Consider the following 142673-nt stretch of genomic DNA (forward strand, 5'->3'; position numbering starts at 1 on the left):
GGCTGAAGAGTGGGGTGAATTAGGGTAGCCATATCCTGAAGAGCAAAAAAGAGGATAGTCCGAGCCACTGCCAGCCTAAGCAGAGGCAAGAGTCCAGATCCTACCTGATCTTCGCCACCGGCGGCCTCGCTCCATTGTGGCACTTCTGCTTCTGGGGCACAGCGACCCCCAAGCATGTCTGTGCCACCCCCCAATCCAAGTCCCCGCAAAAAACATCACCCCCCAAACTTAAATCTATCCATCCATCTGTTTCAGTAAAAGGTATACAGAATCAGAGAGTTGGAAGGGACTGTTAAGGATCGAGCCCAATCCCCCGCAATGCAAAAATCTTTTGCCCAATGTGGGACTTGAACCCATGACCCTAGGATTAAGAATCTCATGCTCTACCGACTGAGCTATCTCAGGTCTTGCAGAGTTGTGGTTTCTAACATTAACTGAGAATGGCAGAGGTTAGGAGCTGATGAACCTGGGAGAGGTCCTTTTTCTGGAACGCCATAGAATCCTAGAACTAAAGAGCTAAAGTTGCAAGCTAGGGCCCGACTCGCTCAAATTGGCACAGGTCTTCCCACGTAAAAGGTCAGCTGTAGCTCAGCGGAAGAGCACCTATGTGCCTTGCATGAAGAAGTTCCAGGTCTAACAGATGGCCATCTCCCCTGGATGCTTTAGCTGAGATGCCTGCATTGCAGGGGGTTGGACTAGATGACCCTTGGGTCCCTTCCAGCTCTACAATTATTTGGTTTTATGGAGAGTGTTGCAGACTGGAACTGTTCGTGTGAAAGGGCTTGGATTGATTTGCCCTCCCGTGTGTCCTCCACTCTTAAATATTGGCACCTTTAACAGCCAAAAAATATCCAACAGAAATCAGAAAAATACTTTCCATTTGTACAGCTCTTTTGTGTTGAAAGCAGCATCTAGTCATAAGCCTTACAACAGCACTAAGGCTCTAAGCCAGGCATAGGCAAACTCCGGCCCTCCAGATGTTTTGTGTCTACAATTCCCATCATCCCTGACCACTGGTCCGGTTAGCTAGGGAGGATGGGAACTGTAGTTCCAAAACATCTGGAGGGCTGGAGTTTGCCTATGGCTGCTCTAAGCCCATCATATCTGCAGATGGAGGAACAGAGGCATAGAAGGCCAGCTTCGCGAAGTCCACCTTGTAAGTCCGCACGGCAGAGACGAGATTCGAACTGGGGTCTTTCCTCTAGTGATTGAGCAATGCAAGCTTTAAACCCAGAGGAAACCAAATGAGTCCCGATGGTGGCTCTGTTAACCTGCTATTGTGGCTGCCAAATGCATTACAAACAAACAAACAAACAAACAAACAAACAAACAAACAAGCCCTTTAAAGAAAGCAAAATGTTTTCTTAAAGACAGTCCAGTTTCAGCCTGTGACATTAACGCTTGTTTGAAAAGGCCACCCAGATAACTATTCAAACACGGATCAACTCAGCGTCCCACAACAATATGTGACCTTTTGAAGATCAACAATGACTTGTTTCCACTTCCTGCATTGCACCTCAGAACGGCCCATTATTGTGTTCCTCAAATACCAGGACGGCACGGCATGAATAGTCATGACCTCAGATGCAATGCAAGGAGAAATATTTTCTTCTTCTTTTTATACCATAGACTTTATCTAGGCCCATATACTTGCGAATGAAAAGCCAATTTTAAAATAAAGAAAATAAAAAATTCCTTCAGTAGCACCTTAAAGACCAACTAAGTTTTTATTTTGGTATGAGCTTTCGTGTGCATGCACAGAGTTATTGTAGAACGATAGAACTGTGGAGTTGGAAGGGACCCCCAAGGGTCGTCTAGTCCAACCCCCCGCAATGCAGGAATCACAGCTAAAGCATCCATGACAGATGGCCATCCAAACTCTGCTTAGAAACGCCCAAGGAAGGAGAGTCCACCACCTCCCGAGGGAGACTGTTCCGCTGTAGAGTCAGAAAGTTCTTCCGGCTGTTTAATAGGAATCTTGTTTCTTTAATTTGAAGCCATTGGTTCGAGTCTTGCCCTCCGGAGCAGCAGAAAGCAAGCTTGCTCCCTCTTCTATGTGTCAGCCCTTGAGATATTTGAAGATGGCTATCATATCACCTAGGGGACCCAGGTGGCTCAAACCACTGAGCCTAGGGCTTGCTGATCCAGAAGTTCAGCGGTTCGAATCCCTGTGACGGGGTGAGCTCCCGTTGCTCGGTCCCTGCTCCTGCCAACCTAGCAGTTCGAAAGCACGTCAAAATGCAAGTAGATAAATAGGAACCGCTACAGCGGGAAGGTAAACGGAGTTTCCGTGTGCTGCTCTGGTTTGCCAGAAGTGGCTTTGTCATGCTGGCCACATGACCTGGAAGCTATACGCTAGCTCCCTCTGCCATTAATGCGAGATGAGTGCGCAACCCCAGAGTCGGTCACGACTGGACCTAATGGTCAGGGGTCCCTTTACCTTTTTATCATATCACCTATCAGTCTTCTCTCCAGGCTTAACATACCCAACTCCCAAACTGAGAGGGTGCTGGGATATGAACATTTTGTTGTTGCCTTGTTTCATAACTCTAAATCTATCTATCTATACAGGTAGATTTATATCGATAAGATTTATATCGATAAGACTCATAGCAGTGAAGAGTTGGAAGGGGTCCCAAGATTCATTTAGTCCAACCCTCTGCAGTACAGGAGTTATTACACTTAAATATATAGTTATCTATCTCTGTCCCGTCCCAAAGGATCCCAATGTACATTACGGGATGAAGATGGGGGAAAGGTGCAATATTTGGCCAGGAAAATATCCTGAGCCAGGAACCACTAGCAGAAACGACACAGACCCACAGAGAATAGATTGACTTTATGCGATGGATTATCAACACACACGTTCAGGGGAGAGAGAGAGAGAGAGGAAACACCCGACCCATCCCAAAAAACTTTTTATAACATCTTCTTTAAAAAAGGAGGCCGAAAATGGCGCCCCGCCTCTTGCAACTGTCCATCAAAGGCTGCCCGGGTGCTCTCTTCCGCATGATGGGAAATTGAGTCAAGCACAAAGGAGGGAAAGGAAGAGGAAGGGGCCTGGAAGATGGTCCAAAGGGGGTGCCGTCCCCTATGGGCTCACGGAGGTGGCAGGATCGCAATCCGCCTGGTCCTGGGTGATGGCTGAAAGCCGCAGTCGTGTCCTGGCATGCAGTCGGGACCCCTCAGTAGACGCACAGGTCCGGGAACTTCATCTCGTAGACCGGAATGGAGTGGCTCTGAGGCTGGCCATACGCGGCCGTGATGGTCCCCGAGGGGCTTGGAGGAGGGCTGTGGTCAAGAGAAAAGGAGGAGAGGACTTTGAGAGACGGCTGGCCCACGCTGTTCTGGAGGGTGTGTGTGTCAAGGCACTGTCAAGGCTTCAGGGAATTACGATTCCTCGCCCGGTGGCAGATAACCGAAAAGAGTTCTTACCATGTCATTAATTCAGTATTCCCAGAGAGAGACAAAGAAACGCTGTTCTCTGTTAATAATGGTGTTGCTCCAATTATAGTCCCACCCCTCCAGTCCCTCCTAATCTACGTCACCCCTCCAAAGGCTGGTCACTGCTTTCTGCCCCTGAGGCTTCTGTTTGGCTACTCTCACGGCACGCTGTACGGGAAACTTTTTCCGGAAGATTACTGTGATTTCGAGGAGATTAGTGACCCGACATAGTCAACTCTCTCCCTGGCTCTGGTTTGCTATGATCATTACTTTCTCTGTCCCTTGTAAAAGTCTTTCATGTGTGCCCTGGTTGACAAATGGCACTGGTCAGCCTTTGATGTGTGGCCTGGCTTTTTGTCTTTGATGTAAAGTGGCTCGTAGCAGAGCCTCTACTGGCCATAACAAGGCACAGCCACCCATAAAGTATTTCTCTTTTGAATAAAGCAGTCAGAAGTTCCCGCACAGGCTGTTGGCCCCGGAGCTGTGCATCGAAGGCTACTTGGGGGGTCACCTCGCCACTTCAGGGTTTTAATTTTAATTTATTTGAATTGATTTTGGGGTGCATTTTAATCCATTGATTGCTTGTTTTTATGCATATTGTATTATTTATATGACGAACATGAGTTTGACCAAACTGCGGGAGGCAGTGCAAGACAGGAGTGCCTGGCGTGCTATGGTCCATGGGGTCACGAAGAGTCGGACACGACTAAACGACTAAACAACAACAACAAATTATTTATATGATGTTACCAGCAGCACTTCAATCTGCCACTGAGAATAATAATAATAATAATAATAATAATAATAATAATAATAATAATAATTCTCAGTGGCAGATTGACGTGCTGCTGGTTATGTATATTTTACTTGCTGTGCAAAATAAAATCTGTAATCTTCTCACCCACTTGCGTTTGTAATGCTTCTGAATCTAATTTAAAAGAACCATCTCGCATTTGGCAAGACACACGCCTGGTTCGGGGGGGGGGGGTCAGAAACGCTTTCAAGAGACACCGAATCTGTTATCTCTCTCTCCTCTGCTGCTTCTCCTTCCCGCTGCATCCCCCAATATATCCCAGCTTTTATCCTCGTCAGCCTCTGAACCATGCCCTTTGGCAAACCGCTGTTCTAAATCTATACTCTCCTCCTTTTCCTCTGAAGGTGCGGGGGGGGGAACCTCTCACCATTCCTCCTCAGTCCAGCCCCTGAGAAAGGCACTCTGCCCAAAGCAAGCGGGAGAAGTTCTCCTGCGCAAGGCTTGTGCGGGGAGAGGGGTTTCTCCCATGCGCTGCCCCCACCCAGTGCCCCCGACCTCTTTCCCCCTTCCAACCCCCTTACCGTATGGTGATCTCAAATATCTGGTTGAGCTTGCTCTGCAGGAGCGTGGCCTGCAACAAGAAAAGAACGACTGTGAGCATTGGAATTGCAAATGGGGAGCAACGAAAGCAAAGGATAACTCTAATATGCAGCGCTAATAGATCATTTGAGGGAAGCATGGAAGTGGGGGCGGGGGCCTAATTTTAATCTCAAGAGAATGCAAACTGGGAAATGGTGCTATATTTGTACTCTTTTGCTTTTTGAAAATTTATAGATTTTGCTCAGTGCAAAGGATGAGCAAAACTATTTTATAGATTTATCTATTTTATTCCTGTTGTCTTTGCCCATGGAGTTTTCTTGGCAGGGATACTGGAGTGGCTTGCCAGTTCCTTCTCCAGGTGGATCACGTTTAGTCAAAACTCTCTACTATGACCTGTCCATCTTGGGTGGCCCTGCATGGCATAGCTCATAGCTTCTCTGAGTTATTCAAGCCCCTTCGCCACGACAAGGCATTGATCCATGAAGAGGCAAGGCATTGATCCATGAAGAGAAATCAGCCCTGAGTGCTCCCTGGAAGGACAGATCGTGAAACTGAGGCTATAATACTTTGGTCACCTCATGAGAAGAGAAGAATCCTTGGAAAAGACCCTGATGTTGGGTTTAGTCGGACACGACTAAACAACAAACAACAACAATTTTATTCCTATTTTATAATTAAAAATAGGAATTGCTGCCCTGCAATGCGATCTACGTGGGGCTTCTCTGGCGATTGATCCTGAGGCTGCTGTCCGTGCAGAATGCAGATCTCTCCGTCATCTTGGAACTTTGCAGGACTCACTTCCGAGACCAGAGAACTGCATTGTAGTAGATTGGTTCACAATGCAGCAGCGTTGCTTAACGCTTGTGTAGAGAGTGTATTTATGCTTGTCTCGTGTCCAGTGGCGGAGGAACCCTCTCCGGCACCCGGGGCGGGACGCACAGCCTGGTGACGCTCGCGCGACATCCGTACGGAGTGCGCATGCGCAGCGAATGTACGGGCTGCCGCACATGTGCGGTCCGTATGGGATGCCCCACACGTGCACTCTGTACGGGCTGCTACTCACGCACGGTGGCCATACGGGCTGCCGCTTGCACAGCGTCTGTACGGAGTGCGCATGCGCGGCAGCCCGTACAGTCGCCGTGCAAGAGGCACCCCTTGCGGATGGCGCCAATACGGACTGTGCGCGCCCTCGGCCGCTCTACAATTTGGGGGAGTCAGGGACCATGTTGCCACCCCCTCCAGAGTGGTACCCGGGGCAGCCCGCCCTCTCCTCCCTCTACTTCGTACACCCCTGCTCGTGTCACAAGGAAACAGAGATGGCTGCTGAAGGTCAGGACTTCCCATAGCACCACAACCTGCCTGCCTGCCTGCCTGCCTGGTAAATAACATTTCATTAAAAATTAGGGAGGGTTAGGGGGCCTTAGTAAGTTTCCTTTAATATAGCTCAAAATCTTTTTTGAGATTTTGAAATCTGGCAACCCTATTTTGACATGAGTTTGTTTTTCAAGCATGAATTTACATGACATAAACAGATCAACCAGTAAACAAAGCCATACTTTCTAGATGCTGCCACAAGCCGCCCCCCATCTCCCCTCTGCCACAGGGGTTCCTTCCTTCCTTCCTTCCTTCCTTCCTTCCTTCCTTCCTTCCTTCCTTCCTTCCTTCCTTCCTTCCTTCCTTCCTTCCTTCCTTCCTTCCTTCCTTCCTTCCTTCCTTCCTTCCTTCCTTCCTGTTGGATCACCCTCTACAGATGCTAACAAACGTTTCAGATATTTTAATATACAGCCGTACCTTGGAAGTCAAATGGAATCCATTCTGGCAGTCCGTTCAATTTCCGAAACATTCAAAAACCCGCAGCCAATTGGAAGCCTTGGAAGCCCCATCGGACATTCGGCTTCCAAAAGAACCTTTGAAAACTGGAACACTCACTTCCAGGTTTCGATCGTTCGGGAGCCAAAATGTTCGAGAACTAGGCTGTTCAAAATCCAAGGTACGGCTGTATTGTGAGCCGCTTTGAGATTTATTTATTTTTTTGCTTAAAAATATAAAGTGGTATGAAAATGAAATGAATCATCATCATCTTTTCGGATAGAGAGACATTCAGGGTTAGGGGGGTGGAGGGGGCGAGGCACTAATCCGCCACTCACCCGGGCGCCACAGTGAGCCGCGATTTCTTCGAAGGGAGCTTTCTGGAACTTTTCCACCACTTGCCTCCTCCTCTCCCGCTCCTGTTCCTCCACCGCAACGCTGTCTACTAAAAAAGAAGAAGACCGGGGGCGTTCGTTGGACTCGACAGAAAGACCAAAGTTCAGAGTGTTAGGATTCCTGCTCCGTGTTTGCAGTCATGGGATTGTTTTCTATCATATGACGGTGTATGTTTTCATTCCACATAGTGGGAAGTGACGGAGACAAGGTGTTTTGTATTACTGTGTTCCGTGATGTGGGACTAATTCTCCTTTGTCTCTTTCTCTTTGCAGTCTGATGAGAAAGAGGAAGGAGCTAAGTCAGAATGCTCCGAGTGTTTTATATGTAAATAAAAGTAGTTTAGCCAAAATGCTGAGCTATTGAGTCTGTGTTGTAAACTGCTAATACTCTGCAGGATCCCTAAGTGTGCCAATGCCTTTTTGTATCAGTCGCTGTGATATTGGGGCAGAAGAAAGCTTTTGAAGCTCCTGAACGAACGACCAGGAGGAAGGGAACATGCCAGTCGGGCATGTGTCTTTGCCGGGGTCCTACTTGCGAGTAGGACGATCCTAACTGGAGAGCTTAGAAATCAAGATGACAAGAAATTTTAAAAAGAATGGGAAATAAATAAACAAAAATAAAAATAAAAAGAATGGGAAATATTTATTATGTATTTGCAAAAGCATTGTAAACAGGTTAATACATTGGCAGGATTTTAAAAACACTTGTCATTTTAGAAATAGTGCCGGAAATCTGAGGTAGAAAATAATTTGGAGTAAAAATGATATGCAGTTGAAAAGGAAACTTTAGGAAACGGGTGGGGAGGGAAGGAAGTCACGGGGTTCGGAGAATCCCATTTTATGGTTTTGACATTGTTTTTGAGTACCATTTTTTGTGGTTGTTCTTGTATTCGTTATTGTGTGGTTGTTTTTTGTTACTTTTTGTTAAAAAAATTATCAAAAATATTATTTAAAAAAAGAGAGAGTTGTGAATGGTCCCTTCCTTTCTGGCCGAAGTGGGGTGCCAAAGGGGCAGCCGGATGTCTCTGGTCCCCAAAGACACTTACCGATTGCGTTCTTCAAGGTTTCGTAGGTGATCTCTTCGGCAGGGGCTCTCTGTTTTGGGTTTGAGCAGACAGTGAAAGAAGGAGAGAAGAGAAGAGAAATGTTAGAAACCGGGAGTCTTAAAACGTCATTGTTGTCTGGGCAGAAATCCTACTTGAGAGGCAAACAGGGCCGCCAGCAAATGATTGGGGTGGAGAATATCTCCTGAACCAATAATCCCATCAGCCCTAAACAGCTCATGATTACATGAGCACTGTTCCATAGCATTTGTCATTTTCATATATATCTATTTGAAAAAAAGATGGGTTAATGAAGCAATTCTATATCCTTCCACTGCGATGATGAAGAATCTGGAATCTCTGTCCAGCGTTGAACATTATGTTTTCTGATTACACAAAACTTCACAGCTTGTTTTCTACCCAACAAAGACTGGCATCGCGCTTCATTTAAAGACTTTCAGAGACCTTCAGTTACTTTCAAAGATTTCAGTTTACTTTTTATTTTTTGAAGTTCCTTATGAGGAACGGCTTAGGGAGCTGGGTATGTTTAGCCTGGAGAAGAGAAGGTTAAGGGGTGATATGATAGCCATGTTCAAATATATAAACGGATGTCATATAGAGGAGGGAGAAAGGTTGTTTTCTGCTGCTCCAGAGAAGCGGACACGGAGCAATGGATTCAAACTACAAGAAAGAAGATTCCACCTAAACATTAGGAAGAACTTCCTGACAGTAAGAGCTGTTCGGCAGTGGAATTTGCTACCAAGGAGTGTGGTGGAGTCTCCTTCTTTGGAGGTCTTTAAGCAGAGGCTTGACAGGCATATGTCAAGAATGCTTTGATGGTGTTTCCTGCTTGGCAGGGGGTTGGACTGGATGGCCCTTGTGGTCTCTTCCAACTCTACGATTCTATAAGTAATCCCATAATTTTTTTTTACATTGTATATTGTTTATGGTCATTGTGTTGCCTTGATATTGCTGACTAAACAGCTCAGGGCCAAGACCTCAAAGGCTTGTCTCCTTCCCTACGAAGCCTCTTGGGTCCCCTGTCTCCCAACCACGACTTCCATGAAATCTCCCGGCGGCTCGCGACAAACGGTCCATGGCAGGGCACCGCCCAAACCGCATAAAGAGGCCGTACCTCCTCTTTTTCGGGGCTATTTCTGGACTCCACTTCCACCTGCAGGGAGATGGTCTCGCCAATGCTCTTTCTCTTTGACAGCCGATCTTCATCTGAAAGGGAAGGGGAAATTGCCAACATGGGAGGAACGGCTGTTAAAACACAGAGACTTTTAGCCGATATGGGGAAACTGGCAGGTTTAAATCAGAGAAAAGTCATTGTTAACATTTGTTAAAGACTGGAAACCTCTTACAGACTTTTTGCGTGGAAAAAGAAAAGATATGTGGATTGGTGAATTGAAGATCATTTTTGTTTATGGAAAGTGACTTTGCTGGGTGTTGGATTGGACAAAGTGAATACAGTGGAACCTCGGTTTATGAACACCTCGGTTTACGAATTTTCGGTTTACGAACGCCGCGGACCCATCTGGAACAGATTAATTCACTTTCCATTACTTTCCATGGGAAAGTTCGCTTCAGTTTATGAACGCTTCAGTTTATGAACAGACTTCCGGAACCAATTACACCCATGCTTCAGTATCTGAAGAATACTGAAGTATCTGAAGAAGTGTGCATGCACACGAAAGCTCATACCAAAATATAAACTTAGTTGGTCTTTAAGGTGCTACTGAAGGAATTTTTTTATTTTACCCATGCTTCAGGTTAAGTACGCTTCAGGTTGAGTACTCCGCAGACCCGTCTGGAACGGATTAATCCACTTTCCATTACTTTCAATGGGAAAGTTCGCTTCAGTTTATGAACGCTTCAGTTTAAGTACTCCGCAGACCCGTCTGGAACGGATTAATCCACTTTCCATTACTTTCAGTGGGAAAGTTCGCTTCAGTTTATGAACGCTTCAGTTTATGAACAGACTTCCAGAACCAATTGTGTTCATAAACCGAGGTACCACTGTATTGTTTTTATATAGTGGATGGATGAAGAATCAGAAAGTGTTTTTTGTTTTTTATTTTCTGGGTCTTATCTTTCTGTCTTTCTCTTTTAACCCCTATTTTACTCTTTCTTTCTTTCTTTCTTTCTTTCTTTCTTTCTTTCTTTCTTTCTTTCTTTCTTTCTTTCTTTCTTTCTTTCTTTCTTTCTTTCTTTCTTTCTTCTCCCCCCCCCCTTTTATGCTTTCATGGTATCTAGATCGAAATCTTAGTTTAGATAAAAAAGGGAAAAATATTAAGTTTTGTGGTTCCCCCCCCCCTATAAAGCTTAAGGAAAACTATTATTACTTTAAAAATGAAATGGTATGAGGAATGTGGAGTTGCTCTAGATCGGCGCTTCCTGAAGTGCAGGACGACCTATCGGGGTGTACTAAGAGGCTAGCAGGGGGTTTAGAGGTGCAAATTTGACATCTTTGCCTTCCCGCTCCCCTCCCCTGGCACCAGAGGGCACGCTCAGCCCCCGTACCTGTCAGCTGGGGGATATAAGGGGTGCTGAGCCGGTCCGAATTGTAGCCGCTGCCCCCCAGGACCTCGCTGATCTTGCTCTGCCGAAAGAGGATCTCGGGGCCCAGGCGGTCCAGGTTCCTCGACAGCCTATGGAAGGGAATCGGGAGAAGAAATTAGAGGGGTGCCAAAGCCTCTCTTTTTCTCTCTCCCCCCCCCACTGCCACCTTGCTGCTCAGAGCCTGCCCTCCTGCAGAGGAAGGGCCACAGAAAGGCATCAGCACAAAAGGAGTTTGTGTGTCACCGGATGAGGAAAGCCTCAAAGGCTCAGATTACAAGACAGAGGCTCCTGGGCTGGCTTACCTGGGCTTCTCTGCAAACACGCCTTCAGGAAGCAGGTAGGGCGCCTCCTTCTGCCTCATCTCAATGACCTGGAAAAGAGGCAGGGGGCAAGACTTGCTCAGCCAGCTGAGGTCCTCGGGGGGACCCTCAGCCACCTCCAGCGCCCACATCTCTGAGCGCCCTGCTTGGCGCACACTGACAGAGTTAGGTTCCCCGATATTAAGATTGGTTTACTCTATCAGAAGGAACAATTATAATGCCATATATATTTATCCAATCTGTAGATCTCCCTCTCCTCCCCCTTTCTCTCTCTCACACACCTTGTTTAAATGGGTTCCAGATTTCATTACACTAGTCCATGCAAAGTCAACAACCATAAGCCACCCACTCCTAAGCGACAAGTGTCACCATTCCTGCATTGCAGGGGGTTGGAATAGATGACCCTTGGGGTCCCTTCCAACTCTGCAATTCTATGATTCTCTGTCTTCAAATCAATGACTAAACAGAGCCGTATATTTGTAGAGCTTTTCCTTTTTTCTCTTCCCCCTTTTCTATTTTTTTCCTTTTTCTCTTTCTCTTTCACGTTCTCACTTTCTGTTTTTATTCCATTATGTTTATTTTAGATGATGATGATGATGATGATGATGATGATGGTTTCCTCCATGAGTGGGGAGTCTCTGGTCTTCAGGCCAGACTTCCCCATATGACCCTTGTCAGGCGTGGGGCAAGGAAGGACAGGGGCTTGGCCCAAAGGGGCTTATTTTGTATGCCCCCCCCACACAGTTTCTGAATCATCCGACAACCGGGGAAGTGTGGTGCAGTGGTTAGGGTGTTGCACCAAGACCTGGGAGACCCAGGTTCGAATCCCCAACCAGCCATGAAGCTCACTGGGAGCCCCTGGGGGCCAGACATGGCCTCTTTCAGCCTCCCCTACCTTGCAGCATTGTGGTGGGAATTCAAAGGGGAGAACCACGTACCCCGCACACAGCTCCACGAAGGAATAAAGGCGGGGTGAAAATGTGTTGCATAATACGCTTTTGAAGCAATGTGCAGAGCAGGATTGGGCCCCTGCGCATTGGCTGAGGTCAGTAATGCTCAGTTTGGGTGCCTGAGAGGGTTGTGTGCACCAGAACCCAGAGCTTAATTAAGCACAACAGAAAGGTAAAGGTAAAGGGGCCCCTGACCATCAGGTCCAGTCGTGTCCGACTCTGGGGTTGCGGCGCTCATCTCGCTCTATAGGCCGAGGGAGCCAGCGTTTGTCCGCAGACAGCTTCTGGGTCATGTGGCCAGCATGACAAAGCTGCTTCTGGCGAACCAGAGCAGCGCACGGAAACGCCGTTTACCTTTCCGTCGGAGCGGTCCCTATTTATCTACTTGCACTTTGATGTGCTTTCGAACTGCTAGGTGGGCAGGAGCTGGGACCAAGCAACGGGAGCTCACCCCAGTGCAGGGATTCAAACCGCCGACCTTCTGATCAGCAAGCCCTAGACTCTGTGGTTTAACCCACAGCGCCACCATTTTAGCAGCGGTTTTGACATCTTTTTTCCCCCAAATCAGGAAGGAATTTGCACTGAAAACTGAGCAGAATTTTTACTAAAGCAGCAGCAGCCAGATCCCAGGAAGCAATTGCAAAAAAGCCACACACAGGCAGAAGTTCTCTGATGAGTAGAAACCTGGACACAGTAACAGAGGGGAGTTATGACGCTCATTCCCAGGTTTTTTGGGGTGGCAGCAGCAGTCCTACAGTTGTCCACTAGACCAGCCTTTGGTTCTGATCCACCAGGGCTCACGTTCTTCAGAGAAAGGGGGGGAAGGGGTACGGGGGCAAGGCAAGCGAAACGGCAGACCTCGTGGATGTGCTGGCAGAAGGCGGGCACCGTGGTCAGCTGGCTGATCAGGTTCAGGTAGGCGGCGCCGAGGGCATAGAGGGCACAGCGGCAGTATAAAGGCAGGTTGTCCTCGTTCACCAGGGCCAGCTCCTGCAAAGAAACGATGCCTTATGAGGAACGGCTTAGGGAGCTGGGTATGTTTAGCCTGGAGAAGAGAAGGTGAAGGGGTGATATGATAGCCATGTTCAAATATATAAAAGAATGTCATATAGAGGAGGGAGAAAGGTTGTTTTCTGCTGCTCCAGAGAAGCGGACACGGAGCAATGGATTCAAACTACAAGAAAGAAGATTCCACCCAAACATTAGGGAGAACTTCCTGACAGTAAGAGCTGTTTGTCAGTGGAATTTGCTGCCAAGGAGTGTGGTGGAGTCTCCTTCTTTGGAGCTCTTTAAGCAGAGGCTTGACAGGCATATGTCAAGAATGCTTTGATGGTGTTTCCTGCTCAGCAGGGGGTTGGACTGGATGGTCCTTGTGGTCTCTTCCAACTCTACGATTCTATGAAAGAGGGTTGGGATGTTATGGGTCCAGGCAGTCTGGTATTAACGCCAACCAAGAAAATGGAGAGACCCGGGAAACGCCTGATTCTGCTCTGCTGGCTCTGCTTCTCTATCACCTGGTTGGGTTGAACTGGTTTATTCTAAGCTGCTCTTTCACAGCCATAGGCAGGGCAGAAATCTTATATCACTTGCAGGGCCGGACTGAGGTGAGATCAGGCCCTAAGCTACTGAAGGTAATGGAGTCCTTTATATGTCCAGCTGTCCTTTGTCAACAACAAATGGTCGCTGTTCTTAGTGTTGAAGAGATGCTATGTGGTCATTTATGGACCTAATAGGTATCTAAAGCCATTTGCACATGCAGAAAGTAGGCACCCTATATACAGGGTCCAGGCATGCGTCCAGGCTCCAGGTAGATAGCCCACTGGCGCGATGCTCCCGCCGCACTAGTGGGCTATCTGCCTGGAGCCTGGGCGCTCCGTTTAGGCTCCATTTAGAAGTCGCAGGGGGAGGCGATCCCCTCTACGTTGTACGCATGTGCAGCGGGATGCTGCACATGCATGCTAGGTAGAGGGGGATTGTGCCCCCCCCCGTGACGCCTAAACGGAGCGTCCAGGCTCAGGTGCCGATTGTGGGGTGGGGGCACGGCCCTGAGTGCCCCCCCTCCAGCAGGTACCTGTGTGGCGCCCAATCGCTCGGCCGGCGCACCTGCAGCTTCCCCCCCCCCCAGGCTGCCGTGTAGGGGCAGGGGCGCAGCTTCCCCCCTCCAGACTGCCCCCCTGCCCCCTGCTTGCCCCGCCCCTGTCTATATATGGAAATGAGCAAACGCGTGATATTTTAGGGAGCAGGCGAGGCCCATGATTTACATCCTAGGAGCCTACAGAACAGAAAACACTGTTGCTGTATGTAGGCTTTATTTTATTTGTTTTTTATCTTCTATTTGGGAAATATACATCCAGTGTTTCTTTTCCTTTAATTTTTTTGGGGGCCCCCAAGAGAGTGGGGCCCTAAGCTATAGCTTGTTTAGCTTATACATAAATCCGGCACTGATCGCTTGTACCTGTGAGGTGAGATGACCATCCGCCAGGGAAGCTTTGGTTGAGATTTCTGCATTGCAGGGGGTTAGACTGTATGACCTTTGGGGTCCCTTCCAACACTACGATACTCTGATTCTATATGCCAGAACTCACAGTTATTCATTTACATAAAAATATGTATAAACCCTGCCTAAGCTCAGTTGGTTAAGAGAGCTGCATATTTCTGCATTGCAAGTTTCTAACTCTACAGTTCTATGATCCTAACTCAGACAAATAAAAGTATCAAAACATCACATAACTATAACATTATGAAATCAGTAAAATACAGAAAGAACAGCCGGTGCTGGATCAGATTAAATTAATTCTCTAAAAACTCTTCGCGGAACAAATTTATTTTTTGTTTCACAGATTTCTAAACAGCTTCACAGCCCAAAGGCTACGAATGAATGGGTTTACAAAAAAGATAAATCACAAAGATTGAACTCTAAAAAAAACCCCGCAAAGCCATTTCTGCAATCATAATTCCCCCCAAAATAGAGAGCCTGGGTCACACTTCAGGGAAAGCCCTTCTGAAACAGATTAAGACCACCTTAGCGATAGTCATATGAAAAATTGCCCGATCGATCCCAAATGGCGTTGCACATGCTAAAGGGTCTGGAAACCAAGCCTGATGAGGAATGGTTGAGGGTGTTGGGAATGTTTAGCCTGGAGAAGAGGAGACTAAGAGGAGATGGGACAGCCATCTTCAAATATCTCAAGGGCTGTCATGTGGAAGATGGAGCAAGCTTTTCTTTTCTCCTGTTCCAATGGGTGGGCCTTGAACCCATGTCTTCAAAGAGCAAGAAAGGAGATTCTGATTAAATATTAGGAGTACCTGTATTTTTTTGCTCCATAAGAAGCACCTGACCATAAGACACGACACACTTAGTTTTCAGAGGAAGAAAGGGGGAAAGCCCTGTTTTTTGGGGGATCAGCTCACAGCTCTGCAGCTTCTTTTGCAAAGAGGAAAACCCCCATTTTTAAAGGATCAGCTCAAAGTTGTTGAGTTTACTTTGCAAAGGGAAAAAATCCTGTTCAACTCACAGTTCTGCAGCTTCTGATAATCTAATCAGCCAGACAATCCAACCAGCCAGTCACATGTTGCAGCCTCCCCTCTGCAGAACATTCAACAATGGAGGCCTGGGCAAGGGGGCGTGGCCGGGAAGGGAACTAGCTTCCCTTATCTCCCTCCCCAATCTCTTGCAATCAGCTGCTGAGCGGCTTCTTTTCAACACCCCTCTTTCCCTCTTGTTAGCCTTCAGCTCTTTCTTTCTTTCTTTCTTTCTTTCTTTCTTTCTTTCTTTCTTTCTTTCTTTCTTTCTTTCTTTCTTTCTTTCTTTCTTTCTTTTTTAAAAAAGCACGACCTGCTTTTTGCCCCTGGGCAATTCAGCACCAGCGACCACACATTTGCTCCATAAGACGCTCCCCTTACTTTTTAGGAGGGAAAAAAGTGTGTCTTAAGGAGCGAAAAATACGGTAACTTTCTGAGCTGAGAAGGGACCCCAGGTTCCCTTCCGGTCCTAGAAATAGTATGATTAGTTTCTTTCCTGTGTAATGTGCTTCCTGAGATCAAACACTCCTTGAGGTTGCCCATATATTAATTTGGCACGATGTTCTCTCTCCGTCCTGACCACCCGGAAATAAAGGAATCAAGAGCCCTTCCTGCCGCCCCCTGGCCCCCCAGCCCCTACCTGCATGGCCAGTGCCAGCCGGATGAGGTCCACCACCACCTCCTCGTTGGCCAGCTCGATGCTGGTGAGAGCCAGCAGGCTGTAGATGGCCTCGTAATGCGCCCGCCCGTTGCTCTCCTCCTTGCACGTCAAGTACATGTGGCGATAGAGCTGTTGCGAGTGCTGTGGATAAGCAGAGAGGCGGCATGGGTGAGAGAGGCATCGCCGGAGGGCTTTTATATTGCCATGCCTCCCAAAACAAAACCGCCAGCATCATAGGTTTGGCAGTATAGAGATCTGGGGCGCGGCCAAATTTGGAATAAGTCACAGTCCTGGTTGCCTCGAAAAGGGCAGTCTAAGAGGAAAGGTCGCGCCTCAGAGACTTTTTTGGTTTAGTGAAAAGGAGAGCTAAGAGGCAACATGACAGAAGTTTATAATATTATGCAAGCCATGGGTAGAGAAGCATCTTCTGAAGCCCTTCTTTATGTGCCTCCTCTTTGAGAGGTCTGAAGGGTGTCAACACGAGAGCAGGGCCTTCTCTGCAGTGGCTTCCCATCTGTGGAATGCTTCCCCCAGGGAAGTTCCCCATGCGCCTTCATTATACACCTTTGGGTGTAGCCTTATTTGCTGATAAGGGTCCTTAAGTTGCGCCCAGGCAAGGACAAAGATAGTCTAAACGACACTGGGGTTGAGTTCCAGAGAAAGAATTTAATTCTTTAATTTAAGAGACTCTTGGTGACCCATGTTTCACGACAAGAGTAAAGAAACACAAATTGCAAAGCTTCTTATACACTTCTTGGGCTCTGTAAATGTGCGCATGCAAGGGGGTCACTAGTACATATATGGATCTTCCTGTGTCCGGTTCTGTGCGTAAACACATGCTGGCTCAACAAAGCCTTTAGCCTTCAGTTTACGCGTCAAGCTAGCAACTTCCAGCAGCCTTGAGTAAGACTATGTGTCAGGCATAGCAGCTGATAAGCCCTTCTGTGTTCCAGACAGGGCCAGCTCATCCGGCCTTGATAGCTTAGCATTCTGCCTGGCTTCCCCTTTGGCACACAGAGGCATAGAGGCAAAGAGAACGGGGTGAGGTGGGGTGGCTAAGCCATACTCAGAATTATACAATGCAAGCAATGCAAACTATAGGATCAGATCTAGCTCAATAACACAATTGGCAAATCTCTCCTCCACATTCCCACCTCTTGTTTTTGGACTGACGGAGCCCTCGCTCCGTCGCGTCCCATGATGGTACTGATTGATTGATATCGCGTCCTAGAATCATAGAATCATAGAGTTGGAAGAGACCACAAGGGCCATCCAGTCCAACCCCCTGCCAAGCAGGAAACACCATCAAAGCATTCTTGACATATGCCTGTCAAGCCTCTGCTTAAAGACCTCCAAAGAAGGAGACTCCACCACACTCCTTGGCAGCAAATTCCACTGCTGAACAGCTCTTACTGTCAGGAAGTTCTTCCTAATGTTTAGGTGGAATTTTCTTTCTTGTAGTTTGAATCCGTTGCTCCGTGTCCGCTTCTCTGGAGCAGCAGAAAACAACCTTTCTCCCTCCTTTATATGACATCCTTTTTTCAAATATATAAAAGGATGTCATATAAAGGAGGGAGAAAGGTTGTTTTCTGCTGCTCCAGAGAAGCGGACACGGAGCAACGGATTCAAACTACAAGAAAGAAAATTCCACCTGTCGCGTCCCATGATGGTACTGATTGATTGATTGATATTCTCATACCCGGACAATAAAAAAGGGAGGGGGAGCAGAGGAGAGAGAGAGAGAGAGGCAAATCTCTCCTCCACATGGGTGCCGGGCAAAAACATTCCTTTTTAACCAGGCCTTTGGTTGACCTAATTGACATCTTATGCCCTTTTTCTTTTTAATTGTGTTTTTTGTGTGTGAGAGGGGTGTTATTGTGCTGTGGTTTTATATCTTGATTTTATGCTGTGAACCACCCTTAGACCCCTAGGTATAGGGCCGTACATAAATTCAATAAATAATAATAAGAGTTTTTCTCCCTCTCATAACACTAGAATCTGTGAACATGCAATGAATATCAGAAGACTATAGGAAGATTCAGGATGAATAAAAGAAGCGACTTCTTCCTGCAGCGCAGAACACTGAAAAATCAGTATTGCTGAAAATCAGGATTAAACTGTTCATTAACCTGCCCACTTGGAAACCTGGATGTGTTTGCTTTTGGGAATCGCTTACAGAAAAATTAGCTAGTTTGCTCCTCTGAGTTTTCGAGAGAGGAATCACTAATCTGTCCCCAGAGGTGAATCAGCTTCGCCCTCGTGCCTTTCTGAAGACAGAACAACCCCAGCCCAGGAGAGGGCTCTGGACTGTCTCCAGCACTGGCCTGACCCACAGTAGACCCACCAAAAATATTAGCTGGGGTGCAATGATCTTAATGGGTCTGCGTTCAGTGCAGAGTTAAACTGTGGAACTCCCTCCCACTGGAAGCTCTGATGGCCACCAACCTGGATGCTTTGAGGGCTACCAGCCAAGGCGACCATGTTCTGCCTCCATGACTGGAGGCAGCCATGCTTCTGGATAGCACAGGAGGGGATATGATTGGCTTTGGGTGCAAATCCTGCTTGCGGGTTTCCCATAATGAGCATCTGATCGGCCACTGTGAGAACAGGATGCTGGCCTAGATGGGCCGCTGGCCTGATCCAACAAGCTCTCCTTGTGTTCTTATGACATTCAACCGCAGCCAGGTAGGAACGTTCTTGCCTAGCGTCACAAGAGCAGCACCAGTTCTCAGTAGTGCCTCGGCCCAGTATACCTGAAGGAGTATCAACCCATTTTCCAGCCCGGACACAGAGGTCCAGCTCTGAGATCCTTTCTGGCGGTTCCCTCCCTGCGAGAAGCGAGGTTACAGGGAATCAGGCGCAGGGCCTTCTCGGTAGTGGCACCCACCCTGTGGAACACTTTCCTATCAGATGTCAAGGAAATACACAACTATCTGACATTTAGAAGACATCTGAAGGCAGCCCTGTTTAGGGAAGTTTTAATGTTTGGTGTTTTATTGTGTTTCTAATATTCTGTTGGAAGCCGTCCAGAGTGGCTGGGGTGGCCCGGCCAGATGGGCGGGGTATAAGTAATAAATAATAATAATAATAATAATAATAATAATAATAATAATAATAATGGTGGATGAACGGCATTGCACATGGAAGGTGCTAGAAATGATTCCCCCCCCTCTTGATGTCTACATGTCTACCTGTCTGGCTCACTTCCTTCTACCTGCAAATCTTGCAAACCCACAAGCGCCTTTCCCCCCCTTACCTTTTTCATGAAGACGGTATCCTGGCGGGAGCACTTGTCCACTTTCAGCTTCAGGATGGAGATATCACTGATGGTGCTGTGTGGTGAAATGGCAAAGGATGAAACGAGAGGCAGCGTGGCATAGTGGTCGCAATGCTGGGCTTTGACCTGGGAGACCAAGGTTCAGCCTAACCTACCTCACAGGGTTGTTGTGGGGGTTAAATGAGGAGGGGGTGACCCATGCAAAAGGGAGCAGGGCCGTCTTAAGCATATCTGGCGCCCTGGTGCAAAGATCCCTCCGGCGCGTGCCCCCTGTTTCCCAGCGCCCCCCCCCAGCGCCCCCCAGCCTTGCCTGGAAGGGAGTTGCAAATGCAATAAAGAAATAATAATAAAGAGAATTAACATAGGCACGGCAAAAACTTTCTTTAGCTGCCACCAGGAGCATATCAAGACCTGGGAAGAAATGACCCCCTTGGCATTACCTGTCAAAGGAGGTTGCCAGCGAGTTATATATGAAAGGGAAGAAAAAATGACCAACTTTGGAGGAACGGCTGTTAGAACTGACAGACTTTTAGCTGAGATGGGGAAATTGGCAGGTTTAAATCAGAGCAAAGTCATTGCTGACATTTTTTGAAGACTGCAAACCTCCTACAGACTTTTTTGCATGGGAAAAAAATACCGTAATTATATTCATAGCTGCCAAGTTTTCCCTTTTCTCGCGAGGAAGCCTATTCAGCATAAGGGAAAATCCCTTTTAAAAAGGGATAACTTGGCAGCTATGATTATATTTGGATTTGAGGATTGAAAATAATTTTTGTTTATGGAAAGTGGCTTTGTTGGGTGATGGGTTGGACAAAGTGAATATTATTTTTATAAAGCGGACAGATGAAGAATCTGATCATTTTTTTTTTTACTTTCTAGGTATTATCTTTCTGTCCTTCTCTTTTACTCCCCCCTTTTATGCTTTTATTGCAGCTAGATCCAAGTCTTAGTTTGGATAGAAAAGGGAAAAGAAATTAAGTTTTGTATTTTACTGCAGGAAGCTTACTCAAAATTATTATTAGAATTAGACACTTAGAAAGGAAGGGTAAAAATATTTCAAATTAAAGTTGGGCTAAACAAGAGATGAATCCTTGGAAAAGATGGAGGGCACTAGGAGAAGGGGAAGACAGAGGACGAGAGGGTTGGACAGTGTTCTCCAAGCTACGAACATGAGTTTGACCAAACTGTGGGAGGCAGTGGAAGACAGGAGTGCCTGGCGTGCTCTGGTCCATGGGGTCACGAAGAGTCAGACATGACTAAACGACTAAACAACAACAACAAACAAGGGGTTTCTAAACTTTTCTAGGCCCCTGCCCTCTCGGTTCCATAAACTCATCCTCAGAGCCCACCTTACCTTCCCCTAAAAAAAGCATTATTCAGAACAACGGCTTGCACGACCCATGATAAAATTCAATGCAGCAATTATTAATTGCACATCTGTTCAAACCCCAATTAAAATGAGTTTGTTTCATTAATACAACAAGACTGAGGGACGTGATCCAGTGCCCACAGCTGCACTTTGGAACTCCCTGCCTATGGAAATCTAGCAGGCAAGCACCTTCCCCGCACTCTTTCCGGCGCCTGTATCGTACTGCAAATCTGGAAGGGTGCCACCCCACCAACCTCGAGGCTCAAGGGCAGTGGGGGCAAACCTATGGCACGCATGCCAGAGTGGGCACTCAACCAGCTGGCAGTCTGCTGTGGGTGAGTTGGAGACGCATGTTTGCTGTGCTTGTTGTTGTTGTTGAGTCGTTTAGTCGTGTCCGACTCTTCGTGACCCCATGGACCATAGCACGCCAGGCACTCCTGTCTTCCACTGCCTCCCGCAGTTTGGTCAAACTCATGTTCGTAGCTTCGAGAACACTGTCCAACCATCTTGTCCTCTGTCGTCCCCTTCTCCTAGTGCCCTCCATCTTTCCCAACATCAGGGTCTTTTCCAGGGAGTCTTCTCTTCTCATGAGGTGACCAAAGTATTGGAGCCTCAGCTTCACGATCTGTCCTTCCAGGGAGCACTCAGGGCTGATTTCCTTCAGAATGGAGAGGTTTGATCTTCTTGCAGTCCATGGGACTCTCAAGAGTCTCCTCCAGCACCATAATTCAAAAGCATCAATTCTTCGGCGATCAGCCTTCTTTATGGTCCAGCTCTCACTTCCATACATCACTACTGGGAAAACCATAGCTTTAACTATACGGACCTTTGTCGGCAAGGTGAGGTCTCTGCTTTTTAAGATGCTGTCTAGGTTTGTCATTGCTTTTCTCCCAAGAAGCAGGCCTCTTTTAATTTGCTGTGCTTATGCGAGTGATTTTCAGCGCGTTTTTCCAGTGGTGCTAGTGATTTTCTGCATTTCCCCCCTCCCCAAAGCTCCGGATCCCTGGGTAAAGGTAAAGGGACCCCTGACCGTTAAGGTCCAGTCGCAAACGACTCTGGGGTCGCGGCGCTCATCTCGCTTTAGCCGCTTCTGGCGAACCGGAGCAGCGCACGGAAACGCCGTTTGCCTTCCCGCCGGAGCGGTACCTATTTATCTACTTGCACTTTGACGTGCTTTCGAACTGCTAGGTTGGCAGGAGCAGGGACCGAGCAACGGGAGCTCATTCCATCGCGGGGATTCGAACCGCCGACCTTCTGATCTGCAAGCCCAAGAGGCTCAGTGGTTTAGACCACAGCGCCACCCGCGTCCCTGATCCCTGGGTAATCCTCCCCCAAAATGCTCAATGACACGGAAAAATACGGTAAATTGCTGTGTTGGCACTTTGCTAAAAATAAGTGGGTTTTGGGTTGCAATTTGGGCACTCAGTCTCTAAAAGCTTTGTCACCACTGCTCCAGGGTCTTGCTGCAACCCCACAAAGTTGACCCGGCTCCTGCCCCCCATCCTGCCCCCCTGCAAATGGAGGGAAAGACCTGTGCACCTGATGGTCTGGAACTTGTGCTTGTTCCCGTGGCGGTCGATGAAGCTGATGAGGATCTGGAGGACAAAGAGGCGGATCTCTGCGTCCTCCATCAGAGCCGCCGACAGGAGCCGGTCCAGGAAGGAGCTGGGCAGAGCTGTGAGCATGTTGCTGCACTGGAAGCCGGTGGAGACCTGCGAGGCACACAGAGATCTCCGTTTAACCGGCGCCAACCTCATAGAATCACAGAGCCTCCCTGTTATGTATTATGTCCATGGAAACTAAGAAAAACCATAGACCCCTCTTTATGTACGCAACCACAGCGGCTAGGACAGGCATAGGCAAACTCCGGCCCTCCAGATGTTTTGGAACTACAATTCCCATCATCCCTAGCTAACAGGACCAGTGGTCAGGGATGATGGGAAATGTAGTCTCAAAATATCTGGAGGGCCGGAGTTTGCCCATGCCTGGGCTAGGATTTTAATAGCAAGGAATTGGAAAGGTGATAAACATCCCTACAAAAATGGACTGGCAAGTGAAAACGATAGCATATTTACAACTTGCCAAAGCGACAGGGAGAATAAGAGGAAATTCAATACAGAAACTTAATAAGGATTGGATGATACTTAAAGGATATTTTAAAAATTACAGTGAGAATGTTAATCTCCTGACAGACCTAGAATGAATAGAGAATGTACATGGTAAAAGTTTACGGATATAAAATGGGAAACCAAAATAATAATAATGAATTCTGTATAGCTTAACAAAGTGTAAAATAGCACAGTGAGAAGAATCGGAAGTTAGTGTGTCTATGCTGTGGTGTGTATTGTGTGTATACCTAAACATTAGGAAGAACTTCCTGACAGTAAGAGCTGTTCGGCAGTGGAATTTACTGCCAAGGAGTGTGGTGGAGTCTCCTTCTTTGGAGGTCTTTAAGCAGAGGCTTGACAGCCATCTGTCAGGAATGCTTTGATGGTGTTTCCTGCTTGGCAGGGGGTTGGACTGGATGGCCCTTGTGGTCTCTTCCAACTTTATGATTCTATTGTCTAAATTATATGTAAATTAATGTAAAATGATGTAAAATAAAGGTTATTTAATTACACACACACACACACACACACACAGTGTGTATGTGTGTGTGTATATATCCTATATAATAAAGTCCCTGTGTCTCTGCGTCCAGTCCCTGTGTCCCTGTGTCCGCACTAATGCGCATGTGCCCCACGGACACAGGGACTGGACGTACACACGCGCGCTCTCTCTCCCCCCCTCAACCCCTGCCTCCCGTTCCCCTGCGGCGGCGGACCAAGATGGCGGCATCGGGCTCCGGGGCCGCGGCGGCAGGAGCCCGGTCCGGCTCACCCCGCCGCCGCCGCGGGCCCGGAGCCCGATGCCGCCATCTTGGTCCGCCGCTGCCTCCTCCTGACAACCCTACCTGGCCTGTGAGAGGAGCGGCGGGGCCGTGGCCTTCCCTCCCTGTCTGCGCTCGGCCACGGGCCACGACGGGAGAGCGCTTTGTTTAATTGCGTTACTGGCGCGCCCCGCCAGTAGAAAGGGAGGGAAGGCCGCAGCCCCATCGCACCTCTAGCGCCCGTTTTCTTAACGGGCTGAATGAGACTAGTATATATACACTATATATAGTAGGGAGCTCCACCCTGACTCAGTTGCAACACACACCATAGGGCACGGGTGTCAAACACAAGGCCCAGGGGCCAAATCCGGCCCGCCAGACCTCGTCATGTGGCCCGCCGAGCGCCCCAGCCAGCGGGACCCAGCCAGCGGGACCCGACAAAGCGCCGACAAACAGCTGGGGCCTGGGGGGGGGGGTAGAAAGGCGGCCGGAGCAGCGCTGCGTGGAGCGCCCTGAGCCACAGCAGGAGAAGGAGGAGGCAGCTTGCCAGGTCAGCGCCCAGCAGCGCTGCACGGAGAGTCCCGAGCCTCTGCGACGCAGCAGTGCTCTGTAGCACTTTGAATCCTCCTGCCACGGCTCGGCGCCTGGAAACGGCTGCTGCTGCGGCAGCAGCACAGACAAAGCACCCAGCAGCACCGCGTGGAGGAGGAGGAGGATTCAAAGTGCTACAGAGCACTGCTGCGTCCCAGAGGCTTGGGACTCTCCGTATGGCGCTGCCGGGCACAGACCCGGCAAGCCGCCGCCTCCGCCTCCTCCTGCCTCACCTCCTCCTCCTCCTGCTGCGGCTCAGCCTCATGAACGTGAGCTCAGCAGCGGCTCAGCCTCATGAACGTGCAACTCTGAGGCTTTATGCACGTCTCCTAAAACGGACACCGGCTGCCTCACGCTGCACGGGAAATGCTTTTTGCCCCTGGGTCCCTTCATGCTCTTTTCTGGCGCTGAATCAAGGCGGCGACCCCCCCTTCCCTTTCTTTCTTCCTCTCTCTCGTTCTTATTCTTTCTTTCCCTCTCCTCCCTTCTTTATCTTTGTTGTCTCTCCCTCTTTCTTTTTCTCTCCTTCTTTATTCCCTTCCTTCTTTCCTACTCTTCTTTCTCTCCCCTCTTTCCTTCCTCTCTCCCTCCTGCTCCCTCTTTTCTTTCTTTCTTTCTTCCTCCCTCCCTTCCTCCCTCCCTCCCATCCCTCTCCCTCTCCTCAGAAACATAGGATGCTGCTTTATACTTCTGGCCCTTAAACCCTGGAACCAGAGAGCAGCTCCAGTGAGTCAACCTCAGCCAGTCCCTTTGGTGAAGGGTGGTGGCTCACTGGCAGAACAGCTGTCCTGCATGCAGAAGGACCCCAGCATCTCCAGGTACCAGTAGCTCTGCAAAGCTCCTGCATGAAACCCTAGCGAGCCTCCACCACCCAGTGCAGTTACCAAAAATCATTTTTCAATAAATTGTACAATAATTGTACATTTGAATATCTACTTGCCATTATTCTGACTATGTTTCTGCTTTCAGAGGTAGTTATTACTTACATTATTACAAAAAAACAGTAATAATTGAATGCAGTGACAATAATTTGATAATAAAGAGTGGACACATAGTCCTACAGATACAACCGGCCCTTTGAGGGTGACCAAACTGCTGATGCAGCCCCCGATGTATTTGAGTTTGACACCCCTGCCATAGGGCAACTTTCCCAGATTCTGGGATTAATGTATGTCATGATCCACCACAATCCCCCGCAAAAAGAAAAACCGCACCATATTGGTTACCTGGAGGAGGGATTTCAGAAGCATGATCTGCGTCAGCCGATTCCTATTCTCCCTATAAAGGCAAAAGTTGAGATTAAAGCCCGGCGGTGGGTGATGTTCGCACTGAGAAGCTAACTCAAAATCACAGAGCGATGGAAACAGGATTTCCTTAGCTGAAGGGTGCAAGGTAACAAAAGAAATAAGTGCCGCCTTTCTCATTTTCTCTCTTACGGTGATAGTGCCTATGCCACTCAGACAAATTAAGAAATAGTTTTTCAGTAAATTCTCTAAAACTAACGCAGGTTAACTATACTCATGAAGCCGTTTCTAAACAATTGGCTTGATTTTTAAATGTCAATTATTTTTTCCAAAACAATTGCAAATAATTTGAATCTTGAGTTGGAGCAGTGAGTTGCTGGGGAGACCCCCCCCCTCACCCCGTCAATAATTCTCTTTTCTTTTTTCCCGCCCTCCAATATGCAGCAAGTTTTTTTATTCCTGGCTGGGTTCAGCAACCCAAAGACTTGCTAAGGCTCCAGCCTTTTATAGAGAGATGCGCCTGTTCTTTCCACCAAAATATCTATCGCCTCCTAATTCGTTCCCTGAAGGGTCGCCTCTCATTTTCCCAGCTCCCAAGTGGAGATTTAAATAGACATCTCCTATTAGTCCAAGGTAAGAGCTGTTTATTTGTAAACAGAAATGAGAATCGGGGCCGTTTTGCTAAGTGCTTCCTGGCATCAGACAGTTTTGAGACACCTTGAGGAAACAGCACAAATGTGGCACTTAAAAGTTAACATTTTGGTGGACAGAGAAGAGAATCTCTCCATGTATCTGCAAGCACTTAGTGAAATGGGCTTCTAATTTGTCCTAAAGGTGGTCCCTTCGTGCCCACAAAATGACACCCTTAGGAGCTACTGGCCCTAATGGTTATGCTCTGCCTCCAATGGCGGAGGCGGCAAGGCTCCCGAATGCCAGTTGGTGGAAACTGCAGGCGTCAGAGAATTGCCAAGTTGGGTGGGACACCCAGGGGTCATCTAGTCCAACCCCCTGCAACAGAGGAATCACAGGCTGTGGGAAGAGGATTTGGGGTGGGGGTGGGGGAAGGCAAAGGAGAGAGTCAAACAGTCGGAAGGAAAAGGGGTAAAGGGGAGTAAAAGGCGAAGGAGAAAAGTTTCCTCACCCAGCTTTCCCCGTGTCTAGAGGGTGGTGCAGAGAAGGAAGAGGGACTTTGCTCATGATAAAAAGCATGACCTCCGACCTCTGATAGGTGGGCAGGGTGCTGGCAAACGAACCTAAAGAAAGACAGCAGGAAGAGAGCATGCAAGACGGTCCAGTTTCCAGGGCGGGGGGAGAAGATGGGGATGAACGGACAGGCAGGCAGGCAGGCAGAGAGGGTGCAAAGGCCCGAGGCAAGAAGCGGGGGGCACTCTCTTTTCAGGCCAGAAGTATTTCACCAAGATGTTGCTGCTCTCCCACAAGCCATGGGGAATAGGATCACAGAATCACAGAACTGTAGAGTTGGAAGGGTCCCCTGGGGTCATCTAATCCAACCCCCCGCAATGCAGGAATAGCGACAGCCCTGGTCCAAACGTGTGCCTCTAACTTTGCCATGAAAAACAGCTCCCGTATGAGGGGGTTTAACTCGGAGGCGGAATGGGGTTCCTTGGGAGCACGGAATGGGGTCCCTGTAGGAGCACCCAAAACAAGCTTCCGTTTGCCGAACACACGGCAACCCTGCGTCACCCCAAGAACCAGCCCAGTTTCCAACCATGTCGGAAGTAATGGGGGCTGGTCTGGAGCCAAGCAAAGGCGTCTGCTTAGAGAGGAGCCCCAGATCGGTTGCAGAGGGGTAGGGGAGCTAAAATAATGCCAATATACTTCACATCTGGCAAACAATGTGCCCCTTGAATTTCTGACGTGTCCAAAAAAGCTCTGGAAACAAAGGAGGCTTAATTTGGTCAGAATCGAGTCCACACTTCCAGCGCTCATGCTAAATACAGCCGTACCTTGTTTTTCAAACAGCTTAGTTCTCGAACGTTTTGGGCTCCCGGACGCCGCCAACCCAGAAGTGAGTGTTCCGGTTCACGAACTGTTTTTGGAAGTCGAACGTCCGACATTCCTGCAGCCAATCAGAAGCCGCGCTTTGGTTTCCGAACGTTTTGGAAGTCGAACAGACTTCCGGAGCGGATTCCATTCGACTTCCGAGGTACGACTGAACATTCCTTCTGGTCAATGAGCCACTATAGCCAACAGAGGGCTTTTAAGACTCATCTACCCAGGTACTATCGGAAACCCGAGGGGCACATTGGCTGCCAGATTTAACCCCCCCCTTTCACTACAACTTTCAGACAACCCCAGGTTCAATCCCCACCAGGGCAGACATGCTGGACAAAGTCCCCCCCCCCTCTTTAGCATGGGCACTCAAGAGTACTCTTCTTCCTGCAAAGCCTATCTGCTTAAAATGCAAAAGAATGCATGAGATTCTTAATCTTGGGGTTGTGGGTTCGAGCCCCGCATTGGGCAAAAGATTCCTGCATTGCCGGGGGTTGGACTCGATGATCCTCGCAGTCCCTTCCAGCTCTAAAATTCTATGATTCTCCAGTGGCAAAAAAACCCACCATCTCTTTCCCTTCTCTCTCTGTCTCCCATCTACTTTGACTCTGGCGATTCCCAAGCTTATCCTGACCTCTGCTGGTGGCATGAAAGCAAACTCTGAAGGCGTCTGCTTCCCTTCCTTCCTACCTGCCTCCAGCGCTAGAAACTCCCGTCCTATGTGCTCACGAGGGATTTATGGAGACATGGAAGGGTTAAGAACATGAGAAGAGCCTGCTGGATCAGGCCAGGGGCTCATCTGGTCCAGCATCCTGTTCCCACAGCAGCCAACCCATTATGGGAAACCCACAAGCAGGATTTGAGCACAAGAGCGCTCTCCCTTCCTGGAGATTCCAGGATCTGGGTTTCAGAAGCATTTCTGACTCCAACTGTAGAGGCAGAACACAGCCATCGTGGCTGGGAGCCCTCGATAGCCCTCTCCTCCCTCGTGAATTTGTCTCATCCTCTTTTAAAGCATCCAGGTTGGTGGCCATCAGAGCTTCTTGTGGCAGGGAGTTCCACAGTTTAACTCTGCACTGAACCCATCAAAATCATTGTTTTTGGTGGGTCTACTCTGGATCAGTCCAGAGCCTTCTCCTGGGCTGGGGTTGTTCTGTCTCCAGAAAGGCACGAGGGCAAAGCTGATTCACCCTTGTGCCTCTGGGGACAGATTCTGACCTGCCAGTTAAGGATTTGTCTCTCTATATAACTTGGAGGAGCAAACTAGCTAATTTTTCTAGAAGCGATTCCCAAAAGGAAAATCCATCCAAGTTTCCAGGCAGGCAGCTTAACAAATAGTTTAATACTGATTTTCACTTTACAGTAGAGGCACGAGTCTCCCCTCTGATTCTTTATCCTTTGACCTGCTGTTCGGTTGGGTTTTACTCAAATCCTTACAGCCTTGATGGTGCATTGACTGTTTCATTTGCCTTGTCTGTCTTCTTAGTTACCATTATTATTATTATTATTTAATTAAAAATATATTGGCTCTTGATCTTACTGCTAGCCCCCTCCCCCTACCCCCAGGTGGCTTATAAGCACAGGTGGCAGAGAAACCAACAGAATAACAGTATTGTAGATCCGAAAGGGGTCCCCATTAGTCATTTAGTCCAAACCCCTTCAATGAAAACACTTAGCTAACGAATCCCTGGCTATATTAAGAAATTTTGTTTAAAAGAAAGTGTATAAGGGGGGGACATTATCATGGACTGAATGTCTTAAATAACTTTTTTCTATGTAACCGATAGATGGAAAATCAGAAGTCCTTATTTTTCTTCATTTCTTCTTTTTCCACTCACTCCTTTTGTTTCTTTTCCTGTTCTTTTCTCTCTCTTACATTTGCCCTTCCTGCTTCTTTCTCTTCCTTTTCTCTTTTGTCGCTGTTTTCGTCTCTTTCTTTTAAATTTACATCAGTTTTCTACAACTTACTGTATGCGGAAAAACCTTAACAAAAATTTTAAACAGCAAAAAAGAAAGAACCCTTGACTGTTGGCCCTCTGACTTTTCTTTAGAAACCTCCCGTGAAAGAGTCTGTCCTGCGGTCAAACAGCTCTCGCCATCGGAAAGTTCTTCCTAATGTTTATTCTTCCTAATCTGGTTCTGCTTGAAATGCAATAGATCTACCCGATTCAAACTTCCTGAAACAATACCCAGACACGGGCGTTTCACATTGCACTTTCCTGAAAGTGCTGATGAAGTTCCCCAATCAAAAACAGGCACAAAAACTGGGGGAAATGTACACACGGGAACCTGCTTTTTCCACTGAGCCAGACCATTGGTCCATTCAGAGCAGTGTTGACGACACTGGCTGGCAGCCACTCTCTAGGATTTCGGGCGGAGGAATATCTGGCAATGGTGGGAATTGAACCTGGGATATCCTGCAGGCAAAGGACCTTGAGCTATGACCTTTCTGCTAAAAGGGAGGAGGAGGAAAAGCCCTCCACCCTGCCTACCTGTGGTCTTGATGACGGCCTCCTGGAACATCCTCTCTTCGTGTTCCTTGATGATCTTGGTGCCCCCGGCGATGGCGCAATCGTAGCTGCCCGTCAGGGCGTAATCGATGCTCAAGCGCAGCTGCCTCAGGAGGGTGTTGAAGACCTCCAGCACGGTTGGCCCTGGAAGAAGCGCACAGAGCGTCAGAGTCTCGCCTGCGATTCCCGCAGCGCAGGGGGGCAGACTAGAGGACCCTCGGGGGTCCCTTCCAATTCTACAGGTCTGTGACAGGCTCGTTCAACTGCTCTGATCTGTGGAACCAGCGCCGCAACAGGTGCTGTGTAATACCCATTCCACATTTTTAAGAACTCCATCTTTTAGCATGGTTTGCCCTTTGGAACTCCCTGCCTCTGGATATCGGGCCAGCACTTTTGCTGCTCCTTTTGGCACCAGTTAAAGAACATTTTTTGTTCAGACAAGTCCGTCCAGATGTTTAGAAGGTTGATGCGAGTTTTAAACTGTTTATAGACTTAATTTATATATATATATATATATTTCTCTTCTTGTTACAGAACTGTACACCCATAAATCATAAAGACTAATACAACTGACAAAAAATGGATCAAACAGCCCTCAATGGTCCCTTTGCGGCAAAAAAAAAAACAATCCCCAAGTGCTTAAAGGCCTAGTTTGGACCTGAGACAGCAGTTCCTTGCTTTTAGCCCAGTTTCTGATCTTAAGAGGGAGCGTGGTATAGTGGTTAGAGTGTCAGAGTTCAAATGCCCCTACACACCCATGAACCTCGCTGGGGGTGAGCCTTGGGCAAGTCACCGAGCTCTCAGGCTAACCTACCTCGCAGGGGTATTGTGGGGATTCAGTGAGGAGGGGTTGCGAGAACCGAACCCACCACCTTGAGATCCTTGGGAAAAAAGCTGGGATGTATATGCAATAAATGAATAAAAAATACCTATAAATGCCTCTCCAGGCTAAACTCCCCATCAATATTTCCCATTGATTTGTCTGGTATTGATCTCTGACTCATCAGTGCCTTGCCAGTGATAATATCATAAGAATAGCCTGCTGGATCAGTTGTTTCCCAAGTGTGGAAACAGAGTAGAGCCATCCTGTTAGTAGCCATTGATAGCCCTCTCCTCCTCCAGGAATTTCTCCGCTCCTCTTTTAAAGCCATCTAGGCTGGTGACCATCGCTGCTGCCTCCTGCAGCAGCGAGTTCCACAGTTTAAACACGCAAAGAATGGCTTGCTTTGGCCTGTCCCGATTCTTCCAACCCTGCTATACTTTGGAGCGGGCGGGTGGCTAGAGATTTATCTGCTGGGAGTGGGCAACGCTCTGTCCTCGGACAGCACCGTCTCGGGGGTCCCACCCTGGCTCCTTACCAACCGATCCCGAGGCTGCGATGACGGCGGCCTCCGACAGGACCTCCACTATCCCGGCCCGAACCGTGGCCGCGCTCCTGCTGTTGGCATCCAAGTGGCTTAGAAGCTGCTGGATCACGAGGTGAGAGTGCTGGGGCTGGAAGAGCGAACGGACAGAAGGGATGAGGGGAGAAAAGAATGTAAGATCGCGACGATGTGGAAATGTTGATGTCACATTTTGTCCTAACGTTTTCAATATTAATTGCATTTGACCTTCTAGGCAGAATGCATTGATGAATGGTTCCTGCATGCCTGCATTTTGTAACCCTTACTCTTTCCTTATGAGTATCCAACATACCATCTCAGGACTATTTAATTGCTCATCTTCTAACATTGTGTATGCCATCAAATGCCAACAGTGCCTTTCAGCTCTCTACATTGGACAAACAGGCCAAACCCTACGCCAAAGGATAAATGGACATAAATCTGACATCAGGAATCACAAGACAGAGAAGCCAGTAGGAGAACACTTCAATCTCCCAGGACATTCTATACAAGATCTCAAAGCAACTGTTTTATTACAGAAAAAATTCAGAAACAGACTGGAAAGAGAAGTTGCCGAATTGCAACTCATTAGCAAGCTTAAAACCATGGAGCCACCTGGAATGAACAAAGACATAGGATTCTTATCTCATTATACATTATCAAGCTTTCCTTAGCACCTCAGCACTTGCTTCCCCTCCCTCCCCCCTCCAAGACCAATTGCAGTCATTAACAGTCGTTAACAGTCATCAACAGGTTTACCACTCCTATCAGCCCATCACCCATTCCCATCACCTCCACCCCCACCCTCTGAATATACATAAGGGTCTGGTGGATTCTGTTTCAGTGTATCTGACGAAGTGTGCATGCACACGAAAGCTCATGCCAAAATAAAAACTTAGTTGGTCTTTAAGGTGCTACTGAAGGAATTTTTTTATTTTGTTTCGACTCAGACCAACACGGCTACCTACCTGTAACTAACTCTTTCCTTATGTGAACATGTAATCTTACCTGCACCAATGGTCAGCCAGGATGTTTGCCTATGTCTGTTTTGAGTTAAGGCTAGAGTTCAAATCCACCATCTCCTTGAGATGGGACAGGACAGTAAGATATGGGAATGGAATGTCAACAGCCCCTGCGGAAGGCCTGGTTGCCAATGTAACAGGGGTTAGAGTGCGTTAGTTGAGACCAAAGGGTTTGGTAAATGAGGGCAAGTCGATATCAGTGTGGAGCTATGCATGTTTACGGGGGACAAGCAGGTGTGGGGGACTCCCTGGTCCTGAACGACCAGGTGCGCAGCCTGGGAGTCATTTTGGACTCTCATCTGTTCATGGAGGCGCAGGTCAATTCTGTGTCCAGGGCAGCTGTCTACCAGCTCCATCTGGTACGCAGGCTGAGACCCTATCTGCAAGCAGACTGAAGGAGCGTCTCCACCCCCATCGTTTTGCCCGGACACTGAGGTCCAGTGCCGAAGGCCTTCCGGCAGTTCCCTCGCTGTTTCCTCAAGAGGTTACAGGGAATCGGGCAGAGGGCCTTCTCGGTGGTGGCGCCCGCCCTGTGGAACACCCTCCCAACAGATGTCAAGGAAATAAACAACTATCTGACTTTTAGAAAACATCTGAAGGCAGCCCTGTTTAGGGAAGTCTTTACTATTCGATGTTTTATCATATTTTTACTATTCTGCTGGGAGCCGTCGAGAGTGGCTGGGAAAACGCAGCCTTATCAGCTGATTATGGGTCCTTTAAGTTGCACCCAGGCAAGGACAAAACGACACCGGGGGTTGAGTTTCAGAGAAAGAGTTTTAATCTCTATATATAGAGAGACTCCTGATGACAAGAGTAAAAAGACACTTTTACATGAGGCTTTTATCCACTCCTTTGTGCTCTTCTCCCCCCCTCCTCTGTAAGTGTGTGCACGCAAATTGCAAGTCCATATTAGGGAAATCCGTATCCTGTTCTTCTTGTGCGCAAGCACATTCTGACTCAACAAGGCCTTCAGAAGACTATGCGTCAGTCAAACTAGCAACTCTCAGCGTCAGGCTCCTCTGCTGATAAAGCCTGTTTTCCTGTGTTCTAGACAAGGTCAGCTCTTAGCCTTGATAGCACAGAGGCACACAACCTTTGACACATAGAGGCATAGAAGCAAAGGGGAATATTGGGGGGGGGGGCTGAGCCATACACTCAGAATTATACAATGCAGGCAATGCAAACTATAGGATCAGATTGGCTCAATAATACAATTGGCAATTCTTTCCCTTCACCAGGTGGGCAGGATATAAATAAATAATAATAGTAGTAGTAATAATAATTACTACTACTACTACTACTACTAGAGTGTGATAGCTGAGACCAAATGGGTAAATGAGGGCAAGTTGATATCAGTGTGGAGCTATGCATGTTTGCATCCCATGATGTGCAACTTCATTAGGAAGAACTTCCTGACAGTAAGAGCTGTTCGACAGTGGAATTTGCTGCCAAGAAGTGTGGTGAAGACTCCTTCTTTGGAGGTCTTTAAGCAGAGGCTTGACAGACGTATGTCAAGAATGCTTTGATGGTGTTTCCTGCTTGGCAGGGGTTTGGACTGGATGGCCCTTGTGGTCTCTTCCAACTCTATGATTCTATGATTCTTGATGTACGTGGGAAGGGTATTTAGGATGTTGGCCAACAGAGCATTTCTAGCTAAAAAGCTGGTCCAACGACGGATGGAGTCAAAGAGAGAGTGTGCTGCGTGTCCTGTCCTTTTGTGTTACCTGGACAGGTAAGGTCACGCCCACATTCAGTCACATGCAAAGGAAGGATGTTCCAGCTAGGAGGAAACAGGAAGCTTTCAACTGGCTGGACCAAACATTCCCCTGCATGTCCACTCTAGGAAAACAAGGAATGTTGTACTTGACTGCTTCTTATGTATCACATCCCACAACTGCCACCTTGCAGCGGTGAGTTCCACAGCTTAACCGTGCACTGCAGAAAAAGCCGTATCTTTTGTCTGTCGCAAATCTCCGGCTGCATCACACACCTGCGAGTTCTAGCATTGCAAAAGAGGGAGGCAAACTTTTCTCTGCCCTCTTTCCGCACGCCAGGGATCCTTTTATAAACTTCCGCCAGGAAGCAGGTGGATTCGCAGGACCCCATAGGGTTGAAAAGATGTTTGTGTGTGTGTGTGCGCAGAGGAGCTTTGCCCCTTGGCAAAGTGCAACCCGGACCCGCTTTCCTTTCAGCGCGGGAAGCAGAGGCCCTCTCCCCGTGGTGACTCTCACCTGGATCGAGTACATGATGATCTTAAAGCAGTGGATGGCGAACGTCTTTGGCTCCCACAGCGTGTGGTTGTCCAGGTGGCTTTTGGGAAAGAAGGGAAAGGACACTGTTTAGCAGAGGCACCCAACAAACATCTGGAGCATCTGGAGCTGGAGGACGGTCCCTGGTCCCAGAGCGTCAGGCAAGAGGCCATGGCAAGTGGTTGCAGGGAGGCAGGTAACACACACAGCCAGCTCTTGGAGTAGAAAACAAATCGGCTTCTCCCTGGGAATCTAGAAATCAACCACCTGAACTAGAGAAGCAAATCTATCGCTTGTTTAGAGTTCAGTTTCTTTGTTTGGGAAATTTTTAAAAAAAAACCCTGCTAGCTCGGTTTTTCTGTATCCAAGATTAGCCATTTCTCATGTGAAAATCGATTTAAGGATTCCAGCCAAAAATAGCTGGTCAGACAGAGAGAGAGGGAAGGAGGGATAGAGAAAGAGACAAAGGACTCAGCTACATGAGTCAAAAAACAGTGTTTTGAATGCGTCATAAACATGCAACACCAGGTGGCGCTAGAGAGCAAAAGAATTTTCTTTGTGATTTTCCAAAGGATTTTTTCACCGTTATAACGATTTAACTTCTGACTAGTTTATAGCATGTTTTCCCTGTGTGTAGATCCACTGAGAGAACGTGGGGATGCAAAGCCTGTGGGAATGTTCAGGGAGGCAGGAGAGGATATATTGTTTATTAATATCCTTCCTAACCTGCGCTAGCAAGTTCCTTTACATAGTAGAGTTTTACATTTCCCTTTTAAACGCACAGCGGATAACTGGTTGCAGGCTTGTTTAAGACTCTTAATATCAGATTCCTGGTAAGTCCCCTTATATCCCTCTTAAAAGAATAAACACGCCACAATCTTGTTTAAAGTATATAAAAGAACTTTACTCACACATTCAGTTCACAGATGGATCCCTGAAGGCAGACTTAGTTACAAAGTATATACATGTGGATCTACCCCACATGGGGGGTTAATCCCAGTGACTGCAGACTGACAGTCACTGCAGTTCACACGGCGAAAGGAAGATGGAAAAAAGAAGGAGGAGGGCTGTGTGCCTTGTGGTTTTGTTACCTGCGCAGGTAAGGTCACGCCCACCTTCTATCACATGCAAAAGCAAGGATGCTCCAGGCCAGGAGGAAACAGGAAGTTCCGACTGGCTGGGCCAAACATCCCCTTGCATGTCCACTCTAGGAAAACAAGGAATGTTGTACTTGACTGCTATCTATGTATCACATCCCAACAAACTCCCGCTCTTCTGGTTAGGCAAACCGACCCCCCCACCCCGATGGGACCACTGAGGCAAGTTCAATGGGGAGCGATGCAGGATCACCGGGGACTTACATGAGGACAGGTTTGATGGCGTTTTTGATGTTACCGTAAGCTGCCCGGCCCAGCAGCTCCCTCAGGCATCGCTCGGCCAGCTCTGCTGGGTTTTCTTTCTCCTTCTCGGTTGTTTGCAAGGGAGACGGAGAACGGCTAGAGGAGAAGAGAGCAGAGACTTCAGATGCATTTCAGACCCAGGTCTGGATACCGCACAGCGCAAAAATGCAAGGCCGCAGCTCTTTCTGAGTTGTGTTTGGAAAGCTGCTCCAAATGGCTGGAGTATTTATTTCATAAAATTTATACACCCCTTGATTGTTTTAAAAAAGCCCCAAAGAGAATAAAGAAATAAAATTATCAGTACAAACGCTTTCAAATATTCAACCAAACTGTAAACAAATTAAATCAGGCATCCATATTCTATACATCTGGGTAGACTTGCCGAAACAAAAAATGTTTTTAGCAGGCACCTTCCTGATTTCTGTGAAGGCACCTTCCTTATTTCAAGAGGCAGGGAGTTCCAGAGGATAAATGCTGTCACAATAAAAGATTTATTTCCTACATAATGTCCATTGGTATTAGGTAGCCCCTGTAGCAGTGCCAGCTCCACAGATCGAAGAAGTCAAGTGGGTGTATTTGGCGTAAGCTGATCTCGCAGGTAAACTGGCATGTTCCCACCCAGACCCTGCTGAAGTAAACCTGGAGCCACATGACACTTAGAAAAACATGATCTTGGGAATGTGGAGCAGGAAGAAGCCACCCAGCTGCAGACATTTCGCCATGGTTCATCAGAGGAAAAAGGCAGGATCAAACCCAGCATACAGAGACCCAACAGGTACCCTCCTCTGGGTCATTTTGCAACCCAGCTGCACTGGGAGTGAGGGGGTGAATGCAATCCCACCCCATGCACAGATGCGGACGGATAACTTCCCACCTCGCCCCCAGCGGAAGCCGACCGGAAAGAGGCAAGACAGAACAACAACTCACACAGAGATGCAGCGGACCCCCTCCGCAATGGATGGAGAATTTGGGGCTGACAGGGACACAGGAAGCTGCCTTGGAGGTAGACAGGCCACTGGCTCACTGAGCCCACTATTTTCTACTTTGGCAGCAACTGCCCAAGGTTTTGGGCAGCAGCCTTACCTGGGCATACCTGGTCATGCTGAGGATCATACCTGGGGCCTTCACAAGCCACGCCCCCTCTCCTTAAAGGAGCCTTCAGTTATTCGATAGATGCCTCCATGAGAGTGCCCAGACATGCTCTTTGAGCTCTAGCTGCTCCTCTGACAGCATTCCCACTCCAGGAACCCCCAGGGTGGAAAGTTACTTCTCTCTCCTCACCTTTCAGTTTCCTCCGCATGCTGAAGGTTGAAGAGCAGCGAAGGGACAATCTTATCCATGTGGTGAGGGTCCCAAATGTTGGCCTGAAGCTCGTCATTCACTGTCTTCCGCACCACGCCTTGGAGACCTTTGATCCCAGACATCCGGATTCTGAGAGAGAGAGAGAGAGAGAGAGAGGGAGAGAGGGAGGAGAAGAAGAAGAGTTTGGATTTGATATCCCGCTTTATCACTACTCGAAGGAGTCTCAAAGCGGCTAACATTCTCCTTTCCCTTCCTCCCCCACAACAAACACTCTGTGAGGTGAGTGAGGCCGAGAGACTTCAGAGAAGTGTGACTAGCCCCAGGTCACCCAGCAGCTGCATGTGGAGGAGCGGAGACACGAACCCGGTTCCCCAGATTACGAGTCTACTGCTCTTAACCACTACACCACACTGGCTCTAACTGGGAGAGAGAGAGAGAGAGAGAGAGAGAGAGAGAGAGAGAGAGAGAGAGAGAGAGAGAGAGAGAGACTTTTTTTTGCTGCCTACCTGGAATTATGGCCTCCAGCTTAGCCTTTCCCAAACTGGAGTCCTCCAGACATTTGGGGCTACGACTTCTCATCTGCCCCCAGCTCTCTGCTACATAACTAGCGGTATTTCTAACCTGAGAGTCTTAGGGAATGGAATCACAGAATCACAGAAATGCCAGGAATCTCAGCTAAAGCATCTATGGCAGATGGCCACGAAAGCTTTGCTTAAAAAATGAGGTTGTTGTGTTTTGTTTTGTTTTATAAAAAAAATCTGTTTTCCTTTTACATAAGAGATTAATAACTTCTCAGTTATTAGATCTCCGGGGAATATGGGGAAGGCTCTTTTGCAGCATATGGCTGATCTTAAATCTCCCGAAGTAAAAGCTGGACCTAGAAGCACCTGTTGGTTAGAGCGCAGTGCTGATAATGCTACGGTTCACAGGTTCAATCCCCACAGGGGATGGCTGCATTTTCCTATATTGCGGGGGGTTGGACTAGATCAGGCATCCCCAAACTCGGCCCTCCAGCTGCTTTGGGACTACAACTCCCATCATCCCTAGCTAACAGGGCCAGTGGTCAGGGATGATGGGAATTGTAGTCCCAAAAGAGCTGGAGGGCGAAGTTTGGGGGTGCCTGGACTAGATGATCCTCAGGGTCCCTTCCAACTCTAAAATTCTTTGGTCAACAGAGGTTTTTTCTGTTCTAATTTGTGGGCTTCTCAAGAGTCATCTGGCTCTTCCTTGGTGGGTATGATAATTTGCTTGAGCCATCAGTACTTCCTTATCTCTTCCGCAACCCTGGGACTGCAAAACCAGTTGAAACAACTACAAAGGTAATATTGTTGTCGTTTAGTCTTGTCTGACTCTTCGTGACCCCATAGACCAGAGCATGCTAGGCACTCCTGTCTTCCACTGCCTCCCGCAGTTTGGGCAAACTCATGTTCGTACCACCTCTCCCGGTATGACCCGCAGAGGACATTAAGGTCCACAAATAATAACATACTGGAGATCCCGAGTCACAAGGTGGTTAGGCTGTCCTCGACCAGAACCAGGGCCTTCTCAGTACTGGCCCCGACCTGGTGGAACGCTCTGTCTCAGGAGACTAGGGCCCTGTGGGATTTGTCATCTTTTCGTAGGGCCTGCAAGACAGAGCTGTTCCGCTTGGCCTTTGGACTGACGCAGTCTGACCCTGGGGTTACCCTCCCCTAAGGTTTTATCTTATAATGGTTTTATCTTAGTTGTAGATTTTTAATTTTAAAATTGAATTTTAACATTGTATTAATCTGCATTTTAACTGAATTGTTTCTTTTATACTTGTGCTGATATTTTTTTTGTTAGCCGCCCTGAGCGCGGTCTTGACTGGGAAGGGCGGGGTATAAATAAAATTATTATTATTATTATTATTGTTATTGTTGTTATTATTATTATTATTAACACTGTCCAACCATCTCATCCTCTGCCGTCCCCTTCTCCTTGTGCCCTCAATCTTTCCCAACATCAGGGTGTTATATTACAACGGTACTATTACCATAGATAATATCAGTAATATTAATATCAGTAATATTGGAGGTGGGGTGGCCATCTGTCAGGGATGCTTTAGCCGAGATCCCTGCATTGCAGGGGGTTGGACTGGATGACCCTTGGAGGTCCCTTCCAACTCGTAAGGTTCTCTGATTCTGTAATATACACGGGCAACCGTACCTCTTAGCGCCCCCTGGAAATCCCACCACCCCTGGGGGGCTCTGCCGCCACTGCATTGAGCTGAACCGACACCTACTGCCAAGGGGGTTTAATTGTGCGCAAACAAGCCATGGCGCTGCGCAGACCCACAAATGCAAAAGGAACCATAGCAGGAAACAAAAACGTCCTAGTCTTGAGACGGTTAGTCACCGATTGCTCTTAGAGGCCCCCCTAGAAGCACCGTGTTCTGATCCAACTCCCGCGCCCCGACCTCGGCTATTCATTATCCCTCTGAAAAGCTTCCCCCCGCCCCGTGGCACCCAGCTTTTGTTGAGGAGGGACCAGGCATTTAAAAGGCATCTTTGGCAGGCTAATTGCAGGTGGAGATTGTGTGCTGGGTTGCGGGGAGCACTCTCTGAATCAGATCCAAGACAGAAACGCTCTTTGTGGGGCAGAATGGAGGGGTGGGAGGGAAGAGGAAGCCCCTGCTGTTTTTCTAAAAGCACCAGGAGCAGAGAGAAGCTCGGATTGTGGTAAGCAACATTCATTGGGCTCTGCTCCTCGTAATTAATCCTTCGGGGAGGAAGGAATCGCCCCCGTCGGAAGGGAAAGGAAGGTGCTCTTTCAATGCTCATGCCAAACGGGGCGGTAATCTCCTGCTAGGGGGAGGTTCGCTTTCAAGGAGTCCAAAGGGATGCTCGCATCCAGAACTGGCTTGGCAGAGATCTTCCGGCAAGAAATAGCAGCAGAAGGAAGGAAGGACTTGAGCTGGATTCTTCAAGATGACAGAGGCTCCTCCTACTCCTGTGGGTCTTTGTTGCATAGAATTGTAGCACTGGAAGGGAATCCAGGGCTCATCTAGTCCACCCCCTTGCAATGCAGCTGAAGAATCCCTCTCAGATGGCTGCGCAACCTCTGCTTGAAAACCTCCATCGAAAAAGAGTCTTCCCCCTTCCACCGTCAAAAGCCCTTACCACCAGAAAGTTCTTTCTGATGTTGAGGCGGAATTTCCGTCTTTGTAATTTAAATCCATTGGTTTGGGTCCTCCCCTCTCCATCAGCAGAAAATAGGCTTGCTCCCTCTTGTTTGAAGATGGCTCTCCTATCTCCTTTCAGTCTCCTCTTTTCCAGGCTAGTAAAGGTAAAGGAACCCCTGACCATTAGGTCCAGTCGTGACCGACTCTGGGGTTGCGCGCTCATCTCGCATTATTGGCCGAGGGAGCCGGCGTATAGCTTCCAGGTCATGTGGCCAGCATGACAAAGCCGCTTCTGGCAAACCAGAGCACCACATGGAAACGCCGTTTACCTTCCCGCTGTAGCGGTTCCTATTTATCTACTTGCATTTTGACGTGCTTTCGAACTGCTAGGTTGGCAGGAGCTGGGACCGAGCAACGGGAGCTCACCTCGTTCCAGGGATTCGAACCGCCGACCTTCTGATCGGCAAACCCTAGGCTCAGTGATTTAACCACAGCGCCACCTGGGCCACCTGGGTCTTTTCCAGGCTTGTTGTTGTTTAGTCATTTAGTCGTGTCCGACTCTTCGTGACCCCATGGACCATAGCACGCCAGGCACTCCTGTCTTGCACTGCCTCCCGCAGTTTGGTCAAACTCATGTTCGTAGCTTTGAGAACACTGTCCAACCATCTCATCCTCTTTCATCTCCTTCTCCTAGTGCCCTCCATCTTTCCCAACATCAGGGTCTTTCCCAAAGATTCTTCTCTTCTCATGAGGTGGCCAAAGTATTGGAGCCTCAGCTTCACGATCTGTCCTTCCAGCGAGCACTCAGGGCTGATTTCTAAACACACCCAAATCCCTCAACCGTTCCTCCTATGGCTTGGCTTCCAGACCCTTGATCATCTTGGTTGCCTTCCTCTGCCTATATTGCAGCTTGTCAACGTCCTTCTCAAATTGTGGCACCCAGAACTGGATGCAGTATTCCAAGTGTGGTCTGACCAAGGCAGAACGGAGTGGTAAACCAAGCCTTATGAGGAATGGTTGAAGGAACTGGGTAGGTTTAGCCTGGAAAAGAGGAGACTGAGAAGAGATAGGGTGGCCATCTTCAAGTATCTCACATGCCTGTCACATGGAAGAGGGAACAAGCTTGTTTTCTCCTGATCTGGAGGGTAGGACTCGAACCCATGGCTTCAAGTTACAAGAAAGGAGATTCCGATTAAACGTACACAAAAACTTTTCCACTGTCAGAGCTGTTGGACAGTGGAATTGTCTCCCTCCGGAGGTTGTGGACTCTCCTTCATTTGAGGTTTTTAAGCAGAGGTTGGCTGGCTATCTGTCATAGATGCTGTAGTTGAGATTCCTGCATTGCAGGGGGTTGGACTAGATGACTCTTGGGGTGCCTTCTAACTCTACAAATTTATGATTCGAGGACCTTGGAGACCAGGGTTCAAATCCAGACCAGGCCATTGAGCCAGTTGTAGGGATAAAATGGGGAGTTGGTGAATTATGTGGCCACCTTGAGCTCCTTGGAGGAAAAGGTGAGATAAAAATGGAGTGGGTGGGTGGGTGGGTGGATAGATGAATCCAGCTGGTACTCACTTTGTCCGGGTGTCCATGTCGTCGTGGCTGGAATGACACATTTCGCTGAAGCGAGAGACGAAGAAGTCGTAGCTCCTGTGATATGACGGGGTGTCCTCCTCGATGTTTGCAAATTTCACAAACTGCAGGTGGGGAAACAGGGAGCAGGGTGACAGAGAAAGGGGTGGGAGACGTGAATTTTAAAATATGCAATGCTCTTGCCCCATTACCACTCTGTGGGAAAATACACAAAGTAAATCGCAGGGGGAAAGGAGCCGAGCCGCCAGAGATATTTCACGGTCCGCACAGCTCGCCAACCCTTCCTGGCCCATCCGTCTCACTTAGAAGGGAAAGAGACACTTTGTTCGCCCTGGAATGGGTCTGGAAGGAAGCAGGAACCTGACGGGTGTCCGGGTCAGACCTCGCTCACACCGGGAAGCCCTCCATAACACTCATTTTGTGATTTCTTCTGCTGCTTACCTTCATTAAATCAAAGGCTGGGGGGGGGAGTGAAACTGATGCAGAGTCTCCTTTCTTTCATTGTTAAACTAAGGAACTCCCTTTTATCATATGTGGTGGAAATGTAAGGTAGCAAAAGAATTTTGGGAAATGATACGCAACCTCTGCTTAAAAACCTCCATCGAAAAAGAGTCTTCCCCCTTCCACCATCAAAAGCCCTTACCACCAGAAAGTTCTTTCTGATGTTGAGGCGGAATTTCCGTTTTTGTAATTTAGAATCATAGAATCATAGAGTTGGAAGAGACCACAAGGGCCATCCAGTCCAACCCCCTGCCAACCAGGAAACACCATCAAAGCATTCTTGACATGTGGCTGTCAAGCCTCCGCTTAAAGACCCCCAAAGAAGGAGACTCCACCATTGGCTTGAGTCTTCCTCTCCAAAGCAGGAGAAAACAAGCTTGTTCCATCTTCCATGGGACAGCCCTTGAGATATTTGAAGATGGCCATCATATCTCCTCTCAGTCTCCTCTTTTTCAGGCTAAACGTATCCAACTCCTTCAACCGTTCCTCATCAGGCTTGGTTTCCAGACCCCTGATCATGCTGGTCACTCTCCTCTGCCCGTGTTCCAGCTTGTCAACATCCTTCTTAAATTGTGGTGCCCAGAACTGGACACAGCCTTCCACCTTCCATGTGACAGCGTGCATTACAGGGGATTGGACTGGATAATCTTTGGGGGTAACCTCCCAACTCTACAGTTCTAACCGGTGTATCGATTTTACGAAATGAATAAATAAAGTTTGGGCGCAAGGGACTCTCTGCTTCACTGCTCAGCTGCTTAGCCACCCCGCCGAGCCATGTCTCTGAGGAGGAGGGAAGCTAAGTCTGCCCCCTGCATCTCTTCCTTAGATTCGCCACTCAACAAATCTCACAACGCTTACTGAGTTTGTGCCGAGGATCTGCAGGTCTGGCTTCTCTGACTCCAGCAGCTTGGCCACCATCTTCAGGAAGCTCTCCACGAAAAGATTGATGCTCTGGCAATGGCAGGCCATCAGTAGCTGGTCCAGGGCTTCCATCGCAATGCAGACGTACCTGGAGAGGCAGGTAGAGAATGAGAAATGCAAGACCCACCCTAGAATCAATTCTGTCCATTACTGGGTTAGGAAGGGAGCAAGGGAAGGCAATGTTCAGGGTCACCAAAGGGCGCAAAGGAATGCAGGAAGCTGCTTTTTATCCAGTCACAGGATCCCAGAATTGTAGAGTTATCTAGTCCAACCCCCTGCAATGCAGGTTGTCACACGAAAGGTTTTGAAGACACGATTCTTCAACATCCACTTCGTTGGACTGGTCATGTACCACTGTATTCTGCTCTGGTCAGACCTCACCTGGAGTACTGTGTCCAGTTCTGGGCACCACAGTTCAAGAAGGATACTGACAAGCTGGAATGTGTCCAGAAGAGGGCAACCAAATTGGTCAAAGGCCTGGAAATGATGCCTTATGAGGAACGGCTTAGGGAGCTGGGTATGTTTAGCCTGGATAAGACAAGGTTAAGGGGTGATATGATAGCCATGTTCAAATATATGAAAGGATGTCATATATAGGAGGGAGAAAGTTCTGCCAAGCAGGAAACACCATCAAAGCATTCTTGACATATGCCTGTCAAGCCTCTTCTTAAAGACCTCCAAAGAGGGAGACTCTACCACACTCCTTGGTAGCAAATTCCACTGCCGAACAGCTCTTACTGTCAGGAAGTTCTTCCTAATGTTTAGGTGGCATCTTCTTTCTTGTAGTTTGAATCCATTGTTCCGTGTGCGCTTCTCTGGAGCAGCAGGAAACAACCTTTCTCCCTCCTCTATATGACATCCTCTGGTTGGCCTCTGTTATTTTCTCCTACCGATAGGGAACCCACTTAAGGACTTTATCCGGGCGCTTGGATACCCCATAAGGGAAAAGGAGCAGTTTTCCCCCCCTTATAACAACCCCCTACATTCTTCTCCCAGTCCTAATCCAGCACCAGAACCCTTCTCAATCCCTTTTCCTTGCTCCATCACACATTTCTGGGCTCAGAGCTGGCGACTGTGTTTTTTCTGAGCTCACCTGTTCCAGAATCTGAGCCCTGGATTTCCCCTGGGACCTGCCTGGGAGGTAAACATCAAGAGCAAGGTGTGGAGAAAGAAAGAGAACGAGGGCATCCTGTGCCGTTAAAACACACGCACACACGCACCAAATAAAAAATAAAAAATAAATCCGTTCCATAAGGCCACGGCAGACACACGTTTTGTTCCCCAGGCACTGCAATTGACGTCAAACAAAGAGTTGAGGATGTCAGTATCTCCCCAGGGCTCAGCCAGCCCAAAAGGCAAAAATAAATCACCTGTCAGTGGATGACAAACAGGCCTGGACTGTTCGCAAAGGCAATGTTCTTGCAGTGGATATTTAAGCCCACTTATTCAATCATTTCAGAACCCGAGTCTCTCTCTTTGTCAGACACAGGACCGTCAAGCCTCGACCGCCCCAAAATTAGGAATGCCATATTTCAAAAAGTGAAAATCTGGACACAAGTTGTTGAGGGTGGGGTTTTTTTTTGTTTTGTTTTTGCAAAATCTCAAAAAAAAGAAGAAGCAGTTTTTGAACTATCTTTATGGCAATTCTCCAAAAATCAACACTTCCGACAGTGGGTGCCATATATCCGGGTTTTGCCGGACATTTTCAGTGATTTTCGGAAATTCCGCCCAGACGCAATTTCCGACAGACGGATCCCACATATGTCTGGGAAATCCCAGGCGTATGACAGCCCTACACTAATGAGGCTTCCGTTTCAAGACCTGTCCTGGGTCATATTTTGTTTCACAGACGTAAAATCCCCTCCAATAAACCGGTCCAGGTTCTGATATCTACCAGGGATATCCGCTGGGGATGCGGGAGAGGAGGGCCTTCTCGGTGGCGGCTCCCAGGCAACTTTGGAACTCCCTGCCTAGAGAAGCGATTGTCTGTATTTTTTAATGTGTGTGTTTGATTGTTTTTAATTCTTGTTTTTCTTTCTATGTTTTCAGCTCTTCTTATTTCATCTGTGAGCCACCTTGAGTCCCTATCAGGGGAGGGGGTATTTTTATTTTAGTTTATTTATTAGATTTATATACCTCCCTTCATCCTTAAGATCTCAGGGCAGGTCACAGAATAAGATGCAGGGTAAAAACAAGTAAATAATTAAAAGATGGGCTATAAAGAAATAATAATAACCAGGGCTTTTTTAAAATCAGGAACTCACTGGAACTCAGTTCAGGCACCTCTCAGTTGGGCACCAGAATAAGAGAACAAGGAAGGTGTTTGTGATGAGTTCTGGCACCTCTTTTTCTTTTATAGAAAAATAGCAATACAGTCTTACTTTGGATCCTGAACACCCTGGAACTCAGATGTTTTGGCTCCCAAACACCGCAAACCCGGAAGTGACTGTTCCAGTTTGTGAATGTTCTTTTGGAACCCGAACGTCCGATGAGGCTTTCGCGGCTTTCGATTGGCTGCAGGAGCTTCCTGCAGCCAATCAGAATCCGCGCTTTGGTTTCCGACCGTTTTGGAAGTTGAACGGACTTCCGGAACAGATTCCATTTGACTTCCAAGGTACGACTGTAATAATATTCATAAAATAATAACAACTCGGTAGTAGGGCACATGCCTTGAACGAAGAAGGCTCCATTTAGAGCTTCTGACAGTTTACAAGAACTTCCTGACAGTAAGAGCTGTTCGGCAGTGGAATTTGCTACCAAGGAGTGTTGTGGAGTCTCCTTCTTTGGAGGTCTTTAAGCAGAGGCTTGACAGCCATATGTCAAGAATGCTTTGATGGTGTTTCCTGCTTGGCAGGGGGTTGGACTGGATGGCCCTTGTGGTCTCTTCCAACTCTATGATTCTATGATTCTATGACAAGATCAGGTAGAAAATAAAGCAAAAGGCCCTCCTCTGGCCAAGAATGCCAGAGAGTCACTGCCAGACAGAGCAGACTATATTGAGCTAGACAGCCAAGCGTTTTGATCTCAGATAAAGAAGTTTCATGAGTTCCGCTGAAATCCACCATTTCAAAGGTGTGCCGAGGCACCACCAGAGATCAAAGCTGAGAGTCCCATTCTCTGGAGGGAATTAACCGGTGCCCCCAAGCCAATCCAACATCTGAAATAGGAGAAGGTGATACTGTATGTGCCCTCCCGCACCCGCCACAGCCTTGTCTGCCGACAGCAAACTCTCCTCCATCAAAGGCTTCGTTGCGAGCAAAACCTCATTAGCCGTCCCTTGAACGCAGAACCTCAGACAATCCGTTTGAAGGGATTGTCATTTCTGATGAAAGCGGACGTCTCTGCAGCTTTGAAACGCCTGCCATTTTCCATGCTTCTTAGTGACGCTTCTGTGCCCCTCTTTCTCTCCAACATCTCTCCCCCCCCCAAAAAAACCCCACTTTTTTCTCCGGCAGATGAAAGCAAAACACAACAGGCGAATGGGAGCAGGAAACGCAGAGAGACAGTTGTGCGTCCTGGTTGTGTCACCAAGATGTGCGGGGGGGGGGGGTTCAAAAACCCATCCCAGAAGTATTTGAAGACCCTGTTCCATCTGGAGTCGATCAGACACCTCGGAATCAGAGCGGCAATTTATTATTGGCAACATCAACGCCCTCAGAAGACACGCAGCAGCATGTCTCCGGCAAACACCACCTACTAAGTGGAACAGCTGCTCCAGCGAAGCGAAAAGGCAGGTGTGAGCAGAAAGAGGATGGATATAGAAATGACTCAGGCAGCTCAGCAAAAATAGAATTTGAAAAAATCAAGCGGAATGGTTGGGTTTTCTGTTTCTTTAGAAAAGAGACAGCGGAGGCAGAATTCTTTAGCGCCAAATAGCTGAAAGGGATATTATAATATTTATAATATTATGCACAGAGGGGAGAAAGAGGACAGGGGAAAAAGCTTTTGTCCTTTTCTCGTAACGGTAGGAATTGTGGAGAAATGGGTGGGGAAAAGCTTTACGGCGTCTCTCGAAATGCTAAATTTGGGGACCTCGTTTGAAAATTCGTGGCAGATAAAAGACAGGAGAAGCTATCTATGGCTCTGCTCTGCTTCCACTTTTAACATGGTGTGCGTGTCGCTCCTCTTTTCTCTAAGCTAAAAATCCTGAATCCTTTTTTCGTCCCGGGGGGGGGGGCGCTCCACCCCTTTGATCATTTTGGTGGCTCTGCTATGAACCTTACCCAAATCTGCAGTGTCCTTTTTGAGGAGAGGCGCCCAGAACTGGCCCTCCAACCTCTGCTTAGGAACCCCCAATGAAGGAGAGTCCACCACCATCCCTGGTAGTCTGTTCTACCGCAGAACGGCTCTGAAACAGATTGGGTTTCCAACATCTGCCCTTGTGTCCAGGGCAGCTGTTTATCAGCTCCATCTGGTACACAGGCTGAGACCCTATCTGCCCGCGGACTGTCTCGCCAGAGTGGTGCATGCTCTGGTTATCTCCCGCTTGGACTACTGCAATGCGCTCTACATGGGGCTACCTTTGAAGGTGACTCGGAAACTGCAACTAATCCAGAATGCGGCAGCTAGACTGGTGACTGGGAGCAGCGGCCGGGCCCACGTAGCACTGCTTCTGAGAGATCTACATTGGCTCCCAGTACGTTTCCAAGCACAATTCAAAGTGTTGGTGCTGACCTTGAAAGCCCTAAATGGCCTCGGTCCAGTATACCTGAAGGAGCGTCTCCACCCCCATCGTTCTTCCCGGACACTGAGGTCAAGCGCCAAGGGCCTTCTGGTGGTTCCCTCCCTGCAAGAAGTGAAGTTACAGGGAACCAGGCAGAGGGCCTTCTGGGTGGTGGCGCCCTCCCTGTGGAACACCCTCCCATCAGATGTCAAGGAAATAAACAACTACCTGACGTTTAGAAGACATCTGAAGGCAGCCCTGCTTAGGGAAGTTTTTAATGACTTATGATTTAATGTATTTTAAATCTTTTGTTGGAAGCCACCCAGAGTGGCTGTGGAAACCCAACCAGATGGGCAGGGTATAAATATTATTATTATTATTATTATTATTATTATTATTATTATTATTGATGGCTTGGCTCCTAAGAAGCCACTTTCACCGGTTCGAAGTCAGAAGCAACGAGCGAGCATTCATTATATGTGCAAAAAAAGCGGAAGGGCTGCTAAGGGCTGCTAGTGACTTCACCCAGACATCGATGTTTATAACCCAAATTGCATACAATTGTGTTTTAAGGCTCCATCTTATCCAATTCCATCCTCTCTCACGGGTTTCTTAATATATTGTCCAACTTTCTTACACTTCCCGCTGTGGCCTTCACACGTGGGCAACAACTTTTCGTATAGGCTAGAAAGGCTTCCCAGTTTTAAAAGCTTTTCTCATCGCACTGCAGGGATGTAGAATCATGGAAATGTGGGGTTGGAAGGGGGTCCCCCAAGGGTCATCCAGCCCAACCCGCTGCCACGCAGGTCTCCCTTACCCGTATCGGTGCCTGCTCACATCTCGGATCAGTTTTTCTGACAGGTAAGCGCCAATGCGGTCGAGCTTCTCGGGAGCAGAGAGTGCATAGAAAGTCAGTTTCTCCATGTTGGTTTTCACCAGACCATCCTGAAAAAAGGGAACATGTGTCAGAACTCAAGTCTGCACGGCCGTCTTGAGGGATGTCGGAAAAGGACCTCTGCTCAAAGGAGGGATCTAGGGGAGATCTAGGGAGAAACCGAGGAGCCATTGGCAGGTCACGTGGTACAGCCCAGCCCCTATAAAAGCTCTCCGCTTCAGACCTTTTGTAAGTTTGGGGGCAAACTTTGATCGGCGGAATTAGCACCATTACCGGTGCCCCATAAGCCCACATTTGTAAGAACTTGATCTCTCAGTGCAGCAGCACTTAACCGTTGGAACTCCCTGCCTATTGAGATCAGGCAGGTGCCTCTATGGCGTTCTTTTCTGCACCTGCCAAAAGCCATTCTTGTTTAGACAAGCCTCCCGAGATGTTTAGAAAGTTGACGCGAGTTTTAATCAGTCTTAACATCGTTGTTAAATTATTGTTGTTAATTATTTCATCGATAATTCCATTAATTTAACTTTTATCTCGGGAGGGGTTTTTATTTATTTTATTTACTTTGATTAAAGTCTATACTGGCCCCCAAAGTGACAGAAGTCTGGAGGGAGAAACAAAGGGAACAAAAATGCATTAAATAGGAGAAGGCGTTTGCATAAAAATGCACACCTTTGTGAAAATAAAGTACATAAATGCATTACTTTAGGGGAAACAGCGGATGACTTTTTATGGAGGACGTCCTCTCCCCTAAAAAAATAAATCACAAAGTTTAGACATGATGAGCTGAGCTGAAGATTAGAAAAATAACAAAAATGAGAAAAACTAGAACCGACAGATTCCTCCATCCTACCTTTTGCAATCACGTATCCTTCACTCTTAAAAAAAACAGGATGCATTCCCCCCTCTGAAAAACATAACCCGTAATTTGGCAGCACTTTCGGATCTCTTCCTCCTGTGGTTTGCCTTTCCGTTCGGAAGTTGGGAAGAGAGTTTCAGGAAGATTTTGGGGGCGGGGGTGTTGAGAAGACATATGGAAGGAAGTGTGAAAACAGCCCTCCCCATTTGGCAATGAGCTGCCTCTCTACTTATCCCGTTTTAAGCTTCTACATCAGGAAGAACCAGCCAGGACTGCAAGACTTTGTGTGGCTGCATGCAGCCTCTTGACACCGCAGATTTCGTAGGGTGATAGAATTGAAGAGTTAGGAGGGACCCCGGGGGTCATCTAGCCCAACCCCCTACAATGTAGGAATCACACTCAAGGATCCCTGGCAGGTGGCCACCCAACCTCTGCTTGAAAAACACCCAAGTCTATAATCTTTCTGAGAGAGTCCATTCCACTGTCAAACAACCCTTGCCACCAGAAAGTTCTTCCTAAGTTTGTTGGAATCTCCTTTACAGTGGTACCTTGATTTAAGAACAGCTTAGCTGATGAACAACTTGGATTAAGAATGCTGCAAACCCGGAAGTAGGAGTTAGAATCATAGAGTTGGAAGAGACCACAAGGGCCATCCAGTCCAACCCCCTGCCAAGCAGGAAACACCATCAAAGCATCCTTGACATATGCCTGTCAATCCTCTGCTTAAAGACCTCCAAAGAAGGAGACTCCACCACACTCCTTGGTAGCAAATTCCACTGCCGAACAGCTCTTACTGTCAGGAAGTTCTTCCTAATGTTTAGGTGGAATCTTCTTTCTTGTAGTTTGAATCCATTGCTCTGTGTCCGCTTCTCTGGAGCAGCAGAAAACAACCTTTCTCCCTCCTTTATATGACATCCTTTTATATATTTGAACATGGCTATCATATCACCCCTTAACCTTCTCTTCTCCAGGCTAAACATACCCAGCTCCCTAAGCCGTTCCTCATAAGGCATCGTTTCCAGGCCTTTGACCATTTTGGTTGCCCTCTTCTGGACACGTTCCAGCTTATCAGTATCCTTCTTGAACTGTGGTGCCCAGAACTGGACACAGTACTCCAGGTGAGGTCTGACCAGAGCAGAATACAGTGGTACTATTACTTCCCTAGATCTAGATGATATACTCCTATTGATGCAGCCCAGAATTGCATTGGCTTTTTGAGCTGCTGCATCACACTGTTGACTCATGTCAAGTTTGTGGTCTCCCAAGACTCCTAGATCCTTTTCACATGTACTGCTCTCAAGCCAGGTATCTCCCATCCTGTATTTGTGCCTTTCATTTTTTTTGCCCAAGTGTAGTACTTTACATTTCTCCTTGTTAAAATTCATCTTGTTTGCTTTGGCCCAGTTGTCTAATCTGTTAAGGTCATTTTGAAGTGTTTTGGTTTGTGAACTTTGCCTTGGAAACAGAACAGGTTCCGCTTCTTGTTGAGTGTGTTCCGTTTGTAAATTGAGTCCCCCGCTGCTATAGGAAAACACGCCTTGGTTTATGAATGCTTTGGTTTAAGAACGGACTTCCGGAACGGATTAAGTTCATTAACCAAGGTACCACTGTATTGTCATTTGAACGCATTGATTTGGGTCCTACCCTGCGGAGCAGCAGAAAGCAAGCCTGCCCCCTCTTCCACGTGACAGCCCTTGAGATATTGGAAGATGGCTCTCCTCTCTCCTCTCAGTCTCCTCTTTTCCGGGGTAACATATCCAACTCCTTCAACCATTCCTCATCAGGCTAGCACCACCAGCTCCCTCAAGTGTTGCTTGTAAGGATTCATTTCCAGACCCTTTGTCGGGCTTTGGTCTGGGAAACAGGACAGTTTCTGCTTTAGGGAACAATCCTTATCCGTGCATCATCAGAGGCAAGTTCCCCGATGAACCCTTTGAGGTTTACTTCCATGGGCCAAACTCAACACAACATCGATCGGTTAGTTTGCCCTTAAGTGTCCATTGTTTCTTGCAGGTCCCAGCTTGGGACCCCCATTGCAGGGGGTTGGACTTGATGTCCTTTGGAGTCCCTTCCAACTTTACAATTCTATGATTCTGTGACCGCAGAAGGGGGCAAAAGGATAAAGCCCTCATCAGTGCGACCCCCGGGGTCTGTTCTGGACTAGACTCTCCCTCACACAGGCAATGGCCATAGCTGCCAAGTCTCCCGTTTCCCCCGGGAAATCCCTGTTTTCCCAGCTGTTCCTAGCTGGAAAAACGGATTTTTTTGTTTTTCCCCAGTTTATTCTGGCGCGGCGGCCATTTTGGAACTGGGCAGAGCATGCTCAGAAGCGACTTTTGATGCTGCTCTGCCCAGTTCCAAAATGGCGGCAGTGCTATTTCCGGTCTGCTATTTCCGGCCTGGTCCCTTATTTCTCTGACAGCAACTTGGCAGGAATGGCAATGACTGCAACTAGAATCCTCCCCTCGAGGGCAAGCGATGAGATTTGCATCACTTGCGATCCAGCCCAGGAAATTTGCACCGACCAGGCTGCCCTTTGCAGTATTGATCTTGACTTTAAAAATTCGGATGCTCCGTGCAGAATCCGCATTCTTGGGAGGGCGAGGAGGGAAGTTTGTCAACACACACAAAAACACACTGAACAACTTTGAGTTTATCCGCAGAGAACGGGCTGAGCAGAGGAGACATGCTTACCTCTGGATCCTCGGGGAAAATGTTGTCAACCAGCCTCTTGTAACGGGGACGCAAAGCTCCACAACAGCCGCAGACACCTGGAAGAGAAGAGGAGACCATGAGGACGTCAGAAAGAGCCTCCTGGATCTGGCCCATGGCCCACCTAGTCCAGCCTCCTCACAGTGTCCAGGTAGATGCCAGTGGGGAACAGGCAAGCAGGATTCGAACACAAGAGCCCTCTCCTCTCTGCAGTTTCCAGCAACTGGTCTCCAGTCTAATTCAGGGATGGCTAGCCTGTGCCCCTCCAGACATTTGTCGGGCTGCTATTCCACCAATCCCTGTTGGCACAGGTGGTATCAAACACCAGAGAAAATTGCCAAAATGTTTAAAAATAATTCAGATATTTGCTGGAGGTGTAATGGAGTAAAGGGATCCATGAGACACATGTGGTGGAGTTGTCCTAACATAAATGATTATCGGAATTTGATACATGAATAACTTAAAAAAATGTTAAAATGTACATTTAAGAAAAAAACCTGAAATATTCTTATTAAACATAATTCCAAAAGAAATCAAAACATCAAAGAGGACATTACTTATGTATGGATTAGTTGCAGCAAGGATCTTAGTAGCTCGAAACTGGAAATCTGGAAAAATTCCGAGTATAGCAGAATGGCAAACATTGATGGTAGAATATTCACAATTGGCAACAACATCGGCAAGAATCAGAGGGCATACAAGACAGAGAATAAAGAAAGAATGGGAGATGTTTAAAGAATATTTGCTGGAAAATGGAGTATTGAAAACCCTAACAGCAGGCCTAGGCTGAACCTTGTTTAAAATATACGAGAGGAAACTTAAGTAGATATTATATTCACTGATGTGCGATAACTTGAGAGTAACATAAATTACAATCGGAACAACTGGAAGACGATTTTTAATGTTTTTGCTTTATATATTTTTCTTTTTCTTTTTTCTATTTTTCTTTTTCTCTTTTTTTTGTCCTGTATATTTGAAAAGTTTTGATGTTTTGTATATCTGTATTTTTGAGAAATGTGGATTGTGTGTGTATATGTATCACTTGAATCTATTTATCTTAAATAATAAAGAATTTATTAAAAATAATAATAATCCCTGTTGGCACAGCTCACACCAGGGCCTGATGGGAGTTGTAGTCCCAGAAAAGCCTCTGGAGGACAACAGGTGGTCTCCGAGCTCTGCTCTAATTCCCACTGCCCTTCAGGTCACGGCCTCATATAGCACAGAGTGGGCTTAAGTCCATTGAAATGGGTGGTTTTAAGGAGGTTTGAGTCCTCCGCATTGAATTGCAGCTTCTGCAATGGCTGTCGCCTGGTTCAATACCCCCCCCCCCAAATGATTGATCGGCACAATTCTTCTAAACTCTCCCCGCGCGCCACCGCCGCCTCTGGCTCCTTCCTCAAAGTGAGCCATTGATTCTTCTCCATTCCTGTCCGCAATGAATCTTGCGTCTCATGATCTCTTAAAGCCTCCTCATTATCGCAGATGCCAGACTAATGTTCAGTTGATCCCAATTCTAATGTGAAAAGATGATGAGCTCTCTTGCGGGGCTCTAGAAATTCAGGTCCGAACGCACTGAGCTGGGATAGCTCGGTAGAGCATGAGATTCTTAATCTCAGGGACGTGGGTCTGACCCCCACTTTGGGCGGAAGATCCCTCCTTTGCAAGGGGTTGGACTACACGACCCTCGGGGTCCCTTCCAACTCTACAATTCTATGATGCAGCAGAACAAATTCCACTGATTCAGCCAGAATCACTTCCAGATGCGAGTGCAAAAAAGATTATTATTATTACTACTACAACTCAAGGCAGTTTATGCAGAGTAAAACAACACAGACCAAACACAAGGAGCTAAACACATACAGAAGATGGTCGTTAAAAAAGCAATCAAGCTCTAATGGAATTAAAGCAATACAAAAAAACCAAATCTGTTAAAAAGCAGAGTTCCCCTTCTCCAATGAGAGGGTCCCTGCCAGTCTCTCCTGGGGGTCCGGGCTCCTCCTCAGCTGATGTTCTGGGGGTGTCCCTGAGTTTCTAGGGGACCAGATCCACCACGGAAGAGGAGTTACCTGGCAGAAGGATGACATGGCGCCAATATGGACTCTCCTCCACACTGGAGATTTTTAAGCAGAGTTTGGATGGGATTCTTTAGTTGAGATTCCTGCATTGGGGGGGTTGGGCTAGATAACCCTCGGGGTCCCTTCCAACTCTATGATTCCAAGAATATGATTGGGCAAAAAGGTGTGTGTGTGTGTGTGTGTGTGAGAGAGAGAGAGAGAGAGAGAGAGAGAGCTTCACATAGCAGCCCAGAGAGATTCTCCTGTGAGATCTGCCAGCCCACTCACACATTCACACAAGGCTCCCCTGCCACCCCTCATGAAGCCAAATTCGTTTTAAATTCCCCCACAATCTCACTCCCTGGATCCCTGAGGCCTCCGCCTGAAATTTGCACCAGAAATGAATGCTGCAACAGCTTTTAATGCCTCTCCCCATCAAAAGCACAGGCGACCCACCGAGTTGAACCCCTGTGGGGGCAAAAGGGAACCATGGCTTCTGCCTTGTGGGGTAACGTGCCAGGCTGGGTGTGTGTGTGTGTGTGTGTGTGTGTGTGTGTGTGTGTGTGTGATGGAAGCTGGCAGATTGCTTTATTCCTTCCTCCAAGGGGCAGGGAAGGATTCTCCCATGGTGGAGGAAGAAAGGAGGAGAAGGAAGGGGGAGGAGAGACTGGCGCCTTGCCAAGGAGGATATTTGCATAATAAGACCTAGCTTTCATCTCATCCTTGCCGTGCTCAGCACACTTTGCAAACATTAACTGATTAATCTTCACAACACGGCCCCTCCCTGAGCTAAACATCCCCCCTTTCATTAAATGGATAAAAAATACAGACGGGTGAAAAAGAAATGTATTGCAGGAAAGCTTTGCTCCATCGATTGCTCTGCCAGATCAGACTAAAGTTCTGCCCAGCCCAGCATCCTGATCTCCAAACAGGGGCTTCCAGGAAACTCACCGATGAGGAGCAAAGGATTTTTCAAGCTACACTGCCTCTGAAGCTGGAGGTTCCATTCTTAGCGATCACAGAACATAAGGAGAGCCTGCTGGATCAGGCCAATGGCCCATCTAGCCCAGCACCCCCTTCCAACAGTGGCTGGCCGGATGCCTGCGGGAAAACCGCAAGCAGGATTCGAACACAAGAGCCCTCTCCCCTCCCATGGCTTCTAGCAACTGGTCTTCCGACAATAGCCCTCTCTTCCTCCACGAATTTGTGTGATGCTCTTTTAGGTTGGTGGCCATCGCTGCCTCCTGTGGGAAGGAGTTCCACAGCTTAACTATGTGCTCTGTGAAAAAATGCTTTTAAAAATCTGTCCTAAAGCTTCCCACAAATTGTTCTGTGCCAAGTGTGAATCCAAGTCCCTCAAACTCATCCCCCCACCCCACCCCTGAAAAGCGGGTAAGAATAACAGACCCTGTTGGACTGTAATCAAAGAAAAAAAAAACAGCTACCAGATTTTTAGAAGACATCTGAAGGCAGCCCTGTTTAGGGAGGCTTTTAATGTTTAATAGATTATTTTATTTCATTTTTCTGTTGTAAGCCGCCCAGAGTGGCTGGGGAAACCCAGCCAGATGGGCGGGGTATGAATTATTATTATTATTATTATTATTATTATTATTATTATTATTATTATTAAAAGGGCTACTCAAGCAGCATGTACGCAGTGCTCATGTAATTCTGAATTTTGCAGATGTAAGTGGCAGCTCCAACTACAAAACTTCAGGACGCGTTTTCTTAAACTGGCTCAAACATGGGGCCATTGGCAACTTTGACAAAGCACAGGACTTATCCAAAAGGAAAAGGCGGCTTCTCCAGATATTAGCCAGAATAGCAGTGCAACCTGCCAGATTTACATATAAGCTAAACAAGCTATAGCTTAGGGCCCCACTGTCTTGGGGGGCCCAAAAAAAAGTAAAGGAAAAAAATATGGATGTGCATTTCCAAAATATAAGCTGAAACACAAAATAAAACCACAGTGTTTTGTGTTGTGTCGGCTCCTATGATGTAAGTCATGGGTCCCGCTTGCTCGCCTGCTCCCTCAAATATCCCTGGTTTGCTCCTTTCTATATATAGGGTGCCTACATTCTGCATGGACTGGTTGGATGGCAACATGGCTTTAGATACCCATAAGGTCCATAAATCACCATATAGCATATACAGTGGTACCTCGGTTTACAAACACAATTGGTTCCGGAAGTCTGTACTTAACCTGAAACGTACTTAACCTGAAGCGAACTTTTCCACTGAAAGTAATGGAAAGTGGATCAATCTGTTCCAGGTGGTCCGTGGAGTACTCATAGATTCATAGAGTTGGAAGAGACCACAAGGGCCATCCAGTCCAACCCCCTGCCGAGCAGGAAACACCATCAAAGCATTCTTGACATATGCCTGTCAAGCCTCTGCTTAAAGACCTCCAAAGAAGAGACTCCACCACACTCCTTGGTAGCAAATTCCACTGCCGAACAGCTCTTACTGTCAGGAAGTTCTTCCTAATGTTTAGGTGGAATCTTCTTTCTTGAAGTTTGAATCCATTACTCCGTGTCCATTACTCCGTGTCCGCTTCTCTGGAGCAGCAGAAAACAACCTTTCTCCCTCCTCTATAAGACATCCTTTCATATATTTGAACATGGCTATCATATCACCCCTTAACCTTCTCTTCTCCAGGCTAAACATGCCCAGCTCCCTAAGACGTTCCTCATAAGGCATCGTTTCCAGGCCTTTGACCATTTTGGTTGCCCTCTTCTGGACACGTTCCAGCTTGTCAGTATCCTTCTTGAACTGTGGTGCCCAGAACTGGACACAGTACTCCAGGTGAGGTCTGACCAGAGCAGAATACAGTGGCACTATTACTTCCCTTGATCTAGACGCTATACTCCTACGGTATTGAAGCGTACTCAACCTGAAGCGTACTTAACCTGAAGCGAACTTTCCCTTTGAAAGTAATGGAAAGTGGATTAATCCGTTCCAGACAGGTCTGCGGAGTACTTAAACTGAAAATACTCAAACCGACGCGTACTTAAACCGAGGTATGACTGTATTTAACACACACAAAAAACAGTGACAATATGTTGTTGACAAAGGACAGCTGGACATAGAAAGGGCCCCATTCCCTTCAGGAGCTCAATCTGGCCCTGCTGAAAACTGTCCAGATAAAGGACCTCTTTTATGGGTGCTGGACTTAGCAGAAACATGCAGACAGGCTCGCTCATGGGCACACGAAAACGGAAGAGAAAGGGTAAAGGAGCAAATCAAGAGTCAGGCCAGCATCTTCTGGACGCAAGTAGTGGAGATGCCTTCAAGAGGTGGGCCCACAGACAGCTAACGAATCATATAATCTTAGAAATGTAGAGTTGAAAGAGACTCCAAGGGTCATCTAGTCCAACCCCCTGCAATGCAAGAATCTCAGTTAAAGCATCCATGGCAGGTGGCCACCCAACAACCTCTGCTTCCAAACCTCCAAGGAAGGAGAGTCCAATACCTTCCAAGGCAGACTGTTCCACTGTCAAACAACTCTGACTGTCAGAAAGTTCTTCCTGATGTTTAGTCAGAATCTCCTTTCTTGTCACTTGAAGCCATGGGTTCAAGTCCTGCCCTCCAGAGCGGGAGAAGTGGGGCCCCGGTGAGCTAAAGAGAATTGGGCCTTCTGGACACTAGGGTGGGGTAGCGGTTAGTCTCGGACTAGGATCTGGCACTAGGATCTACCCACTAGGCCATAAAGCTTCCTGGGTGCCCTTGTGGCCAGTCACTGCCCCTCAGCCTAACCTACTTTGCAGGTTGGAAATGGAATGAGAAGGGGGAGAGCCATGGGTATCCCCTTGAGCTCCATGGAGGGGGGAAATGGGATAAAAATGCAATAAATAAAGAGTAAAGGATAAGCAGGGCCGGCCCTACTCTTCCGTGCAGCAGCGCCCTCAGCAGTAGCGCTGCGCGTTGAGCCCGCCCGCCGCGCAGCAGCGCCCTCGGCAGCTGCGCTGCGCCTGCCCGTCTGTCTGTCACACTGGGAAACGGGGCGGGGGGGCGCCGGAGGGATCCGTTGCACCACGGCGCCAGGGTGCCAGAGGTGCTTAAGACGGCCCTGAGGATAAGTAACTGATTTTGGAGGTTAAATATGACGCAAGTAGCACTGTGGTCTAAACCACTGAGCCTAGGGCTTGCCGATCAGAAGGTCGGCCATTCGAATCCCCACGATGGGGTGAGCTCCCGTTGTTCAGTCCCAGCTCCTGCCAAACTAACAGTTCGAAAGCACAAAGTGCAAGTAGATAAATAGGTACCGCTCCAGCGGGAAGGTAAACGGTGTTTCTGTGCGCTGCTCTGGTTCACCAGAAGCGGCTTAGTCATGCTGGCCACATGACCCGGAAGCTGTCCGCCGGTTCCCTTGGCCAATAAAGCGAGATGAGCGCCGCAACCCCAGAGTCGGTCACGACTGGACCTAATGGTCAGCGGTCCCTTTACCTTTACCTAGTCTGCTGCTTATTGTGAGGTCCTTATTCCTTATGCAAGCAAATTTGGGGTTATTTTTAACATCAAAATACCAGTCTGGACCTAATGGTCAGGGGTCCCTTTACCTTTACCTTCCGGTCAATACTTTCTCCTCTCATTTAAACTGGATTAAAGTTGCAAACCATACACAGAGAACCGCACTTGCGCACTGTTGCCACAATCCATTTGTAAATTAAGTGCCTATCTCGAAACCTGCCAGGCACCATCTGCTGGAGCCTTTCCTGCACAAGCCCTGCTTAAACTACTATTATTTTCTATCTTGCCTTCTTCCTGGACTCAAGGTGGCTTACACAAATTAGAGCAAGCCCAACAAAATGCAAAGTGCTAAAAGCATACAAAAGAGAATCGTTAAGAAAATAATAAAACTGTAATAGGATGAAAACAACATACAAAACAATTTGATTAAAATCACATAATTGTAGAGTTGGTGGGGACTCCAGGGTCTTCTATTCCAACCCTCTAAAATGCAGGATAATATAAACAAATATTGAGAATAAACAACAGCATTGCACTACATATTCAAGAGCCCTTCCCTTAAAAAAACAAAAAACTCAGTTTCCCCTAAGGCCTTTCGGAATAAAAGACTAGCTTTAATTGTGGAGTTACAGGTAGGTAGCCGTGTTGGTCTGCCGTAGTCGAAACAAAATAACAAAGAATCTGAAGAAGTGTGCATGCACACGAAAGCTCATAGCAATGACAAACTTAGTTGGTCTCTAAGGTGCTGCTGGAAGGAATTTTTTTTATTTAATTGTGGAAATATATATAGCTCAGTTGTTGGTTAGAGCATGGTGCTGCAGGTTCAATTTCCCGTATAGGGACAGATGCATTGCAGGGGGTTGGACTAGATCAGACATGTCCAACAGGTAGATCGTGATCTACTGGTAGATCACTGGATGTCTGTGGTAGATCACTGGTAGATAACAGGCTCACCCGGAAGAAGCTCAACAACTTTGGCTCCTCTAAAAAAAGCTCAACAAATATGCCCTGCCCTCCTAAAAAAATGGGGCTTCCCTCCTCCCTAAAAAAGCTTAACAACATTGCCCTGCTGAACCCCTAAAATGGGGCTTTCCTCCTCCCTACAAAAAGCTCAGCAACTTTGTCCTGAACCCCCCCAAAATGGGCCTTCCTCCTCCCTAAAAAAGGGAGGTAGATCACTGCCAGTTTTAAACTCTGTGATTAGATCACAATTCTATGAGTCGAAGGCGTGCTCTGGTCCATGGGGTCACGAAGAGTCGGACACGACTAAACGACTGAACAACAACAACAAAAGTATAAAATGCACTCCTGGCAACTGCAGAGACCAGGATCCCATCCAAACTACAAAACCGATTCTTCTTCAGGCGAACCCCCCTTTTGCTTTCCAAACGACACGGAGCGCCTCGGTTCCGTCTGGACGAAGTTCACCCTCATCCAGTCCGTTTACCGATGGACAGGAGCGGGGCAAGACCCGTCCCCCCCGGCGGATCGTGCCCGCCACGCACCTTTTTACATCCCTTTGCCCTTTGCCCGAGAGAGGAAAAGTGTCTCCAACCTCCGGCAGGCGCTCTCTCTCTCTCCCAGCCAGAGGCACCAAGGAGGCGAAGCAACACTGAGCGCTGCAAGGAAACAATTTCTAAAAAGCAAAACCCAGGAGGAGAAGGCGAAGGGAGTCTATCTATGCAAAAGAAAGACCCCCCCAAAAGAAATTTAGCACAGCATTTCCAACCTCCCCCCCAGCCCCGGTTTACTTGCGGCCTCCATCTGCTCCGGCGGGATCATGAATCTGGCGACAGCCAAAGTCCAGCCCTTTGTCTCCGTGACAAAGAATTCAGCCAACTCGAGATGGAGACGGAAGGAGAGCCGTCAGCAAGCCCGGCCCAGCCCAGGCTGTGATACGCTGGGTCAAGGGCCGGCAAGACCGCAGCCGGCGGCTGATGCTCGCTAGCTTGCAAGTTGTTGCAAGGACCTCTCGCCTCCCGGCTGGGTCTCTGCTTCCCACGACAGGATCCGGCGGCAGGAAAAAGCTTTGATCCATCCATACCAGGCTCATCATCACACACACTTCGGCTGTCCTATGCCAAAGCTCAACAACTTTAGCCAAACACACACACCCCCCAAAAAAAAACCACACACAACTTTTGTGTCCAGATCTTCAGTTTATGAAATATGGCAATCCTAGGATAATACATACAGGATTGCCCTGTATTTCGATGTAAAATGCTAGTTTTGTTTTGTATTTCAGGTCTTCTCTCTCTCTGTGTGTGTGTGTGTGTGTGTGCCAAGATTCAGGTAGGTAGCTGTGTTGGTCTGACGCAGTCGAAATAAAAATAAAAATAAAAATTGTCCATTAGCTTCTTAAAGGTAAAGGGACCCCTGACCATTAGGTCCAGTCGCGGACGACTCTGGGGTTGCGGCGCTCATCTCGCTTTACTGGCCAAGGGAGCCGGCGTACAGCTTCCAGGTCATGTGGCCAGCATGACAAAGCCACTTCTGGCGAACCAGAGCAGCGCACAGAAACGCCGTTTACCTTCCCGCCAGAGCAGTACCTATTTATCTACTTGCACTTTGACGTGCTTTTGAACCGCTAGGTTGGCAGGAGCAGGGACTGAACAAGGGGAGCTCACCCCGTCATAGGGATTCGAACCGCCGACCTTCTGACTGGCAAGCCCAAGAGGCTCAGTGGTTTAGACCACAGCGCCACCCACGTCCTCAACAGAGGGGTAACTAGCCCCCAGATGTGATGTCTTAGCTATCCCTGTATGATGGCTCTGTCCTGCCCTTTACAATTGATTCTGAATATTAGTTGCTGGAAATCAGAGAAGGGAGTGTGTTCGAATCCTGCTTGCTGATTTCCCACAGGAATCTGGTTGGCCAGTGTGAGAACAGGAGGCTGGACTAGAGGGGCCATTGGCCTGATCCAGCAGGCTCTTCTCATTTCCTTATGCCTTCCGGCCCAGGGAGGTTGGGATTGGATCCCATTGAGGGAGGTGTCCTCCATTCTCCCCGCACAAAGCCATCAGTCTGGCAAGACACATCGCTCCCTCTCCAGTCCCATTCGGGGCTCATTAAGAGGCGGGTTTGTTTTTGATTTTTTCTCTTCCAATGACAAACTCCCCCCCCCCCGCTTTCCCCATCTAGACCCAAATCCCTGCAGACAGAAGCAGATACCTCTTCTCCCACCACCTGTCGATTCTTAAAAAACACCGAAAAAGGCCTCGAGTGCGAATTTCCCCTTTAAGATGTGTGGAACTGCTGGATCTCCCCAGCAATCGCTTAGCTACAGAACCTGAATCTCTTCCTTGTTCTCCGTTTGGCAGAGATGTAAACAGAGTGAGGTTTGGCTTAGAACACGCACTGCAAACAGGTTTCCGCGAGGAACAGATGGCAGTTAATTTCTCCTAGATGATTTGCTTAATGGAAGCTTAGAGAGGCTTCAAGCTGTTTGCAGAAGCAGGCCTAGAGGTGGGTGCTCCTCTCCTGGACTGGATCAGGAGGGGGGGGCAATGACCCCACTCTACAGAATAGGGCTCTGCAATTTATTGATAGATCGTCCAAAACCGGTTTGAAGTCTTGCCAAAAAGAGAAGAAGAAAAAACGTTCATGTATGCTACAATTGCAGCTAGGATATTGCTAGCACAGAGATGGAAAAGTACTGAAATACCAGCTGAAGAAGAATGGCAAGGGAAGCTGATGGAATACGCTGAAACGGCAAAATTAACAGAAAGACTTGGAGATAAAGACAATAGAGATTTCAAGAAGGACTGGGAACTATTTATGTTATATCTGCAGAATCGATGCAAAGAAATGAACTCACTTGCAGGGTTCGATTGAACACTTGCAATTTACAAAATAAATGTAGAAATAGAAATGAGAGTTCCTCTCTCTTTCCCTTGCAGGGGAGAAAGAAGTCGGCCCCATTCGCTGCAAACGTCAGAGCGTCGCACTTTGAGCACCCACCCAGAAAACAGAAGGAGGAATGTACCTCTGGAGAGGTGGGCCACTTTCCAGCACCACGCCAGCCTGACGCCGCAAGGGTCCACCACGGAGACAGCCACGTGAAAAGGATCAGCCATGCTCTTTGCCCATGCGAGGAGACAGTCAGACCAGGGGAGGGGGTTTCTGGTTCTCTGCTAGGTGCTGCTCCTAGCTAAGAAATGCAATTGCAGGTGCAAGGAAACCTGGCTTGGTGTATAGCAGGGCTTTTTGCACCTGCTGGGAATTGTGCCAGGAAAAAGAGAGAGAGAGAGAGAGAGAGAGAGAGAGAGAGAGAGAGAGAGAGAGCAGCTTTGCCATCTCCAGGGATTGCTCTCCCCAGAAGATGGAAATAAAATGCAGCTTCTGCCAGGCTGGCAGGAGAATCTGTGCTGAGTCACAGGGACGCTGAGGAGGCAGGATGGAAAAATGGGTCCCTTTGTGTCTTGGGCAGTGGGGGCTGAGTTGTGGGTGCAAGGTGGGGGTTACAAGGAGGGCTTTAAGGTTAATCACTCAGGCGATGGTCAAGATCCGGGGGGGGGGGCTGCTTTCTACCTGAGTCAATGAGGTCTGCGTTGAAAGCAGGCAGGAAAAAGCAGAGTTAACAAGCCTTCCCTTCTCCTTGAACTGTGCACCGAAGGGGGGGGGGTTGCCGGGCAGAACAGCCTCCCTCAGAAACAAAGACCCATGGAAAGCAGCTCCAACCACGTGGATCATCTTTCAACAGCATGAAGAGCTCGTGGCAAGGAAGCCAGCCTTTGCCAAAAATGTGTTGTGATGCAGCAGCAAAAAAAGAGCTGCATCTATTCTAGGCTGCATCAACAGAAGTCTGATGTCCAGATCAAGGGAAGTCATGGTAGCACTCTATTCGGCCTTCGACAAATCACATCTGGAATGCTGTGTCCATTTCTGAGCACCCCAGTTTAAGACTAGCGTATTGGCAAGGCAGCTACGACAATGGCTCTACTCTCCGAAAGGGTCTGGGAGAATGTGAAGCCGACGTCCAATACGAAGATGAAGATCCAGCAGGATTGTGTGCTAAGCATCCTGCTTTTTGGAAAGGAGTTTAATGATATTGACACGCCTCAAAGAGGTCTGACAATCACTTATTATGCTAAGTGTCTCCACCCCCATCGTTCAGCCTGGACACTGAGGTCCAGCTCCAAGGACCTTCTGGAGGTTCCCTCCCTGTAAGAAGCGAGGTTACAGGGAACCAGGCAGAGGGCATTCTCGGTGGTGGCGCCCACCCTGTGGAATGCCCTCCCACCAGATGTCAAAGGAAAAAAACAACTATCTGACTTTTAGAAGACATCTGAAGGCAGCCCTGTTTAGTGAAGTTTTAAATGACTGATATTTTAATGTATTTTTAATCTTTTGTTGGAAGCTGCCCAGAGTGGCTGGGGAAACCCAGCCAGATGGGTGGGGTATAATTTGTTGTTGTTGTTGTTGCTGCTGCTGTTGTTGTTATTCCAGTCTTTACCCTGACAGGGACTCAAGGCAGCTTGCAGATAAAATAGAAACAGCTAAAAATTTGGGGGGGGGACATTAAACACAATTAAACATTTATATATATATATAACCCCTCCACACACACACACACACTAATAATTACAATGAAAACATCACAGCCCCAGCCATGTCCTTAAAATCCCCATTCCTGGAGAACTCTGAGAATTGTAGCTTTTGGGTGGGGGGGGATAGGGAATCTCTTAACAATGGTCAACACTCTACAAGAAAGAAGATTCCACCTAAACATTAGGAAGAACTTCCTGACAGTAAGAGCTGTTCGGCAGTGGAATTTGCTACCAAGGAGTATGGTGGAGTCTCCTTCTTTGGAGGTCTTTAAGCAGAGGCTTGACAGGCATATGTCAAGAATGCTTTGATGGTATTTCCTGCTCGGCAGGGGGTTGGACTGGATGGCCCACGTGGTCTCTTCCAACTCTATGAATCTATGATTCTATGATTCTTGATAAACTACGTTTCCAGAGATTCTTTGGCAGTGGTGGGATCCATGGTGGTTTAAAGTGATATGCTATGGGGCCGTGAGGCAAGGTGAGGCGACTGCCTTGGGTGGCCGGACAGGAAGCGGCAGCAGATCCAGCCTCCAAGGAATACCTCACTCAATGGCTCTGGTGCCATCCATGGAGACGGGCTCTGCCTCCTCCCCGGCACCCGTCCCAGCATGGCCCCTCTACAGCGGCCCCTTGGCGAATAGGGCGCACTGCCGTTCTCCCAGCCTCCCCTCAGCCCTTCTTCCCTGGCCCAGAGGGGACGCCATATTGCAGTTTGCCTCAGGTGTCTTGGGTCAGCCCTGGAAGGGGAAACCTAGATGCTTTCCACACACTTCACGACCCATCCAATCTCCCTCATCCTATTGTTGCACCTTCCGATTTCTATTTTAACAAGATCCACACCTATCCAAGCCTCTTCTTGGGGGAGGAAACCCCAAAATGTGATCCATCCTCCTTGCCCCCGGCTCCACAGCCTGGAATTGTACAACCCAGGCAGCAAACTATCTCTAAAGAGGCATTTTTAAAAAAAATTGCCTCCTGCTCCGGATCAGTTCTGTGAAGAACCGAATATGCTCTCTCGCTCGGCAGGGCTGCCAAGACTCATTTAGAACATGAAAATACATTTAAGGTGTTGATTATAATACCTTAGTGGCTCATGCAGGGATCAAAGCGGCTAAATAAAGGTTGCAATCGCGACTGGCAGCGGTTAAAGATGAATTACTGTAATTATCCTCTATTGGATCAACTTCCTCAGCTCCAAAAGTTCTGCTTCGATGTTTTTGTGCTGTCTTGTTTGTTTGCCGGCAAGGCGCGAGAGATCTGACCTGCTGCCTCATGCAGTTTATTTAAAAGTTGGCAGGTTCAAGACAGATAAAGCTCCTCTTCATGCAGTGCATCGTTCAACTACGGAACTCCCTGCCTCAGGAGGGAATGATGGCCACCCACCTGGGTGGCTCTAGAAGAATCATAGAATCATAGAGTTGGAAGAGACCACAAGGGCCATCCAGTCCAACCCCCTGCCAAGCAGGAAACACCATCAAAGCGTTCTTGACATATGGCTGTCAAGCCTCTGCTTAAAGACCTCCAAAGAAGGAGACTCCGCCACACTCCTTGGTAGCAAATTCCACTGCCGAACAGCTCTTACTGTCAGGAAGTTCTTCCTAATGTTTAGGTGGAATCTTCTTTCTTGAAGTTTGAATCCATTGCTCCGTGTCCGCTTCTCTGGAGCAGCAGAAAACAATCTTTCTCCCTCCTCCATATGACATCCTTTCATATATTTGAACATGGCTATCATATCCCCCCTTAACCTTCTCTTCTCCAGGCTAAACATACCCAGCTCCCTAAGCCGTTCCTCATAAGGCATCATTTCCAGGCCTTTGACCATTTTGGTTGCCCTCTTCTGGACACATTCCAGCTTGTCAATATCCTTCTTGAACTGTGGTGCCCAGAACTGGACACAGTACTCCAGGTGAGGTCTGACCAGAGCAGAATACAGTGGTACTATTACTTCCCTTGATCTAGATGCTATACTCCTATTGATGCAGCCCAGAATTGCATTGGCTTTTTTAGCTGCTGCATCACACTGCTGACTCATGTCAAGTTTGTGGTCTACCAAGACTCCTAGATAAGAGAATTAGACAAAATCACGTCTGAAAGAGGATTGGATGTATTAGCCCAAGGGACTCGGAAGTTCAGCCCGGCCTTCCTTCTGGCTGTTGTTTCACCAAAAAAAATGGAGTTTGGAGCTCACCTACCCCTGGTCTAATAGATTACTGAATATTGCTTTATTTGATATATGTTGCTTATTCTAAAGTTATTGTGACTTTTTTTATTGGATCAAATTGCTACTATTAATGTTTGATGTTTTATGATGATTATTATGTGTATTGGAAGCCACTCAGAGTGGCTGGGGCAACCCAGACAGATGGACGGGGTGCAGGTGGCGCTGTGGGTTAAACCACAGAGCCTAGGGCTTGCCGATCAGAAGGTCGGCAGTTCAAATCCCCGCGACAGGGTGAGCTCCTGTTGCTCGGTCCCAGCTCCTGCCCACCTAGCAGTTCAAAAGCACGTCAAAGTGCAAGTAGATAAATAGGTACCGCTCCGGCGGGAAGGTAAACGGCGTTTCCGTGCACTGCTCTGGTTTGCCAGATGCGGCTTAGTCATACTGGCCACATGACCTGGAAGCTGTATGCCGGCTCCCTCAACCAGTAAAGCAAGATGAGTGCCGCAACCCCAGAGTCGTTCACGACTGGACCTAACGCTCAGGGGTCCCTTTACCTTTATATATATTAAAAACTCACAGTTCCGTTCCAGATGGAGCCACAGCATCTCTCTTGCACAAACTCTGCATCCTCCAGCGAGGGGAAGCCAGCCAGCTTTTCAGGGAAGTTCATCCCCTGTCAAGCAGCTCTTGCTATTAGTCAGTCATACCTCTCTGTGTGGCATAGTGGAGGGGGGCTGTGGCCCCAGGTGCAAATTTCTGAAAGGGGTGGAACCATGCACCCCCACAACAGGCTCCCTCATAGAGGATGGAGCCGGGAAAACACTGCCAGAGCCATGCGCTGGAAAGAGGGATACAAGGCGCCAGCCAAACGCCTTTGGAACTCCAGTCCGGATTGGTGTACCCAGCCTGGATTAATTTTGAAAACTGGCATTTTGGAATTGGGACGGGCACCCTTTCAATCCTCACCTTCCCCCCCCCCCCATCTGCCAAGTTACTGATGTCAGAGTGTCAGAGTGTGTCCACATGTGTTGATCTAAACTGCCAGGAAAAGGAAAAGGAAATTTAGTGGGAATTTTGGAGAAAGCTAAGGGGAAATGTGGGCATCCGGGCATCAGTCAGGGCAAAGACCCAATTCCTTTGTGTGTGTGTTTTTAAGAGGTTGGTCATTTTATGCAGCTGTAGCGGCACAAACAAGATTGGGCAACTTGAACCAACAAAACACAAAGGATTTTCAGATGTATTTTTCCTAATGAGAAGGGGAAAGTGCAGGGAGAATTTGTACGAAAACTATTATAGCAGCAATCAATACAAGGAACCTAAGAAGGTTGCTCACTCGCCTATGGTGAATAAGAACCGATTCGAGGTAAACACTCCAGCCAATTGTGTAAAAGGTCTTTTATTTTAGGCCTCAAGGAGAAACAGAAGCGCTTGTGGGCAGTTGGCTATTAAAAGTCTGCCTGAGCCAGAGGCCACAGAAATTACTCACATGCAAGGCTGGAATCAGCTGAAATCAGCCCTGAGTGCTCACTGGAAGGACAGATCATGAAGCTGAGGCTCCAATACTTTGGCCACCTCATGAGAAGAGAAGACTCCCTGGAAAAGACCCTGATGTTGGGAAAGATGGAGGGCACTAGGAGAAGGGGACGACAGAGGACGAGATGGTTGGACAGTGTTCTCAAAGCTACGAACATGAGTTTGACCAAACTGCGGGAGGCAGTGCAAGACAGGAGTGCCTGGCGTGCTCTGGTCCATGGGGTCAAGAGTCGGATACGACTAAATGACTAAACAACAACAAAGGCTGGAACAAGGAAGCTGTAAAAGAGAGACTCAACTGGCAGCAGCTGGGCAAGGAAGAGGGGTGGATTGTAGAGGGTTGGACCAGATGACCCTTAGGGGTTCCTTCCAATTCTACAATTCTTTGCATTCATTTAGTCCGAGGATGGATTTTCTGAGTGCTGGAAAGAGCCAAACCTGAGCCAAAGCAGTTTCCCCCGAGCCAAGGATGAAGTTGGCAAGAGTGGGTGTTGAAAAGGAAAGCACACCAATTAGAACATCTTTGTTCAAATGCTATGATTCTATGAAATGTGACTAATCTGTGCAGATGCATCATTTTGCTTGGAGAATCTGAGCACCAGGATATTGCAGAACAAAGTTTTAGTCCTGGGATTCTCTATCTCTCGCCCCAGAAGTGCTCAGCAAAAAATAAAAAGGGGGCCGGGGGAGTGGGGGAGGCAAGTCAGCCCTGCGGAAACTGGCATTTGTGACAAAGCCAGCAGCAGACCATGATATCAGCACACCACGAGGCGAGAGCAAATCGCTAGGCTGATGTCTCTCGTCCTCATAGAGGTTAAACAAACAGTTCCCCTTTTCCTTCTTTTGCAGAAACTCCAATTAATCAACAATCACTGCAGGGAAAAGTCAGGGGAAACCTGAAATCGAGTACAGTAGCTTGAAATCTCAGCAACCGGGTTTCATTGCAGGATGCGAAGACTGTTTTATTGCTAACTTGGGCAGAGGCAGCGTGGTGTAGTGGTTAGAGTGTCAGACTAAGACCTGGCAGAAACCAGGGTTCGAATCCCCCCTCTCTGACATGGACCCCTCACTGGGTGATCTTGGGCCAGTCACTGCCTCTCGGCCTGACCTACCTCACAGGGTTGTTGTGGGGATACAATGGGAAGGGAAGAGGACCATGAACTCCTTGGAGTTATAAGAACTTACAAACTTTGACTTTTGTAGGGGGGAAATACATAGAAAAACTGCATGTTTCCAGGAGGATGGAGGGTCCAGAAATCTTTTATGTCATCTTGTGGGGTTTTCATCATCAAACCTTTTATTGGCATCACATACAAACATCCATAACAAATCAATACAGAATTACCACCTCCCCAGTGGCACAAAACATTAGCCAAAAGAAAAGAGGCTATTGTCTTTTCCTATGTTTTCACCACCCATCCACAACAGCTGGGGTAATAGGGATGTCTCAGTTTATATTGGCGTGTCACAATTTCTTCCTCTTGCTATAATTTGTTTGTATATATATGGTATGATGCAATAGCTTGCTACTGTACCTTTTGGTTGTTAGTAATGGTAATAAAGGGAAATAAATAAGCAAGCAAACGCTGAGAGGGAGGTGGCAGGGAGAAGAGGGTGTTTTGCTCTCTCAGAGCAGAGGCAAGCATCTCGGAAGGTGCTGCCAGAATTAGCACTCGGTGCTGTTTAGCATGGGACCAGCCATGACATCCTGCAGACTTGCTAAGTAGGGAGACAGGCGTCAGATCAGGCTGTCACATGGCATTGACATCCAGCGCAGCCCCCTGAGAAACCCCTCCTCGCTGAGCAGCATTAGCAGATCCCAGAAAGCCACACACAGCCTCTATTTCCGCACTCCGGCCTGTCGTCCCCCCCCCCCCGATCTAGGATATTAATTGTGGCTCAGAGACTGTATGTTAAAACCTGCTCACGAATCCAAAATCCCAGATGATGTGGAAGCTGGCAAATCCCCTAAACCTTCCTGGATTGGAGCCGATCAAAAACGAGTTTCCTTTTTTCATCTCGCCTTTTTTCCACGCAGAATTGTAGAGTTGGAAGGGGACCCAGAGAGTCATCTAGTCCACCCCCCTGCCTATTTGCTTCTCTCCTCCAGCTACTTGAAGCGAAGGGGGACGAACTGGAGACCCGGATAGCTCAGTCAGTAAAGCATGAGACTCTTAATCTCAGGGTCGTGAGGTCGAGCCCCACATTGGGCAAAAAAAGATTCCTGCATTCAGGGGGTTGGACTAGATGGCCCCCTGGGGTACCTACAATGCTATGATTCTGTGATTCCAACAAGACAATGCCTGCCCTGGAATCCGTTTGTTTATTGCATTTCCATCCCACCTTGGAGCGCAAAGTGGAGGACATAGAATCATAGAATCGTAGAGTTGGAAGAGACCCCAAGGGCCATCCAGTCCAACCCCCTGCCGAGCAGGAAACACCATCAAAGCATTCTTGACATATGCCTGTCAAGCCTCTGCTTAAAGACCTCCAAAGAAGGAGACTCCACCACACTCCTTGGCAGCAAATTCCACTGCCGAACAGCTCTTACTGTCAGGAAGTTCTTCCTAATGTTTAGGTGGAATCTTCTTTCTTGTAGTTTGAATCCATTGCTCCGTGTCCGCTTCTCTGGAGCAGCAGAAAACAACCTTTCTCCCTCCTCCATATGACATCCTTTCATATATTTGAACATGGCTATCATATCACCCCTTAACCTTCTCTTCTCCAGGCTAAACATACCCAGCTCCCTAATCCCCACATTTAATCCCCACGACAATCCTGTGAGGTAGGTTGGGCTGAGAGACCGTGAGCCTCGTGGCGATTTGAACCCTGGTCTCCCAGGTTCTAGTCTGACACTCTGACCATTACAGCACGCTGCCTATTTCCAAAGCAAGGAGTGAGTGGCCTGGATGCTATCCTTGCTCTCAACACATACTGAAAAAGAATCACTGAAATGCTATTTTAATATATTTTCATAATGCCTTCGCACTTTTCCCCAAAACATTCAGGGCAGTTTACTGTAAATCATATCACTAAGAACAGAACCAGAAGCTCCAGTGATATATATATCCATCCATTTTAGGAAACCGAGTTCTTTTCTTAATGGTGTTTTATGATTTAATGATGTAAACCACCCCAATGCTTTCTGATATGACCTTATAGAAATATTTCTAAATATAGAAAGAAAGGCAGGTCTGCAGCTTCTGTGTTGCCTCTGAAAACCCCAAGGGCAGGTTGCATTTGCTAAGTTCCCACTCGACAACCTAGGCAATTGCAGAGTTCATGCATCAAGAAGGATTCCCAGGTCAACCACACGCTTTAGCCCAAGGGTCCCCAACGTGACGCCCCCAGAGGCCTTTGCTGACACCCAGAGGGTCCCCCGCCCCTAATGAAATTAGGCTTCGAGGGAGAATGACGCATCTCCTTTTGGGATGTGCCTGGCGTAAGAACCCTGGAAGGAAGCCAAACTGCGGAACTCCCTGCCACTGGAGGAAATGGTGGCTACCAACTTGGATGGCTTGAAAAGAGGATTAGACAAATCCATGGAGGAGGAGAGGGCGGTCAATGGCTCCTAGCCAGGAGTGCTCTGCTCTGCCTCCACAGTGAGAGGCAGCGATGCCAGCTACTGGAAACCACAAGAGGGGAGAGTTGCTCTTGAGTTCGAGTCCTGCCTGCAGGTTTTTCCCACAGGCATCTGGTTGGCCGCTGTGAGAACAGGATGCTGGACTAGATGGGCCATTGGCCTGACCCTGCAAGCTCCTCTTATGTTTTTAGGAAGCTGCCTTATATGACATCTTTTATCCAACTCGAGTATTGTCTATACAGAGTTTCAGACTGGGGACATTGCTAAGAATAGAATCATAGAATTATAGAGTTGGAAGGTACCCCCAAAGGTCATCCAGTCCCACCCCCTGCAATGTAGGAATCCCAGCCAAAGCATCCCTGACAGATGGCCATCCAACCTCTGCTTAAAAACCTCAGATGAAGGAGAGTCCACCACCTCCAGAGGGAGACCATTCCACTGTCAAACAGCTCTTACTGTCAGAAGGTTTTTCTGAATGTTTAGTCAGAATCTCCTTTCTTGCTACTTGAAGCCATGGGTTCGAGTCCTACCCTCCAGAGCAGGAGAAAACAAGCTTGTTTGCCCTTGACATACTTGAAGATGGCTATCCTGTCTCCTTTGTCTCCTCTTTCCCAGGCTAAACAGCCTTGGTTTCCAGACCCTGGGTGTGCCAGGGATTGAATAAGGAACCTTTTGCATGCAGAAGAAAGTGCTCTGCTTCCAGGTATCGCCGGGGGGGGGGGGGAGAGAGAGAGGGGGGGGGAAACTACCTACCAGCCTGCCCTGGGCAAGACGAGGTCATGCTCCGAATTGGCGTGATCTTTGTGTGATGTTCTTTGCAACGAAAACTGAACGCAAGTCCCTTTCAAAGCTCAAGTTTATTTTGGGCAAACGTCACTATATATCCAGAATTAATGGACAGGCCGGGCGAAGATCCATTCCTCTCTCCCCCCCCCCCATTTATCTCAGTCACATAAGCTTCTTTAAAACGCACAGATAGTTTTCATTAGATTACAAATGGCCAGAGGCTAAAGAATTAATTTGTGTTGGGCAAATCCTGCGTCAGGGATCTCTAACACTTTTATCCTGAATTTCCTCCCAAGAGCACAGTCCTCCCTTTAGAAATGTAATTTAAAAATACTGTGCGAGGGGTATTGCTTCTGTTTGTTATTATGGGATGCATTTCTAACACTGACAGGTAGGGCTGGGAGAACCTCCTGCCTGAGATCCTGGAGATCTTTCACTCCTAATACACCAGAGGACAGGATCACACTTCAAAATGACCTTAACAGATTAGACAACTGGGCCAAAGCAAACAAGATGAATTTTAACAGGGAGAAATGTAAAGTACTACACTTGGGCAAAAAAAATGAAAGGCACAAATACAGGATGGGAGACACCTGGCTTGAGAGCAGTAGATGTGAAAAGGATCTAGGAGTCTTGGTAGACCACAAACTTGACATGAGTCAACAGTGTGATGCAGCAGCTAAAAAAGCCAATGCAATTCTGGGCTGCATCAATAGGAGTATAGCATCTAGATCAAGGGAAGTAACAGTACCACTGTATTCTGCTCTGGTCAGACCTCACCTGGAGTACTGTGTCCAGTTCTGAGCACCACAGTTCAAGAAGGATACTGACAAGCTGGAACGTGTCCAGAGGAGGGCAACCAAAATGGTCAAAGGCCTGGAAACGATGCCCTATGAGGAACGGCTTAGGGAGCTGGGTATGTTTAGCCTGGAGAAGAGAAGGTTAAGGGGTGATATGATAGCCATGTTCAAATATATGAAAGGATGTCATATGGAGGAGGGAGAAAGGTTGTTTTCTGCTGCTCCAGAGAAGCGGACACGGAGCAATGGATTCAAACTTCAAGAAAGAAGATTCCACCTAAACGTTAGGAAGAACTTCCTGACAGTAAGAGCTGTTCGGCAGTGGAATTTGCTCCCAAGGAGTGTGGTGGAGTCTCCTTCTTTGGAGGTCTTTAAGCAGAGGCTTGACAGGCATATGTCAAGAATGCTTTGATGGTGTTTCCTGCTTGGCAGGGGGTTGGACTGGATGGCCCTTGTGGTGTCTTCCAACTCTATGATTCTATGATTCCTGCAAAGTGTACACGGTCCTGAACTAGATGGAGAAATAGTTTGGCTCTGTAAAAGGCAGATTTCCGCGCTCCTAACCCGGCGGCTCATCCCTCCTCCAGAGGTTCTGCAGGCTGCGACGGATCGTGATCCTTCCGAGGAAGGATAAGGAAAGAAAACCTGCCCGCTGGAAAGGATGGGGTGTAAAAACTGCTTCTCTGCAGCCTCCCAAGACACATCCCTGCCTCTTCCTTGCAGCTGTGAATCACAGCCTCCTGTAATTCAGACTAGACTCCCCTCCAACCACCCTGGAAAGGCAAACCCGGAAATCTTGGTGCCACCATCAACCTCGAGACAGGCAGATTGTGCCCCTGCCCACCTGCAGGCTTGCCAGGGAGTTAATGAGACAAGCTGTCCCTCAAATTATAGCACAAGGAGGTGGAGAATGACAAGCGATCCCTGGAAGGGGGAGAATCAGCTCTGCGTTACTCATTCCCTCGCCTGTCATCCGCTGGATTTTCCAACATGCATGCTACAAAGGCAGCGAGGATAAGCTTTCTGGCACCATGATGTGTCAAGAGAGGAACTCGCCACCTCACCAGCTTTTGCCTATTTTATTTTATTTTTAATTTAAAAAACCTTTATTTCAAATTTTTAAAACGTTACAGAAATATTATTTTTTAAAAAAAACTCAGGAGGAATTACAAAGCATAACAAAACATATAAATGAATATTTGGAGCAAAACCTTCTTTCACCCCCCTCCTCCCACCCTTTCCCGCCCTCTGCTCCCCCCCCCACTTTCCCGACTTCTGTTTCCACTCTGATATTCACTCGTGCATTTATTTCCTATACAACTCTATGTTAATACTAAATAATACTAACTCAAACGCTATTTATTTTATATTTCTCTTCATATCTCCTACTCCACGCTTTTGCCTATTTATTTATGACTGTGACCGCGGTTGCCATGGCTTGTATAGCATCGGCCACTTTTACTCACCTTCTGCAATAATAATAATAATAATTAATTTATATCCTGCCCATCTCAGCTGGGTTCCTGCAGCCACTCTGGGCGGCTTCCAGCAAAATATTAAAATACAATAATTCATCAAATATTAAAAACTTCCCTAAACAGGACTGCCTTCAGATGTCTTCTAGAATTTAGATACAGCAATACCTCCGGTTACGTACCGTCCTCCTTGCGAACGCTTCGGGTAACAAGCTCCGCTAACCTGGAAGTATGTGCCCCTGGGAGCGAACGTTGCCCCGGGATGCGAGCAGAAGTCGCGTGCAGCAGAAGGCCCCATTAGCAAAAGCGCGCCTCATGTTAAGAACGGTTTCAGGAGAAGAACGGGCCTCTGGAACGAATTAAGTTCGTAACTGGAGGTACCACTGTAGTTGTTGATTTTCTCAACATCTGAAGAGAGGGTGTTCCACAGGGCGGGTGCCACCACTGAGAAGGCCCTCTGCCTTGTTCCCTGTAACCTCACTTCTCACAGGGAGGGAACCGCCAGAAGGCCCTCGGAGCTGGACCTCAGTGTCCGGGCTGAATGATGGGGGTGGAGACGCTCCTTCGGCTCTACTGGGACAAAGCTATTTCGGGCCTTAAAGGTCAACACTTTGAATTGTGCTCGGAGACGTGCCGGGAGTCAATGTAGGTCTTTCAGGACCGGTGTTATGTGGTCTCGGCGGCCGCTCCCAGTCCCTAGTCTAGCTGCCACATTCTGCACAATCGTCTCCAGACAAGGCACAATCGAAACAGTGGCCAAGGGGACGGCAGATGCATTTAAAAGAAAAGCACAACAGCAGGAAACAGGCCCTCGTGGCAAAGAACCGTTTCCCCATCTGGAGAAAAGAAATGGTGTGGAAAGGGCCTTCCTTTGGAAAGCTCAGGGGTAGAACATCAGCATCATGTGCAGGAGGTCTGAGGAGCAATCCTAGCACCTCCCAGTAGAGCTGGGAGAGACACCTGCCTGTTAATTGGAGAGCCATTGCTGCCAGTCAGTGCAGGCAGTACTGAGCCCGATGGGCCATTGGTCTAATTCCGTATAAGGCAGCTTCGTAGGTCTCCAGAAATTGCATGTTGCATGTGCCAGTTGTCTCTCGAGACGAATGCTATTCCACAGAACAAGGGCAGCTATGCTAAAAGCCCTGCTCTGGGCCTCTAAGATCTTTGCAACTTCAAGAAGAAACTCTCCTGCTTGTGGTCTTCTTGCTGGGGCATTTGGGACTCAGCTACACGGGTCAACTATAACGTCAAAAATGCATTATAAAAATGTGACACCAGAGGGCACTGTAGAGCAGTGATCCATCGCCAGTGGTAAATTGCATCGAGAGCTACATTTTTAATGGCATTTTTGAAAATGTAGATCTAGCCTTGGTTATGAACATTAGACCCTAAGAGGAGCCTGCCAATGGCCCACCTAGGCCAGCATCCTATTCTCACAGTGGCCAGATGTCAGCAGAGCCGGGCGATGTATCAACATATTGTCCAAAGCCGGTTTGAAGTCCGTATCGTGATATCAGCTTCATACCGGTAGTTTCTGACCTGGCAAAATATCCCGAATCACGCCGTGTGTGTGTTTGCTATGCAAAAATCACGGTGCGGGGAAAACTGTGAAGCCTGCCGATGCCTCTACATAGCTCCCTCCTTTTTTTCAGACGTTGAGATTAATCAGTATATCACAAGGTTTAGCTGGTGATATATTGCAAAGCTGAAAACCAGCTCCATCGTCATTTCCAGATATATCAGTATATTGTGATGTTTAGCTGGTGAAAACCAGATATTGCCCAGCCCAGTGGGAAACCAGCAAGCAGGATTCGAGCACAAGAGCAACTCTCCCCTCCTGTGCAAATAGGATGCTGGAACATCTCGGTCCCCTTTGGGCCTGACGCTTTTGTGAGCCTATTTTCACATGCAGCACAATGACACACAGTTCTGCTGAACGCGGCGCTACATAGGCAAATTAGCTCCCTTCCGGCTGTCTGGCCCAAAGAATGCGGTATTATTTTAAAAGGGGAGTTTTTTTTAAAAAACACACACAAACCAAGCTCTCTGCAGTTTGCATGTGGCTCATGCCCTCCCGCTAATGATTTCTTCAGTAGCGATTCATTCAGGCAGGATTCACAGCAATTAGCATCGCTGGTTTTTAATTGCATTTCACTTCTGCCGTCTCAGGCAGGGTGCAGCTGTCATGGGGGCAGGCCTCTCCCCGTAGATCCCCCTGCCCCACTCTCCAGGAATTGTCAGAAGGGACTGCTAAGTGCTGAGAGACTGCAATGCACAAACACAACCACACACACCCCGACATCTGATCCCAGCTGCAAGACATTTTCTCTGTACCACAGTCCAGAGCAGTAAAACAAGGGATGGTGTCTGTTGGAAGCCCTGCCCCAAACTGCACATTTTAAGGTCTTTTAAGCTGCACATTTTAAGGTCTTTTAAGCTGCACATTTTAAGGTGTTTTTTTCAAAGTGCACCTCGCACAAAACAAAACACGGGCCAGAGGAGCAAACATTAATTTCCCCCTCCTCGAGGGGAGCATTTGCAAAAGTGGAACATGGACAGCTTGAGTTTCTCTCCACCAGTACAAAGAAACACAGGTTGCTCCCGATTCTCAGATCAGCAGGTGAGGCGGTCAACCTGGGTCTGAAGTGCAAACACTTTCGACTGCAGGTGGGTGTCTGCAGTATTTATTTACTTACACCAATTCTATACCACTTAATATATTAAAAACATGGTCATCTGTCATGGGTGCTTTAGCTGAGATTCCTGCATTGCAGGGGGTTAGACTAGAGGACCCTCAGGGTCCCTTCCAACTGTAAAATTCTATGATTCTGTGTTGAGGCTCCGTTCTCTTGCTTCTGTGGCTCTGGGAGGACACTTAGAATCATAGAATCGTAGAGTTGGAAGAGACCACAAGGGCCATCCAGTCCAACCCCCTGCCGAGCAGGAAACACCATCAAAGCATTCTTGACATATGCCTGTCAAGCCTCTGCTTAAAGACCTCCAAAGAAGGAGACTCCACCACACTCCTTGGTAGCAAATTCCACTGCCAAACAGCTCTTACTGTCAGGAAGTTCTTCCTAATGTTTACGTGGAATCTTCTTTCTTGTAGTTTAAATCCATTGCTCCGTGTCCGCTTCTCTGGAGCAGCAGAAAACAATCTTTCTCCCTCCTCCATATGACATCCTTTCATATATTTGAACATGGCTATCATATCCCCCCTTAACCTTCTCTTCTCCAGGCTAAACATACCCAGCTCCCTAAGTCGTTCCTCATAAGGCATCGTTTCCAGGCCTTTAACCATTTTGGTTGCCCTCTTCTGGACACGTTCCAGCTTCTCAGTATCCTTCTTGAACTGTGGTGCCCAGAACTGGACACGGTACTCCAGGTGAGGTCTGACCAGAGCAGAATACAGTGGTACTATTACTTCCCTAGATCTAGATGCTTGCTTTAGCTATTTTGCTCTGCAGGCACATACCAGTATTCTGGGGTATATCAGCCCTTAGAATAATAGAACTGTAGAGTTGGAAGAGACCCAAAGAGTCCTTTAGTCCAACCCCCTGAAATGCAGGGATCTCAGCTAAAAAGCTCCAACCAAGGCAAGTCCACCACCTCCCCAGGAAGACCATTCCACTGTCAAACAGCTCTTGCCCTCAGAAAGTTCTTCCCGGGGCTTAGGAAACCAAACCAACATGGCCCAGTCATCGTCAACCCGGTGCTGTCTGGTGGTTTTGAACCACAAAACTTCCAGAGGGGACCTGGTTGGAGAAGGATGGGCTACCCAATTTGACCTGGCGGGGAAATGGCAGGGAGCAGGGATTCCCCCTGTTCCAGAAGGTTCCAAAGACAGCCAAGCCACAAGCAAAACCTGCAACCTCCAGAGGATGGCAATTGTGCCACCCCCAGGCGACAGCACCCACAAACCCGCTTCACCTGGAGACATCCCAGCCATGCACTGCGACAAAATAGACCCCTATGAATTAATGCACGATTGCCAGGCCAGAAATGCCGAAAGTCGAGGAATAACTCCAGTACCTGGAATTGCACCCGCCTTGCAAGGCTCAGGGTAGGAAATGATCTCAGCCCCCCAGGATCACCTCTGATCGGCTTGTAAAAGGGTTCCCAGCGGAAATGTGCTCTGTAGAGAATCCACCCCGGGCGGGAAGGCCGGGATCTGGTGGAACCATTTCCCCCTGCCCTCCAGGACGCAGAAGGGACAGACGCAAATTTAATCATCTTTCCCTGCGCGGCAGCGGCGGCTACAGGGGAAGGAGGGCTTTTGCCAGCTGCCACAGCCAGCTGTTGGACATTAGCGGCCCTATAAGTGTAAAGGATTTGCCTCTGCGAGCAATGTGGCTTTCGGCGGGGTCAGGGGAGGATAAAACGCAATCGGACTAAGTGTTTTGCAGGATGCAGGCCAAGGAAAGGGAGACCCGCTGGTATTGTGAATCACCAAGCTGCGATGAGGCAGGAACGGAAGCAGCAGAAGCAAAGAACTTTGGCCATGAAGACTCTCTGGGTGACCTTGGCATCCTGCAATCGGTGTTAGAAACTCGGGTATATGAGCTAGGTGCCAAATGCCTCCTTAAACCAAGGTCAGGGTCGCCAAAACGGAATGTCTAGTTGCCATCTTGGGGCAAGGCGGCTCCAAAGTCTTATTTTTGTTGTTGAGTTTTTTTGCAAAATCGAAAAAACATCTGTCCAGATTTTCACTTTTTGAAATATGGCAACCCTATGCAACGCTATAAAGCAGGGGTCAGCAAACTTTTTCAGCAGGGGGCCGGTCCACTGTCCTTCAGACCTTGTGGGGGGCCGGACTATATTTCGGGGGGGGGGGAAATGAACAAATTCCTATGCTCCACAAATAACCCAGAGATGCATTTTAAATAAAAGGACACATTCGACTCATGTAAAAACACCAGGCAGGCCCCACAAATAACCCAGAGATGCATTTTAAATAAAAGGACACATTCTACTCATGTAAAAACATGCTGATTCCCAGACCATCCGCGGGCCGGATTTAGAAGGTGATTGGGCCGCATCCGGCCCCCGGGCCTTAGTTTGGGGACCCCTGCTATAAAGTCTCACATGGGATAGAAGCAATCTACAGGAGGAGCTTGATGCTCTGAAAATAGAGACGGTGCTTGTACTGTTGTAATGCAAGAAAACCCTTAATAAGGACATTTAAATAATAATAATAAAAATCCCTTGCTGCCAGATCCACAGGGGTTCTGGTATATTTAAGGTGCTGTCACAAAAGTCTCTCTCCCTCCCCCTTTTGCTGGTTTTAAACGGATGTTCTGCTCCTGTGTTTATATGCTGGCTAATAATAATAATAATAATAATAATAATAATTTATTATTTATACCCCGCCCATCTGGCCGGGTCTCTCCAGCCACTCTGGGCGGCTTCCAACAGAAAAATAAAACACAATAATCTATTAAACATTTAAAAGCATCCCTGAACAGGGCTGCCTTCAGATGTCTTCTAAAAGTCTGTTAGTTGTTTTCCTTTTTGACATCTGTTGGGAGGGCGTTCCACAGGGCAGGCGCCACCACCGAGAAGGCCCTCTGCCTAGTTCCCTGCAACTTGGCTTCTCGCAACGAGGGAACCGCCAGAAGGCCCTCGGTGCTGGACCTCAGTGTCCGGGTAGAACGATGGGGGTGGAGACGCTCCTTCAGGTATACTGGACCAAGGCCATTTAGGGCTTTCAAGGTCAGCACCAACACTTTGAATTGTGCTCGGAAACGTACTGTGAGCCAATGTAGATCTTTCAAGACCGTTGTTATGTGGTCTCGGCGGGCCGGCCAGGATCATCAAGGGTCTTATGACCAGGCCTTATGTGGGATGTTTAGCCTGGAAAAGAGGGGATATGAGAGCCATCTTTGGATATCTGAAGCGCTGTCACATGGAAAGCTTGTTTTCTGCTCCTCCAGAAGGGAGGTGACCCAAAGGCCATCTAGTCCAACCCCCTGCAATGCAGGATCCGTGGGGAAGGAAAAGAACGGATAGGAGTTGTGCAATAATGTGGGTGCTTCCCATTTCCAGCGGATGCTGTGCAGGAACAAATTCCTGGCGAAATTGCACTCCATCGTGTGATTTGAGGTCGGCACACAGTTCCCCTTGCATTATCTAAGGACAGGGAGAAATATTTTTGCAACAAGGCATCAATCCACCGACACTCGGCAGTGACTCGCAAAGACGTCACTGTGGCGGAGATGACAAGCAGACGGATTCGGGAAGGAATCCAGCAAATTATACCATACCATGTTTGCAAATTGCATGCCAGCTTTTTACAACTCGTTATACAGTATATATACAGTATATATAGAGTGACAAAAAGGCCAGTTAAACTTTAATGTTCATTTATGCAGCACTTTTTAAACACAGGCTTGCAGACGAGTCGTACTCAAGTTTACAAGCCCTCAAATGAATTTAATCCCACCATCACTATCACCCTGCATTAAAAATATGCATGGGATGTCTTCCAAGGGAGGCTGCCAAAAGGAAGTATCTGGCACTGCTCCTCTTGAAGGCCCTCCCCCCCCCCATGCTCCCTGGAGAAGCAGAAAGGCGGTTCAGCTGCCCTTACTGGGCAAACGGCAAATGGCTGACCTCAATGAGCCCATTTTACAGATGGAGAACTGAGGTGAGGCTAAGAAACAGGACTGGCCCACTGCCATCATGGAAAACTATCCTAAAGGAAGACTTTTGAGCTGAGGTTGGATGGCCATCTGTCAGGGATTTCTTAGCTGTGGTTCCTGCACATTCCAGGGGGATGGACTAGAGGACCCTTTGGGGTCCCTTTCACCTCTACAATGCTGTGATTCTATGGTTCAGCTAAACTGCAGCAAGTCTCTTTTGTTAACTGGGGATCTCTCTCCTTGGTAGCTATTCCATATTAAGGAGTCATCTTTCGAAGGAAATGGAATATTCCACAAAGGACAGGCATGATTCCCATGCAAACAGTTCAGTCAGCAGAGCTTGAGACTCTTAATCTTTGGGTCATGGGTTCGAGCCCCACATTGGGCACTCCAGCGGGTTGGAATAGGTGACCCTCAGGGTCCCTTCCAACCCTACAATTCTGTGATTCTATGTTTTGGAAGCGATACAGGCCCTTGCAAGGGTTAAGTACTGCAGTTGAGATGCACGGCCATATCAAAATCCCAAAACAAGCCCAACCCCAATATCACAGTTTATTCACGAAACATGATTCACCCATGACTGGGATGCAAGCCAAAATAGATCGGGGGGGGGGGGGGACGGACACTTCAAAAGGTTGCAGTGGTATTTGCATCAATCTTTGAACTCATCTTAACTCCCTCCACCCAGAACGTTCATGGACATTCAAACAGGAAGAGTCGGTCACAGATAGAACTGCCCTGCAAGCAGAAATGCAGCAGCTAAGGCTTTAGAGCTCCTGGCTCAGGGCAGCAGAGCAAAACCAGTCAACGAAACAAACAAAAGAACTGGGGGGGGGGAGAGTGGCAATCCTAGAAGGACGTATTTTCAGCTCACTAACCAAACTGATCGCAGGGGGGTTGGACTAGATGACCCCTTTTATTCTGAGTCTCCGGGTCGCAATGGAACAACGACGAGATCAGACTCAAAAAGAAGGCTCTCTTGGCTCAGCGTTTGCAAGGAATCTCGGAGTATGACCCAGCAGAAGCCGGCTCAGTGGGGGTGAACCTTGTGCAAATCACACACACACACACACACACACAACAAAATTGCCTTTGCAAGCCCTGATTCAGAAACATCCGCTTGTTTCAACTCTGGAGAAAGACCCAACAGCATCACTGATGCTGGTCTTCGGAGAGGGCTAGCTAGAGCCAACCTGTTATCCGCAGGATCAGGGCCCTGGGATCGCATTACTCACCAGACAAACCTGGAAAAGAGGGGAGGGCACCATGCCCAGATTCACACACACACCCACACACACACCCCCGCAAACACACACAAAGCAGATTGTAAACACAGACCCACAGCTGTGGTTTCAGCTGCAAATGCTGCATTGCAGGGGGTTGAGCTAGATGACCCTCGGGAGGCCCTCCAACACTACAGTTCCATGATTCTGTGATAACAGAGGACACCCGCCACACACACACACACACACACACACACACACACACCCAATTGCACAGATCACACACACCCCAAGTCCCAAAGACCAAGCTCTCCTGCATTTGCACCACCAGAGCAAGACAGCTGCAGACATCAGACTGCAAATAGGGGTGGGGGGTGGGGGGTGGTAGAACTCATTGAATATGGCATTCCAAGGGAATTAAGTAACAACATGGGGGGGGGGCTGGGGGTGCAGGGAACAGTGGCAAAAATTGTGCCTGCGCAGCAAAAGTGTTCCCTGGTCTCCAGCAGAGGCTACAACTTTTGTTCAATAGGCTGTCAATACAACAGGGGATTTTTATTTTTGCGGGAGCAGGGGGGGGAGTTAACCCTTTTGATGCCCTTAAACTCTCTGCAGAGCTCTATTCTACTGGACAGACTCCAGCCTTGGAGTCCTTTGTAGTATTTACGGAGTTCCGGGGGGAGGGCTGGAAACAGGAGGAAGGGAAATGCCATAATTTTTTTGGGGGGGGGGTCACGAAAGACAACTTGCAGGGGGCTGGACTAGATGACCCTTGGTGTCCCTTCCAACTCTGCATTTCTACAATTTCTTCTCCATCTCCCTTTAGACTGTGGGGCCACCGGAACAAGACCCTGCTCCGTAACACCAAAGAAGCTCCCCTGTCAGGCTTGATTTCTACCTGCGGGGAATTCCCTTTCATGCCTTTTTGGGGGGGGTGGAGAGGAGGATTTCAAGCTGCCACCTGAAGCTGGGGGCGGGGGGGGGGGTCGTGCCGGCACAGTCCAGACACACACAACACCTTCGCCGGACCTGTGGACCACACTAACCAGTTAATTTTTTTTTAAGATATTTTTTTCTTTTTAAAGAGAGGCAGCCCCTGCAGATACTGTGATTTTCAGAAGGGGGGAGGAGGACGACGAGGAGAGGGGGGCTGCTTAACTCTTTCCTTCCCAACAATTTCCCCCCTTCCTGCAGCACCTTTAGAGACCAACGAAGTTTGTCATCTTTCCTTCCCAGTCAGCCCCCCCCCCCCGGTTTTGCATAGAACTGCTTCTCCCCGCAGCTTCGCCGCAGAAACGCCACGATATAGCTATTTATCAGGCCCTGGAAATTGGGGGGCGCTCTTCTTTGCTAGAACACCCCCCCAAAAAAACCCCCCAAAAACAACAACCACCAAGCAGAACTGGGGAGATCTTGTTTCCTGGGGCCAGAACTGATGAAAGACCACTTTATAAATATATATTTTTCCCTTTCCTGACACAGCCGCGCACCCCTCGGGCATCTCTTTTTCGGGGGGGGGGGCAGCGATGCCTGCCTGTTCCCCGGCATCTCTCCGGGCATCGCGGTGGGCGAGGGGACCCCTAGGAGGTGTAGCCGGAAGGTGACCTTCGTGGGCGGAATTTGGGGGGGGCAGGGATGGTGGCACGAACAACATTTCCCCCCCCCTCCAAAAAAGAAGAAGAGAGAAACAGGCAGGAAAAACAAAAAGCAAAACGGAGGGTCCCAAGGTGCCAGTCCCTGGTGATGTCGGGGAAAAGGAGAGTCAAGCGGGCACCCCCCCCCCGCGCGCGCCCCCTTACCGTACATGGCTCGCCTGCGGAGCCCCAGCTCGCCGCGCCCGCTCCGCCGCGCTCCCCCGCTCGCTCTGCGGCGCCGCTCATTCACCGCCGCGGCGGAGCCCGGAGAAGGCGGAGACAGGCGGGCATGAATGAACGAGGGAGGGGGTCTTCTGCGCATGGGCGGAGAGGGGGTGGGTGGGGGTCCTCCCTCAGTTAGACACGCCCCTGTCGGGGGGAGTCAGAAGAATGGGAGGGGGCTCTGGTACCCTAAGGAGGGGCTTCGGAAAGAGAATGGTGGGCTTGGGAGGGATCCCCAAGGGGCATCTAGTCCATCCCCCGGGGTTGTCCTCGGTTAGACACGCCCCTCTCGGGGGGAGTCAGAAGAATAGGGGGTCTCTGGTACCCTGAGGAGGGGCTTCGGAGAGAGAATGGTGAGCTTGAGAGGGATCCCCAGGGGCCATCTAGTCCATCCCCCCCGGGTGTGTCCTCGGTTTGACACGCCCCTCTCGGGGGGAGTTGGAAGAAGGGGGGCTCCGGTACCCTGAGGAGGGTCTTCGGAGAGAGAATGGTGGGCTTGGGAGGGATCCCCAGGGGTCATCTAGTCCATCCCCCGGAGGGGGTCCTCGGTTAGGTACGCCCATTTCGGGGGGAGTAGGAATAGTGGGGGTCTCTGGTACTTGGCAGGTATCTGCCTGAACGTCTGATTCAAAACCTCCAGCGAATCGCAGGATGGTGGAAGGGATTGTGAAAGCGTTGGAAGGGACCCCACGGGTCATCTAGTCCAGCCCCCTGCAATGCAGGAGCCCCTGACTGACGGGCCCCCCAACCATAGCTGCCAAGTTTTCCCTTTTCTTGCGAGGAAGCCTATTCAGCATAAGGGAAAATCCCTTAAAAAAAGGGATAACTTGGCAGCTATGCCCCCAACTGCTGTCCTGCTTCAGTCTCCACACCTGTATGGTACAGTATGTGTTGGGTGGAGAGGGAAGAGGTGGGGGCAATTTCTGGAAATCGCCATGTTGATCTTATAGAATCCCAGAATCATTGAACTGTAGGGGTCGAAGAATGGACCCCACGGGTCATCTAGACCAACCCCCAGAAATGCAGGCATCTCAGCTGAAGCATCCATGACAGGTGGCCATCCAACCTCTGACTTGAAACTTCCAAGGAACTAGGAGAGTCCCCAAGCTCCCGAAGGGAGACTCTCCCACTGCGGAACAGCTCTTACTGTCAGAAAGTTCTTCCTAATATTTAGAAAGAATCTCCTTTTTTGTAACTTGAAGCCAATTTGAATTCAGAGGTTGGGCTCCTCGCTTCTGCGCCCGAAAGAAATCTCTCTCCTCCTGGCTTTTGTCCAAGCTGAGATGGACTAAATGACCCCTGGGGTCCCTTCCAACTCTACACTTCTAGGAAATGTCAAGAAATATTACACATATGAACAGTGGGAAATCTCTCCCAGAGCCCTCCTCTTCTATTGACTGCAGCAACAGCTGAAATCTCCCCCCTGCGCAAACGTTATACTGTATACAGTATATAAAAAGTGAAATTGGCCTGATATTATTTTTTATACCTATACTGGGGCACAGGCTCATTCAGCGTCATCTGTATATGCAGGTATCTGACTCATTCACGACTATCTTGAACCTTTATTTTCCATTGTAATGTAAGTCACAGGTGGGGAATACTGTTACCGTATCTTTTTATAATTATTTATTGTTTGTAAAGGGAGCCTTATTATCCCTTTAGAACTGCCCTGGATCTCTGTACATTTGTCCTTCCATTTTTGACTCTGTTTTCATTTTTCTTGTTACGTTTGCACTTTGTTTGTTTGTTAATAAATCAATGCAATTTTAAAAAATGTGAAATGGGAATTTCAGATTTCAGACAATCATTTTCACTTCTGAATTTTAATTTTGAGGGGGGTGTCTTTAAAAACACACAATTTAAAATAAAAACAAAAGCCACACCTCTAAATCTTCTGACTTGTGATTCCTAAGTTAATCATGTTTTGAAAAATCCATTGTGGCTCTGTCTCTCTCCTCCTGCCCCTGAAATCGCTTCTTCCAGAAAAAAAAGAATTTTTCTCTGTTGTTGAAATTCCCTATCTGAAACAGGCGCCCACTGTCTGAGCAGAATTGCGGCTCCCGCTTCAGAATTATCTCTCTCTTTTTGCAGGCGGGGGGGGGGGACTGCATCACTGGGTGACGTCAGCAGAAGCTCCAGTGTGGGTTTTTGGGGGGGGGGTGCGGGTGGAGGGAGGATCAGCTCAGCCTCAGCTCTGGACCGCAAGGGCTATTTATACAACTCTGCTGATGGAGAGCAAGGACTGCGCCGGATGTTAAAATGCACCAGAGATTTCTTTGCTCAGGTAGCCTAAGAAACTGGAAGACAGCAGGGGGAGAGGAAGGGGGGGCACAGCTCATGATACGTATAAATGATGTCTTCTGGGGCGAGGGGGAAAGGGGGGTAACATTATGCAATGCTCCTTTGCATGGGTGTAACCAGGATTTTTGTTGGGGGGCAGCCAAAGTCGTTGAGCTTTTTTTATGTCCATAAAAAGGACATTACAGGAGATCATCAGGGTTCTGCTGGGGGGGGGCAGGAACCTCAACTAATAAAGCCCCTGCCCCTTGGCTACACCCATGCTCCTTTGGTAGGAAAGCAAAGCAAAAAAACCCACACCTTTCATCTGCCTTGAAAACTGAATGACGAGGAGAAGAGGCTCAGCTTTCTTCCTGACATGCTAGCTTTCTGAGTGCAGGGAATTGTCCAATGCATAGTAGGAGCATTCTTTCATGTGAGGCTCCATTTGCTGTCTAAAGAGGTGTGGCCAAAACAGGTCCCGCCTGCTCCCCCCCCAATTCCTAATCTGAAGATGCCAGACAGAGAACCTGGGAGTTTTCTGCTTGCAGGACAAGTGCTCAGTCAATAATTTCACCTTTCTGGTTCCATGGAGCTCGTTCACTGGCAGGGGCACTAATTCAGGACCAGGACCATGTCCCCATCGCAAGTCTTTGTCTGAGTGATTCTGGATGGGTAACGAATCCAAGGGAAATTGAATTGGTCTCAGGGTGTGTATGCAAAATTGCTTACTGCAGATGGGATTTTAATTTTAGGGCCTAAATTACTCCTAGGTGACTTTTTCTAGAGGGGATCAGGCAGGATAATGCATGGGGGTAAATCATAGAATCACAGAGTCGGATGGGACACGACTGGTCATCTAGTCCAACCCCCTGCAATGCTGGAATCTCAACTAAAGCATCCCTGGTAGATGGCTATCCAACCTCTGCTTTTAAACCTCCAAGGAAGGAGAGCCCGCAACCTCCTGAGAGAGTCTGTTCCACCATTGAACAGCTCTTACCGTCAGAAAATTATTCCATATGTTTAGTCGGAATCTCCTTTCTTGGAACTTGAAGCCATGGGTTCGAGTCCTACCCTCCGGAGCAGCAGAAAACAAGCTTGCTCCATCTTCCATGGGACAGCCCTTTGAATATTTGAAGATGGCTACCCTATCTCCTCTCGGTCTCCTCTTTCCCGGGCTAATGGTATCCACCTCCTTCAACTGTTCCTCATAAGGCTTAGTTTCCAGACCATTGATCCTCCTAGTCGCCCTCCTCTGCACACCTTCCAGCTTGTCAACATCCTTCATAAATTGAATTGAAGGGAATTTGGAGTGGATTTGGAGTTGAGAAATTAACTGGGGGCAAATGAATGGAAGAGGAATCTGTTTGGGATGACCCGGGGTGGGGTGCACGGCAAACAAACTGATCTGGAGCACTTTGGGTGGGAAAGGAGCTGCCTTGCCTTCTGGGACACTTAAAGTCTATCTTTGCCAATGCAAAAGCCAATGCAATTTTGGGCTGCATCAATAGGACTGGATGGCCCTTGTGGTCTCTTCCAACTCTACGATTCTATGATTTGCATATACTGGTAAACTGGTATTTGCAAAACTGTTCTGCAAATCCGTGTCTCGGTGCCTCAGTTTCAGAAGTCCAAACAAGTAAGAAACACATCTCATTTGCAGCTGTCCACAGCTAAAAGTCCAACTGCTTTCCTACCACCTTCTTGGGCACTGGCTGAACTTTCCTCCAACTTGGTGGTTCTCAAGCTTTTCCTCTGCCCCACACATTTTCAGAATGAAAATCTGCTGGCTCGACACCGAATTTTTCATTGATAAGAAATTCATTGGGAAACAAAAAGAAACAATGTCTAGCAGCGCTTGACTTATGACATAGAACACAACTGCTTTATAATATGCTCATGGGGCACCCAGAAAACATGAAATAATGCAGCTACATAAGATCCGGAATCCTTCCCAAAATATAATTAGAAATGAGGCTCTTACATATGTACCTTAAGCAGGTATGCAAATTCATTGAGAGGTCAAAACAAAAAATAAAAAATTCCTTCCAGTAGCACCTTAGAGACCAACTAAGTTTGTCATAGGTATGAGCTTTTGTGTGCATGCACACTTCTTGACTCCAATACTTTGGCCACCTCATGAGAAGAGAAGAATCCTTGGAAAAGACCCTGATGTTGGGAAAGATGGAGGGCACTAGGAGAAGGGGACGACAGAGGACAAGATGGCTGGACAGTGTTCTCGACGCTACGAACATGAGTTTGACCAAACTGCGGGAGGCAGTGGAAGACAGGAGTGCCTGGTGTGCTATGGTCTATGGCAGGGGTGCCCAAACTAAGGCCCGGGGGCCAGATGCGGCCCAATCACCTTCTAAATCTGGCCCGCGGATGGTCCAGGAATCAGCATGTTTTTACATGAGTAGAATGTGTTCTTTTATTTAAAATGCATCTTTGGGTTATTTGTGGGGCCTGCCTGGTGTTTTTACATGAGTAGAATGTGTCCTTTTATTTAAAATGCATCTCTGGGTTATTTGTGGGGCATAGGAATTCATTCAAAAAAAAATTTCAAACTATAGTCCGCCCCCCCCACAAGGTCTGAGGGACAGTGGACCGGCCCCCTGCTGAAAAACTTTGCTGACCCCTGGTCTATGGGGTCACGAAGAGTCGGACACGACTAAACGACTAAACAACAACAACACTTCTTGAGCTTGCTTTTGCTAGGCAATCTCATTTGTATTAGGCCTAATTTAAGAAAGACTCCCCTCTCCTCAGCAACGCAAAGGAGTCTTTCTCTTTTCCGATCTGTCATATTTGTCAGAGTTGGACATATCCCTGCTCACACCAATATGTCATGGAGAGCTATTGAAGAATAGCCGATGCCCTTGAAGAGAGGCGAGGGTACTGTTTCTGGTCATATATCCAAAAACAAAAAACGAAAAAATGAAAAATGAAATTATTTGTATACTTTGCTATACTGCACTGAAATGTTGACATGTTTATTTGATTGTCCTCAAATCTTCCCACCGCAATTGCCATCCCCTCCTGCCATACCAGGAGAACCGCTGCCCTAATTGGACAGGAGAGGTGCAATGCTGGAGAAACATCATCATCATCAATCATTAACCACAAGGTTTCTAGGAGGCGAAGAAAACTAAGGTTGCATGACAACCCAGGCGTCAAACAAGACTATGGACGCTACTACTGCGGTCTGTGTTTCGTTAGACCAAAAGTGGAAAAGGAGCGAGGTCCCAACTAAAGAAGAATGGCAACTTAAACTGATGGAATAAATATACGCACAGCTTGCAGATTCAACGTATAGAATAAGAGAACAAGAAGAATTCACCTTTAAAGAAGACTGGAAAATGCTTACTGAATATATGGGTGGAAATTGTGTCCATTTAAAAACGCTGGTAGCATTAAGATAAATTCAGCAGTGTGAATAAGTTTTGCTGGATGTAATAATGGATTACTGAATGGTTTAGTTCGTGGTAAAATATGCAGGGATGTGTGGTATGCAAAATGAACCACGGAAAGAGAGGAAGGGAAGTCGTTGATTTAAGGATGTTTAAATGAATATTTTCAAATATATATATATGAGAAACTGCCTGATACCAACTTAGACCATTGGTCCATCTAACTCAGTACTGCGCGCACTGACTGGCAGCTGCTTTCCAGGGTTACAGGCCTTGCCCCAGCCTTACCCCCTCTCATCTAGAAAATGGCCAAGAGGTCCCCATAGTGGGAGAGCTTCCAAAGTGGGGAGATACGTGCAGGAGTCTTGGACTTATGGAAACATAGAGTTGGAAGGGACCCCAATGATCATATAGCCCAACCCCCTATAGTGCGCAGGTCTGCAGGGGAGCCTTGCAATGCAGGAAATCCTAAGGACTCACATTGCAGGAAAGGATATTCCGGCTGAATACTACAGCTGGAACAGCTCCGTCCGTCGATCGTGAGGCTCTTAATCTCAGGGACGTGGGTTCGAGTCCCACTTTGGGCCAACGATTCCTGCACTACAGGGGGCTGGACAGGATGACCCTTGTGGTCCCTTCCTACTCTTATAACTCTCTATCAGGAAGAACTTTCTGAGGGTAAGAGCCATTGGACGGTGAGATGGAGCCCCACCGAAGGAGGTGGATTCCTTGGAGGCTTTTACAGACAAGCTGGATGGCCACCCGCCAGGGAGTCCTACGTTGCAGGGGGTTGGACTAGATGACTTCTGGGGGTCCCTTCCAACTCTACAATTCTACAGTATCCTAAGTGTCGTGCCCAGGTTGACGCAGGGAGCCTGTGTCAGAGGCCGGCGACGGAGCCCAACACCCCTACAGCCACATAGCCCCGTCCTCTCGCTCTCTCCTCATTGCATGCTCGCTCCGCTTCCCCTGTGGCCATGCAAGCCTCTCGGCTTTACCGTTGCAAATGTGTCGGTCCACGGCCGCCGTGCAATCCGCCAGGCCTCTCCGGCAGGCCATGATGCTCCCTCTGGCCTGCAGGCAGAGCAGCTGTGCCTCTTGCTGCTGCTCCCTCCAAGGAGGAGGTCTTGCTCGCTGTCAGGCTTGCAAGCTAGCTGCTGCCCTGGATAATAAATATGTGGTCCTTCCTCTCCCTTGCACCTCTTGAAACTGCTGCGCTGTGGGAACAACCAGACACAGCAAACTGGGGCATCAGCAGCTCCCAGCCCTCTGCTTCTTCAAGGACTAGATTCTGCTGTTCCAGCTTCTTCCCCCAACCCTCCTGCCTCCCTGTCTTCGCCTTCCCTTCAAGGGCTTCTGTTTATTTCTTGCTTTCTCAGCCAAGGATTTAGTAACCTTCTTCTCATTCTGCCTCATCAGGAATCCTGGCTCCCCTCCCCGCTGGCTTCCTTTTGATCCCTTTCTTCCCCGGAGCATCTTCTCTGGTTAGGAGAGGCATCAGTATGCAACGCCAAGCGGATTCCTCTATCTCCTCTCCCTATGATTTTTTTTGAACCCTTGGCTGAAGAGCTGTCAATGACAGCGAGAGAGGAAATCAGGGGGAAGGAGGCATCCCTGAAATTGAGGGACACCCCCCCTCTCGTCGCCAGGCCTGCCTTGTGTTAAAAATTAAATGGATCAATGCTAAATAGTCATTTGCGCAAACGGGAGGCATAGGAAAAACTGGAGGGGGAGGGTTGCAGAAGGGCTGTGAGAATCACTGGCAGGACACGTGCTCTGCATGCAGAAGGCTCCAGGTTCAACCCTCAATGGCAGCATCTCCATAGGCAGTGTGGCGTTTGTGGACTAGGACTTGAGAGAGATCAGGGTTCGAATCCGTGAAGTTCAGTGGGTGGCCTTGGGCTAGCTGCTGCCTCTCAGCTGAGCCTACCTACCATGCAGGTATATAATAAAGCAAATCCATTTCCCCTTAAGCTTCTACTGGCCTTCGCCAAGGTGTGGTCTTCCTTATTAAAGGGACTTGATGGAAACAAGTCAGGTGGGAGGCAGTGTGGTGCAGTGGTTAGAGCAGGCATAGGCAAACTTGGCCCTCCAGATGTTTTGGGACTACTACTGCTTGGATGATGGGCTTGAGGGCATCCTGAGCAAGTTTGCAGACGACACCAAATTGGGAGGGGTGGCTAATACCCCAGAGGACAGGATCACACTTCAAAATGACCTTAACAGATTAGAAAACTGGTACAAAGCAAACAAGATGAATTTTAACAAGGAGAAATGTAAGGTACTACACTTGGGCAAAAAAATGAAAGGCACAAATACAGGATGGGTGACACCTGGCTTGAGAGCAGTACATGTGAAAAGGATCTAGGAGTCTTGGTAGACCACAAACTTGACATGAGTCAGCAGTGTGATGCAGCAGCTAAAAAAGCCAATGCAATTCTGGGCTGCATCAATAGGAGTATAGCATCTAGATCTAGGGAAGTAATAGTACCACTGTATTCTGCTCTGGTCACACCTCAGCTGGAGTACTGTGTCCAGTTCTGGGCACCACAGTTCAAGAAGGATACTGACAAGCTGGAACGTGTCCAGAAGAGGGCAACCAAAATGGTCAAAGGCCTGGAAACGATGCCTTATGAGGAACGGCTTAGGGAGCTGGGTATGTTTAGCCTGGAGAAGAGAAGGTTAAGGGGTGATATGATAGCCATGTTCAAATATATGAAAGGATGTCATATGGAGGAGGGAGAAAGATTGTTTTCTGCTGCTCCAGAGAAGCGGACACGGAGCAATGGATTCAAGCTACAAGAAAGAAGATTCCACCTAAACATTAGGAAGAACTTCATGACAGTAAGAGCTGTTCGGCAGTGGAATTTGCTAACAAGGAGTGTGGTGGAGTCTCCTTCCTTGGAGGTCTTTAAGCAGAGGCTTGACAGGCATATGTCAGGAATGCTTTGATGGTGTTTCCTGCTTGGCAGGGGGTTGGACTGGATGGCCCTTGTGGTCTCTTCCAACTCTATGATTCTATGATTCTACAACTCCCATGATCCCTAGCTAACAGGACCAGTGATCAGGGATGATGGGATGCAGGGGTGTCAAACTCAAATTCATTGGGGGCCGCATCAGCAGTTTGGTCACCCTCAAAGGGCCGGTTGTATCTGTAGGACTATGTGTCCACTCTTTATTATCATAAATTATTGTCACTGCATTCAATTATTACTGTTTTTTGTAATAATATAAGTAATAACTAGCTCTGAAAGCAGAAACATAGTCAGAATAATGGCAAGTAGATATTCAAATGTACAATTATTGTACAATTTATTGAAAAATGATTTTTGGTAACTGCACTGGGTGGTGGAGGCTCACTAGGGTTTCATGCAGGACCTTTGCAGAGGTACTAGTACCTGGAGATGCTGGGGTCCTTCTGCATGCAGGACAGATGTTCTGCCAGTGAGCCACCACCCTTCACCAAAGGGACTGGCTGAGGTTGACTCACTGGAGCTGCTCTCCTGGTTCCAGGGTTTAAGGGCCAGAAGTATAAAGCAGCATCCTATGTTTCTGAGGAGAGGGAGAGGGAGAGGGAGAGGGAGAGGGAGAGGGAGAGGGAGAGGGAGAGGGAGAGGGAGAGGGAGAGGGAGGAAGAAAGGAAGGAAGGAAGGAAGGAAGGAAGGAAGGAAGGAAGGAAGGAAGAAAAGAGGGAGTGGGAGGGAGAGAGGAAGGAAAGAGGTGAGAGAAAGAAGAGTAGGAAAGAAGGAATAAAGAAGGAAAGAAAAAGAAAGAGGGAGAGAAGACAGAGATAAAGAAGGAAGGAAGGAGAGGGAAAGAAAGAATAAGAACGAGAGAGAGGAAGAAAGAAAGGGAAGGGGGGGGTCACCGCCTTGATTCAGCGCCAGAAAAGAGCGCGAAGGGACCCAGGGGCAAAAAGCATTTCCCCGGCCCCAGCTGTTTGTCAGCGCTTTGTTGGCGCGGCGCTTCAGCAGCAAGGTCCCACTGCTGGGTCCCGCTGGCTGGGGCGCTCGGCGGGCCACATGACGAGGTCTGGCGGGCCGGATTTGGCCCCCGGGCCTTGTGTTTGACACCCGTGGGATAGAGTGTTGGACTATGACCTGGGAGATCTGGGTTCAAATCCCCACTCAGCCATGAAGCTCACCGGGTGGGACTGGCCTCGGCCTCCCAGGCTACCCTGCCTCCCAGGGTTGTTGAGAGATAAACTGGGGAGGAGGAAAGCTGTGTAGGCCACCTCAAACTCCCTGGAGGAAAGGTGGAATGAATAAACCACAATAAACTAATACAAATCTTCAAAGTTGCACAAGGGCAAGGCATTCCTAGAGCCCTGACAGCCCGTGGGATTTTTGTTGCACTCGCTTCAGCACTGACACATGGGTTGTGGATGCCTGTCAATGTCATTGTCTCCAGGTGCACCCAACCTTGGGCTAGCTGCTGCCTCTCAGCCGAACCTACCTCGCAGGGCTGTTGTGGGAATTAAATAAGAATGGGGAGAGACATATGCACCACTTTGAGCTCCTAAAAAGGTGGGAAATGCATGGGATAATTCACAATTAATAGGGCTGGGAAAGATCCCCTCTCTGAAATCCTGGAGAGCGATTGCTGGTCACCACCACAAAATTGGCCCACAGTCTGATTCTCAGAATCACAGTTGGAAGGCGCACCCAAAGGTCATTTAGCCCAACCCCCTGCAAAGCAGGTCAAAGATACAGAGTCAGATGGACCAGTCTTTTCTGTAGGGACGGACTCAGCCTGACCCCCACAGCCCGAACACTGCAAACCTGGAAGTAAATGTTCCGGTTTGTGAACTTTTTTCGGAAGCTGACCGTGCTCTGTTTCGAGTGCCACACTTCCGATTTGAGTGACACACTTCCGTTTTGAGTGTTACACTGAGGTGTGTCTGTCTGTTTTTCTATTTATTTGGCGTTTTTGTTTTTGCGGCTCTTTTTGTTTTGTTTTTGTGACTGTGTGGAACCGAGTTCAGCTACTGACTGATTGTGTGACTGCAGTACATTGTTTATTGCTTTCATTTTATGGATCAATGGTCTCGTTAGATAGTAAAATTCATGTTAAACTGCTGTTTTAGGGGTTGTTTTTAAAAGTCTGGAATGGATTGATCCATTTTGCATTACTTTCTATGGGACAAGCACCCCTTGGTTTTGGAACACTTTGGTTTTGGGACGGACTTCCGGAACGGATTAAGTTTGAGAACCAAGATACCACTGTATCTATAAAAATGGGGCAGATCTTATTACTTAGAACATTAAGGTGTGGAATATCGCCCTGCTGGCAAAACTAGCAAATAAGCTGAGAGTCCAAAGGAGAGAAAAAAAGATTGCTTTTCACCTGTTTGGGCTGACTTTATTTCATTTATAAGCAAGGAGGAACATGGCTGAGGACCCCTCTTGGCCCATGAACGAATGTAGCCGATACAGGGATTCTGGGCAATTGAATTCCTTTCCCTTGGTATAATAGAACGTACCATGTTTTGTAACCCTGTCTTGTTTAACCATGATAGCTATGCTAAAAATAGTTCCTCACATTCAGATACCAGCAGCTTATTTTGGCTCCCTTTTATGAATGTATTTGTTTGACAGCGATCTATAATTGCGCAAGGACTGAGTCCATTTGCCATCGCATCCTGTCTGGCAACCCTGCGTTTTGCAAAATTCTGTATGACACTGGGGGGAAAAAGAAATCAGTAAAAAAATTTTTAAAACAAACAAACAATGTGGATCTGAAACAAGATGCTGTGCATACATAGATCTAAATTCTAATGGAGATTGCCTTCCCTTACTCCTGACCTCAGCCCTTTTTGAACATTGTTTGGAGTTGTATGTCCAGAAGGCGGTCTCAGTGCCCCTGTGCATGTGCAGAGCACCTTGCTTTCTCCCTTTACCTTTTCCAACAGCGAAGGCAATCACACGCCTTCTGCCAGAAAGCCCAGCGAGGAAAGCTCAGGTGTGAGGTTTCAACGCAGGCAAAATTAATTGAAGGCGGCTGCCTGGTCATGCAGGAGCCAGAGAAGCATTTGCAATTGCAAATGAGGCCATCGAGTTAATTAACAAGGGAAGGGACCTGGAAGGGCTTGGTAGAAGTGGGGGGCAGCGACAGCAAGGGAGGGCTCCCAGGCAGAGGTCCTGCGGTGTTACAGGGTGGTCACTAAACCACACAGCTCAAAGCTGGATTAAGTCTTTATTAGCAAGGCACAATTTTTACGAATGTGGCTGGGTTTCAGGCCCAAGAAGCACATGCCCACTAGGTCCCAACCCCTGAAATCAGTTGCCGAGACCAAATGTCCCCAAAGCTAGGGTTGCCATTAGTCCAGGAATTCCCGGACATGTCCTGTTTTGGAGGCCCTACACGCTCATTTGGGGAGAATTCAGCCACCTCTGGTTCTGGCGCAGGCTCTGGTGTGGGCAGCTCAGGCTTGGCAGCTGCGAAAGGGCTATTGAGCAATTGCCCTAAAAAAGCTCGACAACTTTTTGTGTCTGGATTTTAACCTCTTGAAATATGGCAAACCTACCCAAAGCTGCCTATGTCTCCTCCTCTCCAGGGCTTCTTCCAAGCAATTGGAGACTATGCCTGCAAGCAGCCTGCCTTTGCTCTACCCGTTTCATTCCGCACTTGGTTCTGAGTGTCAGGGAGGAGAGGAGAGCCTGTCACAGCAGGAGGGGGAGATCCCCGTGATTCTTCACCAGCCTGACTCATCTCTGCCTCTTAGAATCATAGAATCACAGAGTTGGAAGAGACCACAAGGGCCGTCCAGTCCAACCCCCTGCCAAGCAGGAAACACCATCAAAGCATTCTTGACATATGGCTGTCAAGCCTCTGCTTAAAGCCCTCCAAAGAAGGAGACTCCACCACACTTCTTGGCAGCAAATTCCACTGTCGAACAGCTCTTACTGTCAGGAAGTTCTTCCTAATGTTTAGGTGGAATCTTCTTTCTTGTAGTTTGAATCCATTGCTCCGTGTCCGCTTCTCTGGAGCAGCAGAAAACAACCTTTCACCCTCCTCTATATGACATCCTTTTATATATTTGAACATGGCTATCATATCACCCCTTAACTTTCTCTTCTCCAGGCTAAACATACCCAGCTCCCTAAGCCGTTCCTCGTAAGGCATTGTTTCCAGGCCTTTGACCATTTTGGTTGCCCTCCTCTGGACACGTTCCAGCTTGTCAGTATCCTTCTTGAACTGTGGTCTGCCTCCTCTCCCGCTTCAGCCACAGACTCTCCCAGCTCACTAAGCCCTGTTACCCCCTTCTGCTTCCAACACCTCCTTTTCCGAGTCTTCTCCCTTTGACCACCCACCATCATCCCACCAGCAATCCCCAGACTCTGAGCCTTTTCCCTTGGTGGCTCCCAGTCTGGTTCCTTCCACCCTTCCTCTTTGTCCAATTAGTCCATGACATCAGGCTCGCTTTTCCTTGCTCCACCTTCCTGTCTTCCTTGCAGGCTATTTTGGGTCTTTGTTTTTTATCTGTCACCCTCTCACGGGGACAGCGAGAGATAATAATAATAACAAAGGCTGGCGCAGAGACTGTGGCACAGGGCTGGCATTACATCCTGCTGGGAGCGTCTCTCATTAGCAGCCCTCTCCTCCTCAACTCTTCTCTCCTTTCCTCCCGTCTCCTGAGGTCTCTCTCTTCTCAAACCCCTCTGGGGAGCCTGTCGCAGCCGCCCCCTTGGATGGGCTTCAGTTCTCAGCTGCAGATCAACTCCAAGTGCCAAGAACACACCCCGGGAGGTGGTGTTGGCAGCCTGCCTGGTTTTGGCACCCATTTAATCCTTGAGCAGCTGTCACAGAGCCTGGCAAGGTTGCTCCGAGACAGACAGCGAGGCCAGAAAGCTTCCAGGAGGTGCTGAAGAAGGAGGATGGAAGACCCTGGGGCGGACTGGAGAGAGGAACGAGCAAGCAGGACGGCAAATGAGGGTTTCTAAAATTATGCATGGCGTGGTGGCGAGAGGAACGTTTTTCTTCCCCTCCCATAAGACTAGAACTTGTGAACATCCAGTGATTCAGGACAGAAGACAGAAAGGGCTCCTTCACACAGTGGATAGGGAACCTGTGGAACTCACTCCCACAGGAGACAGGGAGTAGCCACCTTTTCTGATGGCTTGAAAAGAGGATTGGGCAAATTCGCAGAGGAGGAGAGGGCTATTGGTGGCTACTAGCAATGCTTCTGAATACCAGTTACAGGAAACCACAGGAGGGGAGAGTTGCTCTTGTGCTCATATCCTGCTTAGTGGTTTCACACAGGCAAGTGTTCAGCCACAATGAGAACAGGATGCTGGACTAGATGGGCCATTGGCCTGATCCAGCTGGCTCTTCTTATGAGGGCACATTTAAATGGGAGTGTCACAGTCCGGTCAGCGGGCGGTTGAAGCCCTGGCTGGGGACGTCCGGACGAGAGGCAAGATGGTGGTGTAGAAGCAGGAACAGGTGCAGGGCTGAGGGTCCAGCAGCAGGCAGTCGCAGGGCCAAGGAGCAAGGCAGAGGCGAAGGTCTGGGAGTCAAGGAGCAAGGCGTCGGCAAGGCAAAGGTCCAAGGGTCGAGGATCAAGGCGTCAGCCAGGCAAGGGTCCAAGGAGCAAGAGGCCAGAGGCAACCAGGCAGGGGTAGCGTTGCTGTGGCAAAGAGCTGAAGGGAAATGCTGAGCTTTTATCCCTCCCAGCTCCTGCCACCAGGTGCAGTGAGGTATCAAGTGGCCTCACCTGAGTGACCACTCCTTGCCTCTCCAGCACAAGCTGAGGTCTTCACCTGTGTGGCCACTCCTTGCTTCTCCAGCACAAGCTGAGGCAGGCCCCAGTCCTGCAAAGCACTACAGGCCCCAGAGCCTGACTCCTGCCCATACTCCTGACAGGGAGAAACTTTTGGAGTGTCGAGTGCATTGCAAGACATTTTTGCATAACTATGTCAGCTCCTGGTGGAAGCGAAAATCAATCCTCATCTAGCCAGCTCGAGAGACAGCGAGACAAGGCAGGGATCATCCAGCAGCAACAGCGAACCAGGGGAGAGAGCCAGGCTCTGCAGGACCAAGGAGAGTTCCCAGGGAGGAGAGATGTTGTTTTGGAACTCCTATTTGGCCAAGCAAGCCAACTGAGACTGCAGAAGCTGGGATTGAAAGGTTGGGAAAGACGAGCAGAATCTGGGATTGAAAGGATGAACAAAATGATCGAGGGGATGGAATGACCCTTCTATGAAGAAAGGCTGCAGTGTTTGGGATTTTTTAGTTTAGAGAAAAGGCAAGTAATGTGGGAATGTTGTAGATACTAGGAGAGGATATATTGATTTAATAGTATCTTTCCTCACACCAGCTATTGTTCTAATGGCAACACAGAAAGCTGCCCACATCAGACCATTGGTCCATTTAACACTGTATTGTCTGCAGTGGCTGGAAGTGGCCCTCCAGGATTATAAGCAGGAGACTTATCCCAGTTGTGCATAGAGAGGCTATTGGGGATTGAACCCATGACCATTTGCCTGCAAGGGAGATGCTCTACCAGGGTGTTACAGCCCCCAAAGCAGAATGGAGATAAATGTGCTGGGGAAGAGGTGTTCTGCTTCTAACCTTTCCCCCGATGCAGACTTCGGCTGCAGTCATTGTGAAGCTGTGCACAGTGACGCAGAATCTGCCTTTGGGGGACTTCAAAGCTTTAATTAAAACCAGGCTTTTGATCAAATCTGTTCATCTGATTTCCCTCGAAGTTGGGAGAATTCGGGGCTAATGAAAGCTGCTTCAAACATACGTGAGCACAGAAGAAACTGGATCCCCTCCTTCCTCCTCAAGATAGTGTTGGCGCAGAGTCAACGAGCAGCCCAAGAGAGGTGACCTTCCATGGCAAAACAAATGCCCCCCCCCTCTTGGATCAGTCAATCCAAAATAGCCTTCCCCAGCTTGGTGCCCTCCAAATGTTTTGGACTACGAAAGATGCCCTCTTGGTAGGGCCGCCACCACTGGAAGTTCTGGTAGCAGTGGCCCAGGAGAGGGGCTTCTCTGTGGTGGCCCCTAAGTGATGGAAGTCCCTCCCCAAAGAGGTGTGACTGGCACCCTCATCACATGGTTTCCATCAAATGTGGAAGATGCTCTTTATTCAGGATTCATCCTGATTTCATATGTGGGCATAAGACCATGGCTGGTCTCCCCATAGCTTTTGTTCTTATTTGTCTGCAATGGGCTTGTATGGCTATGAAAATTCACCCTGAATGTCTTGTGGGCATCTTCCCATTTTTAATCCATTCATCCTACACCTTACATTACATTTTACCATCAATTTCCTCACTACGAAACCTCCATTTTCCCCAAAAGTGGATTTGTTGCATGAGGGTGACACAGAACCTTTGATGATGATGATGATGATGACGACGACAACGACAACAACAACAACAACAACAACAACAACACCCTGTCTATCTGACTGGGTTGCCCCAGCCACTCTGGATGGCTTCCAACATATATAAAAACATAATTAAACATTAAAAACCTTCCCTATACAGGGCTGCCTTCAGATTTCTTCTAAGGTCATCTCTTTGTCATCTGGTGTATGATATAATCACCTTTTAACTTCTAGTTTTCATCCCTTACCTGTTTTAAGTCTTACGTGTTCGGTTTATCCGTATGTTTTATCTTATACTGGTCTGTGACCAAGATAAAGTTTGCTTGCTTGTTTGTTTGATTGATGGATTGGAAGGAGGGCTTTCCACAGGGTGGGTGCCACCACCGAGAAGTCATTGCTATCGATGGTTCCAAGCCACAGGGCTTCTGCTTTGCCTGCAAAGTTGGAGGCAGCCATGCTTCTGAATCCCAGTGTTGTGCTCAGATCCCGCTTGCCCCGTTTCCCATTGGGGCATCTGGTTGACGATGCTTGACAAGGTGGACCATTGGCCTGATCGGGGCCGGCTTTCAGTTTGACGAGACCCTAAAGATACTGAAGGTAATGGGGCCCTTTATATGTCCCGCTGTCCTTTGTCAACAACAAATTGCTGCTGCTTTTGGTGTTGAATAATAATAATAATAATAATAATAATAATAATAATAATAATATATTATTTATACCCCGTCCATCTGGCTGGGTTTCCCCAGCCACTCTGGGCGGCTTCCAACAGAAAAATAAAATAAAATAAAATAATCGATTAAACATTAAAAGCTTAAAACATATATGCTATATGGTCATTTATGGACCTAACAGGTATCTCAAGCCATTTGCACATACTGTAACAAAATATGTATTTTATCAAAGTAATTGATATAGAAAAGAGCAAACCATTGATATTTTAGGGAGCAGGCAAGCAGGCGGGGCCCCATGACTTACATCATAGGAGTCTACATAACACAAAACACTATTGTTGTATGTAGGTTTTATTTTATTTGTTCTTTTATCTTATATTTTAGAAATGTACATCCAGGTTTTTTCCCTTAATTTTTTTTGGGGGCCCCCAAGAGAGTGCCGACAAAGGTCCGTATAGTTAAAGCTATGGTTTTCCCAGTAGTGATGTATGGAAGTGAGAGCTGGACCATAAAGAAGGCTGATCGCCGAAGAATTGATGCTTTTGAATTATGGTGCTGGAGGAGACTCTTGAGAGTCCCATGGACTGCAAGAAGATCAAACCTATCCATTCTTAAGGAAATCAGCCCTGAGTGCTCACTGGAAGGACAGATCGTGAAGCTGAGGCTCTAATACTTTGGCCACCTCATGAGAAGAGAAGACTCCCTGGAAAAGACCCTGATGTTGGGAAAGATGGAGGGCACTAGGAGAAGGGGACGACAGAGGACGAGATGGTTGGACAGTGTTCTCGAAGCTACGAACATGAGTTTGACCAAACTGCGGGAGGCAGTGCAAGACAGGAGTGCCTGGCGTGCTATGGTCCATGGGGTCACGAAGAGTCGGACACGACTAAACGACTAAACAACAACAATATGCTATATGGTCATTTATGGGCTTAACAGGTATCTCAAGCCATTTGCACATAGCAAAATATGTATTTTATCAAAGTAATTGATATAGAAAAGAGCAAACCATTGATATTTTAGGGAGCAGGCTAGCAGGCGGGGCCCATGACTTACATCATAGGAGCCTGCACAACACAAAACACTGTTGCTGGATGTAGGTTTTATTTTATTTGTGGTTTTTTTATCTTAGATTTTGGAAATGTACATCCAGGTTTTTTCCTTTAATTTTTTTTGGGGGCCCCCAAGAGAGTGGGGCCCTAAGCTATAGCTTGTTTAGCTCAGTGTTTCTCAACCTTTTTTGGGCCACGGCACACTTGTTCCGTGAAAAAAATCACGAGGCACACCACCATTAAAAAAGTTAAAAAAATTAACTCTGTGCCGCCCTATATTATAATTATGACTGTAAGAAACACTTGCCAAATATTGCTTTCCGGCGGGCTAGTGCTGTGTATTGGCGGCCGCCAGGCTTGTTTGCACTGAGCTTTGGGAAAGAGGAGGAGAAATATTGCTTTCCAGCGGGACAGTGTTGATTATTGGCGGCCGCCAGGCACGTGACAATGCAAATCGCCCTTCTCATCGCCGCACGTCGCGGCACACCAGCCAGCGTCTCGCGGCACACTAGTGTGCCGCGGAACAGCGGTTGAGAAACGCTGGTTTAGCTTATACGTAAATCCAGCACTGGGCCTGATCCAGCAGCCGCTTCTTACATTCTCACTTTAACTGCACTGGTTTGCAGTTTAATTCCTCCCACAAAAATACTGACAGTCTGGGGGCACCCTGGATGCTATATTAATCTGTTCTGCAATCAGATGCATTTTTTTTTATAATATCAGTGTTTATTACTTGGGCTAAAGAGAGATGATCGCAATAAGTGACAAAACACGATTGTCCCACCATGTAATATTATTATTATCCTCACCAGAGGTTCAAAATAGATCTTGGCAGCTGCAGAACTTGGAACTGGCAAGCTGTGCGCTGCATGGTGCCTGGGTGTTTGCGAGCACAGATTTATATGCAAGTGCAAAAGAGAAGTGGCATCTGCTCCTCTCCCCTGCCTACACATCCCGTCCCTGGCAGAGGCTCAACTACGGGGCAGGAGAAGAGCGATAAAGAAAGGCAATAAGAGAAACCTCCCACCAAGACCTTAATGTGGTGTCTCCAGGAGGCAAATTTGGGATAAGATTGGAGGAGCTTTAAAGCAGAGGTTGGGTGGCCATCTGCCATGAATGGTCCAGCCGATATTCCTGCATTGCAGAGGGTTGGATTAAATGACTCTTGGGGTCCCTTCCAACCAGTGCCAGATTTACGTATAAGCTATAGCTTTGGGCCTCCCTCTTGGGGGCCCCCAAAAAATAAAAGGAAAAAAACCTGGATGTGCATTTCCAAAATATAAGATAAAAAACACAAAAAATAAAACCTACATACAGCAACAGTGTTTTGTTTTGTGTAGGCTCCTAGCCTGCTCCCTAAAATATCCTTGGTTTGCTCCTTTCTATATATAGGGTGCCTACATTCTGCATGGACTGCTTGCATAGCAATATGTGCAAATGGCTTTAGATACCTATTAATTACCGATAAATTACCATATAGCATATAAAGGGTAAAGGGACCCCTGACCATTAGGTCCAGTCATGACTGACTCTGGGGTTGCGGCGCTCATCTCACGTTATTGGCCAAGGGAGCGGCGTACAGCTTCCAGGTCATGTGGCCAGCATGACAAAGCCTCTTCTGGCGAACCAGAGCAGCACACGGAAACGCCGTTTACCTTCCCGCTGTAGCAGTCCCTATTTATCTACTTGCAATTTGACATGCTTTCGAACTAAAACCAAATATCCTAAAGACATCACAATCTCTGCTGACCAGACACTCTGCGTCGCACCCCAACATTGGCTGGGGGGCATCACTTGTGCATGCTATTACACGTGCACCCCCCACCTGGCCAGGCCGAATTGGCCCACCCCCCCTCCATCCACCCACTGAGGGGGGGGGGGCTTCCTTGAAAATATGGAGGGGCCTGTGACCTTCAGGAGGGCCCAGATAGTACACCTGTTGCTGACCTTCGTTAATAATAATAATAATAATAATAATAATAATAATAATAATAATAATAATTTATACCCCGCCCACCTGGCTGGGTTTCCCCAGCCACCCTGGGCAGCTTCCAACAGAAAAATAAAATAAAATAATCGATTAAACATTAAAAGCCTCCCTAAACAAGAAAACCAAACTTGGATAAGCATATAGTATCTCTGTGTCTTCAACTTCCAGGTCTGTTCACCCCCCAAAACGCTGGCTCTTGTTTGTCAACCTAGCAGGTAGACAAGGGTGTGTGTGGAGCCCCCAATAGCCTGGAGGTCCCCATCACTGGGCACCACAGTTCAAGAAGGATACAGACAAGCTGGAACGTGTCCAGAAGAGGGCAACGAAAATGGTCAAATGGAAACGATGCCTTATGAGGAACAGCTTAGGGAGCTGGGTATGTTTAGCCTGGAGAAGAGAAGGTTAAGGGGTGATATGATAGCCATGTTCAAATATATAAAAGGATGTCATATAGAGGAGGGAGAAAGGTTGTTTTCTGCTGCTCCAGAGAAGCGGACACGGAGCAATGGATTCAAGCTACAAGAAAGAAGATTCCACCTAAACATTAGGAAGAACTTCCTGACAGTAAGAGCTGTTCGGCAGTGGAATTTGCTACCAAGGAGTGTGGTGGAGTCTCCTTCTTTGGAGGTCTTTAAGCAGAGGCTTGACAGGCATATGTCAAGAATGCTTTGATGGTGTTTCCTGCTTGGCAGGGGGTTGGACTGGATGGCCCTTGTGGTCTCTTCCAACTCTATGATTCTATGATCACTCTTGTGACCTGGTTCATTCTTTTGAGATGTTGATGAGGACACTTAAGTGGCCAGGGAAGGTCTTTGTCTTACAAAGCAACTCGTCTGACTAGTTCAGCAATAGAATCCTCTTTTAGATTCTCTCCCTCGCTGGGTACAGACCCCAAGGATTGGTCCCAGAGCCTCATCCAGGCTGACCACTGAAACTCACAACACTACATAACAAATATCTCTCGGTGGTGTACAGAAAACTAAAGCAAACAACTTGAACGACAACAAAGATTGCAAAACTACTCCGATATAAAAATGCTCCATTGATGCAAAGGTCAGCAATCCATATAAAAGAAGTCTCAGTTCCTTCTCCTCCATGGGTTGGTCTAGATGACCCTTTGGATTCCTTCTGACACACCTTCCCCTTCTATCCATCCACCTGGGCTCTAACCCAGGGCCCAAGCAAAATCACAAATTACCCGCAGACATTCCACAAAGAGGAAGGTTCCTTGAACCTGTGAAAATCGCCTTAGTCTCTCTGTGAATCTTTCACACAGGAAGAGACCCAGGAAGTCAAGCCAATACATCGATCGCCATCATGACTCTCCCCTCGGTTTCAGAGTCTGCTGCCCTAGCCTCCAGCAGCTACCAGGTCCACCCTCTTCTCCTTACCTGCCATCGTGGGATCCAGGATGGACTCCTGCTGTCGCCTTGTTGGGAGAGATCTCGCCCTGCTCTGCCTCAGAGACCTTCTGGGAAGCCAAGTCCTGGAAAGCTCAGAGCCACAGAGACAGATGGAGAAGCTGGCAGAAGGCGGCAGCTTGCTCCGTTTCAACAAGTTGCTCGGAAAACCTGGACTGCTTTCTCTCTTCAAGTCCGCCAGGCTCCTCCGGGGACGTGTTTGTGGACTGCGGCACCCATCTGCCACCCGTCTCCCGCCTGCTTTGCCTCGGAGGACCAGGGCAAAGGGTCACCTGGTTCAGTGGCAGGCCAGACCCGTGTCCCGCACTGCAGGGGGGGGTGTCAAACACTTCTCCTTTGGCACTACGAAGACCCAGGACAACAGGGTGCCAAGTGCAAAAGTCTGGGCTGCAGAGGTGGGAGGCCCCTTGGGCCCACGGCGGTCTGCATGCCACCGTGCCCAGCTCGGAGGAGGCTGGTGGAGTGAGCTCCTTTGTCAAGCCACGTTCCTCCCTAGACTCCCGACACCCACCTGCTTCCTTGCGGGCTGCCCAACGCTGTTTCCATGGACACGGGTAGCAGCAGCTGTCAATGCCAGCAGGGTCTCGGGGACGCGAGGGACCCAGTCATCCGAGCAGTGAATCCATGGCGGAAGGCTGTCTCCCGCAGGCTCGGATTCTGCTCCGCAAGGGGAGAGAGGGGTTCAACAGGAGCAGGCAATGCCCCCTGCTTCGTCTGCCGGCGATGGAGAAAAGAGGGTCACGCAAACACACGCGCCAGGAGTAAACTTTGGGGAAAGGGGCTGGCGAGTCAGCTCTGATTCCTCCAGGCCGGCTGCTTCCCTTGCTCAGGGGAAAAAATGGAAGAGGCAGGCAGAGAGCATCCAAGATATCGAATGCAGGTTTATAATTAGAACAAGGGGACGTCGAAGACATGCTGTCAGCCAACGCTCTCCAGCTGTCCCCGTGGGTGGCATGACGTTGGAGGTATTTGGAAGCAGAAGAAGGAGAGATAGAGAGGTGGCGTTTTGGACTTGGGCTCCTCTGTTTTAGGGAAGGGCCATCGCTCAGTGCTAGGGCATCTGCTTGGCATGCAGAAGGTACTCTTGCCTGGAGGGCTACTGCCAGTCTGGGTTGACAGTGCTAAGCTAGAGGGACTCGTGGTCAGTTTAAGCTGCTTTCAGTGTTTCTGAAGCTTTCCCCCCTCATCTCTCCAGCAATTGTGACCCAGCAAGGGACAGGGAACTTCAAAGAATTGCAGAGAGGGAAGGGATTCCCAAGGGACATCCAGTCCAACCCCCCGCAATGCAGCTGAAGGTTCCCTGGAAGCAGTGGCGAAGCTGCATGCTCCGGCACCAGGGGAGGAGAGCAGGTGGGGGCGTGGCTTGCGTGCATCCTGGGGGCGTGGTGTGCATCCCGGGGGCATGGTGCCGGTGCGGTGGGGGGTGTGCCGCGCGTGTCCGGGGGCGGCCATGATGTTATCCCCTTCCCCGATGGTGCAGGGGGCAGTGCGCTCCCCACCCCCCACCCCCGTTCCTCCGCCAGTGCCTTGAAAATAGCATCAAACTTCTGCTTAGAAACATCCGAGAAAGGAGTACACCATCGTTTAAGGGAGTTCGTTCCACTGTCAAAATGCTTTGACAGTCAGAAAGTTCTTCCGAATGTTTAGCCAGAATCTTCTTTCTTGTAAATCAAATCCATTGGTTCAGGTCCTCCTCTCTGGAGCAGCAGAAAACAAGCTTGCTCCCTCTTCCATGGGACAGCCTTTCAGATATTTGAAGATGGCTCTCATATCTCCTTTCAGTCTCCTCCTTTCCAGGCTAAACATACCCAATTCCTTCAACCATTCCTCATCAGGTTTGGTTTACAGTCCAAGATGGTCCTGATCCTCTTGGTTGCCCTCCTCTGCACACCTTCCAGCTTGTTAACATCCTTCTTAAATGATGGCACCCAGAAATGGACAAAGGACTCCAGGTGTGGTCTGACTAAGGAAGAATAGAACGGTACTACGACTTCCCTTGATCTAGACCAGTGGCAGGGCCGTCTCAAGGATATCCGGCGCCGTGGTTCAAAGATCCCTCTGGTGCCCCGCCCCCATTCAAAGATCCCTCCGGTGCCCCACCCGTCGTTTCACCTTTTTACTGCGGGGAATAGGCGGAGGCTCCAGGGCTTGCCCTCGGCGGCCGGCCACCTCCTGGCAGCCCTCACGCGCTGCAAGATTTTGGCGAAGTGCGTGCACGTCGTGGTGGGCCTTGGTGCTTCGGCACCTCCCGCCACCATGCCCTGAGGGCCCCTTCGCCGAGGGGGAGATGGGAAAGGCAAGAGGCAGCCCTGCGGGCGGGCAGCACTCCAATGGGACGGAGACTCCGGGTGCCGCTCTGCATGGCGGAGGCAGGCAAGGGCAGCGAGGTGATGCAGGGAGGCACCGCGCCCGGCCTCCGCCTCTTCCCTCCAACGCCCTCCAGCACTTGGCGCCATGGTTCCCCGCGCCACTAGCCTCTATGGCTAAGACGCCCCTAGACACTATATTTCTGTTCATGAAGCCTAGAATAGCAATCAGTTTTTTTCATGCTGCATCACACTGTTCACTCGTGTTAAGCTTGAAGTCTACTAAGGCACCTAGATACATTTTGATTCATTTCTCATTTAAGGGTGAGCCCATCTCATATGCACTTTCCAAAGCAATATGAAAACTGAAACACAAAACCATTCATAGAAATTCACACTTCTCTGAATTGCACAATGGGATTGTGCAATTGGGAATTGGCCCAGTTCTGAAGGAGGTGGGGGGGGGGAAGAGGGGAGCAATTCTAAACACATTCCCTTCTGGGTCAAAATGGAGCAAAAATGCAATTATCATCATAGAATCCTAGCATTATAGAGTTGGAAGGGACCCTGAGGGTCAGCTAGTCCAAGTTAAAGAATCTCTGACAGGTGGCCATCCAATCTCTGCTTAAAAACCTTCACTGAAGGAGAGTCCACCAACTTCTGAGGGAGTCCATTCCACTGTCAAACAACTCTTTCCATTAAAAAAAATGTTCCTAATGTTCAGTTGGCCAAAACTGAGCACCCCTCCCCCTCACCTCATGTGGGAAAACAATGCCCTAAACCCATTTCTGCCCCAGGAACCATCAAAATCTGATCTGGAGAGTCATTCCAATCTTTAGAGCAGGCTCAAAAATATGTGTAAAAATATCAGAACACATTAAACATTGAACTTTAAAATCTTCCCTATACAGGACTGGATGTTTCATAAGCAGGAATTGAGCACGTCACCTTCAAGGAAACTGAATTCTGGGCAAACACTGAAACTGCTGTGTAACAATATTTTCAAGGAACCTGAAATGTGTTATTTGCCCCTTTGCTCCAGTTCCATCGCTGAATCTGTTTGCACTGAAAGGGATCTCTTTGGCATTGCTGCTCCCCAATTCCACCCCCTGCCTCCCCTGATATCGCCTTCTGATCTAGGCTCATTCCCAAGTTCACTGTGCTGGATCTGGCAGTTGTTTTGCCCAACTTTGTGGGCATCCGATGGAGCAAGGCTTGTCCGTTCACTTGAAGCAAGACCAGGTGGGGAAATGGGACTTAGCCCTGTGACCATAGGTTCCCCACCTTGCCTGCTGGGTTTGCCCTTCAGGCTCTTGGGAAAGGATGCTGAAGACATCTCTGTGGAGATTGCAAAAGACCAGCAACTGCCTGTTAAATATCACTGGGCAAGACACAGCGCAGACCAACATCTCACAGCAAGCACTGATACTTCTCCTCCTTCTCCAGAATTAAATTTAAAAGCCTTGCCCTCACCTTTGGGTGCCCATTTTTTGAAGCAGAGGTTGGATGGGCACCAGTCAGAGATCCCTGCATTGCAAGGGTTGCCGTAGATGACTCTTGGGGTATCTTCCGATGCTGAAGCTCTATGGGTCTATGATTCTGTGGTCTTTGGCTGGTCCTTGGCACATGAACCTCAGGGTTTGCCACATCCATCTTGCGAACGACAGTTGGCAACCCACAAGATTTCAACAGTCCTCCAGCCACCTATAAGATGTGGAACATCTCCTTCCCCAGGCAATAGCTCTTCCACTTGGCTTCTGGTACCTCCAGGATTCCCACCAACCTCCAGCCATGAAGATCTTCTGTCTCCTCTCTGTTGCCGTCCTCCTCCTCCTGTTGGCTCCAGGTAAGGCCTTCTTCTCAGATGCTTCTTCTCTGAGCAGCTTCACAGCTCTCAGCTTTATTCCTTTTAAACTGGCTCTGAACACCATTTGCTGTGACTCCCAAAGAGGTGGGATCTTGCTCCATGTCCTCCTGGAGCAGGGGTTCCCAACAAAATTTTCTCGAGGACCCCTCATCGAGCCGCTATTGTGACAAGGACCCCCATTAATTCCTAATCCTAAAATTAAAAAGTGAGAGCCAAATTAAGAGTCTTTTTATATTTTATATTTATATCTACAGAGTACTCCATCAGTATACAGTTAGTTTTAATTTTCAGTTCTTAATAAGATGAACTACTTTTTAACCAACGGTCCATTTTTAACTACGCGAACTGTAGCTTCCGCGAAAAACAACGCTTTGTTTACAAACACTACTGTTTTGCAAAGAGGCAGCGCGCGCCAGGGAGGAGGGAGGGGAATGGAAAAGACAGGGTACCTGCGCAGTAGCGCACAAATGAAGCCGACGCGCGCAAAGCATCTTGGGGAGGTGAGCATTAGTAGAATGTGCGCGCTGCCTCTTTGCAAAACAGTAGTGTTTGTAAAGCGCCACCTAACGGCATACAGCAGAGCTACTGCCTCTATCTAATTCTAGTTTTGCGCTAGACTCTGCTCATGCAGGAAGCGGCCATAACAAAAAATCTGTTATCATACGAAATATATTTAATATATTTTTTATTCTAATAGCATCTTGCGGACCCCTCTGGCATAGATCGCGTACCCCTGGGGGTCCGCGGACCACCTGTTGGGAACCACTGTCCTGGAGAGTTCCCAAATGGGGCTTTTGGTTGGACACTGTGAGAAGAGGATGTTGGACTGGATGGGCCCCCTTTGGCCAGATCCTTCAGTCTGGCTCTTCTTATTACCTCACTAGCTGGCCCGGCCACGTGTTGCTGTGGGTCCCCAGTTCCGTTCCCTGCAAACCTGAGCTATCCCATCCCCGTCCTGTCCCCACCCACAATGCAGGTGAGTCCCCAGCTCTGTTCCCTGCAAACCTGATCTGACATGTTTCGGGACATGGGTGGCTAGGGGCAGGATCCCGGCGTGGCCCTTTGTGGAGGAATGGCCGTTCTGGCAGTTATAGCATATTGGTTGCTGAGATGCAGGTTCAGCCTTCTGTTTCCCAGGATGCACTCTGTCCCGCCCTTGGAGACGCAGCTTCAGGGTTCTATTTCCCAGCATGCCCGGCAGTGTCGGTATGTGGACACGCGCTTATTCGCATGTGACGTTGTGTCCATATTTCGTTGGCATTGGTCAAGCGGTTTTGGTGAGAGGTGGAGACCAACACACAAGCCCCTTTTACATTTGTATATAGAGAGAGTTATTTATGTGATCCACGGAAGCTCTTGCTTTCAAATCTCTAATAAAGTGTTTCAACACAGTTAGCTTTGTGGTGAGTAAAAGAAAAGGCGAGTTTCCTGCGCAAGGGGGCTCCTCTCTCCCAGTTTGCCAGTGGCTGCCCAGGGAAGCCAGTGACTCTGACACAGCCTTCCTTACCACCTTGGCTCAGACCCTGTCCTGGAGGTGCAGATAGGCAGCAGAAGGGACTGACTCTCTACTCCAGCCCTGCATTCTTCCTGCACCAGCTTTCCCCAACCTGGTGCCCTCCGGTGTCTGAGCCATCAGGGGCATTGTGGAAGAATTTGTGGAAGGTGTAGAAGGTCAGTCCTGTGAGACAGAGCCTTCAAAGCCTTCTTTTTCCTCCTCCAGATTTCACCAGAGCCAAAGTTGCTGTTCCAATATGTGAACGTATTGGTGGGAAATGCATAAGATGGTGCGCGAAGCCACTTTTTAAGTGTTCAGATGTCCTAATGTGTTGCCGTTAAGGTGAGTTAAATCCAATCTTTGCTGTGCCCAAAAATTAGCCTCATGACACCAATTGCATGAGACTCATAACTCTCTTTTCCCACCTAGCCCACCTTTCTCTCTTTCCCTTTGCAGCCACCGTGAGGGGGAACAATATTCGCGTGTGCACAGAGGGTTGAAGACCCTTTCCTCCCCCGTTGCTGCCCCCATGAAAGCTCTCTGGGCCCTCAGCCACAACTCCCCTTAGCCTGGGAAGGAATGCCTCCATTGGCTCAAAGAACAGCTCTTCCTGGCATGAGAGGGTGGGGGCTCAGTCGCTGACCCTCCTCAAATACATCCCTGTGAAGGTGGTTATTCAATCACAGAATTGTAGAGTTGGAAGGGACATCCCAGTGGCTGGAAGGGAAAGAGTTAAATTCACACCAATGGGCACTCACAATGATCTGCACATAAATGTCCTCTTTTGGGGGTTGCTGTTTGGAAGAGGAAGAGGAAGAGGAAGAGGAAGAGGAAGAGGGAGGAGGAGGAGGAGGAGGAGGAGGAGGAGGAGGAGGAACCACATGAGAAACCCCCCCAAAATGCATACATGAAATCATAGAATATAAATGTAGTGTTGGGAGTGACCTAAGGGGTCATCTAGTTCAACCCTCTGCAAAACAGACCCTCTGTGTGCAATTTGGACTCTGACAACAGTCAGCTCTTCTGCCTCCCAGTTGGAGTCACTGGTTTGGGTTTTCAGAACCACCACCAACACCCATATTAACAGTGTTTCCTCCTCTCACAGGCGAGTAACTCTACAGATCTACGGTGCAAGACCTCTGGTGAAAGGAAGACCTCCCTGCTCTCCTCTGATGTGCAGCTGCCTTGACTGCCCCCCCCCCATTTCTGCTGGGGAAGAAACCGCTTTGCTTGATGCTACTGAAGGCGATTCTGGGAAGGAGTCAAGAGGGAGCCATCCTGTCTGCCTGTCTACTCATGACTCCTGAGAAAGTGGGCTCAGGATTGGAGCTTGGATTTGGTTTGTCTGCAAAAGCGCTTTAGCTTTTTCTTTTTAATAAATGCAAGCATTGGAAATCTTTGTGTAGGTCCATGTTGTGAAAATGTGTGCTGGGTTGAGGGGATACTTGAGCCAATGGACAAATATCAACACGGAGCCTCCACAAAAAAAGTCCTCTTCTCGCATTCCCGCCCTCTGAACCACTTGCGAAGGAGGCACATTAAGAAGGGCTTCTGATTATGATCTCAGGGTCCAGGTCAGCTCATATGGGGAGAAGCTGTCTGTGAGATTTTTAGCCCATGTTGTTTGTGAGAGTTGAGCTGCAAGAAGCCTGGAAGCTGGAGACACAGATTCCTGTTTGCTGTGCAGGGGACCCAAAGCTGTGATAAACTGAGAAGGATGATTTGGGGGATGTTAATGCCGTGTTCCCATCCATTTTATGCTCAATAATAATAATAATAATAATAATAATAATAATAATTTATTATTTATATACTGGGCGGCTTCCAACAGGAGAATAAAACACAATAATCTATTAAACATTAAAAGCCTCCAGAGCTGCCTTCAGATGTCTTCTAAAAGTCTGGCAGTTGTTTTCCTCTTTGACATCTGTTGGGAGGGCGTTCCACAGGGCAGGCGCCACCACCAAGAAGGCCCTCTGCCTAGTTCCCTGCAACTTGGCTTCTCGCAACGAGGGAACCGCCAGAAGGCCCTTGGTGCTGGACCTCAGTGTCCGGGCAGAATGATGGAGGTGGAGATGCTTCTTCAGGTATACTGGACCGAGGCCATTTAGGGCTTTAAAGGTCAGCACCAACACTTTGAATTGTGCTCAGAAACGTACAGGCTCTCTCTATATGTTCATTTAAAAACCGTATCACCTAAATACTCCAAAGTCTCTGCTCACCTTCAAGGAAACCAAACTCTGGGCAAACACTGACCCCCCTGGGTTTTCTCCATGCTCAGCAATTTGGGTGCAGTGCAGCAATATTTTTAAGGAATCCTCACATGTGTTATTTGCCCTTTTTCTCCAGCTCCATCCATGAATCTGTTTGCATGGCAAGAGATGTCTTTGGCATTGCTGCTCCCCAATCCCACCCACCATTCCCCCAATATCCCCTTCTGATCTGGGCTCGTTCCCAAGTTCACTGGGCTGAATCTGGCAGTTGCTTTACCCAAGTTTGCTGCATCCGATGGAGCAACGCTTGTCTGTTTACTTGAAGCAAGACCAGGTGGGGAAATGGGACTTAGCCCTGGATGACTTTAAAAGAGGATGAGAGAGAGGACGATTGATGGCTACTACTCAGAGTGCTTCTGAATCCCAGGTGCTGCCAAAGACAGGAGGGGAGAGGGCTTTTGTTCTCGGATCCTGCCTTCTGCTTCCCCATAATGTGCATCTGGGTGCTCACTTTGAGAACAGGATGTTGCGTGAGATGGGATCTCTACAAAAAACCTGGAGCGGAATCCCTAAGATGAGACCAAACTTTGACCAGAGTGGAAATGGAGGAGGCCTTTGAATGGGCTGTGTGTGTGTGTGTGTGTTGTGTGTGTGTGTTGTGTGTGTGTATACTATCCCATTGTCATGCACTGACCACTTCCTGTCGAAGTTTGTGCTTGTAGGGGCAAACCTCGGCAGAGGTGGGAGACCAGCTCTGATGACACCCCCCCCCCCCATCATTTGACGGAATTTGGCTTGGTTAGCCTGGAAAAAAGGAGACTGAGAGGAGATATAAGGACCATCTTCAAATATCTTAAGGGCTGTCACTTGGAGGAGGAGTCAAGCTTGCTTTCTCCTGCTCTGGAGGGCAGGATTCGAACCAACGGCTTCAAGTTACAAGGAAGGAGCTTCCAACTAAACATCCGGAAAAAAATTCTGAATGGTTGGATAGTGGAACTGTCTCCCTTGGGCAATTGTGGACTCTCCTTCCTTGGAGGTTTTTTAGCAGAGGTTGAATGGCCACCTGTCATGGATGCTTTAGTTGACATTCCTGCATTGCAGCGGGTTGGACTAGATGACCCTGGGTGTCCCTTCCAACTTTACAATTCTGTGATCCAGCAGACTCTTTTTATGGGCTTTTGTGCATGTATGAACACAGCTGGAAGAAATGGTCCTGTTACACAGTGCAACTCTCAAGCTCTTGAGAAATGATATTCATTCTCTCTTTCTCTCCATTCCTACGTCATAATACACATTTCTTCAAAGGGAACCACCACGGAGGACAGGAACTCCAAAGAACCAGCAGGTGGCGCTCCAGGATCGGTTGCTTGTTGCAGATGGAGAAGGAAAACTGGGAAGATTCCATTGCACCTATCTTGGACTAGTTGACCCTCAGGATCTGAAGAGAATTGCAATCTTGCTGCATTTTAACCTAGAAGGGGATGTGTCTAGCATTGCTTCCCCCCCTCCCACCAACTTCCCCCCTGAACGTCCATCAGAACTGGGCCATTGCACAATTCCACTGTGTTGCACAGAAGCACCTGCCAGTTACTCCCAAATCGAATAAAAGTCACAGTATGGAGAGGGACATTGATGACCCTCAGGGACGCTTCCAACTTTACAATTCTAGGGTTCTCTGGTGATAATTGCAATTTGCTCCATTTTGACCTGGAAGGGGATGTGCTTAGCATTGCTTCCCCTGGACTGGGACCCCAGGACTTAAATTCCCAGCCAGCCATGAAGCTCACTGGGTGACCCTGGGCCACTCACTACCTTTCAGCCTAGCCTACCTCACAGGGTTGTTGCCAGGATTAAATGAAAGCGTGGAGCATTGTGTGCCCCACCTTGAGCCCCCCAGGGTCCCTTCCAACTCTACAATGCTAGGATTCTCTGGTGATGAATTGCAATTTTGCTACATTTTGACCCGGAAGGAGATGTGTCTAGCATTGCTCCCCCCCCTCCAACCAACTGCCCCCCTGAACCTCCTCCAGAACTAGGCCAATTCCCAAGTCCATTGTGTTGCACAGAAGCACCTGCCAGTTACTCCAAAACCAAAGGAAAGTCACAGGATGGAGAGGAACTGGCAGAGCCCCCACCCCAACCCGGCGCCCCTTTTCATACAAGGCACCCACACAGAGGTTTCCAATGCTTGCATTTATTGAAAGGAAAAGCAAAAGCAAATAAGCAGGCAAATCCCATCGTAAACCCAGTTACAAAGATGTCACCCTCATTGAGCACAGCAGGAGTTGCTCTGGAGTAACCGGGCAGAAAGGATTGGGCTGTTACGGATCCTTCTCAGAATCGCCTTCAGAAGCAGCAGCAGTGAGCAAAGAGTTTCTGCAGAGGTGGAGTCAAGGCAGTTGCATCTCCAGAGAAGAAATGGGGTGGCCTTCCTTTCATTTCATCAGAGATGGTGCCCAGTGGGTCTGCTGTAGAGCTGAACAATAAAGAGAGGAAACACTGTGAATATTGGGTGGGTGGGTGTGCTCAAAACAAGCCAGGGACCCCCTGAAGACCAAAGAACCTAATGCTATCAGAGTTGGGATTTCATGGGGGATGTGTGTGTGGCTGAGACCTTAGTTCAGCTGGTTAGAGTTGGTCAGAGTGTGCCCTTCTGCTGAATGTGCAGAAGTTGGGAGAGTTCTGCATCCCAAACCCACATGCCTCCTTACACCGTCTGGGGCTGATAATCCAAAACATCTGGGGGCCCCCTGATTGACAAAGGCTGCCCTCAAAAACCTTGTTTCACATGGGGCTTGTTCTCCCCCTCCTGTCTTCTAAGCTCCAAGTGGCTCCCAATGTCATTAGGGAATTCTTAAGGTCCAAACCAAAAACAAGATGCTATCTCTGAACTCCATACCTCTCATATTTATTCCTTTTAAACCTGCCTCTTAACACCACTTGCAGGAAACCCCAAAGGGATGGGTGTGGAGTCCTCTTGCCCCTATGTCCTCCTTGAGAACTTCCCAAATGGGGCATCTGGTCTGCCACTGCAAGAGCAATGTGTTTCCTTTGGCCCGATCCAGAAATCAGGCTCATTCTATGATGATGATAATAATAATAATAATAATAATAATAATAATAATAATAATAATAATTTTATTCATACCCCGCCCTTCCCAATCAAGACTGGGCTCAGGGCATGGCAATGATGGTGACTGTGATTTGGAAGGAAAAGATGAAGATGAGGACTGTGATGATTCAACACAAAATGAAGCACACCACGAAAAAAATGATGACTTTACTCTACAAAAAGTTGGATGGAGTGCCCTGCCTTTGAGGGGGGCACGATTGGTATTATTGGAACTCCAGAACGCCCACAGGGAAGAAGGAAAAAATATGCAGAGAAGAGAAGAAATTCAGGGGTCCTGTATGGTGGCCTGAATGGCAAAAGACTGTAAACAGGGGGTGGGGTGAAGGGAAAGTGATGTTGTGATTATAAGGATGGATTAACAGGTTTATAACTGGTCTGCTGATTATGGAATTTGCTGGATTGGGGGGGTGGAGCCGGTAATCGGGGATGTAAGGTTAAATTGAGAATAGTTATAGTTTTAAAAGTGAATGGATTTTGGAAAAATGTGAAAATATGGAGGCTTATAGAGGGAGAAAAAATTAGGCACGGGAAGATAAAATGGGAGTTTGATTTTTCATTGAGTTGAATATTAGATGAAAATGTTAACAATTGATTTATAAGTTGTATAAGATACAAAGGTGTATTTTTATGAAGTAAGAAACTGTTGCAGATGATAAAAAAGGGATGAAAACCGGGGAAGGGGGGGGGAGGGGAAGCCCACAAAATATGGTTTTACAATTATGAATGTAAGAAAAAAATTTCTGTTTTGTATTGTTTTTTTCTCTTTTTTTGCCCTTTCTTTTTTCTCTTTTTTCCTATTTCTATTTTTCTCTTTTTTTGGTATGACAATAGATGGTTGGATGGATGGCCTCCTGCGTACTGCCCTGGTTTGCTGGAGCTCCCTGGTGGCAGGGGGGGGCTTTGGGGTCAGGGGAGGGGGAGGAGGACAGAAATCCAAGCATAAAATGGACCATCTCTGACTGTTCACATACATGGGATACTTCTGTGGCAGGGGAGGACCCATGTGGGTGGGTAGGAAGGAGGTGGAAAAGGTGTTTATGTATGTACCGGGTTTTTTTTTTTTGTATTTTGTAAAATTAATAAAAAGTATGTTTTAAAAAAAAAGACTGGGCTCAGGGCGGTTAACAGCAAAAATATCAATGCAAGTATAAAAGAAACAATTCAATTAACATGCAGATTAATACAATGTTAAAATTCAATTTTAAAATTAGAAATCTACAAGTAAGATAAACCATTATAAGATAAAACCTTAGAGGAGGGTAACCCCGGGGTCAGACTGCATCAGTCCAAAGGCCAGGCAGAACAGCTCTGTCTTGCAGGCCCTACGAAAAGATGACAAATCCCGCAGGGCCCTAGTCTCCTGAGACAGAGCGTTCCACCAGGTCGGGGCCAGTACTGAGAAGGCCCTAGTCCTGGTCGAGGACAGCCTAACCACCTTGTGACTCGGGATCTCCAGTATGTTATTATTTGTGGACCTTAATGTCCTCTGCGGGGCATACTGGGAGAGGCGGTCCCGTAGGTACGAGGGTCCTAAACTGCATAAGGCTTACTCGCTGTAATTCTAATCCTAAAACAAGGAATATAATCCATAGGAATTGCCTTGGCTCAGACCTTTTGCTGAAGGTGCAGGCAGGAGGGGAAGGGTCTCTCTCTCCACCCCAGACCCTTTCCCTGCATTCATCCTGCACCAGCTGTCCCCAGCGTGTCCCCCTCCAGGTTTCTTGCCTCGCAGGGTTATCAGGGAAGAAGAACTGAAGGTGTAGAAGGTCAATTCTGGGGGTGCAGAGCTGGCTTCAAATAGTTCTTTCTCCTCCCCCAGATTTCATCAGAGCCCAAAATCCCAATGAAGAATGTCGCCTTGCCGGTGGGAGCTGCCATTATTTTAGGTGCTGGAAAGGCAAGACAGAAATTGCTAAATGCACAGGAAGCAAAGTTTGTTGCCGTTAAGGTGAGTTAGATCCAATTATAACTGTGTCTCAAAGAGAGGCGACCAGAAAGGGATGCGACTTACAGCTCTGTTTCCACCCAGAGTCACAACTTCTCTTAGCCTGGAAAGAAAAGGGGTCTTTGGCTGGTCCCTTCCTCAGATAGCAAAGGCATTCCACGTGAAGCATCTCTGTAAAGGTTGTTTTTGTATTAAACAACTGTTGAGTTGGAAGGGAACCCACACATCCCACAATGGCTGGAAGGGAAAGGGTTCAGTGTCCTGCTCAAATTTGTCTTGTCAGGATTCAACTTTGTCAGGATTCAACCTTGTCAGGATTCAACCTCAATCTGTTAGCCGCCATCCAACCTCCGACCGCCTCCAAGCACTCACACAGGACCTTCACCGCCTTCTCTGGTTCTGATTTGAAAGAGAGGTAGAGCTGGGTATCATCCGCATACTGGTGAACACCCAGCCCAAACCCCCTGATGATCTCTCCCAGCGGCTGCATGTAGATGTTAAAAAGCATGGGGGAGAGGACAGCAGTCCTCCCATATGCTGCCTTTTGTCCATCCCTTTCCACACGATCTCTCAATCAAAAGGTCCCAATCCCACCTCATGCTGCCAGCATTCAAAGTATTAGCTCTCAGGACCTGCCTTTATGTTGGGGGGGGGGTTTGACTGCTTCATTCACCAACCAGATCCTGAAAACTATTGCATGTCTGTTAGATTCTCTCCACCTGCTCAGTTCCATGTTCCGGGTTAGGGGCCCCTGCCCTTGTAGGACTTTCTCTCCAGGAGCTGAGAAATAATAACTCCAAAAGCAAGCAGACCAACCTTTGGCAACCCTGACATCTCATTTTCTACCAACTGAGGACTGCAACTCCCAGCAGCCCCAAGCTACATGGTCATGTGATGATGGGTATAGATGGGACGGCTTGGGAGCAGGATGGAGACACACACACACCCCAAACACACACACATACTTTTAGCTGGAGGTCTGAAACAAACCCTCTGTGTGCAATTTGAGCACCTACAACAGCCAGCTCTTCAGCCTCCCAGTTGGGGTCACTGGTTTGGGTTTTCAGCATCCATATTAACAGTGTTTCCTCCTCTCATAGGCAACATACCTGTCAACTTTCGTATTTGAAAATAAGGGATCAGCAACCTCACCTGTCCCGGGGACAGTCTACCGTATATCTAACAATCCAGGATAGCAGTGGGAAACAGCACTGGAATAAGGGAGCTTCCCGCAAAAAAAGGGAGGGTTGACAGCTATGACGGGCAAGTAACTCTACAAATCTACAGTGCAAAACCTCTGGTGAAAGGAAGACCACCCTCCTCTCCTCTGATGTGCAGCTGCCTCGACTGCACCGCCCCCCATCTCTGCTGGGGAAGAAACCGCTTTGCTTGATGCTGCTGAAGGCGATTCTGGGAAGGAGTCAAGAGGGAGCCATCCTGTCTGCCTGTCTACTCATGAGAATCTCAACGCATTCTTTTTAATAAATGCAAGCATTGGAAACCTTTGTGTAGGTCCATGTTGTTAAAATGTGTGCTGGGTCTTGTTTTCTGTTGGACTATAATATCTGGTTTGTGAAACACATAAATAGAAGAACACAGAGAGGCCGAGACAGGACATGTAGTTAGGATTCCATGGAGACATGAGATTCCTCCATGTGTGCAATATCTTGAAACAGGGCTGGGAAGGTCTGAGCTCCTGCCAACTTCCTTGGCTGTTCGGACAGTATCCAACCAGATGCCCACAAACAGGACCACAGCCCAAATGTGCCCCTTCTTCCCACAGTCTCCTGCCATGACAATGGAGGGAGAACAAAGGCATTGTGCTGAGTAGCAGTAGGTAGTCTCCAATATTGTTTGGAGAACCCCAGGATCCCCATCCCTGTCTTATAGAATTATAGATTTGTAGAGTTGGAAGGGACTGTGAGGGTCCTCTAGTCTGGTCCCCTGCAATGCAGGAATCTCAGCTGAAGCCTCCATGACAGATGGCCATCCAACCTCTGCTTAAAAGCCTCCAAGGAAGGAGAGGCCACCACCTCCTGAGGGAGACTGTTCCACTGTCAAATAGCTCCTACTGTCAGAAAGTTTTTTCTGACTATTTAGTCAGAATCTCCTTTCTTGTAACTTGAAGACATTGGTTTGGGCCCTACTTTCTAGAGCAGCAGAAAACAAGCTTCTGTGTAACAGCCCTTTTGATATTTGAAGGTGGCTATCATATTTCTTAAGGAAAGGTGAGTTGGAAGCTGTCCAAAACCTTGTGATCATCCCTGGACAGGTGAGGCCCCTTCAGGTGAGTAATTCCAGCCCACCATCTGGGTGACACTCAAGATTTGATGCAGCTGATGCTCTCCTCCCCCTCCTTTCTTGCTTCCATTCCATCATACCTCAAGACCTCAAGGAGACCCTCCCCCTGTGAACCTACTGAGACCCTGAAATCATGTGTTCCTCCTCCCCAAGATGTCCAGAGGGTGGCAACACAAGAATGGGCATTTTCTGTGATTGTTGGATGAAGTCCTCAGTGTGGTTTGGGGGAGATATTGGTTTGTTTGTTTGGTTGTTTTTTTGTTTATGATGTATTTTGTGTTTTTATGTTGTGAACTGCCCCAAAATCTACGATTGAAGGGTGGTATACAAATCAGGATCAGAATCACGCCTGTAGCATCCCAGAATGGGACTCCCAGGCTGAAGGAAACTTCACCACGCAGCAATAGAGAAAAGTAAAGTCATTTATTGTTTGCTGACAGCAAGCAGTGACTCAGAGGATACTTCCTAAAAAACTGAGCCCCAGAGCATCAGTGTTCTGGGTGTATATACCTTTTCCAGACAACATTTGGCATTACAAATGTAAACCAATAAGGCATGGAGACAATAAGCTTCCATATAAAGCACTTCCTTAGAGCTGTGGTTGGTATCCAATGCAAAACAAAAAAACCCTTACACATCAAGCATCCTGCTGGCCATCAAATAGAACAGCATTTCCATGTGCTGCTCTGGTTCGCCAGAAGCGGCTTAGTCATGCTGGCCACATGACCCAGAAGCTGTACACTGGCTCCCTTGGCCAAGAACGCGAGATGAGTGCCGCAACCCCAGAGTCGGTCACGACTGGACCTGATGGTCAGGGGTCCCTTTACCTTTAAATGGGAAAATAAAGGTAAAGGTAAAGGGGCCCCTGACCATCAGGTCCAGTCGTGTCCAACTCTGGGGTTGCGGCACTCATCTCCCTTTATTGGCTGAGGGAGCCGGCGTTTGTCCGCAGACAGCTTTCGGGTCATGTGGCCAGCATGACAAAGCTGCTTCTGGTGAACCAGAGCAGCGCATGGAAACGCCGTTTACCTTCCCGCCAGAGCGGTCCCTATTTATCTACTTGCACTTTGATGTGCTTTCAAACTGCTAGGTGGGCAGGAGCTGGGACCGAGCAACGGGAGCTCGCCCCATTGCAGGGATTCGAACTGCCGACCTTCTGATCAGCAAGCCCTAGGCTCTGTGGTTTAACCCATAGCGCCACCTGGGTCCCAAAAATACCAGGGAAAATACCAGGATAATATTAGTGAACCTGATCAAACGCATCTGCTGCCGTGAGTTTAAAAGGGGGATGTTACTCTGCTAATTTGTGAAATTTGTTAACACAATTTGGAATAGGATATAATCAAATAATATATCCTCTCCTGCATCCCTGAACATTCCCACATCTCTTTCTCTCTATTCCTACGTCACAGTACATATTTCTTCCAGGGAAACCACCACGGAGGGCAGGAACTCCAAAGAACCAGCAGGTGGTGCTCCAGGATCGGTTGCTTGTTGCAGATCGTGTGGCTTGTTATTCTAGAAAAATTGTGGTTGTCTTTTACAGCCCAACTCTCCGTCATAGGACTCAGTATGGGTCAGAGAGGAATGGATGGCAGTAGAAAGCAAGCGAGGAAGGTGTTTCTTTTTCTGTTGCCAACTAAGTTATCCCACTGCAAGGAGCTGAGGATCCAGAAAACAAGGTGTGCAGGAGCTTTCAAAGACTTTAGAAATTGCCCAGCCCCTTAGCCAAAGACCACCAAAAGCATCATGCAAGCATCACAGAAAGAGGCTGTCTACAACAGAAATTGGAGAGTGTGGCTTGTCTCCTGTCTCTCAAGTTATCTGATAATGGTTGGCACCTGAGCCCCAAGTTCCCAGGCGAACAATAAATCACACTGACACAGAATACTTGGTTTATGGGTTCAAATAGGCCACGACGTTATTGCTTTTAGATGTGAGTGGTTTGGCTTAGGCATTGGGGTGAAGCCAGGCTATATCTTGACACCTGCCCATCTGCAGGGAGGCCACGGAAGGGTAAACCACCAATGGGGGTGCCCTATAAATTACGTCAGATAGTGGCATCACCCCGAGGGGTCCCCGCTCTGCCGGCTGATGGGCTGGGGCTGCCACGCAACGCTGCTGATGCAGCCGGCAATGACGTAGGGGGAAGGTAGTGTAACACACACACCCCGCAAGCAGGAAAACTTTGAGGTTTGGCTGTCCGTGCACAACAGCATCCTCCAATATAGAGGACGGCTGATTTTTCCTGCTGTCCTTCTGAGCCATTCTTTTGAGATGGTAAATGCCTTAGTTCTTTAATCCAGTGCATAGGTCTACCCTGTTCATACACAAAATATCCCCTTAAAACAGGATTTGACGCTTTCTCCAAGATACTTCCCTTTGCAGAGAAATATTTGAGGTCATTAAGACTCAAGATGGCTTCAGGATTGCTCTCCTGTACTCTTACAGACATGGGGCTTATATCCTTATACTGGTATATGTGCGTGTTTACCTTGTTAGGAACATTCGCTTTATTTATGACACCTTTGAATTCTTATGACACTGTATATGGGAGATGGAATTCCAAATGATCTCCTTCCTTAAATTTCTAAAGGCTGCCATTGCAAAGGGCAGCTGACACCAATCCCAGAATGCTCAGAGCCAGGGACAGAGGAAGCTCTCAGACCTACAAAGGGATCCATCTCCTGAGAAACAGCAGCATCAACAATTGCAGTAGGGAAAGGCCCCTGAGCTATTGCAGCCCTGAGTCATTTCAGCCTTTGTAGGTCAAAACCAGCACTTTCCATTGGGTCCAATTCAAAGTTCTTTAGCTTGCACTAGAAGACCCACAGGGACCATTCCAACAATTCTAGGATTCTCTAATTTTGCTCCCTTTTGACCTGGAGGGGGATGTGCTTAGTATTGTTCCCCTGGACTTGGAAGACCAGGATTTAAATCCCCACCTAGCTATGAAGCTCACTGGGTGACCCTGGACCAGTCACTACATTTCAGCCTAGGCAACCTCACAGGGTTGTTGCAAAGGAGGAGGACCAAGATGATCAAGGTTCTGGAAAAGAAGCCATATGAGGAATGGTTGAGGGAGCTGGGTAGGTTTAGCCTGGAGAAGAGGAGACTTAGAGGAGATATGATATTCATCTTCAAATATCTTAAGGGCTGTCATGTGAAAGGTGGAGCAAGCTTGTTTTATCCTGCTCTGGAGGGCAGGGCCCAAACCAATGGATTCCAATTCCATGAATGGAGATTCTGACTAACACTAGGAAGATCTTTTTGAAGGAAAGAGTTGCTTGACCCTGGAATGGTATCTCTCAGAAGGTGGTGGACTCTCCTTCAGTGGAGAATTTTAAGCAGAGATTGGATGGCCACCTGTCAGAGATTCTATAACTTGGACTAGTTGACCCTCAGGGTCCCTTCCAACTCTATAATGCTAGGACTCTCCGGTGATAATTGCAATTTTGCTCCATTTCGACCCGGAAGGAGATGTGTCTAGCATTGCTTCCCCCCCCTCCCACCAACTGCCCCCCTGAACCTCCTCCAGAACTAGGCCAATTCCCAAGTCCACTGTGTTGCACAGAAGCACCTGCCAGTTACTCCAAAACCAAAGGAAAGTCACAGGATGGAGAGGAACTGGCAGAGCCCCCACCCCAAACCGGCGCCCCTTTTCATACAAGGCACCCACACAGAGGTTTCCAATGCTTGCATTTATTGAAAGGAAAAGCAAAAGCAAATAAGCAGGCAAATCCCATCCTAAACCCAGTTACAAAGATGTCACCCTCATTGAGCACAGCAGGAGTTGCTCTGGAGTAACCGGGCAGAAAGGATTGGGCTGTTACGGATCCTTCTCAGAATCGCCTTCAGAAGCAGCAGAAGCAGCAGGAGGAGGAGTGAGCAAAGAGTTTCTGCAGAGGTGGAGTCAAGGCAGTTGCATCTCCAGAGAAGAAATGGGACGGCCTTCCTTTCATTTCATCAGAGATGGTGCCCAGTGGGTCTGCTGTAGAGCTGAACAATAGAGAGAGGAAACACAGTGAATATTGGGTGGGTGGGTGTGCTCAAAACAAGCCAGGGACCCCCTGAAGACCAAAGAGCCTAATGCTATCAGAGTTGGGATTTCATGGGGTGTGCGTGTGCGTGTGTGTGTGGCTGAGACCTTAGCTCAGCTGGTTAGAGTTGGTCAGAGTGTGACCTTCTGCTGAATGTGCAGAAGTCGGGAGAGTTCTGCATCCCAAACCCACATGCCTCCTTACACTGTCTGGGGCTGATAATCCAAAACATCTGGTGGCCCCCTGATTGACAAAGGCTGCCCTCTAGGCTTTCAAAAACCTTGTTTCACATGGGGCTTGTTCTCCCGCTCCTGTCTTCTAAGCTCCAAGTGGCTCCCAATGTCATTAGGGAATTCTCAAGGTCAAAACCAAAAACAGTCAATTTAGCATTTGGGAGAATCTTGCAGGTGCCCCCCACCCACCATGACGGTTAAGGGTCAAAGACGGGGGGGGGGGAGCAGAGCTGTAAGTCTCAGGCCTTTGGGGTCATGTCTCTTTGAGATGTTCCAGACTTATTTCCAGACACAGGTATGGTTTTGCATCTAACTCACCTTAGGTGCCCTTGCAGCAAGGCCTGTCTCCCGAACACTTCGAAATCTCTTTCTCGCCTTTGTTGCAGGTTTTTCTGCAGGTGCCCCCATTCTGTTGGCATTCCTGGGTGGGACGTGTAGCTCCGGTGAAATCTGTAGGGGAAAGCGAAGAGAAGAGCCAACTACCGTAAGAGAGGGAGATGCAACTACAGGACCAAGGAGAGGATCTACCTGGGAAGGCTGCTCTGTCTCCCAGGACTGGCCTTCCACAGCTGGTGCAGGATGATTGCACGGAAGGGGGCTGGGATGGAGAGTGAGACCCTCCCCCTCCCCCCTGCCCCGTCAGAAGGAGGGCTAACTCAAGGTAATCACTGGCTTCCCTGGGGGCCACTGGAAACCTTGGAGAGAGAAGTTCTCTTGCCCAGGGAACTGGCCCACTCTCTTCCCCACCACAAAGCTAAATGCCCTGAAATATGTTATTACAGATTTCCTAGCAACAGCTTCTTTGGATCAGATTCCATATTTTAGGATTGGGATGACAATCAGATCCCAAGAGCTTGGCTGCTGGATCAGGCCAAAGGGGACTCATCAAGTCCATCAACCTGGTCTCACAGTGGCCAACCAGATGCCTCATTAGGGAAGCTCTCAAGGGGGACAGAGGGGCAAGAAGACTCTACACCCTTCCCTTTGGGATTCCCTGCAAGTGATATTCAGAGGCAGGTTTAAAAGGAATAAAGCGGAGAGCTGTGGGTCTCAGAGAAGAAGAAGCCCTACCTGGAGCCAGCAGCATCAAGAAGAGGAAGGCGAGAGAGAGGATGCAGAAGATCTTCATGGCTGGAGGTTGGTGGGAATCCTGGAGATGCCTGAAGCCAAGTGGAAGAGCAGATGTCTGGGGAAGGAGAGGTCCCTCTACTTATAGGTGGATGGAGGACTGATGAAACCTTGTGGGAACCCAAATGTCTTTTACAGGATACATGTCACAATCCTTGCGGGGCAGAAGAAGATGAGAATTGCCGTCTGGATTTGAGTAATGCTCTTGTGCAAAACCACATGTGGAAGAAGGACCACAAACCAGGCTAGTGTCACTGACTGACAAAGAGAAGCAGGGGGAATTGTTTCTGAAACTATGCCACTGGAGAATTAATTTCCCAGCTATGCATTGAGTTTACCATGACGTTAATAGAGGAAAAGCAGGTTCTTGGGGGGAGGAGAGGGCTATCTGGGCTCCTGTCCCCCAGGGCTCTGTTTTCCCTCCACTGCTGGTGTCTGAAGGTCTCTGAACTCCAGTTGCTCACAATCACAAGCGAGGGCATGGCTGTTTCTCACGTGTGTTTCTGGTAGCCTTCTTGTTACCTACCATTCCCAACAATGGTTGACTCTTGCAGGCTGCTGGTTTTGCAGAGTTAAGGTTTCTTCAGATAATGCATTTTAAAAAGATCCATCTCAGCACACAGTTAAAGAATGGAGTTTGCTCCTACCAGAGATAGCGCCACCAAATTAGATAGTTTTGAAAGGCTCTTCTTTGTGGGTTATCAATGGCTACTGGTACCCCGCTGTATGGGTTTGGGTACCCGTTATGTGACTGGAGAACCGCCTTGGAAAATTCAAAGAGTCAATTTGGAAGGATGATTCTATTCCGTTTCACGTACTGTTGTGGAAAGTGCAAGTTAGCTGGTCAGACCTTTAATTTCCAGCTGAATTTAATGTCTCCCATTTCCCTGCCAAAAACTCAAAAAGGACCCCACTGGCAAGCAATCCATTGAAGAATGACAGTGTGATTTCTTAGCATCCTTTTGAGGTCATGCCTTTCCTTTTCCATATTTGGAGGACAAATAGCGGGGAAATTGAAAGGCATATCTTCTCAGAGATTCTTACAGTTTGCTTCAACCTTGCATTTCAATGTTTGATGAGGACCAAAAAAGGGGCTTATTTATAAATAAATTAATATCCATATGTCATTCTTTTATCCCCATTTTTGGTTTATTTTGGATGCTGAAGGTTATTTGCTATTGCCCCCTCATGAGGGTTGAAGGAATGATTCTTCAACATCAACTTCGTTGGACTGGTCATGTGGTTTAGATGCCTGGTTATCGTCTTCCAAACAACTGCTCCATTCCCAACTTCAGAATGGAAAGTGAAAAGCTGGTGGACAACAAAAGAAGTGTCCACTGTGGCAGAGAGCGAGAACGCCAGTCTGGAAGTCTTTGTTGGGATGGGGACCAAAGGGGGAAGATGGGAGATCTGGACACAGGTCACATCACAGCCTTCACCAACCTGGTGCCCTCCAGATGTTTGGGGCTACTACTCCCATCGCCTCATGGAGGACCATGTGAGGCTGAGGCTGGTGGGAGTTTTAGCAGTACTATGCCGCTTGCTTGTGAAAACAGCCTCCCATTGGTTTACAAAAGAGAGTGTGAGCTTGTGGGAGAGAGCAAGGGGTGCTGGACTAGACAGGCCTTCGGGCTGGTCCGTTTCAGGGATCCTCTCGTGCTAAGTCCTTCAGATCCACATCTCATACCATCATGTCCGCCTGGGCTTTCTCACCACCATCTGTAACTCAATGGCTTGTCTCCAACTTCACAAATTGAATCCCGATTCCTCTCCTCTCCCTGGACAGTGGTGAGGAACCCATCTCTGCCCCAGGAACCACCAAAATCTGATCTGGAGAGTCATTCCAATCTTTAGAGCAGATTTTGAGGTGCCTGGGGGGAGTCTTCAGGGGAGAGGAGGAAATGTCCTATACCAAGCACAAATCTCTTGCCTGAAGAGGACAGCAGCCTTGGAAATAACCCAATCATTCCAGCACCTAACTGTGCCATTGCCCTCAATCAGACTCCACATCCTTTTTTCCAAAGAAAGGGCAAGTTAAACCCTCCTTTCCCAAATGGTCTGAATGTGTGTGTTGTGCTGTTTGCATTTTACTTGTAGTGCTGAAGCAACACTTGGTTATGATATTCTTGGCAAGGGCAGGCATTGGAATGACATTGTGTGCACTGTTGTTAATTTATGTGTCCATGGGAGAGAGATGGGGGCTCAAAAGTGAGGATCACAGTCTCAAATTATTCTGGGGGCGGAATATTAGTGCCAGTCGTGAGCTGTTGCTCTGTGTCATGGAAATAGCATGTGAAAATGAATTTCATCCAGGGAAATTGCCCTGCCAAAATCTGCAAATCTGGCAAAATGACAGACAGACAATTCCAGGATTTCTATGATGAATGCCATTTTGCTCCATTTTGACCTGGCATTGCTATTCCCCACTCTCACCAACCTCCCCCCCCACCTCCTTCTGATCTGGGCCAATTCCACTGCATTGCTTGGAAGCAGCCACCTGTTACTTCACACACCTTTGCTGCCTGTGGACATCGATGATCATGGAGCAATATTTGTCTGACTTGGAGCCAGACATGGTGAGGAAACACAACTCAGCGGTGAGACCACAGGCTCCCCACCTTGCCTGCTGCTTCTTGCACTTCAGCCTCTTGGGAAAGGATGCTGAAGACATCCCCTATCTGTGTAGGTTGCAGAAGATGAGCAGGTGCCCTGTACGTTTCACAGGACAGAACGCAGTATATGGGAACATCAGAAGAGACACCCTTTGCCCTGGCTGTGCTTGGTTGAGCAATGACACTCTCCTCTCCATAATGCGAAGGCTGTCGAGCAGCTGAATCTGTGGGGCAGGTTGAGTGTGGGAAAGGTGGAAGAGACAAGGATGTTTCATTATGGGAGGTAAGGTGGATTCAGTTTGATGGGGACATCGGGTGAAGCTGAATGTCGGGAGATTCAGGAGATGTAAAAGAAAGGACTTTTTCATTCAGTGTACAGTGGTACCTCGGTTTACAAACACAATTGGTTCCGGAAGTCTGTACTTAACCTGAAGCGTACTTAACCTGAAGCGAACTTTCCCATTGAAAGTAATGGAAAGTGAATTAATTCGTTCCAAGACAGGTCCACGGAGTACTTAAACTGAAAATACTCAAACCGAGGCGTACTTAAGCCGAGGTATGACTGTATAGTTAAATACAGAACTCACTTCAAAAAGAGGCAATGAGGACCAGCAAGTTGCATGACTTTAAAAGCAGATTGGGCAAACTCATGACTTGAGATGCCTTTCAATGGCATGGCAACTTGCCATGATGGCTTCTTCCTGCCTCTTCCTGGAAATGGCACTTAGGGCCACAGTTGTGACCAGCATCCATCCATATCCTACACAGAAGGCCTTTTCAAAACCATCTAAGGTGGCAGCTAACAGTGATTGAGCTCGCGAATGGATTGCCCTTTAAAAACTGGGTACATCATGCTGCCCAACTGATGGGCAAATATGACCTCTCAGTGACTGAGCCAGCAGAAACAAAATTTGGGAGCAACAGCAACCCCCTTGCTTCTGATTCTGAGGACTGGAGTTCAGAGGCCAACAGTTGAGGGAGAACATAGCCATGGTGGCCAGGAGCCCTGATAGCGCTCTCCTCCAAGAAATAAAATATTTGTAATCTCAATGCATTCTTGGAAAATTCCTTCATCAAGGGCACCATTTTACAAACAACCCAATTTCCTCTCTTTGCCGGTCATTTTTCCATATGTGGTTCTGCACAAGAACATTACAGAAATCCGGACGGCTCTTCTCATGTTCTTCTGCCCTGCAGGGCTTGCAACATCAATCCTGTAAGAGATATTTTGCTTCCCACAAGGTTTCCACAGTCCTCCATCCACCTACAAATAGGGGGACCTCTTCTACTTGGCTTCTGGCATCTCCAGGATTCCCACCAACCTCCAGACATGAAGATCTTCTGCCTCCTCTCTCTCGCCTTCCTCTTCTTGATGCTGCTGGCTCCAGGTATGACCTTCTTCTCAGATGCTATCTCTGAACTCCATACCTCTCATATTTATTCCTTTTAAACCTGCCTCTTAACACCACTTGCAGGAAACCCCAAAGGGATGGGTGTGGAGTCCTCTTGCCCCTATGTCCTCCTTGAGAACTTCCCAAATGGGGCTTCTGGTTGGCCACTGTGAGACCAGGTTGATGGACTTGATGAGTCCCCTTTGGCCTGATCCAGCAGCCAAGCTCTTGGGATCTGATTGTCATCCCAATCCTAAAATATGGAATCCGATCCAAAGAAGCTGACAAATCCCGCAGGGATTGACAAATCCCGCAGGGCCCTAGTCTGCTGAGACAGAGCGTTCCACCAGGTAGGGCGCAGTACTGAGAAGGCCTTGGTCCTGGTCGAGGCCAGCCTAACTACCTTGTGACCCGGGATCTCCAGTATGTTATTATTTGTGGACCTTAATGTCTTCTGCGGGGCATACTGGGAGAGGCGGTCCCGTAGGTACGAGGGTCCTAAGCCGCATAAGGCTTACTCGCTGTAATTCTAATCCTAAAACCAGGAATATAATCCATAGGAATTGCCTTGGCTCAGACCTTTTGCTGAAGGTGCAGGCAGGAGGGGAAGGGTCTCTCTCTCCACCCCAGACCCTTTCCCTGCATTCATCCTGCACCAGCTGTCCCCCTCCAGGTTTCTTGCCTCGCAGGGTTATTAGGGAAGAAGAACTGAAGCTGTAGAAGGTCAGTTCTGGGGGTGCAGAGCTGGCTTCAAATGGTTCTTTCTCCTCCCCCAGATTTCATCAGAGCCCAAAATCCCAATGAAGAATGTCGCCTTGCCGGTGGGAGCTGCCATTATTTTAGGTGCTGGAAAGGCAAAACAGAAATTGCTAAATGCACAGGAAGCAAAGTTTGTTGCCGTTAAGGTGAGTTAGATCAAATTATAACTGTGTCTCAAAGAGAGGTGACTGTGTCTCAAAGCGAGGCGACTTACAGCTCTGTTTCCACCCACAGTCACAACTTCTCTTAGCCTGGAAAGAAAAGGGGTCTTTGGCTGACCCCTTCCTCAGATAGCAAAGGCATTCCACGTGAAGCATCTCTGTAAAGGTTGTTTTTGTATCACAGAACTGTTGAGTTGGAAGGGAACCCACACATCCCACAATGGCTGGGAGGGAAAGGGTTAAGTGTTCTGCTCAAATTTGTCATGGCTCATCACACATTGAGACTGAATCCGGATCTGCACTACTTACGGGCTCCTGTTCCTCTATTAAAGAAACATAGTCTCACAGAATGGTAGAGTTGGAAGGGACTCCAAGAGTCCTCTAGTCCAACCCCCTGCAATGCAGGGATCTCAGGTAAAGCATTCCTGACAGATGGCCATCAAACCTCTGCTTGAAAACTCCAAGGAGGGAGGGTCCACAACCTCCTGACGGAGACCGTTCCTCTATCAATCAGCTCTTACCATCAGAAAATTATTCGTGATGTTTAGCCGCAATCTCCTTTCATCAAGCCCTCCCATATGCTGCCTTTTGTCCATCCCTTTCCACACGATCTCTCAATCACAAGGTCCCAATCCCATCTCATGCTGCCAGCATTCAAAGTATTAGCCATCAGGACTTGCCTTTATGTTAGGGAGTGACTGCTTCATTCACCAACCAGATCCTGAAAACTATTGCATGTCTGTTAGATTCTCTCCACCTGCTCAGTTCCATGTTCCGGTTTAGGGGCCCCTGCCCTTGTAGTACTTTCTCTCCAGGAGCTGAGAAATAATAACTCAAAAAGCAAGCAGGCCAGCTTTTGGCAACCCTGACATCTCATTTTCTACCAACTGAGGACTGCAACTCCCAGCAGCCCCAAGCTACATGGTCATGTGATGGTGGGTATAGATGGGCCGGCTTGGGAGCAGGATGGAGACACACACACACCCCAAACACACACACACACTTTTAGCTGGAGGTCTGAAACAAACCCTCTGTGTGCAATTTGAGCACCTACAACAGCCAGCTCTTCAGCCTCCCAGTTGGGGTCACTGGTTTGGGTTTTCAGCATCCATATTAACAGTGTTTCCTCCTCTCATAGGCAACATACCTGTCAACTTTCGGGTTTGAAAATAAGGAAATCAGCAACCTCACCTGTCCCAGGGACAGTCTACAGTATATCTAACAATCCAGGATAGCAGTGGGAAACAGAACTGGAATAAGGGAGCTTCCCGCAAAAAAAGGGAGGGTTGACAGCTATGACAGGCAAGTAACTCTACAAATCTCCTGTGCAAAACCTCTGGTGAAAGGAAGACCGCCCTCCTCTCCTCTGATGTGCAGCTGCCTTGACTAGACCCCCCATCTCTGCTGGGGAAGAAACCGCTTTGCTTGATGCTGCTGAAGGCGATTCTGGGAAGGAGTCAAGAGGGAGCCGTCCTGTCTGCCTGTCTACTCATGAGAATCTCAATGCATTCTTTTTAATAAATGCAAGCATTGGAAACCTTTGTGTAGGTCCATGTTGTTAAAATGTGTGCTGGGTCTTGTTTTCTGTTGCACTATAATATCTGGTTTGTGAAACACATAAATAGAAGAACACAGAGAGGCCGAGACAGGACATGTGGTTAGGATTCCATGGAGACATGAGATTCCTCCATGTGTGCAATATCTTGAAACAGGGCTGGGAAGGTCTGAGCTCTGTGACAGGTATAGGGCTCTATTGATCGACTTGAACCTGCAACCTTTGACAAGCTCCTGCCAACTTCCTTGGCTGTGCAGACAGTATCCAACCAGATGCCCACAAACAGGACCACAGCCCAAATGTGCCTCTTCTTCCCACAGTCTCCTGCCATGACAATGGAGGGAGAACAAAGGCATTGTGATGAGTAGCAGTAGGTAGTCTCCAATATTGTTTGGAGAACCCCCAGGATCCCCATCCCTGTCTTATAGAATTATAGATTTGTAGAGTTGGAAGGGACTGTGAGGGTCATCTAGTCTGGTCCCCTGCAATGCAGGAATCTCAGCTGAAGCCTCCATGACAGATGGCCATCCAACCTCTGCTTAAAAGCCTCCAAGGAAGGAGAGCCACCACCTCCTGAGGGAGACTGTTCCACTGTCAAATAGCTCCTACTGTCAGAAAGTTTTTTCTGAATATTTAGTCAGAATCTCATTTCTTGTAACTTGAAGACATTGGTTTGGGCCCTACTTTCCAGAGCAGCAGAAAACAAGCTTGCTTCATCTTCTGTGTGACAGCCCTTTAGATATTTGAAGGGTGCTATCGTATTTCTTAAGGAAAGGTGAGTTGGAAGCTGTCCAAAACCTTGTGATCATCCCTGGACAGGTGAGGCCCCTTCAGGTGAGTAATTCCAGCCCATCATCTGGGTGACACTCAAGATTTGATGCAGCTGATGCTCTCCTCCCCCTCCTTTCTTGCTTCCATTCCATCATACCTCAATACCTCAAGGAGACCCTCCCCCTGTGAACCTACTGAGACCCTGAAATCATGTGTTCCTCCTCCCCAAGATGTCCAGAGGGTGGCAACACAAGAATGGGCATTTTCTGTGATTGTTGGATGAAGTCCTCAGTGTGGTTTGGGGGAGATATTGGTTTGTTTGTTTGGTTGTTTTTTTTGTTTATGATGTATTTTGTGTTTTTATGTTGTGAACTGCCCCAAAATCTACGATTGAAGGGTGGTATACAAATCAGAATCGGGATCAGGATCAGAATCATACTGTAGCATCCCAGGCTGAAGGAAACTTCACCACGCAGCAATAGAGAAAAGTAAAGTAATTTATTGTTTGCTGACAGCAAACAGTGACTCAGAGGATACTTCCTAAAAAAACTGAGCCCAGGAGCATCAGTGTTCTGGGTTTATATACCTTTTCCAGACAACATTTGGCATCACAAATGTAAACCAATAAGGCATGGAGACAATAAGCTTCCATATAAAGCACTTCCTTAGAGCTGTGGTTGGTATTCAATGCAAAACAAAAAAACCTTACACATCAAGCATCCTGCTGGCCATCAAATAGAATGGCATTTCCGTGTGCTGCTCTGGTTCGCCAGAAGCGGCTTAGTCATGCTGGCCACATGACCCAGAAGCTGTACACTGGCTCCCTTGGCCAAGAACGCGAGATGAGTGCCGCAACCCCAGAGTCGGTCACGACTGGACCTGATGGTCAGGGGTCCCTTTACCTTTAAATGGGAAAATAAAGGTAAAGGTAAAGGTAAAGGGGCCCCTGACCATCAGGTCCAGTCGTGTCCAACTCTGGGGTTGCGGCACTCATCTCCCTTTATTGGCTGAGGGAGCCGGCGTTTGTCCGCAGACAGCTTCCGGGTCATGTGGCCAGCATGACAAAGCTGCTTCTGGTGAACCAGAGCAGTGCATGGAAACGCCGTTTATCTTCCCGCCAGAGCGGTCCCTATTTATCTACTTGCACTTTGATGTGCTTTCAAACTGCTAGGTTGGCAGGAGCTGGGACCGAGCAACGGGAGCTCGCCCCGTTGCAGGGATTCGAACCGCCGACCTTCTGATCAGCAAGCCCTAGGCTCTGTGGTTTAACCCATAGCGCCACCTGAGTCCCAAAAATACCAGGGAAAATAAAAAGGTAAAGGGACCCCTGACCATTAGGTCCTGTCGTGACCGACTCTGGGGTTGCGCGCTCATCTCGCATTATTGGCCGAGGGAGCCGGCGTATAGCTTCCAGGTCATGTGGCCAGCATGACAAAGCCGCTTCTGGCAAACCAGAGCACCACATGGAGACGCCGTTTACCTTCCCGCTGTAGCGGTTCCTATTTATCTACTTGCATTTTGACGTGCTTTCGAACTGCTAGGTTGGCAGGAGCTGGGACCAAGCAACGGGAGCTCACCCCGTCACAGGGATTCGAACCACCGACCTTCTGATCAGCAAGCCCTAGGCTCAGTGGTTTAACCACAGCGCCACCTGCGTCCCTGTCACCAGGGGAAATACCAGGATAATATTAGTGAACCTGATCAAACGCATCTGCTGCCGTGAGTTTAAAAGGGGAATGTTACTCTGCTAATTTGTGAAATTTGTTAACACAATTTGGAATAGGATATAATCAAATAATATATCCTCTCCTGCATCCCTGAACATTCCCGCATCTCTTTCTCTCTATTCCTACGTCACAGTACATATTTCTTCCAGGGAAACCACCACGGAGGGCAGGAACTCCAAAGAACCAGCAGGTGGTGCTCCAGGATCGGTTGCTTGTGGCAGATCGTGTGGCTTGTTATTCTAGAAAAATTGTGGTTGTCTTTTACAGCCCAACTCTCCGTCATAGGACTCAGTATGGGTCAGAGAGGAATGGATGGCAGTAGAAAGCAAGCGAGGAAGGTGTTTCTTTTTCTGTTGCCAACTAAGTTATCCCACTGCAAGGAGCTGAGGATCCAGAAAACAAGGTGTGTAGAAGCTTTCAAAGACTTTAGAAATTGCCCAGCCCCTTAGCCAAAGACCACCCAAAAGCATCATGCAAGCATCACAGAAAGAGGCTGTCTACAACAGAAATTGGAGAGTGTGGCTTGTCTCCTGTCTCTCAAGTTATCTGATAATGGTTGGCACCTGAGCCCCAAGTTCCCAGGCGAACAATAAATCACACTGACACAGAATACTTGGTTTATGGGTTCAAATAGGCCACGACGTTATTGCTTTTAGATGTGAGTGGTTTGGCTTAGGCATTGGGGTGAAGCCAGGCTATATATTGACACCTGCCCATCTGCAGGGAGGCCACGGAAGGGTAAACCACCAATGGGGGTGCCCTATAAATTACGTCAGATAGTGGCATCACCCCGAGGGGTCCCCGCTCTGCCGGCTGATGGGCTGGGGCTGCCACGCAACGCCGCTGATGCAGCCGGCAATGACGTAGGGGGAAGGTAGTGTAACACACACACACACACCGCATGCTGGAAGACTTTGAGGTTCGGCTGTCCGTGCACAACAGCATCCTCCAATATAGAGGACAGCTGATTTTTCCTGCTTTCCTTCTGAGCCATTCTTTTGAGATGGTAAATGCCTTAGTTCTTTAATCCAGTGCATAGGTCTACCCTGTTCATACACAAAATATCCCCTTAAAACAGGATTTGACGCTTTCTCCAAGATACTTCCTTTTGCAGAGAAATATTTGAGGTCATTAAGACTCAAGATGGCTTCAGGATTGCTCTCCTGTACTCTTACAGACATGGGGCTTATATCCTTATACCGGTATGTGCTTACCTTGTTAGGAACATTCGCTTTATTTATGACACCTTTGAATTCTTATGACACTGTATATGGGAGATGGAATTCCAAACGATGTCCTTCCTAAAATTTCTAAAGGCTGCCATTGCAAAGGGCAGCTGACACCAATCCCAGAATGCTCAGAGCCAGGGACAGAGGAAGCTCTCAGACCTACAAAGGGATCCATCTCCTGAGAAACAGCAGCATCAACAATTGCAGTAGGGAAAGGCCCCTGAGCTATTGCAGCCCTGAGTCATTTCAGCCTTTGTAGGTCAAAACCAGCACTTTCAATTGGGTCCAATTCAAAGTTCTTTAGCTTGCACTAGAAGACCCACAGGGACCATTCCAACAATTCTAGGATTCTCTAATTTTGCTCCCTTTTGACCTGGAGGGGGATGTGCTTAGTATTGTTCCCCTGGACTTGGAAGACCTGGATTTAAATCCCCACCTAGCCATGAAGCTCACTGGGTGACCCTGGGCCAGTCACTACATTTCAGCCTAGCCTACCTCACAGGGTTGTTGCAAAGGAGGAGGACCAAGATGATCAAGGTTCTGGAGAAGAAGCCATATGAGGAATGGTTGAGGGAGCTGGGTAGGTTTAGCCTGGAGAAGAGGAGACTTAGAGGAGATATGATATTCATCTTCAAATATCTTAAGGGCTGTCATGTGAAAGGTGGAGCAAGCTTGTTTTCTCCTGCTCTGGAGGGCAGGGCCCAAACCAATGGATTCCAATTCCATGAATGGAGATTCTGACTAACACTAGGAAGATCTTTTTGAAGGAAAAAGTTGCTTGACCGTGGAATGGTATCTCTCAGAAGGTGGTGGACTCTCCTTCAGTGGAGAATTTTAAGCAGAGATTGGATGGCCACCTGTCAGAGATTCTATAACTTGGACTAGTTGACCCTCAGGGTCCCTTCCAACTCTATAATGCTAGGACTCTCCGGTGATAATTGCAATTTTGCTCCATTTCGACCCGGAAGGAGATGTGTCTAGCATTGCTTCCCCCCCCTCCCACCAACTGCCCCCCTGAACCTCCTCCAGAACTAGGCCAATTCCCAAGTCCACTGTGTTGCACAGAAGCACCTGCCAGTTACTCCAAAACCAAAGGAAAGTCACAGGATGGAGAGGAACTGGCAGAGCCCCCACCCCAAACCGGCGCCCCTTTTCATACAAGGCACCCACACAGAGGTTTCCAATGCTTGCATTTATTGAAAGGAAAAGCAAAAGCAAATAAGCAGGCAAATCCCATCCTAAACCCAGTTACAAAGATGTCACCCTCATTGAGCACAGCAGGAGTTGCTCTGGAGTAACCGGGCAGAAAGGATTGGGCTGTTACGGATCCTTCTCAGAATCGCCTTCAGAAGCAGCAGAAGCAGCAGGAGGAGGAGTGAGCAAAGAGTTTCTGCAGAGGTGGAGTCAAGGCAGTTGCATCTCCAGAGAAGAAATGGGACGGCCTTCCTTTCATTTCATCAGAGATGGTGCCCAGTGGGTCTGCTGTAGAGCTGAACAATAGAGAGAGGAAACACAGTGAATATTGGGTGGGTGGGTGTGCTCAAAACAAGCCAGGGACCCCCTGAAGACCAAAGAGCCTAATGCTATCAGAGTTGGGATTTCATGGGGTGTGCGTGTGCGTGTGTGTGTGGCTGAGACCTTAGCTCAGCTGGTTAGAGTTGGTCAGAGTGTGACCTTCTGCTGAATGTGCAGAAGTCGGGAGAGTTCTGCATCCCAAACCCACATGCCTCCTTACACTGTCTGGGGCTGATAATCCAAAACATCTGGTGGCCCCCTGATTGACAAAGGCTGCCCTCTAGGCTTTCAAAAACCTTGTTTCACATGGGGCTTGTTCTCCCGCTCCTGTCTTCTAAGCTCCAAGTGGCTCCCAATGTCATTAGGGAATTCTCAAGGTCAAAACCAAAAACAGTCAATTTAGCATTTGGGAGAATCTTGCAGGTGCCCCCCACCCACCATGACGGTTAAGGGTCAAAGACGGGGGGGGGGAGCAGAGCTGTAAGTCTCAGGCCTTTGGGGTCATGTCTCTTTGAGATGTTCCAGACTTATTTCCAGACACAGGTATGGTTTTGCATCTAACTCACCTTAGGTGCCCTTGCAGCAAGGCCTGTCTCCCGAACACTTCGAAATCTCTTTCTCGCCTTTGTTGCAGGTTTTTCTGCAGGTGCCCCCATTCTGTTGGCATTCCTGGGTGGGACGTGTAGCTCCGGTGAAATCTGTAGGGGAAAGCGAAGAGAAGAGCCAACTACCGTAAGAGAGGGAGATGCAACTACAGGACCAAGGAGAGGATCTACCTGGGAAGGCTGCTCTGTCTCCCAGGACTGGCCTTCCACAGCTGGTGCAGGATGATTGCACGGAAGGGGGCTGGGATGGAGAGTGAGACCCTCCCCCTCCCCCCTGCCCCGTCAGAAGGAGGGCTAACTCAAGGTAATCACTGGCTTCCCTGGGGGCCACTGGAAACCTTGGAGAGAGAAGTTCTCTTGCCCAGGGAACTGGCCCACTCTCTTCCCCACCACAAAGCTAAATGCCCTGAAATATGTTATTACAGATTTCCTAGCAACAGCTTCTTTGGATCAGATTCCATATTTTAGGATTGGGATGACAATCAGATCCCAAGAGCTTGGCTGCTGGATCAGGCCAAAGGGGACTCATCAAGTCCATCAACCTGGTCTCACAGTGGCCAACCAGATGCCTCATTAGGGAAGCTCTCAAGGGGGACAGAGGGGCAAGAAGACTCTACACCCTTCCCTTTGGGATTCCCTGCAAGTGATATTCAGAGGCAGGTTTAAAAGGAATAAAGCGGAGAGCTGTGGGTCTCAGAGAAGAAGAAGCCCTACCTGGAGCCAGCAGCATCAAGAAGAGGAAGGCGAGAGAGAGGATGCAGAAGATCTTCATGGCTGGAGGTTGGTGGGAATCCTGGAGATGCCTGAAGCCAAGTGGAAGAGCAGATGTCTGGGGAAGGAGAGGTCCCTCTACTTATAGGTGGATGGAGGACTGATGAAACCTTGTGGGAACCCAAATGTCTTTTACAGGATACATGTCACAATCCTTGCGGGGCAGAAGAAGATGAGAATTGCCGTCTGGATTTGAGTAATGCTCTTGTGCAAAACCACATGTGGAAGAAGGACCACAAACCAGGCTAGTGTCACTGACTGACAAAGAGAAGCAGGGGGAATTGTTTCTGAAACTATGCCACTGGAGAATTAATTTCCCAGCTATGCATTGAGTTTACCATGACGTTAATAGAGGAAAAGCAGGTTCTTGGGGGGAGGAGAGGGCTATCTGGGCTCCTGGCCCCCAGGGCTCTGTTTTCCCTCCACTGCTGGTGTCTGAAGGTCTCTGAACTCCAGTTGCTCACAATCACAAGCGAGGGCATGGCTGTTTCTCACGTGTGTTTCTGGTAGCCTTCTTGTTACCTACCATTCCCAACAATGGTTGACTCTTGCAGGCTGCTGGTTTTGCAGAGTTAAGGTTTCTTCAGATAATGCATTTTAAAAAGATCCATCTCAGCACACAGTTAAAGAATGGAGTTTGCTCCTACCAGAGATAGCGCCACCAAATTAGATAGTTTTGAAAGGCTCTTCTTTGTGGGTTATCAATGGCTACTGGTACCCCGCTGTATGGGTTTGGGTACCCGTTATGTGACTGGAGAACCGCCTTGGAAAATTCAAAGAGTCAATTTGGAAGGATGATTCTATTCCGTTTCACGTACTGTTGTGGAAAGTGCAAGTTAGCTGGTCAGACCTTTAATTTCCAGCTGAATTTAATGTCTCCCATTTCCCTGCCAAAAACTCAAAAAGGACCCCACTGGCAAGCAATCCATTGAAGAATGACAGTGTGATTTCTTAGCATCCTTTTGAGGTCATGCCTTTCCTTTTCCATATTTGGAGGACAAATAGCGGGGAAATTGAAAGGCATATCTTCTCAGAGATTCTTACAGTTTGCTTCAACCTTGCATTTCAATGTTTGATGAGGACCAAAAAAGGGGCTTATTTATAAATAAATTAATATCCATATGTCATTCTTTTATCCCCATTTTTGGTTTATTTTGGATGCTGAAGGTTATTTGCTATTGCCCCCTCATGAGGGTTGAAGGAATGATTCTTCAACATCAACTTCGTTGGACTGGTCATGTGGTTTAGATGCCTGGTTATCGTCTTCCAAACAACTGCTCCATTCCCAACTTCAGAATGGAAAGTGAAAAGCTGGTGGACAACAAAAGAAGTGTCCACTGTGGCAGAGAGCGAGAACGCCAGTCTGGAAGTCTTTGTTGGGATGGGGACCAAAGGGGGAAGATGGGAGATCTGGACACAGGTCACATCACAGCCTTCACCAACCTGGTGCCCTCCAGATGTTTGGGGCTACTACTCCCATCGCCTCATGGAGGACCATGTGAGGCTGAGGCTGGTGGGAGTTTTAGCAGTACTATGCCGCTTGCTTGTGAAAACAGCCTCCCATTGGTTTACAAAAGAGAGTGTGAGCTTGTGGGAGAGAGCAAGGGGTGCTGGACTAGACAGGCCTTCGGGCTGGTCCGTTTCAGGGATCCTCTCGTGCTAAGTCCTTCAGATCCACATCTCATACCATCATGTCCGCCTGGGCTTTCTCACCACCATCTGTAACTCAATGGCTTGTCTCCAACTTCACAAATTGAATCCCGATTCCTCTCCTCTCCCTGGACAGTGGTGAGGAACCCATCTCTGCCCCAGGAACCACCAAAATCTGATCTGGAGAGTCATTCCAATCTTTAGAGCAGATTTTGAGGTGCCTGGGGGGAGTCTTCAGGGGAGAGGAGGAAATGTCCTATACCAAGCACAAATCTCTTGCCTGAAGAGGACAGCAGCCTTGGAAATAACCCAATCATTCCAGCACCTAACTGTGCCATTGCCCTCAATCAGACTCCACATCCATTTTTCCAAAGAAAGGGCAAGTTAAACCCTCCTTTCCCAAATGGTCTGAATGTGTGTGTTGTGCTGTTTGCATTTTACTTGTAGTGCTGAAGCAACACTTGGTTATGATATTCTTGGCAAGGGCAGGCATTGGAATGACATTGTGTGCACTGTTGTTAATTTATGTGTCCATGGGAGAGAGATGGGGGCTCAAAAGTGAGGATCACAGTCTCAAATTATTCTGGGGGCGGAATATTAGTGCCAGTCGTGAGCTGTTGCTCTGTGTCATGGAAATAGCATGTGAAAATGAATTTCATCCAGGGAAATTGCCCTGCCAAAATCTGCAAATCTGGCAAAATGACAGACAGACAATTCCAGGATTTCTATGATGAATGCCATTTTGCTCCATTTTGACCTGGCATTGCTATTCCCCACTCTCACCAACCTCCCCCCCCACCTCCTTCTGATCTGGGCCAATTCCACTGCATTGCTTGGAAGCAGCCACCTGTTACTTCACACACCTTTGCTGCCTGTGGACATCGATGATCATGGAGCAATATTTGTCTGACTTGGAGCCAGACATGGTGAGGAAACACAACTCAGCGGTGAGACCACAGGCTCCCCACCTTGCCTGCTGCTTCTTGCACTTCAGCCTCTTGGGAAAGGATGCTGAAGACATCCCCTATCTGTGTAGGTTGCAGAAGATGAGCAGGTGCCCTGTACGTTTCACAGGACAGAACGCAGTATATGGGAACATCAGAAGAGACACCCTTTGCCCTGGCTGTGCTTGGTTGAGCAATGACACTCTCCTCTCCATAATGCGAAGGCTGTCGAGCAGCTGAATCTGTGGGGCAGGTTGAGTGTGGGAAAGGTGGAAGAGACAAGGATGTTTCATTATGGGAGGTAAGGTGGATTCAGTTTGATGGGGACATCGGGTGAAGCTGAATGTCGGGAGATTCAGGAGATGTAAAAGAAAGGACTTTTTCATTCAGTGTACAGTGGTACCTCGGTTTACAAACACAATTGGTTCCGGAAGTCTGTACTTAACCTGAA

At 48.2% G+C, this 142673-nt stretch overlaps 1 protein-coding gene and 4 long non-coding RNA genes across 8 annotated transcripts; 2 read left to right on the top strand and 3 right to left on the bottom strand.

Moving 5' to 3' along the window:
• Positions 1–2820: 2820 nt before the first annotated feature.
• On the bottom strand, positions 2821–106699 carry EFR3B (EFR3 homolog B). Of its 4 annotated transcripts, none has more exons than XM_088666978.1 (23): positions 105842–106699; positions 52557–52633; positions 48929–49056; positions 43386–43536; positions 42009–42130; positions 37271–37420; positions 35951–36085; positions 34572–34650; positions 31295–31430; positions 29919–30080; positions 26555–26666; positions 25396–25447; positions 22249–22421; positions 19320–19395; positions 16043–16204; positions 12739–12870; positions 10913–10980; positions 10572–10699; positions 9181–9272; positions 8049–8097; positions 6946–7052; positions 4780–4829; positions 2821–3291 (listed from the first exon to the last, which is right to left on the bottom strand). In XM_088666978.1, exons 1-23 carry the CDS (start codon positions 105846–105848, stop codon positions 3186–3188), a joined length of 2454 nt encoding a protein of 817 aa, XP_088523104.1. In that variant the 5' UTR covers positions 105849–106699; the 3' UTR covers positions 2821–3185. The 4 variants fall into 4 exon arrangements, with proteins under 4 accessions (XP_088523104.1, XP_088523106.1, XP_088523105.1 ...); XM_088666980.1 differs by having other exon boundaries at positions 106383–106528; XM_088666979.1 differs by lacking the exon at positions 105842–106699 and adding an exon at positions 84652–84718.
• Positions 106700–106703: 4 nt separating this feature from the next.
• LOC118082971 (uncharacterized) lies at positions 106704–112934 on the top strand. The gene is made up of 4 exons (XR_004692325.3): positions 106704–106836; positions 109912–110023; positions 111765–111881; positions 112645–112934. It is a non-coding gene; the product is annotated as an uncharacterized LOC118082971 (long non-coding RNA).
• An 11887-nt stretch (positions 112935–124821) lies between these two features.
• On the bottom strand, positions 124822–126628 carry LOC148686489 (uncharacterized). Its single transcript, XR_015949422.1, has 3 exons — positions 126476–126628; positions 125723–125854; positions 124822–125130 (listed from the first exon to the last, which is right to left on the bottom strand). It is a non-coding gene; the product is annotated as an uncharacterized LOC148686489 (long non-coding RNA).
• Positions 126629–130386: 3758 nt separating this feature from the next.
• LOC148686490 (uncharacterized) lies at positions 130387–132992 on the top strand. The gene is made up of 3 exons (XR_015949423.1): positions 130387–130532; positions 131312–131440; positions 132594–132992. It is a non-coding gene; the product is annotated as an uncharacterized LOC148686490 (long non-coding RNA).
• A 4926-nt stretch (positions 132993–137918) lies between these two features.
• On the bottom strand, positions 137919–139724 carry LOC148686491 (uncharacterized). Its single transcript, XR_015949424.1, has 3 exons — positions 139572–139724; positions 138819–138950; positions 137919–138227 (listed from the first exon to the last, which is right to left on the bottom strand). It is a non-coding gene; the product is annotated as an uncharacterized LOC148686491 (long non-coding RNA).
• Positions 139725–142673: the final 2949 nt, after the last annotated feature.

This window comes from Zootoca vivipara, chromosome 3 (assembly GCF_965207765.1).
Source record: "Zootoca vivipara chromosome 3, rZooViv2.hap1.1, whole genome shotgun sequence".
Lineage (NCBI taxonomy): Eukaryota > Metazoa > Chordata > Lepidosauria > Squamata > Lacertidae > Zootoca > Zootoca vivipara.

Coding starts and splice junctions, on each gene's coding strand:
- EFR3B (XM_088666977.1), bottom strand. CDS start 60,883: ATGATCCCGCCGGAGCAGATGGAGGCCGCAA. Junction 36,086..37,270: donor CATGCGGAGGAAACTGAAAG/GTGAGGAGAGAG, acceptor CTTCTCCTCTAG/CCGTTCTCCGTCTCCCTTGC. Junction 7,053..8,048: donor AACCTTGAAGAACGCAATCG/GTAAGTGTCTTT, acceptor CTTCTTTTTTAG/TAGACAGCGTTGCGGTGGAG.